General features: G+C 47.7%; 6 protein-coding genes across 11 annotated transcripts; 2 read left to right on the plus strand and 4 right to left on the minus strand.

Moving 5' to 3' along the window:
- The first annotated feature begins 342 nt into the window (after positions 1–342).
- On the plus strand, positions 343–14,723 carry TAF5 (TATA-box binding protein associated factor 5). 2 transcript variants are annotated; one of them, XM_060126448.1, is made up of 11 exons: positions 343–904; positions 2,815–3,052; positions 6,520–6,835; positions 7,606–7,769; positions 7,877–8,012; positions 8,729–8,849; positions 9,596–9,725; positions 11,435–11,599; positions 12,350–12,527; positions 13,158–13,335; positions 13,663–14,723. In XM_060126448.1, exons 1-11 carry the CDS (start codon positions 346–348, stop codon positions 13,878–13,880), a joined length of 2,403 nt encoding a protein of 800 aa, XP_059982431.1. In that variant the 5' UTR covers positions 343–345; the 3' UTR covers positions 13,881–14,723. The 2 variants fall into 2 exon arrangements, with proteins under 2 accessions (XP_059982431.1, XP_059982430.1); XM_060126447.1 differs by lacking the exon at positions 11,435–11,599 and having other exon boundaries at positions 346–904.
- On the minus strand, positions 14,708–20,025 carry ATP5MK (ATP synthase membrane subunit k). The gene is made up of 4 exons (XM_060126449.1): positions 19,869–20,025; positions 16,351–16,446; positions 16,170–16,262; positions 14,708–14,811 (listed from the first exon to the last, which is right to left on the minus strand). The coding sequence occupies exons 2-3, from the start codon at positions 16,435–16,437 to the stop codon at positions 16,173–16,175; spliced, it is 177 nt and encodes a 58-aa protein (XP_059982432.1). The 5' UTR covers positions 16,438–16,446; positions 19,869–20,025; the 3' UTR covers positions 14,708–14,811; positions 16,170–16,172.
- An 85-nt stretch (positions 20,026–20,110) lies between these two features.
- PDCD11 (programmed cell death 11) lies at positions 20,111–61,996 on the plus strand. 2 transcript variants are annotated; one of them, XM_060126911.1, is made up of 36 exons: positions 20,111–20,219; positions 21,545–21,663; positions 22,650–22,781; positions 23,851–24,018; positions 25,513–25,674; positions 27,159–27,282; positions 27,782–27,963; positions 32,367–32,474; positions 33,585–33,791; positions 34,447–34,571; positions 34,753–34,813; positions 35,455–35,601; positions 36,936–37,187; positions 37,738–37,872; positions 38,374–38,568; positions 39,529–39,699; positions 40,468–40,687; positions 41,479–41,628; positions 42,039–42,154; positions 43,615–44,156; positions 45,045–45,107; positions 49,726–49,834; positions 51,356–51,445; positions 51,637–51,739; positions 52,165–52,342; positions 54,924–54,980; positions 55,569–55,691; positions 56,252–56,374; positions 56,755–57,061; positions 57,259–57,375; positions 58,061–58,210; positions 58,429–58,679; positions 59,374–59,542; positions 60,103–60,256; positions 60,751–60,916; positions 61,653–61,996. In XM_060126911.1, exons 2-36 carry the CDS (start codon positions 21,565–21,567, stop codon positions 61,822–61,824), a joined length of 5,628 nt encoding a protein of 1,875 aa, XP_059982894.1. In that variant the 5' UTR covers positions 20,111–20,219; positions 21,545–21,564; the 3' UTR covers positions 61,825–61,996. The 2 variants fall into 2 exon arrangements, with proteins under 2 accessions (XP_059982894.1, XP_059982895.1); XM_060126912.1 differs by having other exon boundaries at positions 58,432–58,679.
- A 1,169-nt stretch (positions 61,997–63,165) lies between these two features.
- Positions 63,166–68,554, minus strand: CALHM2 (calcium homeostasis modulator family member 2). Of its 4 annotated transcripts, XM_060126916.1 has the most exons (4): positions 68,317–68,554; positions 67,003–67,086; positions 65,598–66,319; positions 63,166–64,257 (listed from the first exon to the last, which is right to left on the minus strand). In XM_060126916.1, the coding sequence occupies exons 3-4, from the start codon at positions 66,150–66,152 to the stop codon at positions 63,841–63,843; spliced, it is 972 nt and encodes a 323-aa protein (XP_059982899.1). In that variant the 5' UTR covers positions 66,153–66,319; positions 67,003–67,086; positions 68,317–68,554; the 3' UTR covers positions 63,166–63,840. The 4 variants fall into 4 exon arrangements, with proteins under 4 accessions (XP_059982899.1, XP_059982897.1, XP_059982898.1 ...); XM_060126914.1 differs by lacking the exon at positions 67,003–67,086; XM_060126915.1 differs by having other exon boundaries at positions 65,598–67,036.
- A 2,870-nt stretch (positions 68,555–71,424) lies between these two features.
- Positions 71,425–74,981, minus strand: CALHM1 (calcium homeostasis modulator 1). The gene is made up of 2 exons (XM_060126855.1): positions 74,430–74,981; positions 71,425–71,907 (listed from the first exon to the last, which is right to left on the minus strand). Exons 1-2 carry the CDS (start codon positions 74,979–74,981, stop codon positions 71,425–71,427), a joined length of 1,035 nt encoding a protein of 344 aa, XP_059982838.1.
- Positions 74,982–81,107: 6,126 nt separating this feature from the next.
- CALHM3 (calcium homeostasis modulator 3) lies at positions 81,108–90,012 on the minus strand. The gene is given in 5 exon segments (XM_060126562.1): positions 81,108–81,704; positions 84,374–84,591; positions 84,594–84,625; positions 86,587–87,001; positions 89,828–90,012. Coding segments are annotated over 4 exon segments (1,053 nt in total). The 5' UTR covers positions 86,874–87,001; positions 89,828–90,012; the 3' UTR covers positions 81,108–81,188.
- Positions 90,013–134,521: the final 44,509 nt, after the last annotated feature.

Raw genomic sequence — 134,521 nt, forward strand, 5'->3', positions numbered from 1 at the left:
TCTTGGTTGAGTCATCTGTAACGTGAAGATAATAGTACCTTAAAAAACTGTTGAATTAAAGGTCACAAAATGTAAAATGTCTATCGCAGTGCCTGAATATATCTGGTCTATAATAAACGTAATTATTATCGGGCAAAAGCACGAGGCAGTCCCCAACTCTCACTTCCTGTCTTTTTGTCACTCACTTTTGAAAGTTGCTCCTGCTCCTATTCCTTTTTCTTCTCCTTTCTCGCCCCTCCTACTGCCATAAATGGCCCTCCAGAGCTGTCGTAAAATGTTCCTCCCCGCCCTCCATGTGGCGAAAACGCAATCACGCTTGACGGCGCAAGGTGGCTCAGCCGCAAGATGGCGGCGCTGGCGGAGGAGCAGACGGAGGTGGCGGTCAAGTTAGAGCCTGAGGGACCGCCGACGCTGCTACCTCCGCAGACGGGGGACAGCGCTGGCGAGGGTGGCGGCGGCACAACAAACAACGGCCCCAACGGCGGCGGTGGGAACGTTGCGGCGTCGTCGTCGGCCGGCGGGGATGGTGGGACCCCCAAACCCTCGGTGGCTGTCTCCGCCGTTGCCCCGGCGGGGGCGGCCCCGGTGCCCGCCGCTGCTCCGGAGGCCGGCGCTCCCCACGACCGACAGACTCTGCTGGCCGTGCTGCAGTTTCTACGGCAGAGCAACCTCCGCGAGGCCGAAGAGGCGCTGCGCCGTGAGGCCCGGCTGCTGGAGGAGGCAGTGGCGGGCTCCGGAGCCCCGGGAGAGGCGGACGGCGCCGGCGCTGAGACGGCTAGCGCGCTTCTTAGTCGGGTCACCGCCTCGGCCCCCGGCCCTGCGGCCCCCGACCCTCCGGTCAGCGGTGCTTCGGGGTCCGCCGCCGTCTCGGGCTTAGCGACAGGTCCTGCGGCTCCGGGGAAAGGTGAGCCGCGGGGTCCCGGGGAGGCAGGGCCGGCACGAAGGGGAGCGAGCCGGGAAGGCAGAGGCTGGCAGGCCTGCACCTCTGCGGGCTTGTTTTGAATTTCCTGGGCCCGCCTCTAGGGCCACATGCCCGCCCCTTTCCCTGGTGCGCCGGCTGCGCAGTCAAACCCTCTTCCGAGCTGTCAGTTCCAGCGAGAGGCTGTGGAGAGCTGTTGAGCTGAGGGATGTATGGGGACGGTGGGCGCGAAGAGGCGGGGACTTCAGGCTTTTGGTCCCTTTCCTCTCATTTGGGCTCTTGAGCCTTGGGCAGGGATACATTAACACTAGCAATATTTGTACAGTTTTGTACTAACGTACTTTTACTATAAATACTTTGTTATGTATCTTACTTTTCTCAGTTCCACTGTGAGGTAGACAGTACCTCTATTTTAGAGATGAGAAAACAGACTGAGAAAGGCCAAGGGACTTGCTTTGGACACACAGCCAGGGAATGATGAATGTAGTGTAGCCAGTCTTTCTCAAAATATAGGCTAACTAACATTGGTTTTAAATCTTTTAGAGGAATGCAGATTCTTGGGCGTCACTTAAGACTTAGTGAATCAGACCCTGTGCAGGTGGAGTCCGGGAATCTGCGTTTTAAAATAAATGCTTCCAAGGGGTACTGATGTAGGGCAAAGTTTGAGAATCATTCACTTAGGAACAGGCGTTGGGCAGACCTGAGTTCAGTTTCTGTCTCTATTGCTTTTACTTGTGTGATGCTGATTGTTATTCTTCCTAAGCTTGAGAGTTTTTTTTCCCTCTCTATTAAATGGGTTATTGTGAGATTTAGATATAATATATGTAAAATATCTGGTACTGATAAGTTTATGCTTAGGTATCCATCCCTGACACCTGAGGCTTCCCCCCTCCCCTTTTATATTTATGAGACCTAATCTTTGCAGCGTTGCCAGAAGTGAAGTATGAATATGTAGCATTGTAACCCATAAGTGGAAATGTATGCAAATGTGATTGAGAGGAATCTTTTGAATGCTGAATTTTGTGAATGAACTATAAGATGGATGAATTATGTTGTTGGTTATTTTGCTGTAATCTCTCATCTCTTCAGAAACTTGACCTAGTTTTTAGATTGTAACTCAGAAACCAGTAGGGAGGAAAAGAGGCCATCAGAGTAAACTTCTAAAGAACTTCTCTAAAATTTGTGCAGTAAAAAGCATAACAGTACTATAATTGCAACTTAAAAATTTCCAACAAACTCTGATTCGATTGACAGATGTATCATTGTTTGGGATTGAAATATTACAAATAAATACTCATGCTTTTTGCCTTGAAATGATGGTTATGGAAATTGTTTTAAGCATATAAAATAGATTTGCCTTTTGGAAATATAAATAAGGCAAGTCCTTCCCACCATTAACATGCTTCTATTTTATAGGGAGTGATAGATGTACATATATGAAGGTAACAGGATAGGATGTGTTGCTGGACAGTTACAAAATATTTAGGTAGTTCAGAGAGCTGGAAATGTTACTCCAGGGCATAGCTTCGTGGTGGTGGGTGCCATTTGCACTGAGCCTTGAGAGAAGATTAAGATAATTGTTTGATTTGCACATACCATGTTTTATAAAATTTGTCTTTAAAATAAGGTACCTCTAGGGAAAATACTGAATCTTTCTGTTATTGATTTGAAAATTTTATTTTAAGATATGGACAAACCGAAGGAATTTTGGATGGGTGACTGAAACAAAGTGAATCCCATTAAAAGATTATGTGATTGAGTTGGGGAAGAGCGTTTGAGAGGAGAAGGACAAACATCTGAGAAACAATTCACCTCTGGACCTTAGCAAAACAGCCTTAGTCTCTTGGTGCATGTCAGGTCACTTTCCTGAAAGTTATTTTTCATTTTTTAAACAGTTGGAAGTGTAGCTGTGGAAGACCAGCCGGATGTCAGTGCCGTGCTATCAGCCTACAACCAACAAGGAGACCCCACAATGTATGAAGAATACTATAGTGGACTGAAACACTTCATTGAATGTTCCTTGGACTGCCATCGGGCAGAGTTATCCCAACTCTTTTATCCCCTGTTTGTACACATGTATTTGGAACTAGTCTACAATCAACATGAGAATGAAGCAAAATCATTCTTTGAGAAGTATGTGAATTTATGTATATATATAATATGTATATATAGCTATATATATATAATGAATACACGCATCTGTAACTACACAAATGTAAGATTGCAACTCAAAGAGTACTTTATGAAGGAGAGGTACCTGGTGCAATGAGAACCTAAAATGAGGGATTTGATCTAGTTGCAGAAGTCAGGGAAGGCTCCCAGAGGAAGTGATGCTTGAGGTAGGATCTGAAGATTGAACAGGAGTTAACCAGGGGAAGAGAAGAGGGAGAAGCATGTGTGACAGCTCTGTGGCAGGAAGGATCATGGTAGGTACAGAGATGAAAGGCAAGTGTGGCTGGAGCAGAGTGTGAGGGTGGGGTGTGGTACGACAGGAAGCTGGCCGGTTGATTAGGGGCTGGAGCAGGTGGTTCTTGGGCCATATTGAGGGTCTTTGTTTATCCTCAGAGCAGTAGGAGGTTGTATTGGATGGGATTAGATTTGGCTGAGATTCACCAAAAAGTCAAAACAATAGTGGCATAAATAAAAGTTTATTTTTACTTTTATCCTAAGAGCAATATGAAGCTGTGTTAGGATTAGATTAGACTGAGAGTGACTGGACCCCAAACAGTAGAGGCTTGAATACGATAAAAGTTTATTTCTCTCTCTCGTGAATGTAGGCAGTCTAGGACTAGTATGGAGTCCTTGATTATCAAGGACCCAGGCTCTGTTGATTTTGTAGCTCTGACATCCTTGTCATGCATTTTCCACCTGTGGTACAAGGTGATTCTCTGGCTCTAAGAAATCATATCAGTGTTACAGTCAGCAGGGAGGGCACACATCCTTCCTGGAAGTGACATATATTTCTCCCTTTTTTTTTTATTTTTTTAATTTTTATTTTTTTTGCGGTACGCGGGCCTCTCACTGTTGTGGCCTCTCCCGTTGCGGAGCCTGCTCCGGACGCGCAGGCTCAGAGGCCATGGCGCATGGGCCCAGCCGCCCTGCGGCATGTGGGATCCTCCCGAACCAGGGCACGAACCCACGTCCCCTGCATCGGCAGGCGGACTCTCAACCACTGCGCCACCAGGGAAGCCCTATTCTCCCTTTTTTATGTCATTAGTCAATGGCCAAGGGAGGTAGGAAATATGGTCTTTACCTAGGTGTCTATGTGACAGCTAGTATTCAGGTGTTTTATTGTGGAGGAAGAAGGAAAAAAATGGATATCTGGGGACAGTGAGACATCTTTGCCAGAGAAGTCATTGAAGGACCATGTTATTATTAGATTTACATTTTGAAAGGACCTTTATGCAGTGGGGAAAACAGATGGTGGGGGACAGAGTGATTATAGATTGACCATTTTGGGAGTTATTGTACTGGTTCTCAACTGAAGGTAATATTATGCCTCCTTCCTCTGGGCTGTTTGAAACTGGAGGTGTTTTTGGTTGTCATAATGACTAGGCTGGAGGATCAGGTGTCTTAGGGATTCCAAAAGTTCCAATACGTGCAGGTAGTCCCACTTAGCAACAAATTGTTTTGCCCCAAATACTAGTCGCAACCCTGTTGAGAAACACTAGACTAGGGTGTGATAGCGTTGGTGAAGGGAAGTAGACATATTCCTGAGGCACTTGGTGAGTGATTGGATATGGAGGTGTAAGGGAGATGAAAGTATAATTGATAATCCCTAGGTTTCTGGCTCCCCTGGCTGGATAGGGGTGCTCTTCACTGAGGTAGAAAACCCTAGAAGAGGACTGGTTTTGTCAGGTTGTAGAATAATCTTGAGTTCAGATTTGTTTATGCCTTTGACTTATTTAAGAGATGTCAAGTTGATAGATGGAGGATATATAAGGCTCTGAGCTTAGAGGAGAGGTAGGGACTGGAGCCATAAATTGGAGTGTGTGCAATATTGATGAATAGGGATGAGACTGTCTAGGAAGGAGCATGAAATAAGTCAATGGGAGGGCTAGGCCTGGACCTCAAGGAACTCCAGTATTTGGTGTAGAAGAGAAATAAAAGGAGTAGAAGAGATGACCAAGTAGAAGAGATATAAAAGGAGAGGCCAGAGAAGTAGGAGGAAAACCAGGAGAGTGTTAAGTTATAGAAGCCAAAGAAAAGGAGTGTTTAAGAAGGAGGCATTGCTTAACAGTTTAAATGAGAGCTCTTTGGTACAAGCAATAGACCCAGAAGCTAGAACTTGTCAGGTAACACAGGTAGTGGTAATAGAGGAACAATAGAACTCAGGACTCCTGGCTTCTGTGTCATTATATTCATTCATTATTCTACAGTGCCTAATAGAAAGTATATAAGGCAAATGTTCTGTAGCTCAGTGTTTCTGAAAGAAAAGATTATGGCTGATGGTGACAGAATTTCTAAGCTAATTTTTCTTACAGTACTGTCATCAAAAAACCTTCTCTTCCAGTCTCATGGTGTAGCCATCTCCTCACATAGGAAGCTGGAATATCGTAGGGGACTGACTTTCTGTGTCCTTGTCATGGACAGTCTCAGCCCTTGCCAGGACCCCGTGCTCAGATGAACTTATTGGTGGCGACTAATACAACACCAAGAGGCTGAGATTTCTAATTTCATTCAAATCTTGGACAGAAACTCTTAATTCATGTCTTGATGAGTCATAATAGGGTAGCACAGGTAACAGTTTAGGAATCTATTGGCTATGTGTCAGAGCTACAGTCCTAATACCTTATGTTTAATTTGTTTTCTAAATGTTTTTGCATTGCTTGCTGCTCTTTGTGAGTGTCAATATATGATCTTTACATTTTATTTTATTAGGATAATTAAGATTTGTAGAAACAAAAGTACATTTAAATTTAGTAATTGTCACCAAGGCTGAAAGCTTTATTTAATTGCCTTTGGTAATGGTGAGTAAATGGGAGTGCTCACAGTTTGATATCAACACGTTTGTTCTTTAGTCATGTTATTAAAGTACGGATATTTAATCTTTATATCTGGTATTAAGAATATGCGAAATCACTAAAAATGATGGGTTTTGTGAGAATGTCATGTGTTGATTATTGTTGAGAGGCTGGGTGATAGGTACACTGAATTCCTTATAATAGTTTCTACTTTTGTATGTGTTTGAAATTTCCCATAATAAAAAGTTTTAAAAAGTGAGTTTTGAGAGAACATAAAATTTAGTAGAGCAAAGTTTCTAACATTTTCAAATGTCTACCAATGGTGGCATTCAAATGAGACTGTCTGCCAATGGTGGATAGCTTATCTTTCATTCATTTATGGTATTTATTTCAAATTCTCTTAAAATGTTTATGATGCGTTTATTTCATTAGAGAATTAAATTTGTCATTTTTAGGATGAATTCAGAACTGAATTGTAATCATTTTGAAATGCGTTACTTCTTATCCTACAGCTTAGTCCACGATTATTCAGACTACTACGTTGAAAATATTCTGGGATGTTTATAAATATATGGGGGAGAGGCAGATCCCTTAACGATTACATTGAAAAATGACTTTTTAAAATCACTGAAACAGGTTCCATGGAGATCAGGAATGTTATTACCAGGATGACCTACGAGTATTATCTAGTCTTACCAAAAAGGAACACATGAAAGGGAATGAGACCATGTTGGATTTTCGAACAAGTAAATTTGTTCTGCGTATTTCCCGAGACTCGTACCAACTCTTGAAGAGGCATCTTCAGGAGAAACAGAACAATCAGATATGGAACATAGTTCAGGAGCACCTCTACATTGACATCTTTGATGGGATGCCGCGTAGTAAGCAACAGATAGATGCGATGGTGGGAAGTTTGGCAGGAGAGGCTAAACGAGAGGCAAACAAATCAAAGGTATGGGAATAAACCTAAGAACTATATAATGCAGATTATGAAAAATTGTAGCATTTCCATCTACATAATTTACACATTTTTCTTATAGCTAGTTTGGGAATAATATTACACTGTATACTAAGTTTCATGTTCTAAGGATGATGTATATATTAGTGAGAATTTGGGAATGGATGCATTTAACAGAACCCTGACTACATTGGCAGAAACAAGCAAGGGTTTTTTCTCACATAAAATGAATTAAAGCAGAAGGCCCTCCTAGGCTGGTGTGAGGGCTCCACAATGCCATCAAGGACCCTGGCTCCTACTTTCTGCTCTGCCATCTTCAGAATGTGGCTTTCTTCATTGTGCTCACAGGTGGCTATTGCAGCGCCAGCTTTGCATCTGTATTCCAGGAAGGCAGAAGGGGGAGGATGAAAGACATACCTGCTGAATCTCTCCCTTTTTATCAGGAAAACTATTTTTTTCTAAAACACTACCCAGTATATCTGTGTGTACATCCATTGGCCAGAATGATATTATATGGCCATTGTATGGCTTCAAGGGAGCCCGGCAACAGAAATGATTTTATCTGAGCATACTGCTGCTCCAACAAAATCAGGGTTCTGTTAGTAAGGAAGAAGGGGAGATTGGCTATTGGGTAGACAAGTACAGAATCTGCTTCAGGATATACATGACCCTGTTGTAATTGTGATTCCTCCTATCAAGATATGAAAAGGATGTATTAATGAACAAAAAAGTAATTTAAAAAAATTGGCTCCTTTGACTTGTAGGTATTTTTTGGTTTATTAAAAGAGCCAGAAATTGAGGTGCCTTTGGATGATGAGGATGAAGAAGGAGAAAATGAAGAAGGAAAACCTAAAAAGAAGAAGCCTAAAAAAGATAGTATCGGATCCAAAAGCAAAAAACAAGATCCCAATGCTCCACCTCAAAACAGGTGAGGAAAAAAACCTCAGGAACATGTGTGGAAGTTTAAGACAATGTTATAGATGGTTCAAGTTATTTAATATTCAGAGTAATTTCCAGTCTGTTTTTCTTTCACAGAATCCCTCTTCCTGAGTTGAAAGATTCAGATAAATTGGATAAGATAATGAATATGAAAGAAACCACCAAACGAGTACGCCTTGGGCCAGATTGTTTACCCTCAATTTGTTTCTATACATTCCTCAATGCTTACCAGGTTGGTAAAATGATTTGGCACTTTCTGGGAGAAAATTAGGAGTCATGAAAAACAGTGATTACCATTAAAAGTAACTTAGATGTCTTAACTAAAATGAAGATTTCTTCTTTAAACTCTTGATATAAATATGGCTTAAAGACAGCAGTTAGGAAAGGAGAATTGGACATTGCTCACAATAGATAGAAGGCAATGTTTAAAAGACCTTTAGCGACTTGTAGGTACCAGAATCTTGCTTGTATGTGTCCTTCATTTCACTGATCAGAATTCTGCTAGCCTTTGAAAAAGGAGGAAGCTATGTGGTTCATCTCTCTTGAACTTAAGTACTTACGTAAACTTAATATTTTTTATTAAGAATTCTTCATATCTTTATGTCTGTAAGCCTCTATAGACATAAGGCTTTATAATAGGCTGCTGAGGATATATTTAGTAAAGTACAAAAATGATTAACATTTGCTTTATATGATGCACTCCAAATTCAGAGGGCAAAAAGGGGTAAATGACATGTTCTCAATGTAAGTGCTTTTGAACAGTTGATTTCAAAGGAGAATGAAATCTCAAATGATCTTTTATATGAGAAAAATAGCTATCATTATATATTCTCTAAGATGTGATTATAATTTTTTCCCTAAAACAGTATCATTTAGTGTGTGTGTGTGTGTGTGTGTGTGTGTGTGTGTGTGTATATTATATATACATATATATATTTTAATTGGCAGGGCCTCACTGCAGTGGATGTCACTGATGATTCTAGTTTGATTGCTGGAGGTTTTGCAGATTCAACTGTCAGAGTGTGGTCTGTGACACCCAAAAAGCTTCGTAGTGTCAAACAAGCAGCAGGTAACTGAGATGACCTGTCAGGATATAAGCTCATTGTTAGTTTACACCAATCTTGATTCCAAGAAATATACAGAAGACATTGTGATCTTAGCAGAATTTCACTTGATTTTACTTTAAGTCAAAACGGCTAATAACATTGCCAACAGTGAAAAGTGCATTGGAGTGGCAATCAGGAGACTGGGGTGCTAGTCTGGTTTAATTTCACTGGTCCTCAGTTTTCTCATCTGTAGAATGAGGGCATTAGGCTAGAAAACTCCCTAAGGTTAAAAATCTAACAGTTTATGATTGCTTGTGAATTAAAAAAAAAAACCTTTAAATAGTGGGAGAGTACTTTCTGTTTTAGCCATAAAAATGGCTAAAATGAACTAAGACCAGGGTTACATTTTAAAGAAAGTTTCTTGCTAACTGTATTGTTAAACAAGATAATACATTTTCAATAATTTATTTTAATATTTCTGTAGTTTCCTTTTGTGAAACATGGTGATATAATGGATAAATTTGAGTTTCAGCCCTAGTTCCAACACTAAATAGCTGTGTGCACTCTGGCATATTATTAACTGTTCTGAACCTCACTTTCTTCTCTTATACACTGGGATGATAGCACCTAATTTAGAGGCATTAGCACAGTGGTTGGTATGTAGGAGGAACAGTTCAAATGTTAGTTCTTCTCCTGAACTGTGATGTAATTGCCTTAAAATGTTTTAATGAATGTACTTTAAAAAATTAACATTTCTGGACCATTTTAGATCTTAGCCTCATAGATAAAGAATCTGATGATGTCTTAGAAAGAATCATGGATGAGAAAACAGCAAGTGAGTTGAAGATTTTGTATGGTCACAGTGGGCCCGTCTATGGAGCCAGCTTCAGTCCAGATAGGTAAAATACAAACAAAAAAATTAAATACTGCTGTATTACATTGAGATTATATGAAAGTTAACTACTGGGAACATTATGAGAATGTTGGGGAAAATTCCTTTAGAAAAATCTTGTGGTTGCCTATCATTCATTATCTTTTTTTAAATTTTTTTTTATTTATTATTTTTTTTGCGGTACGCGGGTCTCTCACTGTTGTGGCCTCTCCCGTTGCGGAGCACAGGCTCTGGACGCGCAGGCTCAGCGGCCATGGCTCACGGGCCCAGCCGCTCCGCGGCATGTGGGATCTTCCCAGACCAGGGCACGAACCCGTGTCCCCTGCATCGGCAGGCAGACTCTCAACCACTGCGCCACCAGGGAAGCCCCATTATCTTTTATTATTACTATTTTTTTGTAGAGAATTATTTTATTATCCTTTAAAAATTTTTTTTAATTCATTTTTATTGGAGTATAGTTGCTTTACATTGTTGTGTTAGTTTCTGCTGTACAGCAAAGTGAATCAGCTATATGTATACATGTATCCCCTTTTTTGGATTTCCTTCCTATTTAGGTCACCACAGAGCACTGAGTAGAGTTCCCTGTGCTATACAGTAGGTTCTCGTTAGTTATCTATTTTATACATAGTAGTGCGTTATCTTTTAGCATCTTGCCCTCTGCTGATTTATCTTGGGGTACTAGTGTATAATACCCAAATTTACAGAATCAGGATACATAGCTTCAGTGTTTGCTGGTTATAAAAATCAACTTTAGTTTTGTGTAACTCCAGTAGAGGTTGAATTGCTTCTTTGGGTTCTTTCTTTGGGTTTTGTGGCTACTGCTGTCTTCTGTCATCTCCAAATTCACAACAGATTACTGATATTAAAGGCATATTACCTATCAATTGAAGATTTATCTTTGTATAATCAAAAGAACTAAGAGAATACTGAAAAGGGAATTTGAAAGCCACAAATATGTGTTTGCCTATTATTCATGATCTCTAACATTCTGTAGAAATGCAGGGAGGGTATTTTGTTATCATAATACCATCTGTATCTTATTTTATAGATAATAGCTTTCAAACCATCAAGATTTTTATCCTTATGAAACTTTGAGAATGAGGATTTTTGTTATTTTATAGGATTTAGCCAGATGGTACATTTTTACTTGAGGGAAACTTCTGATTTCATTGAAAACCATAGTACTTTCTGAGTAGTTCAGCTTTTCTGTTCATTCCTGAAGAAGGCAGAGTATTATTCTCGCGTCTATAGTGTTTTTTGTTTTGGCTTTTTTTTTTTGGTCCAAAAGATGTTTACTTTTAAATTCTTACACAACTTTTACAGGATATGAAAATAGCATCTCCATTTTAAAGTAAAAAATTAAGTTTTAAGTGACATATCGCATTTCTTAGAAGCCTTTCTCAGGTGACCTTATTTGATCATACTTTTTGTCATTACCTCTTCGGTATTTTTTTTTTTCGAAGAACTGTGATTTTCCTCTTAATAGATGTTTTTAAAATAATCTAGCCTCATTCAGTAGGTGCTCGGTAGATGTAGAGTGTCACAGCTAACATTAGTACTTTCAACTCTTGTTATCTACTGTGAATTTCATGTATAAATTAAAAGTGAGATGTAGCATGTCAGTTAGCTATGTTTAATATATACAAATGTACAGAGAAACTGGACAGGTAACTAAGTTATTCTAGGAATCGAATGTACTACCTTCTCTTCTCTCAGGAACTACCTGCTTTCCTCTTCAGAAGATGGAACTGTTAGATTGTGGAGTCTTCAAACATTTACCTGCTTGGTGGGATATAAAGGACACAACTATCCAGTGTGGGACACACAGTTTTCTCCATATGGATATTATTTTGTGTCAGGGGGCCACGACCGAGTAGCTCGGTAAGAACATTATGAGCTTAGGACTGGGCCTATTCAAGGAACAGGATGGTTTCTTGTTGGGAATTAGAAACTCCAGCCAAACTCATTTTTGCTTCTGTTATTCAGGATCAACATTTTGAGAACGTCAGCATTTATAGGTCCTTATTTGAAAACGAATTTGGGACAGGAATATTACTATGTCTGCAATTATGTCTATACCAAGAGTCCATGCCCTCCCCTTCCCCAACCGGATGCTAAACCTTGTCTTTTAGAACCACTGTGAGCACGTTTATTTCCCTGTCATCTCCTTAGAAGTTGAGGATGAGGTGTCTTGGGTTAGAAACTAATTATGTGGTGGCCAAAACTAGGGAAAAATACTCTTCTATAAGTTAGACTAGGAGTTGGAGTGGGGGGTGTACATACAGAGAACTAAAGGATTATAGAATTAAAAATTTTTTGTACCGTGTCAATTAGTTTTTCTTAAGAATGTTTAGGGAGTTCCCTGGCAGTCCAGTGGTTAGGACTCTGCGCTTTCACTGCCGAGGGCACGAGTTCAATCCCTGGTCAGGGAACTAAGATCCCGCAAGCCGCACTGCGGCCAAAAAAAAAAAAAAGAATGTTAGGCTCAGTCATTCCATCTGCTTTCCCTCAGGTAACTAGTGAGTGGGACCCATTTGGAGCTAACAGTTCACATGGTTGTTTCTATATTGATTTTGGCATTTCACAGTTAACTAATTACCTTCTTTTGTTTTCAATAATTTTTTTTAAAAGGCTCTGGGCTACAGATCACTATCAGCCTTTAAGGATATTTGCTGGCCATCTTGCTGATGTGAATTGTACCAGATTCCATCCCAATTCTAATTATGTTGCTACGGGCTCTGCAGACAGAACTGTGCGGCTCTGGGATGTCCTGAATGGGAACTGTGTAAGGATCTTCACTGGACACAAGGTATTTTATACCTTCATTATTCCAGCGCACAAGGTTCTTTTGAGATAAAAATAGTTTAAAAATTAACCAGATGGATGGACCTAGAGTCTGTCATACAGAGTGAAGTAAGTCTGAAAAAGAAAAACAAATACCATATGCTAACACATATATGGAATCTAAAAAAAAATGGTTCTGATGAACCTAGGGGCAGGACAGGAATAAAGACGCAGATGTAGGGAATGGACTTGAGGACATGGGGAGGGGGAAGGGTAAGCTGGGATAGAGTGAGAGAGTAGCATTGACATATATACACTACCAAATGCAAAACAGGGAGTGGGAAGCAGCTGCACAGCACAGGGAGATCAGCTCGGTGCTTTGTGACCACACTTAGAGCGGTGGGAGGGAGGCGCAAGAGGGAGGGGATATGGGGATATATGTATACATATAGCTGATTCACTTTGTTATACAGCAGAAACTAACACAACATTGTAAAGCAATTATACTCCAATAAAGATGTTAAAAAAAAACTAACCAGTGACACATTTTAAAGATACTATTCGCACCACTAAACTTTATAATTCTAACTTTTGTCTTATTTTCTTAGGTATTTTTAACCCTATTTTTGATTCTTTCCATGGACTTCTTTTCTAGGGACCAATTCATTCCTTGACATTTTCTCCCAATGGGAGATTCCTGGCTACAGGAGCAACAGATGGCAGAGTACTCCTTTGGGATATTGGACATGGTTTGATGGTTGGAGAATTAAAAGGCCACAGTGATACAGTCTGTTCACTTAGATTTAGTAGAGATGGTGAAATTTTGGCATCAGGTAAATGACTAGAAATGGCTTTGTGGTAAAGGGTCAATGGTATATTTAAAGGAAGCACTGAATGACCATTGCAAAATTAAGTCCTGCTGTTTTCTAAGTTTTGCTTCTCCTTAGCCACGATTCCAGATTGTTACCCTATATGTATGTTGACTTCTCAGGTTAAAACTACTGCTTGAAGTGCTTCTTTAGAGGGAATAATAGTTATTAATCAAGTTCAGATTTTTTTTCACTAGAAATAAAAAGTAAATGCATAAAGCATACTTGACAGAATCTCAGAATCTAAATAAGGCAGATGCTACTAAATGGTTTCCTTTGATTTCCCCTTAGGTTCAATGGATAATACAGTACGGTTATGGGATGCTATCAAAGCATTTGAAGATTTAGAGACTGATGACTTTACTACAGCCACTGGGCATATAAATTTACCTGAGAATTCACAGGAGTTATTGTTGGGAACATATATGACCAAATCAACACCAGTTGTACACCTCCATTTTACTAGAAGAAACTTGGTTCTAGCTGCAGGAGCTTATAGTCCGCAATAAACCATCGGTATTAAAGACCTTTGGAAGCTACTGTTTGAAAAAGGGAGACTAAAAGCAAATACCTCAGTGATTAATATTTAAGCTACAAAGAATGTTTTGTCTATATGGATCTGGAAGTATGCTGCTTGGAAAATCTGAACAGGATAGTTCCACATTTCTATAGCAACCACATTTAACTAATTTCCGTTAGTTGAATAAGAGGTATTATGTTCATGGAGGGGACATTTATGGTGCTTTGGATTTTGTGGAAACTATGCATCGCCTGTTCAAATGCTATTTTAATTTATTATGTTTAGAAAAAAATCAGTTGATTTCAGTTAATTCATCCTGCTTCAAGGTTCAAATTGAGTAATATAATACCATCCTGAATTTTAGCTGAAGAATTCTACGAGCATGTATGTTCCTGCTGTAAAAATGTAGTTACTGTATGGCACTCAAGTACTATGTTAAATGATCCACTAGCATTTTTGCTTGGCTCATGATTAGTGGAATGTACGTTAACTGGGTAGGGTGAACTACAATTACTTTTTGAGAAATAGATGAAGTACAACCATCCATTGACATCTGAATTTATACCGGTTGGATTGAGTGCATGCAAACACTCTATAAACCAGGTGAAGAAATTAACTTCCATGTTCTACTTCAGCTAAAATGGCTACATACAACCTAGTACACTTGAAGTCAGACATTTCAATTGCTTACCTCCAGTACTGAGCCTTGCTTTGGGAAACTAAAAGATTTAGACCAAGTCACTGCCAGTTTTTTGCCTTTGTTGCATTTTGTACAGTTTTTATATTTTTGATATCTTGTAAATAAAGACAACCAGCTTTTCGAGGTTCATAATTTATTGTACAAATTGGGTATCACATGATGAGCTGACATTAGCTTCTTCAGGCATGGGAACTTAACAGATGACGTACAGTTGAGAATCCTATAAACAAAACAAAAATTGTTTAGACACCAATGTGTTCAACTCTACTTTTAAGACATTCAGTAATTACTAGTACAAGACTCTCCGTGAACCCCCCGAAATTGAATGCAAATTCATTAGATTCTCAAAGGAGCCAGTAACCCCCCAAAATTTAGGTGTCTCTCAGCTTAATACAATTTAACACTCCCCCTTTAACAAAAGAGCTGCCAATAATTCAGTATGATGCTAAATGTATACCATTAGAAAAGCCTAGTACATAGAATAACATCTTTTTTCATAAAGTAGTATTTTAAACAGTAGAAAACGAGGGTGGTATTATCCCCATTGTAAAAACAAAGTTAGGAGGAACCTAACATGAAAAATTGGGCAAAAAACTACCTGTTTGTCAGGAACAAGCCATGGACCACTGCATTCTGGGATATGCAGTCAGTCCCTTAAGGTCAATAGTTTTGTGACTGGAAAAGTTTTTAAGAGGAGAGGAAAAAATTTTCTGTCATGGAGGGCTGCATTAGATAAAGATCTGGGTTTTGGGTTTTCTGCACCTCATCTACCACCAACACAACAAATATTTACTCAAGCAAGGGCAAATGGGGGTTGGGTGGCACTATAAGAAGAAAATGAAGTCTAGGGGGATTTAAGGAAAAGACAGAATGGCTTACATAAAAATTGAAACTAGCAAAAACCAAGATATATTTGCAACTGATTTAAAAGGCTGGTTAATAACTATTAACAGAGCTTATACAAGAGAGAGAAGGTCTTCACAAAGATAAAGTCCCAAATGTTAAATGAGAAGAACACAGAGAATGTTAAGAAAAATACAAGTGGTAAACAAATGGAAAAAACATACAACTTTATCAAAAAAATTATTTTTACTCCTCAAATTAACAAAAATCAGAAACTGATGTTATTCAACACTGCCTGGGGAAGAAAGCTAGGCGCCCCACAACCCTCTGGGAAAGCGCTTCACCTTAAGAAAACAATCACAGATACAAACACTTCATGCTCAAAGGCATTCATTGTAATGTTATTTATATTAAGAAAAAATTCTAGTAGGAGACATTTCCTCTGCGAAATAAATCTCATACCCATGAGCACTCATGCATTCAAATTATAGAGAACATGCATGTTATAAGATAAAATTACAGATATGGATCATAGCCACTGGAAACCAAACAAATATATTAAAAAAGAGCTAAACTGAAATGTTAACGAAAATTGTCAGGGTAATGGGGACATGGACAATATTTTTCTTTTTTCTTGATTGTAATAAATTTTGAACACTATACTTGTATAGTGGGGGGGGACCCCTAAGATCAAAATGGCAAAGTTATATAAAGTTTTAAATGTTAATTTCTTACCATTTATGTTGCTTTCACAGCTGGAGTTTTTTTAGACCTTAACTTAAAGTATAAAACTATCAAAGCAATACCTCCATATGTGGCCAGTACACACTGAAAAAGAAAGGAAAAAGTAAACAAGAGTTGTTGTCACATCTATCTTATTCTAAAACAACTGCTTAAAGGTATCATTAATACTTACATTCATTCTCCCTGTGAGAGTGTAAGAGTTGAAATATTTTTTGATACCAGTGAACTGGTACTGGGCATCAGTTTCTGGACCTGCCATGATTTCAATCTTTTAAAAAAAGAGAGAAAGCAACAAATTGGTTTGGATGCAATTTAAAAGAAAAAAAATTTTAATTAAAAAATTCAAAAAAATTCATTGCATATAAATGTTGTAAATTTTATGTATGCCTCACCCAACAAAGCAGCAGCAAAACGGTGGAAAAAACCTTGCTGATAAGAGAAACGTTTGGAAGGAGGACTTTATCTTGGTTGTTATCACACAACACTCCAGAATATATATCAAATCACTCGGCACAGGAAGAGAACACAGTAGTCTTTAAGTCCATCCTCTGACTCAATATTGGTTGATGTTTTCATTCCTGGCTCTATCTATACCACAGTACACTGTACCTGGAATTAATCAGTTTTAAGACTAGCTGAAAGCTGGAGCTTGTGATACTTTTCAAAGTTCCTCAGAGGGGTAACCACCAACTAAACAGCTCACCTTGCAACCCCTCTTTTTACAGTTTTTCTTATAAATTTAGGACTTCCATGGGAAGGGGGAGAAGGGATCATTTACTAAATGGAGTTGATACATACTATTGGTGTGTGTGTGTGGGGAGCTGAAATCCTTACTCCTTACACCAAAACAGATCAAAAGATTTAAATGTAAAAGTGAAGCCAAGATATCCTGAAGAAAACATGGGCAAATATTTTAATCATCTTAGGGAAGGGAAAATATAAAGGTGGCTAAACGCAAAAAGGTGAAACATACATCACCTAATGATCAAAGAAATGTAAAATGAGACCAATATTTAGCCATCAGACTACAAAGATAAATTTATGATAATTAGCAGTAGTAGTGGGAATGTGGGAAAATAAGGATTCTCTCTGTTGCCTGGAGGGAGTGTAAACTGGTACAACCTTCCTAATACGCAATTCTTCTGCAACAGCTATCAAATTAAAAACTTAGCATACCCTTTTACCTAGCTGGTTCATTTGTTTGCCAGGAATTTATCCTTATAGAAATATTACAAAGTAGAAACGTATAGTATGGTTCAAGGATGGTAAATGAAATACAGTTTATGAGAATAAATAAGAACTAGAATTCCGTCTACAGAAGACTAATAAGTGATGGTTTTCACTGAAGGAAACAATGCATGGAGATCTTTATATATAGACATGGAATGAGTCCCCATGCACGCAGATCTTTATGTACTGACATGGAAACACGTCCCAATGTCATGTTAAATATTTAAAAAATCCTATTTCTGGACATTATAGAGCACATCAATGGTTCTCAAAGTCTGGTCCCCACACTGTCACTATTCATGGAAACTTGTTAGAAATGCAAATTCTCAGGCCTATTTAATCAGAAGGACCTGAGTCCCAACAATCTGTTTTAATATGCCCTCTAAGTGATTCTGATGTATGTTAAAAGTTTGAAAAACACTGCAGTGACAGAAACAAAACGAGATGCTAATTAGTAATTATATTGGGAAAAAACCCTGGAAGAATATATAGCAAACTTTAAAACGGGGTTACAGCTATAGAACCTATGTATTTCACAAAGGCGTGTATTTCTTTTATAATAAAAAATAGTAAAGGCACATTCAAAGGTCACCAGAACAACACTCGAAAATTCGTCTGTATGACCGCCTATCTACCACGACCGACGCCACGCCGAGTCGATTGGCAATATAAACGAGCCGGTCGAGGTCCGGTCGAGATTGGTAGGCAGTGGCAGTGACTCAGTTGGCTCTTGATGAAATGGAAGCGGGAGAGACCTGCGAGGAAGTTGTTGCTATGGAAACTGGCACTTTCTAGTTTACCATTCAAAGGCCTTCAGAGGCATTCACGTGCATAGAATTGGCAATGAAACTTTGGACAAATGACCTTAATTTTGAAAACTGTTTCAAGAAAGTTCTTGTAGCAATGAAGGATTCCAAACTTCCCTGGGCCACCTTAGGGGCCTTGGCCAGTTCAGGCCAAGTAGGAAAATCTCCATTAAAAGAAATCTTTATGATATAGCTTTCATATTAATTGTTTTATTTTAGTAAACTTATTAAACACATGCTTTCCCATTCATCTTCAGAACAGATTTTTGGATTCTCATAGTATCAAGTAGGTTTCTCGGAGAAACCCTACAGAAAACAAGGGCTTAACTTTGTCCAATTATTAACTGATAATTCCCACTACCTTGTGTTTAACAGACATTTTCAGAAGGTGAAATGGTGTCCAACTGAAACAATATTAAGGTGCTTTAAACTTCTCTCCACACAATATAGAAGGAAGGCGGATGTTTGCAATATTACACAGAGGACTAATTCTGACTGCAGAGAAAGGCACAGTACAGGAACTGCAATTTAGTCTAGGTTGTAAAGAAAGACTCTTAAAAAACGCTGAGATGGAGGGGAAACTGAGATAAACTGGAGCAAAGCCTGCAAGCACTTGGGTCTGCTTCCTCAGCAAACTGCAGGTTACTTTTGGGCAAACATCAGGAATCCTTGTGTTAGATGGTACTTTGTGGAATAACTGAACTGAAACTTGCTTTCCTTCTGAGTCATACTTCAGTTTAGAAAGACATTAATGAAAAATACCTAGACTAAACTGTACTAATTGCTAAACTGTAGCCTATGGCAAAGTCTAAGCGACGGGGTCTTCGCTTGTTTCTAATTAAGCGGCGAACTGCTATTAAATATAATTAATCTTTCCACGTCTCTCTTCACCTGTAAAATGGGCACTTGAGAAACTACCCTCGCTACTTTCTGTTTCTTGGTACTGCTGTTGTGTCGGACCGGACACCTACCTGGATTGGTGAGATGACGCGGTAAAGGAGGCAAAGACGAGGGAGAGCCGCTCACGTACCAGAAGCAGCCTCTTGCACTTAAAGGAGTTTACAGCTCTCTGTTCTGCCTACCTCCTAGGAAAGGCCTTCCCCACTGATCGAACAGATTGAAATCTAACCCGCTTATCGCGGGCTCGGCGAAGCGCAGAAAGCGGGCTACACTCACTCGCGCTTGACAAAGGCTGCAGCGCAGCTAAAGGAGGCCTGGCTGGACAGCTTCCTAAGCACAGCTCAGTGCAAACAAACTGCTTTGGGCATACAGTGGGAAAAAGGTTAACATGACCAGAGAGGGTCAGAAGCCCGAGTTCTCATCCAATATTACGTCACTGGGTGACCTTGGGACACTCCCTTCGCTGCGGGCCTCATTTCTCTCCACTGGAAAATGCATTCTAAGGGCCTTTATAAACTGGGGGAAGGGAGCCTTTACCTCGCACCAAAGCTTCCCAGCCACCGTCCGAACCCTCACGCCCGGCCCTCATTTTCTCTAATTTCTTTTCCATTCACCATCACTCTCCCCGCCCCCCACGTCCCCCACCCAAAGCGAAGACCTCGCGATGTGCCCGGACCAGGAAACGGTCGGATTCTAGGCCAGCCACACAAAGCGGAGCCGCGAGGTCCGAGCCCGGGTTCCCCTCCACACCCACCTTCCAAAACGCACAGACCCCGCTGCAGGTGTCCTTCAGCTGACGAAGCTGCTCCTCTGCCCCGCCGGAAGAAGCCGCCTCCCCTGCAAACGTTCAACGGGCCTTACGGATTCGGCCCTCTGTGCCGACTGCCTACGGCTCTAAGTCCCGCCCTTCCGCTTCCTGTCTCTAAATCTCTCTCCCCCACCCCACCCCGCCCTATAGGACTCGGTACAGCATACTAACGGAAGTAGGCTTTGAGCCCGCCCACGCTTCCGGAAGAGCCGAGTTGGGTTGCTGGTGTTCTAGACTCCGCGTGTGTGATTACAGTGGCTCAGCCTCCGAAGTAGAAGTGCTGGCGTCCCGGGGCTGGTGAGTGGGGGAAAAGGCGACAAGGGTGGAAACTTCGTGGCTTCCAGGTCTGTCCCAGGACTAGGTCCTCTGGATCCCTGCCATGCACCCGCAGTGCCGGGTGAGTGGTTGGGTTCCGAAGCCGGCTCTGCTGGAGTGGTCCCTGTAACGTCAGAATATGTCCCCAGGAAGTAGCTTAAGGCCCTTCTTTGTCGCGGGATCAGTTTACTCTTTGAAGCTTCAGTTTCACCCTATCTGAAATGAGATTAAGGGTCAAATGCCTAGCAAACTGGACGGCATTGCTGGTTCTATTTCTACCAAACACATCCATTCCTGATTCCAACTCCTAGGCTCCCTCTAGGTCTTCACCTCTTTCACAGTCTCAAGCCTTTTTAGATTCCTATTCCCAAGTGTCTCTCAGAACCAACCCCTCCTATTTTCTATTCTCACTTATACCTATTCAGTAGTTCTGGTTCTCATGATTTCTCTGTTGTACTGCAGTTGAATCCTTGTACCCGGTGTACCTTCCTTCAGTCCTATCTCCCTGTCCAATCTATAGCCTGAAGTATATATATATTTTTGTTACTGTTCTGTCTTTCCCTCTTCTTAAGGCTCTGACTTGCCAAAGTGAACGTTAATCTATTCACACCTGATGAAAGATCTGACACAAAAAGCCCAACGTGTCTTTTAAAATTTAACTCCAATTATTATGCTTTATTCACCTTGTAATCTAGTTGAACAATTCTTCAAAGAAAGGCAAGAGCAAGCTTTTGAGCAGCTTGACAGACATATTGCTGGCGCTTATCGAAATAATTGTTTTTTTCCTATTTCCATGCCTTTTCTCGTATTCCTTCTGTTTTTCCCTTTCCACCTGTCAAAATTTTATTAATCTTTTAACATTCAGCTCAAAAGCATCTTTTTTAGGAAGCTTTCCTCCTTTGCTGAAGCCTCATTATTTCCTACTTCCTTGTTGATAGTTTATAATCTGATTTGTATTTTAGATCCTTTGCGTAATTGTTTTATCTTCTTAAAAATGTGCGTATTCTTTGAAGGTAGGGGGTTATGTATTCATCTGTGTATCTGTGACTTAACTGAAGCTGCTTAATGATATTTAATACATTGAAACTAACTTCTTTTGCTGGAGAAAAATGTGTGGACTTGTGGTTTTGAAGCAAAGACCTTTGGAAAGACGAATTATGGATTATCTGTTGCCTGGCATCAAACCATCCATTTCTTAGTCCTGAATGCTGTCCAGCACATTGGTGCTAGAAGGCTCTATCTCTTGCCCGTTGATCACAACCTTGACACTAAGGATACAACTCACCAATTCTTTGCATTGTTTTTAGGACACCCAAACACGGCAACCATGGAAGAAAGCTTCCCCCGAGGGGGTACAAGAAAGACCCACAAATCAGAGAAAGAGAAAGCTTTCCAGCAGTCATTTGAACAAGACAACTTATTTGATGTAAGTGGTGTGCTTTTTTGATAAGACTCACTGAACACTTTCTCTCTAGTGTCCTTATGGAGAATGAGCCTTGTTTGAGAATGTGTGGTTTTCCAGATTGGATTCTTGTTGAAGTCAACTTTTATAAATTAAACTTGTTAGAGAGTCCATGCCACCACAAGACTATATCCTTTGAAGCATGGCATTTAATATTTGAGTTTGCACTGCCGTTGTTTCTTTCTTTCTTTCTTTGGCCACGTCACCCAGCTTGTGGGATCTTAATTCCCTGACCAGGGATCCAACCCGCGCCCTTGGCAGTGAAAGCATGGAGTCCTAACCACTGGACCACCAGAGAATTCCCTGTTTCTTATTCTTAGAAACTTACCATGTTGATTAAGGATGGAGAGAAAATAGTTTGATCACTGCATTTTTGAATGAGGTCCTTGCTGTATAAAGCAATCATAATTTGCAGTAGAATTTGAAATCTTCACCTAGAGTAGGTTGCGCTCCAAATGCTAGAGGGACGGTAACTAACACTTGATTGTATGGTTTCATGTCTATTTTATGTAATCTTTCCAACGGTACTGTGTAGTAGAGATCATCATTCCATGGTGAGGAACTGAGGCTCAGAGAGGTTATATAATTTAGCTGAAATCACACAGCTTGTAATGATGGGGATAGGAATTTAACTTGGGTCTTCGTGACTCCACCTTTTATTTTCTTTCACTGTTTCAAATTGCTTCTCCCAGCGGGGAACCCCAGTGCTCATCCCAGTCAAGGGAGGAAGAACACAGGAGAGAAGGGGCTTTGAGAACAGAGCTCAGATTTTGGTCAAAGGGAGAATTGCTGTCAGAACAGGAGATTGGCGTTGAGGCAGGAATTAAAGGAACAATTGGGAGTGGGGTGGAGTAGAAGGGAAGACAAAGCAAGGTGACAGATGACCTGAAGTTGGAGGGAAAGGCCAGGATTACTGGTTTTTATTCTTTTGGGTCTTTTGCCCCCTTTAGATTTCTACTGAAGAGGAATCCACCAAAAGGAAAAAGATCCAGAAAGAGCCAGCAAAAACAAAAAAGTTGAAAGTTGAAAAGAGAGAAAGCAACAAGTTTGTAAGAGAGAAGTTTGAAATCCTTAGTGCGGAGGTTTGTCAAAGTTTTTTTTTATTTTTAACATCTTTTTTGGAGTATAATTGCTTTACAATGGTGTGTTAGTTTCTGTTTTATAACTGGTTTTGTTTTAAACAAACTCTCTGAGTTGCTTAAGTCTGTATATGTTCTTCCTTTCCTCTTTCCTTTTTTCCTTCATTCTTTTCATATAAATACGTGTGTGTAGCTTATGTCTTTAGAACTTCTTCCAGTTTTGTTCAGAATTGAGCATTATTTCCTTCAATTATTAACCAGTGCCTGTGATCATGTGTTGTTTTTTTAGTTTTTCTTTTTAGCTGCTGAGTCCCTCATCCCGCCGATGCCCTCATGGAACTTGTGTTTTAGTAGAGTCATAGGTTAGAACTGGCAATAACTTTAGCAATCACTCTGATTCTTCCCTTTCATTTCATAGATGTGGAAATTATCTCAGAGAAGTGAAGCAGTCTTATTATGTTCCTTAAATTTTTAGATAATTCTGATACACATTAGTTTTAAAAAAAGGGAAAAAAAGTCAAATGATAGTGAAGGGAAACATATAGTTTCAGCCTGCAGAATTAGTTTCTTTGTCCTGTGTGCTACTTAAAAAAAATAATTGTTTAACTTCATGCCAACATTAGAAAACTAAAAAATTTTCCATAAAAATGTGATTTCCGGCTTTTTTGTAAAAATTTGAAAGTGCTGACAGTACAAGCTCGTACTCCCTCATGTTTGTAGGGACACAGAGCTGAATAGTGGTTGCGCCCTTTAGACCTGGCATGCACCCTCCAGACTGACTTCTGTCTCCACTGACATTCTGTCCTGCATTGTGTTGCCTGCTAGGCCTTTGAGTTTGGGCTGCTTGGAATAAAGGAAAAGGCGAGCGTGCCCTCCAGCACCCTGCTGGAAACACTGTTGTATAATTTTGATCTTTCGTGGTGCTCAGATGTGTGATGAGTGTACTGACATGTACAGATATGTGTCTCGTAGCTTTTATATGTCAGAGTTGGGACTAGAAGCCAGAACCCCCCCAACCTCCCCAATCATTGTTCTCTTCCCTGTTGTATACATTTCACTCTTTCTCTTCTAGTCCCTGTGTGAGGGGATGCGGATTTTGGGTTGTGTGAAAGAGGTAAATGAACTGGAACTGGTGATTAGTCTCCCCAACGGCCTCCAGGGGTGTGTGCAAGTGACTGAAATCTGTGATGCCTACACTGAAAAGCTGAATGAGCAGGTGGCACAAGAAGAACCCCTGCAGGTATGGGAAACCCGCATGAAATCTGTAACTGGAAATAAGTAGTACACCAACAGATGTAAAAGGACAACTTTGCTAAGTGCTAAGAAGGAAGGGTACAAGGTACCAAGAGAGTTTATAATAGGGAAATTTTTTTTTCTTTTCTTCTTCTTCTTTTTTTTTTTTTTTAAAATAAGGGGATTTTGACTTAGCCCAGGGAACCTGGAAGACTTGCCTGAGGAAGGGATGCCTGAGCTGAGGTAGGAAGGATGAGGGTATGCTAGAGAAGGAAGGAAGGGAGTTCAGGCAGAAGGAGCCCGATGTGCAGCAGAAGGCTAGTGTGGCTAGAGCAGAGAGAGCCGGGGAGAGTGGAGTGGGATGGGGCTGGAGGGTTGGGTGGAGGCCAGACCATGTTTAGGATTGTTTTTCTAGAATCAGTGGGAAGCCCTTGAAATGTCCTCACTGGGGTGGGTGCCATGTAGACAGCACAGAGACTGAATTGAAGAGGCATGCGTAGCTGCCTAGAGACCAGTTAGGAGGCTGTTGTTGTAGTCTAGGCTCTTGAGATGGATGGATTTACTGAGGGCTGAGGAGGTAAAGTCAGCGCTTCGTGACGAATTCCATATGGGTGGCAAGGCTGAGAGACGTGTCAGAGGTGAGTCCTAGGTTTCTGTTGAGCACGGCTTGACAGTTGGCCATGCCATCCTGAGACAGGAAACCCTAAAAGGGACCTGGATTAGGAGAGATGATCATGATTTGATTTTCTGTTATGTTGAGTTTGAGGTACAGTTGAGACAACCAGTAGATAGGTGATGCTGGAGCTCAGGGACGTTTGGGTTAGAAACATGAATGTGTTAGACTTCTTTGTATAGGTGGTAATTGAAGCTATGGAGAGGGAAGAAGTTGCTTAGAGGGAGCACACAGAGGGAGAAGAGACTGAAAGACCGAGCCTGGGGCAAATACTATATTTTAGTTGCTGAATAAAAGGAGAGTTGCTGTCAGAAGAAGATGGGACCAGAGACACAGAGAAGAAAAATGGTGAACGAAGGGTTGGAAGCCGGGAGGAAATGCTTAAGGAAGCAGCACCAGAGTTAAATGCTTTGTAAAGGTCATGTGAGAGAAGGGCTGTAAAGTGGACTGTTGGGTTTAGCGACATGGAAGTCATTGGAGATTTTGTTGGGAGATCAAGTGTGGAGTGATGGGGGTGGAACTCAGATTGCAGTGAGCTGAAGAGTGAGGAGAAGATGAGGAAGTAGAGACAGTAATTGTAGACGATTCTTTTAACACGTCATTTTATATCTGACCATTGCGTGGAGATGTTTGGAGACCTTAAGCTGTAATCCAAGACTGTGACATGGCCACAGGCCGCTTCCTTTGTGGGTGAGCAGTTACTCTCTTCATCTGCCTTTTGGGCTCTTTCGGATCTGAGGATGAGACACCGCTGAGCCAGGACCAGGCAATGAACTCTCAGTGCAGGGGAAGGGTACGTATCAGGTTTTTCTCATTTGTATTCTGCAGGACCTGGTCAGCTTGCCTGAGCTCTTCTCACCTGGGATGCTGGTGAGATGTGTGGTGAGCAGTCTGGACATCACAAAGAGGGGCAAAAAGAATGTCAAGCTGTCTCTGAACCCCAGAAATGTCAACAAAGTGCTGAGTGCTGAGGCCCTGAAACCCGGCATGGTACGTCTCTGGCGCCAGGGCAGAGGAGCAGGCAACATGCCTTCTCCCTGTCCTGCCTCCTGGGGTGTGTCTAGACTACCTTTCACTTTCAGCTTAACTGTTACACATGGGGGTGAGTCTTTTCCTGGGGGGAAGGTCGCCAGGGTACTTTGGGTACTTAATGGAAATTGAAGACTTGAACCTAATCACATTACCCTGGAGGGGATAAAGGGAAAGCAAGCCCAAGATTTGCTGGTAGGGGGAAGAAAATGCTTCCAAGGAATCTTAGCAAGGCTAAGAAGGAGTTCCTTGAAGTGCCTTCGTTACCGAGACTTCTTCACAGATTAAGTCTTTTTCAGAGGCCACTGGCGTTTGTGGGGAGAGGTTGAGGGCTGCTCTCTGAGAGCGAGAGACAGGGTAGACAGGGCAATTAGACTGTCAGCCGTACTAGTGGATGATCCACTACTGAGTCTCCCAGTCCTGTGGAGGTTCAGGAGAAATGTATCCCCACTCAGTGCCTCCAAGTCAAGTAGGTACAAAACACACTCATGTAAACTATACTCACTTAAGAGGAAGGAGATCAGTATGATCTTGGAACGTTTGGTTAGAAGTGGTGGAGTTTGGACCAGGCCCTGAACGTTGGGTAGAGTGGGGAATAACAGTAAGCCAAGCTGTAGGAAATTGACAGGTATTGAGAGGCCACTGTTTGACAGGTGCTGTTTTAGACACTTTCTCTGAAGAAATTTTCATAGCAACCCTGTGAGGCTGATAGGTATCCCTCTTGTACATTTGAGAAAACAGACTGAAAAAGGTTTAAGTGACTTAAGTGGCCAAACACCAAATAGCTAGTAAGTGTCAGAGCCAGATTTGAATGCCACAGTGCTTCCCGTGAAAGGTAAAGGAGGTTGGCAGGATTTGGGGGGGGACATCTTGGAGGTGCTTAGAAAAGACTTGATGACAGCTAGAAGGGTAGTTCTGGATTCTCATTAGTCATGGTGCTGAGAGTGCTGGCACTGCAAGGCCATCTGGTTTATCTCTTTGCATAACATGAAAGTCTTTCCTATCTTTTGAAAATCCTCCAGGGGAGAATCCCCTCTCTGTCATTCCATTATTCAACTCCTCTCTGTCTACAAACTATAAGATCCTTCAAACCCTGGGAGAATTAAAGTTGATGTCTTTCCCTCTTCTATCCTGTAGTGGGACTGAGGGTTTTTTTCTTTTCTTTAAAAAAATTTTTTTTCAAGTATAATTAATGTACAATATTATACAAGTTACAGGTGTACGTTATAGTGATTCACAATTTTTAACGGTTATACTCCATTCATAGTTATAATAAAGTGTTGGCTATGTTCCCTGTGTTGTAGGGATTGAGGTTTAAAGTTAAAAGTGAGAGGATGTGTGGGATTATGGGATGGTGGGAACAGTCATGTTTGGTAGTGGATGTTTGTTATGTGTCCCATGACCTTTGACTTTTGAACTTTTGGGAATGCTTTGCCTTCCTCCAGCTGCTCACGGGCACTGTGTCCAGCCTGGAAGACCATGGCTATCTAGTGGACATTGGTGTTAGTGGGGCCAGAGCTTTTCTGCCACTGCAGAAAGCCCAGGAGTACATCCAACAGAAGAACAAAGGTGAGAGGAAGAAGAGGGACCAGTCCATGGTAGTGAGGTGGTGTATGGGGGATTATATTTAAATGCCACTTTGGTGAGTAAAATGCAGAATGCTGACCCTGAAGCATGTTTGGCTTTGCTAAAATCAACTGTTAATCTTAGGTGATAGAAAAAGGGAGATGTATGAAGGGTCAGGGAGTGGCAGTCTCATTAAGATCTGATGGACCAGTTTCACTTTTTCTCACTTAGAAGATTCCACTGAAATTTGGGCCCCCAGAGCCTCTGAACCAGTACTCTCTCGCCTTGTTGAGGTTTTCATATTTTTTTGTGGTAGTTGATTCCAGATCGGTCAGGGTCATTTCACGCCCTTCTTGTAGTTGGTCCCTGAGAAATTGGGAATATGGGGAGTATTGCATGGTAACTGGGCAGGTAGGCCATGGATCTTTCAGGTATCACTCGAGCCCAAGTTCAAAGTCCTTCTCATAATAGGTATTTTTCCTTTTGGGGGCTGGACTTGCAGGTGCTAAATTGAAGGTAGGTCACTACCTGAACTGCCTTATTGAAGAGGTGAAAGGCAATGGAGGAATTGTTAGTCTGTCTGTTGGTTACTCAGAAGTTTCTGCTGCCATTGCTACTGAGGAGCAAAACTGGACCCTCAACAGCTTGCTACCAGGACTGGTAGTCAAAGCCCAGGTACAGAAGGTAAGCCATTCATTGTTACTACTATTTTCTAAAATAAAAATAATTTTTATTAAAGTAGTACGTGCACACAATCTAAAAGAGTGCTGTCCAGTGGGGTAGCCCCTGGTCCCATGTGACCATTAAGCACTGGAAATGTAGCCAGTACCACGTGTTGAAATGATAATATTTTGCCTATATTGGGTTAAATAAACTATTAAAATAAATTTCAGCTGTTTCTTTGTAATTTTTACAATGTGACTGCTAGGAAACTTAAAATTACATATGTGGCTTATATTTCTCTTGGGCAGTGCTGATCTAAAAGATCAAATGGTATTAAAAGGCTTATGATGAAGAACTCTCATCCCATCTAACCCCCATCTTTAACTCTTGGCTTATCTTTTGAAATTTACCTGTGTGTTTTGAAGTATAATAATAAACTTCTGCTGCATCTTATCACTTTGAGGCGTTGGGTTTGAACTTCTTATCAAGGTAGATAAAGTTTTGGCTCTCTTATCCTTACCTTTTCCCAACCTTTCAACAAAGGAATATTAAAATTTTGGCTAAATCATTACTCAGTGTTTAAATTATATGACTACATAGATATTATTTATTTGCTGGGCTAGGTAATATAATTTGTTTCTTGAACAGCTTTTTTTCCTGGAGTTGCTAATCAGCTTTGTTTTTGTCATTTGCTGAATTCTCTTCCTGCCTTTCACTATTTCTTCATACATCCTGTAGTTATTTTTCTCTCACTATTTTCTGTGTTTTCAAACCCTTTAAATAATCTTTGCTACTTTTTTCCCCTACCCGGAGCCCCTTTTACTGTCATCCGGCTCCAGTCTGGACTGGTTGCTCTGTAGGGCTCCCTTCCCTGTCATCCCAGATCCTTTTCCACTCTTCTGTATTGGATAGAACCTTCTTTGATTCCATGTATTCCTCTTTTTGGGTTTACTCACTCATCTTAATGTGTCACATTCGCCAGAAGCATCCTCAGAAAAGCAGATGGGAGGTTAATTTCTTCACCTCATGTGTCTTAAAATTCCCAAGACCACTCCCAGGTTTGATGATTCACTAGGAAGACTCACACCATCAGCATATAGTGGCCCTCATGGCTGTGATTTATTGCAGTGAAAGGAGGCAAAGCAAAATCAGCAAAGGGAAAAGCCCCATGGAATGAAGTCTGAAAGAAACCAGGCACAAGCCTCCAAGAATCCTCTTCCAGTGGAGTCACAAAGGGTGTATTTAATTCCTCCAGCAGCAGGTTATGACAACATGGGTGAATGTTGTCTAGCAGCAAAGCTCATTGAGGGTTTTTATTTGCGGCTGGTCACATAGCCACCTGCTGCCTGTCATGTACCAAAATTCCTGACTCTCCTAAGGAATTCGAGTGTTTAGCATAAACCATATTGTTTGCACAAATAGTTTAGGTACAGTGAGCCACTCAGTTCTGAGAGTGGTGGGAACCCTCTTGAAGTCTAAGTTCCCAGACACCAGGCCAGGGCCAACACCGCAAGCATGCTTTTCCAAGGATCGCAGTCTCAGGCCTGCTATGTTAACTCTTTTCTACACACCTAGTATATCTGAAAATAACTTTATTCTGCTCTAACGTGTGATTGGTAGTTAATCTGGGGTTAGAATTCTAGGTAAAAAATACCTCAGAGGGCTTCCCTGGTGGCGCAGTTGTTGAGGGTCTGCCTGCCGATGCAAGGGACACGGGTTCGTGCCCCGGTCTGGGAGGATCCCGCGTGCCATGGAGCGGCTGGGCCCGTGAGCCATGGCCGCTAAGCCTGCGCGTCCGGAGCCTGTGCTCCGCAAGGGAGAGGGCACAGCAGTGAGAGGCCTGCGTACCGCCAAAAAAAAAAAAACACCTCAGAATTTTGAAGTTGTTGTTCCCATTGTCACCTGGCCTCTACTGCTGTTGGAAAGTCTGATGTTATTTTGATTTCCTTTTCTTTATATGTTCAAGGATCTTATCTTTATCCCTTTCGTTTTAAAATTTCACAATGATGTGCTTTTGTATGACTCTCTTTCCATTTATTTGTGCTGACCTCCTGTAATCCAGAAATGTAGATCCTTAAGTTCTGGGAAAGTTTTCTGTATCACTGTGGTTTTTTTTTTCTTTTCCAATTCTTAAGTTGAGATATAATTCACATATAGTAAGATTCACCCTTTTAAAGTGTACAGCTTAGTGGTGTTTCAGTTTATTCACAAGGGTGTACAGCTGTCATCACTATTTAATTCCAGAACATTTTCATCGCCCCAGTAAGAAACCCTGTACCCATTGGTTGTCACTCTCCATTCATTCCCTCCCTCAAGCCCCTGGCAACCACGAATCTACTTTTTATCTCTAGATTTGCCTGTTGTGGGTATTTCATATAAATTGAACCATACAGTATGTAGCCTTTTATGTCTGGTTTCTTGCACTTAGCATGTTTTCAAAGTTCATCCATGTTGTAGCATTTATCAATGATTCATTCCTTTTTATGGCTGAATAGTACTCCATCATATGGAGTTGGTAGACATTTGGGTTGTTTCCACTTTTGTCTTGTTATGGGTAATGCTGCTATGAAATTTGTATATAAGTTTTTGTAGGGACATATGTTTTCATTTCTCTTGAGTGTATATCTAGGAATGGACTTGCTGAGTCATATGATAACTCTGTGTTTTAACTTTATGAGGAACAGCCAAAGTGGCTGCAACATTTTACATCCCCACCAGCAATATAAGGGTTCCAATTTCGCCACATTCTCACAAACACTTATTATTATTCTTTTTATTATAGCCACCCTAGTGGGTGTGGGTGTGAAGTGGTATTTTGTGATTTTGATTTGCATTTCTCTAATGATTAGTAATGTTGAGCATCTTTTTCTGTGCTTATTGGCCATTTATAAATCTTCCTTGGAGAAATATTGAATCAGAAGTCTTTATCCATTTAAAAGTTAGATTATCTTTTTATTGTTAATGGTGAAAGGGTTCTTTGTATCTTCTGGATACTAGCCCCTTATCAGATCTTAAAAAAAAATTTTTTTTTAAATAAATATATTTATTTATTTATTTTTTTGGCTGTGTTGGGTCTTCGTTTCTGTGCGAGGGCTTTCTCCAGTTGCGGCAAGCGGGGGCCACTCTTCATCGCGGTGCGCGTGCGGTGCACGGGCCTCTCACTGTCACGGCCTCTCCCGTTGCGGAGCACAGGCTCCAGACGCGCAGGCTCAGTAGTTGTGGCTCACGGGCCTTGTTGCTCCACGGCATGTGGGATCTTCCCAGACCAGGGCTCGAACCCGTGTCCCCTGCACTGGCAGGCAGATTCTTAACCGCTGTGCCACCAGGGAAGCCCTAAAATTTTTAATATAATTTTCTTTTCTTTTTCTAGAACTCCTGTTAGTATGATGTTGGACTTAAAGGATCAGTTCTAATTTTCTTTTTTTTCCTCTCTTCTTTGGTTTGGTACATGCATGTATTTGTTTATATCCTACCTCTGGGAAAGTCTCTCAACTCCCATTCTCTATTGAGTTTTTGTTTTGACTGCCATGTTATGAGAGAGGCACTAAAAAACTGCGGGGAAGTCTGTGTTCCTGGGCGCGACTTGCTGGCTGGCTGGCTGACTTCCCTGTCAGGGTCAGGAACTAGTGGCAACCTCCAGATGTCACTGTTAGAAGTCTTCTCTGGCATGTTAGATTTCTCTGGAAAGGATCTACTAACACCCGATTCAGGAGCATATAAGCCTGGCTGCCTAAGAGCTAGATGGCAGAAAGGGGCTGGTGGTCTCCATATCTATATATGATATTCAGAATTTTTCTTAATTCACATTTTCATGGTTTGCACTGTTCCTGTGTTTTGAGTCTGGTACAGTTTCCCAGAGAATAACTCTCCCATTTTCTGTGGAGATGGGAGAAGGGTGGACCCTATAGTTTGAGGAGAGGACCTGGGGATCTGACTTAGTTTCCCTTATTTCAGTCACCTGCCTCCCTGCTCTCTTTTGAGAGGCTTGTCACCTCTACTTTCTTAGCTTTGTGGGGCTCTGTAGGGTGAATTTCTCACGGTCAGTATCTCCCTCTGGCAAGCATGTGGGTTTTTACCTTCTTAGTCGGAGCACATCACCAAGTTAGCAACAATTTGTCCCAGTTGTCAGGCTGGCAGTTCCCTGAGGATCCTCATGTAAAGCGCCTTCCATCCCATTGGGAAATCCCAAGGGTGGAGGACTGATGTCCTCTCAGGCCCGGGGGCGATGGGCTTACTGAATTAAGGAACAGCCAGTGCCAGGAGATGTGCTGCCATTTCATTTTATGGGAAGAAGACGATAAGGGTTAGCTGGGGGAGGAGAGACACACAGTTATCATTGTCATGGATAATGTGGCTTTATGAACAGTCTCATTCCTGGTTCCTTCAGAGAGATGTTTTTCGTAACTGATTCTTTTTATTTCTAGGTGACTCCATTTGGCCTTACGCTAAAATTCCTCTCGTTCTTCACTGGCCTGGTTGACTTTATGCACCTGGACCCTAAGAAAGGCAGAACATACTTCTCAAATCAGCCGGTAAGAAATGTTGCACTTATCTTTTCTGGATTTCATTCGTGTCCCAACCAGCCATCCAGTGTCACAGCTGCTACAGGCAGGTCCTAGGACTGCATGTGTACAGGTGTCAGAGGGCTGGTGAGGGGAATGAAAAGTGTCTTGGAAGGACTACAAGAAACTGCCAGTGGTTATTTCTGGGGATTGAAATTAGAGAAGGAGCCTGTGGAGAAGAAGGTAACTTGTAGTTTTTATTTCATACTCTTTGATTTTTTTTTCTTGGTAGTAAATCTTTTGCTTTTATAATTTAAAGTGTTCTAATAGAGTGTTTAACATAGAACAAGATATATGTTTAAATAGACAAATGTAGTTTACAAAGTGCTATAATATAGATTCAATTTTGGGGAAAAAAAAGTCTTAAAAAGTACATCTGGTCAAAATGCTGGCTGATTATGCAATCAGGTGTTAGTGATTAAGTCTGGGTGATTTTTCTACCCTTGTCTAAATATTCAAATTTTCTGCAATGAACATGGATATTTGGGAAGAAAATCCCAATATTATGGTAATCATTGTTTTTTATTAAAAATCCTAAAATGATTTATTTTTTGTTTTTAACAGTAACACATACTGATGGAAGCTATAGAGACTTTGTTGGTTTTTTCTGTTGTTGTTTTTTTTTTTTAAGTAAAAGTAGGTTTTCCCACCACCTAGTAATAATATTGTTAATTTTTTGGTGAACCTCTTTCTAGTAATTTTTTTCTCCTTGTAGCCATATTTGTCTGCAGAGTTGAGACATTTTACATGCTGTGGCCTTGTGATCAGAGCAGGCTGTTTCTGGTGTTTCAGATGAGCTTCTGATATAGTGATGCCAGTACATGGCTCCTGTTGCATATGTATTATTAGCCTCATGGTGTTGAGGGGACCCTGGTATATGTTTTCCTGGCCTTGTGTAAGCGTTGATTCAGTCGGACATAGTTCCTCTGGGACATTCTGTTTGATTGCACAAGCTGATTTTAGTACTTACATCTGTAGCTTGGTCAACACATGGAGAGTCTTGACTCCTGAAAGTCTGCTCCAGGGTGCCTTGTCCCTGGTGTGCCTTGTCTTGCTCATTATGCCCTTTCCCTTGTCTAGGTACGGGCCTGTGTCCTCTGCGTCCATCCTCGGACCAGAGCTGTACGGCTGAGCCTGCGCGCTGTCTTCCTGCAGCCCGGGCGTCCACTCACCCGGCTTTCTTGCCAGCAGCTGGGAGCTGTACTGGATGATGTTCCTGTCCAGGGCTTTTTCGGCAATGCCGGGGCCACCTTCAGGCTGACGGATGGGGCTCTGGCCTATGCCCGGGTAAGGAGGCTCTTTGTTTCATCACGATCTTATCACCAGAAGGACTTTGGGGACACAAGTTCTTTTCTGCTTCCTTCATCCCTGGGTATTAGTTTCCTATTTTTGAATTTCCCCAAACGTGGCAGACAGTTCATAAGGACTAGAACAAGGTCTGTTTGTTATATTAGAGTGCCTTAAAATTGACTTGCCGTAATTGATACCTGGTTGATGGTAGGTATAAGAATGAGTTAGGATCTACACCAGGGCTTGGGAAAGTTATTTTAAAGGGCCAGATAGTAAATATTTTAGGCTTATGGATCATACAGACTCTGTCCTAACTACTCAGTTTTGTTGTTATAGCCTGAAAGCAGCAAGGACAGTATGTAAATGAAAGGGCACGGCTGTGGTCCAGTCAAACTTTTACTTACAAATATAGGCACTTAATCGTGAGCTGTAATTTATCGACCCATGATCTAGACTCTTCTCTGACTTTATAGAGATCCTGTGATAGTACAAAGCAGTTCTTTAGTTAGAGCAATTATTTTAACAGGTAATCAAGAGTGCTGGTCTTATGGGAGGTGACAAATGTACTGAGTCAACTCCATGTCTGATTTAATGTCTGATTGCCTCAGATCTGTTGCTTCTGGCTGGTCCTTAATCACTTGGTACTTTGTAGCTCAGCCATCTCTCCAATTCTAAGAAAGTCTTCAAACCTGAGACCTTCAAGCCAGGGAACACTCACAAGTGTAGAATCATCGACTACAGCCAAATGGATGAACTGGCTTTGCTCTCTCTGCGGACGTAAGTCTGTCACTAACTTGTGCGGGGTGTAGAGGTGTGCTCCTGTGCAGCGCACGCCCACAGTGTCTCGTGGCCGTGCTTGGTGAGAGTATGCTTTCTTGCCAACATGATTTTGGGAGCCCTGAATTTTAGGCAGCCTCTGTCCTAATTTATTTAATCTTGTATTTGCCTTTTGTTCTAGGTCTGTTATTAAAGCTCAGTTCCTTAGTTATCATGACATCAAACCTGGGGCCTTGGTAAAGGTAAGACCTCAAGCATATAATTAGATACTCCACCACCTTCAGGTAGTCTTTAGTTCACAGGTTAACTGTCAGCTCATTAGTCCCCACGTGAACACGTTTAAAGTCATATTCCTTCTCTTGGCCTGCTAACTGGGATTTCTTTTTCTTCCCTTGGGTAACTTGTAATTAATTTCAAGGTAAGGTCTTGCTAGTACCACCCCACTACGCAGAGGCAGTAGGTCATCAGTCCTGGGATTTGATGGTGTTGATTAGACGAGGTCAAAAGTTAGTTCTTTGATAATTGAGCCAGCTGGGATATTAGTAAGAAGCCAGTTGCTGCGCCTGTCCAACCACTTAGCCCCAACTGAGCAGCTCCCCTTTATATGTAGAGTTCATTCCTTAGGAGACATAATCCTCTCCGTTGGATAATGAATTTGTAAGGCAGATTGAAAGAAGATCCTCACACAAAAAGATGTGAAGGTTCTCATAAATAAACCCTACTGCATCCGGATCACTGTGGGGTATGTGCTTTGTCCCTATGAGATCTGGAATAACAGGCACAGTTACCTCAGGAAGCTGAGCTTTGAAAGAGAGGTGTGAGATGCTTTGTTGTAAGAAATATAGGAAAGATATTCTTGAGGCATCATGGCATCTTTTCCTAGGGCAAAGTGATGACCATAAAGCCATACGGGATGCTGGTGAAGGTGGGCAGGCAAATCAGGGCCCTGGTACCTCCCATGCACCTGGCTGACATCCTTATGAAGAATCCGGAGAAGAAGTACCACGTTGGGGATGAGGTCAAGTGCCGGGTGAGCCTCCTCAAGGGTCGCTGGTGGGGTTTTGGCCATATGGGAAGAGAATGGTGCTTCTCAGCTGAAGTTTCTGCCTTTTTCCACAAAGTGACCACATAATATCTGCAGTCCTGTGCTTGGCATTGGGAAGAGAAAACTGGGTGCCTGCCCTTGATAATTGTATGGTATAATTGGTAGTTAAAATATCCATACATGAAGAGAGCAGGCCAGGTGGTTTGGTGCAGGCGGTATGCTGTGGTCATATCTCAGAACGGGGAGGTGAGGGTAGGCTGGGGCAGCAAGAATCATTGATAATCAATGATGATCAATATGATCAATAGCAACTACCACGTAACATGTATTCTGTGCCAGCTGCTGTGCTAGGCACATCGTAACACGCCTTACTTCATTTCATCCTCAGACGGCCCTATGAAGGAAGTACTGTTATCCTCATTTTGCAGATGGGGAAATGAAAGCTTAGGAAAGCAGAGTATCTTGCCCAGAGTCACACAGCTAATAAATGGCAGAAGCAGTTTTCGAATTGAACTCTATTTGACAATAATGTCTTCTAGATTTCTGGCAGAGGTGGGGCTTGAACTGGAAAGGATGGGTAGGATTTGGAAGGTTGAGGAGGAGCAGGGGTTGTGTCAGGCACGGAAATAGCCCAACCAAAGCTGCCGAAACTTGAGTGTTTTATAACAAAGGCTTGGATCCTGAGAGAAGCGTCACAGAGTTGTGAAGATTAGACATGATAATACACGGTGCTTAGGGCCTGGTGTGTGCAGACACTTAGAATGTTGGATTTTCTTATTTTCATTTTATTTCATTATGTACTCAACAAAGATATTGATTACCCATTGGTACAAAGTTTTATAGTGGTGGGGTCAGGAAGTTAGAAATAGAGGAATTTCTCTGCCCTCGAGGAGATGACTTTTTGAGGAATGAGAGGTGGTTGGCGCACTCAGTCTTAGTTTATAGCTAGTCCACAACACAGTTGAGGGGGTAAAGGTTCAGTCATTCATTCTGTTAGACGAGATGCAGTGGTCCAGGAGGGAGAGGGAGCGGGGGCAGAGTAGGAGTAACCGACATAGGACTCTCTGGAGGTGCACTGGGATGGTGAGTGTTGCTCTAGGCCCAGGAGGGGACTTTTGGGAGGTAGTACATTTGAAATAGAGATGAATGCTCCCTAGGTCGTCATCCAGCAGGAAGCGGGGATGGTCTGTAGCTATTATTCTCAGAGAGAAAGAGCAGGTTTTTAGGGACTGACCATGGCTCTCAGGGGGATGCAGAGACCAGCTCAGTGGCTCTCTTGGTAATGGATGACTTGGTCACGGCCAGTATCCTTTCCCTAGGTTTTGCTTTGTGACCCTGAAGCCAGGAAGCTGATGATGACCCTGAAGAAAACCCTGGTTGAGTCCAAACTTCCTGCCATTACCTGCTATGCTGATGCTAAGCCTGGTCTGCAGACACACGGCTTTATCCTCAGGGTCAAGGACTACGGCTGCATTGTGAAGTTCTACAATGACGTGCAGGGACTGGTGCCCAGGCATGAGCTCAGTGCCGAGTATATCCCTGACCCAGAAAGTGTCTTTTACACTGGCCAGGTAAGCCTTCCCCTGGATAGGCTCCTACCATTGGTGACCCCATGAACACAGATTTGAAGGAGTAGGAAGGCTACTTTTTAAGGGTTACAGAAGAGAGCATGTTGGGTAGCGGGCCTGAGCCAGCTAAGTGGAGGAGATGGAACAGAACAGAGAGAAACCCTCAAGGGAGCTCAATGGATGCTAACAAACTAACAAACCTTAGGCCCTCAACCTAGAAGAAATTAATCTTCACCTGTTATACACTAGTGTCCCTCACATCAGAAATTGTTCTGAGACCACTGTCACCACAAGGGGGCACTGCCCTAAATCCGATGAGTCTGGGTCTGTCTAGGAAAAAGTGATTTTTTAAAACTTGGGATTATACCCCAAAATTCATTCATGTCTTTTGTCACCCGAAAGGCTGACTTGTGGGGGTTCTGTGTAGCTCTCAGTACGTTTCTCTTCACTGCCTTCTGACCTGATCCTGGGTCTTGGCGAATCACCCAAGGCCTCTGTGGTGCTGGTGGGGGGCACCTCTCTCCAGGGCCAAGCAGGTGTGGTTTCTCACCAGGTGGTGAAGGTTGCAGTGCTGAACTGTGAGCCATCCAAAGAGAGGATGCTCTTGTCCTTCAAGCTGTCAGGTGATCCGAAGGAAGAATGTGCGGGACACAGTCAGAAGAAAAAAAAAGCCATTAACGCTGGGCAGGTACCTGGACTTCTCCAGACAAATTATTTTAGTTACGGTGGTAGAGAGCAGGGCGCCACTGACACCTGGGGTGCTGGAAGCCATGCAGGGGGATGATCAAGGAAGCTAGATAAGACTCTGGGGCTGTGTGTCAGAGCAGATGGACTGTCTAGGAAGGAAGGTGCGGTTACGGTGTGGCTTGTCAGCAGTGTGCTGCTGCCCTCTTTCCTCTTGGTCCCTAGAACCAGCCTGCAAAACTGTCTTTCCTTTGGGACCCAGTGGAGGGACCTGGGAGAGGAGTGATGTGAGCACCAGATGGGTCCTGCTGTGTGTGTGGGTGTGTGTGCCTGTTGGGTCTTTGGGAGTGTGGGGTGGGGAGTGGGAGAAAGCTGCTTCTCTGATCTCGACCTCTCAGTCATCCCTGGTGCTAGATACTCGATGCCTCTGATCTCTACCTGACCCGCACGAGTTGCTCTCTGCTCAAGACAAGCGCTCTTTTTTGTCTTCCTTTTCCCTGAGTAGTTGGTGGATGTGAAGGTTCTGGAGAAGACCAAAGATGGGCTGCAGGTGGCTGTCCTGCCTCACAACATCCCCGGCTTCCTTCCCATGTCTCATCTGTCAGACCACGTCACCAATGGCCCACTGTTGCATTGCTGGCTCCAGGCAGGTGACACCCTTCACAGAGTCCTGTGTCTGAGCGAGGGTGAGGGGCGTGTTGTATCCTTTACTGGTCTCTGGGGGGCTGCAGAGGTGGAGGTGTGGGAGCTGTGGGCCCTCGGCGGGGCGGGGGGCGCTGGGGAACTCCGGGTCAGGCTCTGCTCTTAGTTGGAAACTCCATGGGAAAGAAGTCGGCCCTCTGACTGCAGAAATACCTCCACAGACCAAACCAGTGGGCAAGCCTGCACTTTGCCTCTGTTCCCCTGGTGGGCGTTAGAGCAGGATCGAGGTGCTGCTGGCAGATGCGGGTGGTCAGGGCAGAGGGGGAGCCCAGGGTGTTGGGGAGAGGGCCACGTGGCACTTCAGGCCCAGTAGGACACTCCCAGTGGCACGTCCAGCCTTCTTGGGGCACTCAGTGCTCACCCCTGAGTTGGAACAGTTAATAAGTACCTGCTGTCCTCTTTTCTCTCCTCCGCCTCCCTCTGCTGGGATATAGGTCTCAGAATATTGCTTTCGGTCTTCGTGTGGGCGCTTAGAAGGAAGACACTGCCTCCTTTCTTGCAGAATGTAAAATCGATTCTCCTTAGAGTGGAGATAGGCAGAGGAGGGGAAATAGGGTTGGTTAGTGTGAAGATAGGCAGGAGGATGGTGTCACGGCCGGTCCAGCTGCCAAACCACAGGGATGAGCCTTCCCCTTAGGTCCCCTCCGGTAATCTGGAGGTGAGTTAATAAGGGCAGGAACGAAACAGTGATTCCCAGACTTCAGTGTGAATCAGAATCCCCTGAAGGGCTTGGTCCAACACAGCCTGCTCCCCGCGCCCCCCAAGTGTCTGATTCAGTAGGTCTGGGCTGGTGCTTAAGAATTTGCCTCTCTAGCTAGTTCCCGGTGATGCTGATGCTGCTGGTCTGCACACTTAGAGAATCACTGTGGTAGAGAGGGTGTAGAGTGGAGAACGGAGATGGGAGAGATGGACAGCTCATCTGCCCTTTCTGGAACATTCCTTGACGAAGTGCCACTAGCTCCTTTGCAGGAAGCCAGCTTTGGTGTCTGCAGTAGAGGGTGGCCAGGATCCCAAGAGCTTCTCAGAGATCCATCCTGGAATGCTGCTCATTGGTTTTGTGAAGAACATCAAGGACTACGGTGTGTTCGTCCAGTTCCCGTCAGGCCTTAGTGGACTGGCTCCCAAAGCTGTAAGTTCACCTCCCTGCACAAGGGCCTTTGAGGGGAGACAACAGGGACATGGAACCTGAGGGTTGGTGGGAAAGAATCTATTCTCTTGAAAGATTTTCAGGGGCATGACACAGAGGCACCCGGCTGAGGGGGAGTGGAGCTGAGACTCAGTCTGCAGTCCTCTTGCCCAGCCTGTAAGTCTTGGCTCAGGGCTGTGTCCTGGAGGAAGGGGCACCTTTTCTACTTCATGCTACAGCATTGGGTAGGTCATTGGATAGCAGACTTTTCAGACTGGAAAAGATCCTAGTGATCCCGTAGTTGAACCCCCTTTCAGGCCTGCTGCATAAACTGACACCCAGAGCGGGGAGGAGTCTTACCAAAGCCCGTGTAAGACGGTAGTGAGCAAAGGGCTCATCGCTCATTCCTGCCACAGACAATTCATAAGTGTTTCGTCCTTTCCGTAGGTGTGTTCCCCTGATGTTTTGCCTGGGCAGGTCCCATTTGCATCCCCTGCCAGAACAATTTTAACAAAGGGAGAGGGGGGAGGGCCCCAGAAACATGCACGGTGAGGTGCAGAGAGTTGCTCTGGGGCCTTCTCGGCTGGGTTGGCAGCCAGGGCGCCTCCTGTGTTTTCACGAAAAGGGAGGTGAGCTGTGCTCAGAGGGCTGGGGGGACCTTCCTGGGGTCCATCTCCTGCCTCACACACTTCTTTCTGGGTGTTTCAAGTGGGTTGTCTTAATAGAGACTTCCTTTCCTTTCTTCATTTTGTGCCCGCTCTTCCCTTTTAGATCATGAGTGACAAGTTTGTGACCTCCACAAGTGACCACTTTGTTGAGGGGCAGACGGTGGTTGCTAAGGTGACCAACGTGGATGAGGAGAAGCAGCGGATGCTGCTGTCGCTGCGACTGTCGGACTGCACTCGGGGGGACCTGGCCACCACCAGCCTCCTCCTCCTGAGCCAGTGCCTGGAGGAGCGGCAGGGCGTCCGCAGCCTCATGAGCAACCGAGGTGGGGGCAGGAGGGCGGAGGATGAGGGCCAGGGGTGGGGCGTGTGCGTCTTCAGTCTGTTCCCATGAGTTGTTGGTCTTCCCCGACGTTAAAAAAATATGGGTAAACTTTTGTTGATGGGAGTGGGATCTCCATAAAGTGCACAAATCTTCTAGAGTACAGCTCAGTAAACATTTATAAAGTGAACATCCCTGTTTAACTGTCATCCAGATTCAGATAAAAGATCATTAGTTGGTATCCCAGAAGTTCCCTCCCAGCTCAGAATCAAAATTTCCCTGAGTTCTGTGACCTCAGGTTTGCGTTTGTTGTGAATCCATTCACTTCTTCACTTTTTGTTCCTTTATTTATCAGATGCGTAGTGGATGATAAAATGGAACAGGGACCTGCTAGAAGACTTTGGGGGGGGGTTATTAGTCTGACTCTACTAAGCTTTGAACCATTGTGTAGATTTGTTGGAACCCTGATGGGATTTGGGAATAAGAACCTTGAGAGGGTAGATTCCAAACAGAAAGAATGAAAATTCCGAAATCAAAGGAAAGCATGTGTTTCTGGCATTCGTTGGCTATTCCATGAATTATGGCCATGTGGGGTGAGCAAGGGGCATAGGTCTCTGCCTGTACTGGGAATTTTCATGGATATCAGACATTTTTACCAAGAGCAATTTTGCCTTCGTAGTGGTTCCAACGCTCCATGTTGGAAATGTCCTCCATGTGTCAGCATATTTCCAAAGGAAAAGAATGGTGAGTGTCATTTCATCTTGTTAATCCCTATTTCCTTTGGGTCTCTGGCAGACTCTGTGTTGATCCAGACGCTGGCTGAGATGACCCCAGGGATGGTCCTTGACCTAGAGGTGCAGGAGGTGTTGGGAGATGGCTCTGTACTGTTCAGTGAGGGCCCAGTGCCCGGCCTGGTCCTAAGAGCCAGCAAGTATCATCGGGCAGGTGAGTGCATCTCTCTCGCCCATCATGGTTTGTAGGGGAAACCACTTGCCCGTTGCTTCCTCTTCTGGGTACAGAATTTCCAAATACATAGATGAGCTGATCCAGCAGAAATTTTTGGCATGCTCATCTTGTGTAAATGCAAATGAAGACAGCAGCATACTAAAGAAGGTTTAGGTATGAATCTCTTTATTGTTGTATTTGGGTAAATCTAGATTTTTATATACCACGTTGCATAAATTGACACAACCTGAATGTGAATTATGGGAGCTAGACCCTTGGCTTCCCTAGCGCATATAAACCTAGGACATAGGTCTACTTTTCCTTTTTGTGCAGGGCTGTTGGAGAGATGCTGTCTCCCTTCGCCCCTGCTCCAGGAGGGTGATCACATTGTGTTTGGTTCTGCACTGCAGGGCAGGAGGTGGAATCTGGGCAGAAAAAGAAGGTTGTGGTCTTAAATGTTGATATGTTGAAGTTGGAAGTACATGTTTCCCTCTGCCACGATTTGGTGAATAGAAAAGCTAAAAAGGTAAGCTTGCTGACTGAGGACTTCCATTCCCATGGTTTCAAAGGTTTTACACACCCCTTCAACCCCACATGGTTCGCAGATACCTGTAGACAGGGTGGCCGTGTGCCTGGGTTTGTCTGGGTCATTCCCAGGTGTACCTGTCACCCTGGTGTGCTTGTTGTTTTTGTTTTCTTGGCTGAGTCACGTGGCTTGCAGGATCTTAGTTCCCCGACCAGGGATTGAACCCGGGCCCTGGCAGTGACAGCACCGAGTCCTAACCACTGGGCCGCCAGGGAATTCCCCTGGTGTGCTTGTTAGTTGCAGTGACTTTCACTGTGGTTTGGGCTGTAAATCACGTGGTCACCCTGATTAGGGCCAAACAGGTGCTTGGATGAGTGAAGCGGGCCAGGTGTCTTAGGGGGTGGTGACAGTAGGACTCGACACCTGGACTGACAGACTGCGGAGTGCACGCACTGCCACAGAGGAGCAGAGACTACTCGGTTCCATCTCACTGTTGCCACATGAGAACATCTGGGTCTAGTGTTGGGAAGTCTTTGAATTTTAAGAGAAGGCAGAATGTGGATTTTTTATTTGAAATAAATGTAGGAAATGTTGGAAACTATTTTTCTTCTTAAACATCATGTGAACCAAACAAAACATGTCTGTGGGTAGTTTTGACCTCCAGGCTGCTCATCTAACACCCTCTTCTGTCCACTTTTGTGTGGGCAAAGAATGGGTTCAAGGGAAATCTTAAAATGATTGGTATCTTTCTCCGGATGACGCGTATATTTCGTCATCGTCTAAAGTACTTATTAATCCCCTAATCGCATAGGGTATGTTACAGAGAATTATATAGATGTAATCCTTAACCTCCAGTTGCTTATAATTTTAAGACTTTGAGAGACAAAGAGAAATAGAAAACAGTATTAACCCCTCACTAAGCTTTCTAGCAGGTCCCTGTCCCATTTTGTCATCCGAGTGAAGCTAGTGCATGTAAGGGCATGAGCACAGGTTGGATGTTGGAGAAAGACAGGCTACGTGCCTTGCACACAGTAAGCTCTCAGTAATGACTGTCTTTGTTGAGTGAGTGAATAAACTGGGTGGAGAGCTAGCTGCAGGACAAGAGGGGGGAACCACAGTGTCTTAAAGCTGGAGAACCATTGGAGGTCACTTGGCTGTGCGTCACAGTCACCTTGAAAGTTCTGCTTTCACTAGTTCCAGGACAGGATCTCAGAATCTGAATTCAAAACGGAGGCTAACTCCAGGTGATCCTGATGTGGCGCTTTGAGTGTGGTCACATCGCCTCAGTGTACAGGAGGGGAAAGCTGGGTCCAGGGAGTGGAGGCTAGTTTGTTACAGCTCAGATTAGCCTTGAGCCCCCTGGACTCAGAGGACTTTCCCAGACCTACCCTGCCCAGTGGGTGAGGAACAAGTCCTTGTGCTCTGTAAGAAGCAGGGATGGTGGGTTTTCTGTTTTCCAGCTGAAGAAAGGCAGTGAGCACCAGGCGATTGTGCAGTACTTGGAGGAACCCTTTGCCCTTGCCTCCTTGGTAGAGACTGGCCAGCTAGCAGCTTTCTCCCTGACCTCTCACCTCAACGACACCTTCCGCTTTGATTCAGAGAAGTTGCAGGTGGGACAGGGTGTCTCCCTAACCCTCCAGACCACAGAACCAGGAGTGACAGGTCTTCTTTTGGCCGTTGAGGGGCCAGCTGCTAAGAGGACCATGAGACAGACCCGGAAGGACTCTGAGACGGTCGACGAGGATGAAGAAGTAGATCCAGCTCTGGTTTTAGGGACTGTAAGGAAGCACACCCTGTCCATTGGGGACGTGGTCATAGGGACCGTCAAGTCCATTAAGCCCACCCATGTGGTTGTGACCCTGGAAGATGGCATCATTGGCTGCATCCATGCCTCCCACATTCTAGATGATGTTCCAGTGGGCACATCTCCTACTGCCAAGCTGAAAGTTGGGAAGAAGGTCACTGCCCGAGTGATTGGCGGGAGAGACATGAAGACATTCAAGTATGGAGGCTTTGGGGGAGGGACTGGCTTTGAGGGGAGATGGTGGTAATCGTGGGAGAAGGCATGGGAACTGAGGCAGTTTCCAAAAAGTTGTGTATACGTTAGATTTTCTTTTAGTTAACCAAAATATTCACCAAATAATCCTTTTGTATGTCATTATTTTTTAATGGTGTATAATGTAGTGGTTAAGAGCGTTGATTTAGAGTCAGATCTGGGGCGAATTCCAGATTTACCACTTAAAATTATGCGACCAGGAGTTAAGTAGTTACTCAGCCCTCTGAGTTTTATTTTTCCTAATTTGTAAAGTGAGAGTAATGGTAGTGACTACCTTGCAGGGCCATTGCAAAGATTGGAAGAGAGAACACCTAGCACTGAGTGTGCCTGGTGTGTTGTCTGACACATAGTTATTGCTCCGTATGTGTCAGCAATTACTATAATCCGTCCTCCACAGCATACCTTAATTATACTCGTTTACTTTCAATCTAGTTACAGTGTGTTATTGCAGCAGAAGTCCTTGCTGTAAGAAAACCAAAAAGAGAATTCAAAGTCTAGCCAATGATTTGCATATTAATTTCAGTAACTGTGGGATCTTCAGTAAGTCATTTGTTCTCTCTAGACCTCAATTTCCTTATTTTTAGAATGAAAAAGTTGGAAAATTCTTTTCAGGGTTTAATATGACAACCCTAAAAGATCAGATGAGCCAGTTCCTTAACATTTACTCAAACGAAGAGAATGGAAGCCCTCAGGCCTGGTATTACCACTGGGCGGTGTGGCAGTGGAGTGGGCGGGTTTTTAAGCTCGGTGCGGTGGGCAGTTAGAAATTCTGGTCTCCCGATTATGGTGTTACAGAGAATAAGAGAAATGATTTGACATTATTTGTTTCTCCAGGTTTCTCCCAATAAGTCATCCCAGATTTATTCGAACCATCCCGGAGCTGAGTGTTCGGCCAAGGTAAGGGGGACTCCGGTGGTCTTGTGGAAGGAGCGCCGGGCTTGGAGTCAGGAGCCTGAGTTCTAGGCTTGATTCAGCCAGGGTTGTGACTTATTTTGCCTCTCTCTCTCCAGGTTGTCTTTTTTTCTCCAGGAGGGATATTTGTCTGGTTCTCATACAGCTGGTTAGAGGGATTACATGAGAATTAACGTGAAAGCTGTATTCAGGGTTTAAGTATCAATTTAAAGGCTGATTGCAGTTCTGCTTGTTGGCATGTAACAAAAAGAAACATTTTTGCTCTCAACCTAATTTTCTAGAACGCAGTAATTCCCTAAATAAACACCAGGTAGCCAAGAATGCCTGTTCTTTGATAATAGACCACTGCTTGGTGACTGAGACTTGAGGTCGTGTTCTGGTGGATTCTGCAGAGGGATGTTCCACGAGGGATTCTAGGTGGACTGGTAGAACTAGTAGTTCCGTAAAGTGGTGGAGCCAGTTTGTCTGGGGTCATTCTTTCAGAGGATCTCAAGCATGTTGATCTATGGGCCTGTCTGCTTCTGCTTCCCCCATTAAAAAGCCCAGCCTGTAGGAACCGATAGGCCATCAGTGGCTGAAGCTAGATGCACGTGACTGTGCCAGAACCTCTGCAGGGTCAGGCCCAGATCCATCCAGGTTGTAAGTCTTATGTGCCTAGGAAGTCATGGAAAGACCTCTTAAGCAGCTTTCCGAGCATAGGGTTTGGTCAGCATCCTGAAGGGATCAGAGTAGAAGTGGAATAGTTCTGAGAAGGCTTGTGTCTGAGGTAGGGAAATATTCCTGGAACCTTGAAGTACCGGACGCTAATGACGCTTCCTTTGAAGGATGTGAAAGTAAGCCCTTCAGTTCCAGAATGATGAGATTTGGTGGATGCACACGTTCCTGTTTGCTTAATCTGTGGTTTCCTTAGTTTTGTAGATTTGATTGTGTCCCTTTGTCGTGAAAACAGAGACCTCCTCATATTCGTTGTTTTAGTCTGTGGTGTCTTCACCTCTGAGGCTGGATGTCTTGTTTAATTAAGGGTTAAGGTCAAGTAGTGTTTATCCAGGCTAAGGGTAGGTATGTTAAATTAATGAATACTGCAAGGGGTGAGTCAGTGAGCATTGTGGGAAGACTTACTAACATCCTGAATGGTTCTTGACCCTCAGAGTCTGGAGCCTCTCATGAACTATCACTGCTGTGCTGGTCCACCCTCCTGTCTATGGAGACTAGCGTGAGCCATAGCGGTGGTCCTTGGTAGTGGCAGTGCGGGCCAAGCCAGGAAATGTGTTCATTCCATAGAGGAGGTGGAGGATGGAGAGTTATAACGACAGATAGACAGATGGACAGGTAAAAAACTCTAGCACATCTTCCCCCTCCTCCACGCACCTATGTTGTATTGTTAATTATTTTATGTTAATCAAGGCCCCTGAGAAACTTAGTATAAACATACTGCTATTGTTGCTATATTTCTCAAATGCTTTATGTTTTAAAATACATGTTTTGAAGTCAGGAGGAAAAACATTTATTTAATTGACGGTGTTGACTTACAAAATGCCATCATATTTTCATTCCCACTTGTATATGGAGCTCTTGTGCCCAAAGAGAATGTCGTGTGTCTTCGAGTTGAGTTCGGGGTTGGTGAGGGACACTCAAGCTAGATAAAACGGTACCTGCTCATTTACCCATTTGGAGGGGGGGAAGTTAAGAGAGCAGAGCAGTTCAGAAGTCATTACATGTATCTCTGGAATTCCTGCTAGTCACTGAGTTTTCTCTTGCCATTAATGTAGTTATGCCCACCTTTTTTTTTTTTTTTTTTTTAAGAGAGTCAGTTTAAAATCATTTTTTGGAAAAGAAAAAAGGTAACACATACTTGTTATGTGTGTTTGTGTTTTATTTTTAATTTTTTTTTTAACTTAAACAGACATCTATTTTCTCACAATTCTGGAGGCTTTCAGTCTGAGATGAAGGTATCAGCAGGGTTTGTTCTTCTGAGGCCTGTCTCCTTAGCTTGCAGGTGGCTATCTTCTCCAGTGTCTTCATATGGTCTCCTCTTTGTATTTATCTATGTCCTAATCTCCTCTTTTTTCACATTTTTTAATTGTAAAAACATAACATAAATTTGCCCTAACACTTTTTAGATATACATTATGGTATTGTTAACTATATGCATATTTTTATATAACAGATCTCTAAACTTTTTCATCTTGCATGACTGAAACTCTATAGCCATTCATTTCCCCCTGACTCCCCAGCTTCTCACAACCATCATTCTACTTTCTGTTTCTTAGAGTTTGATTACTTCACATACCTCATATAAGTGAAGTCCTGCACAGTCCTTCTGTGACAGGCTTATTTCACTCAGCACAACATCCTCAAGGTTCATCCGTGTGGTAACATACAGCAAGATTTCCTTCTTTTTTAAGCTGAGTAATATTCCATTGTGTGTATATATGTTGTCTTTATCCATTCATCCATCAATGGACATTTAGGTTGTTTCCACACCTTGGCTATTATGAATAGTGCTGCAATGAACATGGATATACAGATATCTCTTTGAGATCTTGTTTTTAATTCTTTTAGATACATACCCAGAAGTAGGAGTGCTGTATCATATGGTAGTTTTTTGAGGAACTTCCATACTGTTCTCCATAGTGGCTGCACCATTTTACAGTCCTACCAACAGTGTACAGGGAAGGATTCCCTTTTCCCACATCCTTGCCAATGCTTGTTATTTTCTGTTTGATAATGGCCATCCTCACAGATGTGAGGTTAATATCTCACTGTGGTTTTGATTTATATTTCCCTGACTATTAGTGATGTTGAGCACCTTTTCCTATGCTACTTGGATGTTTGTATTATCTTCTTTGGAGAAATGTCTGTTGCAGTTCTGTTTTTCAGTCAGGTTATTTGTTTTTTTATTACTGAGTTGTGGCTTAATTTCTTATAAGGACACCAGTCGTGTTGGATTAAGGCCCACCCTAACCACCTCATTTTAACTTAATTGCCTCTTTAAATTCCCTGTCTCCAAACACAGTCACATTCTGAGGTGTTGGAAGTTGGTGCTTCAACATAAGAATTTGGGGGGCTGGGGGAGACAATTCAGCTCATAACAGAGGCATTCCCGTATCAGCTATTGAGTGAATAAATTTTTTTATCCTAACTATACATATGTATAAAGGCATTATAGATAATGAATGTAAATTATCTGTTAGTTATCTGTTAGAGTGCCAGGCAAATGGATGTTCTGTGTGTGTTTTAAGAAATAACATTTTACAGATGTTCCCTTCCCAGGCTTCTCCCTTCACCCCCAGAGGATGAATTCTCCATTATTTGACATACATCCATCTCTTGCTTTTATACTTTCGTTATATATATATATATCTACAAAAAATTATTTTGTATGGTTTTCAAATTTTACATAAATAGTATGCTGTGCTTAATATTCTGCAGCTTGTTTTCTTCACTCAAAATTTTGTTTTTGCCATCTCTCCATTTTGGGGCCTAGAGTTAAAACGGTAACCCATCCTGTGCCTGTGCCAAACTGTATATATTTTCAAGTTGATGGAAGACGTTTACGGTTGTTTCCACAATGCCACAGTGAACATCCTTGAACTCGTTCCATTGTGCGCATGTGCAGGGATTTCTCTAGGGTGGAATTGCTGGGTGTGTTTCAGCTTTACTAGTGTATGAGTTTCCTGTGTTCCTATATTCACCAGTACTTGCTATTACACGTTACAGTTTTACCAGTATTGTACCATTTTACTGGTGAGTTCTGTTTTGTTTTAGAAATTTGAATTGGTAAGCTGGGCTGGTTGGAATGGTGGGAATTCTGTGCTTCCTTCGAAGTGATTTGTGGACTGATAACTTTCAGACCGCATCTCCTTGTTGCTTTTCTGAGAAGAAAAAGAGAATCAAGAAAGTGATAATGCCGAGGTAGCATAGGGCACAGAGCACTGGATTTTTGAATCAGGAACTCTGACTTCAACTCCTGGGTCTGTAGCATAAAATGAGTTGAATAATATCTGTCCTGGGCTTCCCTGGTGGCGCAGTGGTTGAGAGTCCGCCTGCCGAGGCAGGGGACACGGGTTCGTGCCCCGGTCTGGGAAGATCCCACGTGCCGCGGAGCGGCTGGGCCTGTGAGCCATGGCCGCTGCGCCTGCGCGTCTGGAGCCTGTGCTCCGCAACGGGAGAGGCCACAGCAGTGACAGGCCCGCGTACCGCAAAAAAAAAAAAAAAAAAAAAAGTGTCTGTCCTACTTGATTCACACATGAGAGTGTTGTCACATTCAGTGAGAGATTATTTGTGAAAGCAGTTCTGCAAACTGTAAAGCAGTAGCTAAAGCACTGAAAGAAGTAAAATAGTTTTGTTTCCTATACTTATAAAGATTATTGTTGGCTCCCTGCTTTAGGTGAGTGAATTGGAAGGGATTAATTTTCACGCAGGTATTATGAACATTCATTCCCCTTTAAGGAGAGAAATGGCCGGGGGGTGGTGCATGGTGGGTGTGTATGAGTTAGCGGAGTCCTGTAAAATCAATCCATGGCCACTCGAGGGAGATGGTTTCAAGCTAGAAGCTTATCCAGAGGTTGGTTTACTCTTTGCATTGCCTTTCTGCAACCAGTGAGCTGGAGAAGGATGGCCACACCGCTCTCAACACTCATTCTGTTAGCCGCTTGGAGAAGATTAAACAGTACCAGGCTGGTCAGACTGTGACTTGCTTCTTGAAGAAGGTGAGTAGTGCACGCCCTGCAATGCGATGCTGTCCCTCTTACAGAAGAAAACGGGGAGAAACTGACAATGACCATTTGCACTAGACTTTGCTTCTGTGTTTGCTGCCATGCTGGTTTGTAGAAGACAGTAGAAGGCCTCTGCTCCTAGAAAACTTCTGGTCTAATCAAGGAGCTAAATTTATGGCTTACAAAACAGCTAGCAAGCAACCCACAGTTCTACATATTTATAGATTAATTGTACAAAGTGGAAAGAAAAATATATCATAGAGCAAGATTTTAAATCCAGTTCTTTATTTTATTTTAAATAATGTAAAATTCAAATTTCAGTGTCCACAAATAAAGTTTTATCAGAAGACACACACACAAATATTTTAAATAAAAATAGAAATGTTTTATTTAAAATAAAATAAAATGTTGGATTTTAGATTCTTGCCTTTTATAAAGTTCGGGAACAGTGCAAAACAGTATATAATTGGGTGCCAGGTTATGTGTTCTAACCCCAAGAGGAACAGGAGTTGAGTAAAGGGAAGGGATCAGTGAGAACTATACCAGTTGGAATACATCAGAGAGAAGGTTGGTCTGGGCTTGACCCTGAGGGATAATTCCTCTTCATTGCTGCCAGATTCTTCCTCCATGAGCACGTATCTGAGTATGTCTGTGGTGCTTGATCCTTTTAGTTACCTATTGTCTGTAGACATTCATAAACCCAAGATGCCTTAGAGTGGTGTTTAAGCTCTTCATAATCAGACTTTATGAATCTGGTATACCAGTCATGCTGAAAACCTCCTCTATTTTTTTCCCTTCTTGTCTTTATTTCTACACTGGGAGTACTGTCTATTCTTATTGCCTACAACCCTTCAAGGTGCAGCACAGATAACCCTCCCTTCTTACTAGTTCTCCTACAAGGTCCCGTAACATACTGTGCTCTTACTTGTTGCTTGCTCCTGCATACTCATTTGACTTACTCTTTGCAGACTGTAATCTCTTTGAAGGCAGGGCCTGGCTTTTACTTATCACTCTCATGCCGTATACATAGTGGCTGCTTGATAAATGTTTTGTTGAGTTGACCTGAAAATTGGGGCGTGTATTTAGGGCAGAGCACTGTGTCAATAGCAAAATCTAAATTGATTTAGAAATAAGATGTTAGTCCCTGAAGATGGTTAACGTTCACTGGGCACAACTGAGTTTGGGGGAGGCGACAGAGGTCAGTGGGATTGGTCCTACTGCTTGAGGATATCTCTGAGGCCTTTTTTGCCTCCTAATCAGCTGAGGCACCAGGAGAGATGCATGTTCTGCTGGGCTGGCAAAGGCTCTGAGCTAGACTCTGAGTGAAGCCTGCAGGAAGTGGAGGTTGGACAGGGGCATTGGGACATAGGGGTACGCTCCTGTTCCTTGGGAAAATGTAGGCTTTGGGCTCTTTGAGCCCTGTGGTTTTAGGAGAGTCTGTTTTGGTGAAGGGAAGGGAAGAGACGCTTGTATCTGCCCATTCCATTTCTCCTCCTGTTTTTTTTTTTTCCGCAGTACAACGTGGTTAAGAAATGGCTTGAGGTGGACATCGCTCCAGACATCCGGGGGAGAATTCCCTTACTGCTCACTTCTCTTAGCTTCAAGGTCAGTGTGCCTGAGATCCCTGGAGAGGAAACCCCAGCTCCCTGAATTCAACTTAGTGTCTGGTGTGTGCTCACAGTGGGTACAGGGAACTGTACTGTGGGAGATACTTACCATGCAGACTTAAATGCTGTGGTTTTGGATAAATGACAGGCCTTTCCTCAAACATCAGAAGAATTTTCTTGCCCTTCCAGGTTCTGAAACATCCAGATAAGAAGTTCCGGATTGGCCAGGCCCTGAAGGCCACCGTGGTTGGCTCAGATTCCTCCAAGGCCTTCTTGTGTCTTTCACTCATAGGTGTGGTGATGAAATGGGACCTGGTCAGGGAAGGGAGGGGGAGGAAGGGGTCGGGAAGAGGTCTTCAGTCATTGCCCAGGTTGAAGGATGCCGTGGGTTTCGGAGTCCTTAGAAAGCCTAGTGTGGTGGCTATGTCCTTGGAACAGTTTTTCTCTCGGGGCTTTGCTCTGTGGCCTGTGTCTGAGTCACCTTTACCTACACAGTTGTTTTTCCTTGGTCTCTCAGAAAGGCTTGTCCACCACATGGCCCTGGTATTCTTGACCACATGGCATGGTGATGTGGGTCTGTGTGATCATTCAGGTCCACTCAGCCTAGACAGCCCGAGTCCGGACGCCTCCACCTCCCCTGGACTCTGGTTGGCCAGTGTCTCGGCTTCTTTCTTGGCTCATTTCCTCTTCCCTGAATCTGGTTCATTCTCCTGCCAGGTCCTCACAAGCTCGAGAAAGGGGAAGTGGCCATGGGCCGCGTGGTGAAGGTGCTTCCCAAGGAGGGACTGACCGTCTCGTTCCCCTTCGGGAAGATCGGAAGAGTCAGTATATTTCACGTGAGTGACTCCTACTCAGAGACGCCCCTGGAAAACTTTACCCCACAGAAGATTGTCAGGTAGGCTGAGTTCTTTTCCTCTTTTCAGCTCTCTGTGGGATTGGTGGGGTTTTTTTGTTTTTGTTTTCCTTTTAATTATAGATGTGTGATTTTGTACCAGAAAAAAATAGTATATAAAATGGAAAATGAAAATTGCTGTTGCTCCTCTCTTTCTCCACCACTTTTTGCCATTAGATACTTTGAGCTCTATCTTTCAAGACTCTAACATATATAGGTATAATTTGCCCGTACATAATAGTAGAATTTCATTTTATGTGCTATTCTGCAACTTGCTTTTTTCTCACGGCAGTTTAGCATACACTTTTTCTTTCCTGTGCTAGTATATCGAAATCAGCCTTGTTCTTTTACCTTATTTTTAACATTTTTTTTTTAGTATTGCATGATGTGTTTTTTTAAAAATCACAGTTTATTTAAACAATTCTGTTGATGGACAATAATGTTGAAGTGGATATCTTTGCACATATGTTTGGATACTAGTGAAAGTATAACTGTGAAATAAATTCCTAGGAGTAAAATTGATGGGTCAAACAATGTTATGCATTTTGCCAAAGTGTCTTCCAAAAGGACTTTGCTAATTTTTATCTCAATTAACAATAAATATGACTGTTCATTCCTCACACCCCTGTCAGCACTGGATATTCTTTTTTTTTTTTTTTTTTTTTTTTTTTTGCGGTACACGAGCCTCTCACTGTTGTGGCCTCTCCCGTTGCGGAGCACAGGCTCCGGACGCGCAGGCTCGGCGGCCATGGCTCACGGGCCCAGCCGCTCCGCGGCATGTGGGATCTTCCCAGACTGGGGCACGAACCCGTGTCCCCTGCATCGGCAGGCGGACTCTCAACCACTGCGCCACCAGGGAAGCCCGGATATTCTTAATTTTTAATCTTTGCCATTGAATAGGCTGAAATTGGTCTCGCATTTTAATTTGAATTTCTCTTACTGGTCATTTTTCATGTTTATTGGCTGTTTACATTTGTTCTGTGCTTTGCTTGGCCAAGTTGCTTCCTCATTTTACTATTGAACCATTCATCTTTTTAATTAAAGCAAAATTGATCTGTGTGTGTTCTCTGCAAGAGGACAGCAGTGACCTTTCGCAGTTGGGGGGTGCTTTATGAACTATTTTGGGTGCACAAAAATGAACCTACCTCTAAAACCATTTTATAGCCTGAATAAACTAGCATGGAGAGGCATATTTCAGCCTTGTACAATACAGACTTGTCTGACAACCACAGTTATCCAACAGTGGAGCAGACACCTTCACGAGGCAGAGACTGGAAAGTAGTAATTGTCCTCCCATCTCGAGTGTCCCAGGCACCAGCACCTGCGTAAATTCTCAACCACTTGTCAGGGCTAAAGAGCACAAAATGCCCAGGGCCTAGGAGGAGAAAAAGAATGAGTCAGAGGGAAGCCCAAGATCATCTCTGCTTCGCTTATTTAGGCTTACAAAATACAGGTGTGATTTTTTTTTTTTAGCAAAATATTTTTAAAAAATAACATTATTGGGCTTCCCTGGTGGTGCAGTGGTTGAGAATCTGCCTGCTAATGCAGGGGACACGGGTTCGAGCCCTGGTCTGGGAGGATCCCACATGCCGCGGAGCAGCTAGGCCCGTGAGCCACAACTACTGAGTCTGCGGGTCTGGAGCCTGTGCTCCGCAACAAGAGAGGCCGCGATAGTGAGAGGCTGCACACTGCCATGAAGAGTGGCCCCCGCTTGCCACAACTAGAGAAAGCCCTCGCACAGAAACAAAGACCCACACAGCATAAATAAATAAATTAATTAATAAACTCGTACCGCCAACATCTTAAAAAATAAATAAATAAATAACATTATTGTAGTTAAATGTATGAGTAGCATTCAGTTGTAATTCCTTCGTCTATCAATGTGAATAATAGGTTAAATGCCTAAAGACAGATGATCCCTTCAGGTCCTTTCCTGCTTTAAGGGCTGTGATTCCCTGGTAGAAAAGGCACTCACCTGTCATGGGAGAATTTGGACTACATTGTTGCTGAGATCCTTTCTACTGATAAGATTCTCTACCTTGCGTGGTGGTATAAATGACACCACCATTGCATGGTGGGTTTGGAAGCCCCCCGGAAGAGTAAACCCTGTTTCCCTCCCAGAAGCCTCCCCTGCTCAGGCCTCCCTCATGGGCTCCTCTGACCCACTGCTCTGAGTCGGCAGTGGTACCAGGCCGTCCCCCTGTCATGGTTTCCTGTGCCGAGTCTTTCTCTCCACGAGACCAGATCCTCCCAGCCCCCGATGCAGGGCTGGTCTCACCTCCTAAGTACTCACCGCGTGGCTCTGTGCGCCTTCCATAGGGCTTGCATGTATCCTCTTGTTTCCTCCTCCCAGCACCGTTCTTGGGTGAGGAGAGAAAGTAGCAGTATTTTTACTTGACGAACTAGTAAACTGAGGCCTGGAGAGGGGACTTGTCCCGAGTCCCTCAGCAGGTTGTGAGCAGTATGAACACAGCCGTTGCTCTCGCCTGTTGCTCAGCCTTGTGGAGAGGAAGCCGAGGCCCTCTCCAGTCTCCTGAGGTGCTGGCTGGCGCCAGCGTTTCCTTCTCTTTTGCTCTCACTCCAGGTGTTATGTGCTGTCCGCTACAGGCCCTGTATTGACTTTGTCACTGCGATCGTCCAGGTGAGTGTCTGTGTTGTTGGGGGAAGAATTGGGGGAGAACTCCCCCCCAGCCCCAGAGGACTGAGGAGAGGCTGTGTGGATCTGACACAGAGCTTTGGGCCTCCCAGCTTGCTTCCCTGCTCACCCCCTTTATGCCCGGCCCCGTTTTTTATCCAGAAAAGCTGAGGACATTCAGTTGTAGAAGAACCTGTCTGCTCAGGCTGTTGTTTCCCAAAGAAAGGTTCAAACATCCATAGTGGTGTTCAGAGTTGCCAGATGGCGGTCCTAGTGAGGGGAGGTGATGGAGCCCCCAGGGCTCCATAGTAGGGACAAGTGTGCCGTGAAGTGGATTGGCCTGAAGTCATGGTTCGAAATGAATGTATGAGGTTTAACCTCCCTCTGGCTTGCTCAGCCTCTCCCTGTTACTATTAAAGCCGTCCCCAGCTGACAGGAGTTCAGGAGAGGGTAGGGCTGGGCTCTGATGGTGATATCCTACTGACAGGTCCAGAGTCGTGTTCTTACGAAGTGTGATTATCACAGGAGATTTGGGGGTGAGGGTCGGGAAATGGGGTCAGAGGTACATGTGTAGTAAGCCTTTCATTCCTTTAGGACGAACCCGGAGACGAAAAGCAAAATAACAGATCCTGAGATTAACTCCATCCAGGATATTGAGGAAGGGCAGCTCCTGAGGGGCTACGTGAAGTCCGTCCAGCCGTCCGGTGTGCTCTTAGGGTGAGTGAGGCGGAGCCCGGGGACGTGGACCAGCCCCGAGGGTTCTCCCGGGGCCTGTCTTGATTGGCCCGCTGCTGCCCCTGGCCACCATCTCTGGAGGGATCATGAAGGAAGGAGAGTCTGTGTTCCCACCAGTGTTTTAAACTCCAGTCTTTTTATACTTTCAAAAAAGTTTTGAATTCCTCTTGTTTGGTGTTTTTGACAAAGACTATGGCATATCCATGGTCATGATTTGTAAATGTTCCGTGAACCCCCAGATGTTACAGCCTTCCCTGCTGTAATTCTGTTTCCTCATTTTCTTCTGGTCTTTCTAGCAGCTTGTGAGTGCATTGTGATTCTCTGATATGGGTAAAGAGTATCTTTCAATTATGTCTTCATTACGCTTGATGATTTTTCCAGTTTACAAAGCCCTCTTTATTTTGTTGAGTGCCAGGAACCTTATGTCTGTCCTAAATCCTCATCACAACTTGAGTCTCTGGGAGAGAGGAGGCATTAGGCTTGGCTGGGGACTCTGTTGCTGTGTTTCTGACCACAGGACCCTTGTCTCTCTCTCCTGTCAGCCTTGGCCCCTCAGTTACAGGTTTGGCCCAACACCCACATGTCTCCCAGTACAGCCTGTCCAAGGATGCCCCTTATGACAGGTATCTCCCCGAAGGCAAGCTGCTCACAGCCAAGGTCCTAAGGTAGGTGTTCTTCTCTCTTTCTCACCTCTTTCTCTGGGAACGCTGGGTGGAGATGGAGAGGTGAACTGTAAACATAATGGCTTAGGCAGTGCTAAGTAACGATGAATGAGCTCCCTTTGTGTGGAGCCTTCTACCTCAGCTCCTAAAGGCAATTGTGGAGACTTTCCTCTGCACAGGCACCCGTCTTTGGGGATGGAGGAAGGGATAACACAGCTGCCCTCTGTATTTTTCTACCAAGCAATTGTGCAAATCATTCCTGAGATTACTGCACAGATTCCAAGGCAGGTGGGGGCAGGCCCAGAAACGGTGGGCTCCTCGCTATGACCATTGTGCTCCTTATGCTGTCCCCATGGTCCGCTCGTCTGGTCTCCCTGTCATAGCCTGAACCGCCGGGAGAACCTGGTAGAGCTGTCAATCCCCGCCGACGACACTGGAAAGCCAGACGTGTTTTCTGCCTCCCTGGGACTGCCACTTCCGAAGCAAGAGGGGAGGGAAACAGAGGCAGAGGAGAGAGACCACAAAGGAGAAGAAGAGAAGGAGGAGAGGAAGAATCAGAAACAGAAAGAGAAGAGGATTGGGAAGGGTCAGGAGGGGGCACAGCTGCCCAGCAAGGAGAAGAAGGAGCCCCGGAAGCCCCAGGCGAAGAAGCTGGGCAAGCGGCCGCGCCCAGAGTCTGGCAGTGAGCAGGTAGGGCCCTCGGGGAGGATGGCCTCCTTCACAGGAAAAGGAGAGCCTTCCAGAATCCGCCCGGCAGCCGCTTTGCCTCAGCCTCACGGACAGAGAGAGGCTGAGTTTGGCTGGGGAGAGGGTACCGCCCGGGGCCGCAGAGGGCGCTCAGGGCGAGAAGAAGCCAGGCTCAGCGTCGTCCCCGCCTGTCATGGCAGGAAAGCGGGAACAAGAGGCAGAGGAGAACTGCCCCGTCCGAGGAGGACGACAGCGGTGTGGAAGTGTACTACCGGGAGGGAGAAGAGGAGGTGGAGGAGACGGGTGTGCGGCCCCAGGTGAGTGGCGCTGGATGTGGGGGAAGGGCCGCCCCAGGAGGGAGTCCCTGCTCCCCTGCCTGAGGGCTGGGCCGTCCTCAGCACCACCCTCCTGTCTTCATTTTCTGTAAAATGGGAGGAGGTGGGGCGCCTGGTTTCCTCAGCTGGTCATCAGCTCCTGAGAACAGGGCTGCTGCTTCACCTGCGGAGTGGGCTGTGAAAGTCCATTCTAGTCGATGTTTATTAGCTGGAGCGGAATTGAATTGGGGGGGGTGGGGGGACGGGCAAAGGAAAGGAGGCTTGTCCGTCTGAGCCTGTGTCCTGCTCTGAGAAATGAGGACAGCGCTACTGGGACTGAGGGCAGGTGTGGAAGGGCTTCCCAGACTTCAGGTGTCGCATCCCTGCCACCCTCGGAACATCTGTCATACCTCTGTCCTAGCTCTACTGCTGTTGTATGCCTGCACGTTTATATGTGTTTGCCTATGTAGCTTTTTAAAAATATTACTTAAATCTACTTATTTACAAAGGAAGCTTTCATGTCACTCCTAAAAGTGTCCCCAGTGCACCGGGGCCTAGCCTGGCGGTGGGAGGAGAGAAAAGGTCTCTGGGCACCGTGGGAGTCCCTGCTCCTCCGGGTGGAAAGGGGCTGCAGAACAGGGGCAGCCTGGGCTCAGTGCTTTTTTCACATGCGCCTGTGATCCTCCAGGAGAAGCAGACCAGGCCGGCAGAAGCACCCCGGCTGCAGCTGTCTTCCGGCTTCGCTTGGGATGTGGAGCTGGACAGTCTGACCCCGGCCTTGCCACCTCGCGAAGAGAGCTCTGACAGCGAGGAGGACGAGAAGCCAGAGCAGGCCACGGTGCTGTATTTTCCAGGGCTTCGTCCTTTCTGCAGGGACCCTTGGCGCCCGTCTTCCGTGCTCTGTCCTACCCTGGGTGTCTCTTCCGAGGGGTGGGGCCGTCTCAGGCTGGGAGTATTTGCAGAGCTCGGGGGCTGCCCTGCCAGCTCCTGACTTCCACCACAGACTTCCCCGGGGCTGAGGAGCAGATTGCTCACTTGGTGTTCTGCCTTCCACAGCAGAAGAAGAAAAGCAGGAAGGAAAGGGAGCTGGAGAAGCAGAAGGCAGAGAAAGAGCTGTCCCGCATCGAGGAGGCGCTGATGGACCCCCGGCGGCAGCCGGAGTCGGCAGATGACTTCGACCGGCTCGTGCTGAGCTCCCCCAACAGCTCCATCCTGTGGCTGCAGTACATGGCCTTCCACCTGCAGGCCACGGAGATCGAGAAGGCCCGGGCCGTGGCCGAGAGGGCGCTCAAGACCATCTCCTTCAGGTCTCGGCTGTGCCCTCCTGCCTTGGGGCCCTGTCTTTCTCCAGGGGGCGCTGCGTCTCCTCGGCAGGCTGGCGGCAGTTTGGGTGGCTGCCACCGGGCGCCCGTGGGTTCACGGGCTTTCTCTCAGAGATGTGCCGTCTGTGAAATAGATCTGCTCATTTATATTTTATAGTCCTCTTCACCGAGATAGCTAAGGGTAACATTTACACGAGGCATGGGCCCTCAGTTAGGTGCCCCACTCGGAGCAGAAGTACAAGAGGGAAAACAGTCTCCACGTACCTGGGCGAAAACGATGTCGGTGACCATGTTCCAGGCAGAGGGTAGAGCGGGTTTCCCAAAGGCTAGTGAAGAGGGATGGCGCTCCTTTGCATCATTCTCTTAGTTTGGGGGGAGATTCAGACCACAGATGCCTTCCAGTCCAGACCTCAGGCCGGTTTGAGATTTGGTAGGTTTCCTTCCCAGGAGTGGAGGCAGAAACCAGGGGAGCCCCAGACCCCACAGCCATGGGGTCGGAGTTCCTGCTTCTGTGTGAGCTGCAGTGGGGACAGGGCCTCTCGGGGCCTGCACTTGGGGGTGGGAACTGAGGACGTGGGTGGAGCCTGGGGAGGAGGATGTAGTTCCGGTCCCCCGATGGCAGTGGGGGGCTCATTTGGCCAAGATGATGGAGCTCACGTGCTGACTGCTTTCCCTCCAGAGAGGAGCAGGAGAAGCTGAACGTGTGGGTGGCCCTGCTGAACCTAGAAAACATGTACGGCTCCCAGGGGTCACTGACCAAGGTCTTCGAGCGGGCCGTGCAGTACAACGAGCCTCTCAAGGTCTTTCTCCATCTGGCTGACATCTACACTAAGTCAGAGAAATTCCAGGTAGGAGTCTGGGCCAGGTGGCCGGCTGCCAGGGGGACCTCAGCCACTTAGAAACGAGCTCCTGGGAGTCCCAGAGGCAGCAGGGAAGTCTTGGGGGAGAACAGCCGCATCTGGACCCAGTCCTGCCCCAGGCTTGCTCACCTTCCAGGTGGGAGAAGTCGTTTCCCCCGCCTCCGCTTTGGGTATGTGGGGCCGGGATGAGGGAAGGGAAGGGACAGCAGACCCCGGGGTCTATCCCTTGGGATGCCGACGGGTGTCACCGACAGGAGGCAACATACCCCAGTAGCCCTTTTTCATCTCTCCTCCTCCCCCTCCTCATGCTCACGTTCTCTCTTCTAGTCTTAGGACCTCCTCACGGCACAGGCTTAGGAGGGAGACTCTCCATCATGCGCTCTCCTCATCCTGTGCGCCTGCCCTTTCCCCCCGCATACCTGACATTGGGCCTGGATACTGATGGAGTCTGAGCCCAGGTCTAGCTTCCCACAAGTGTAGGTGCCTGTCTCTGCCGTTGCCCCCTCTGTCTTAATCACTCTCCTCAGCTTATGTCGTCTTTCCCACAGGAAGCTGGTGAACTTTACAACCGGATGCTGAAACGTTTCAGGCAGGAGAAAGCTGTCTGGATCAAATACGGCGCCTTTCTTCTGCGGAGGGGCCAGGCTGGGGCCAGTCACCGCGTGATGCAGCGAGCCCTCGAGTGCCTGCCTAAGAAAGAGCGTGAGTGCTTGTTCCCACCCACGGGCCCAGTTCCAGGGTGCAGTAGGCTGTCTCCCATCTGGGCAGAGGGCCGGGGGTCTCCTCATCCGAGGGCTGGTGTTAGGACAGCCTTGTGGAGCGTACGTGGCTCTCTCTCTCTTGATCGTATGCTCATGAACATAGCTCGTGTTGCATTTTAAATTCTAAACTCCGAAGACAGAGGAACAGAAAGGAATTAGCACTAATTCTTTTCCTCTGCCTGCCCCACGGCCTACCTCTCATCCCCCGATTCCCCCTTCTCAGTCCGGAGAGTAGGATGTCTGCTGTTGGGAGTCATAGATCAGTGCCCATCTGTGTATTCGGCCCTAAACCCGCCCCACTGTCCCTCTTGTCGTCACCTAGGTCTTAGGACCCAAGAGCAGGGAATCAGGCATCAGACTCTGTCCCTGTAGGGTAGTGTGTTTTGATGAGGGCATCTGTCTGCTTTCTATGTCTGAGTTGTCCTCTCCCTGCAGACGTGGATGTGATTGCCAAGTTTGCGCAGCTTGAGTTCCAGCTGGGGGATGCGGAGCGCGCCAAAGCCATTTTCGAGAACACGCTGAGCACCTACCCAAAGCGCACGGATGTCTGGTCGGTCTACATCGACATGCTCATCAAGCGTGGCAGCCAGAAGGAAGTCCGGTGAGAGGGGAGGACAGGCTGAGGCCTAATTGCCTGCTGGGGGGTTGGGAACGTTGGCCACTTGGAGGCGTTTTAGCCCCCCAGCAGCTCCCGGAACCCCAGTTCTCTTACTCTGTCTGGAAAAACGGCTTTGACGTGACACGTCCTATGACATTCACGTTTCCAGTTTCTTTTCTGCCTCAGCGGCTAGCCTCTGGTCTGGCTGGAACCTTGGGTGGGAGGTAGGCTAGCCCCAGGCCTGGGAATCGGGAGACTTGGGTTTTCCTCATAATTAATGCTGAGCCTGGCTCTCGTGGTAGAGAGTGTTCACAGGCATGATCTCACTGATAACCGCCAGCATCCCCCCAAGGCAGGGAGGATTAGAGACCGGTGGTGGACTTCAGTCCAGAAAGAACTGATGCCTCACCCAAGCCCATCAGTGAGTTTTAAGCAGAGCTTTCCTCACAGAGCCACACCTCATTGCCTGTCCCCATCCCATTAGCTTTGTCCAGATTCACTGTGTGACTTCAGACCAGTAAGTCCTTTAACATCTCTGTTCCTCTGGAAAATGAGGGTGGTGGTCTCCCTCTCCACAGATGTGATGGGAGTTTATAAAGGGAATAAAAATAAAGGTAGAAGTGGTAGTGCTGGATAACAGAGGGCCTGGCTCCAGAGCCTTAGAGCAAGTGGGTGAAGGCTAGCTAGGAATCGTGTGGCTGGGGACCAAGAGGCAGACACTGGCTGCTCTCCCTCCCAGGGACATCTTTGAGCGTGTCATTCACCTGAGCCTGGCCCCCAAGCGAATGAAGTTCTTCTTCAAGCGCTACCTGGACTACGAGAAGCAACACGGCACCGAGAAGGACGTGCAGGCGGTAAAGGCGAAGGCCCTGGAATACGTGGAGGCTAAGAGCTCCATGTGGGAGGACTAGTGGCCAGCTGGCTCCGAGGGCACTGGTGGCAGTGGGCCAGCCGGGCCGACCCTCAGGCGCCTGGGCAGTTGAGAGACTGTGTTGCCTGAGGACTCTGTTTAAGTGTTGCTTTTTCTGCAGCATCCCTGGGGTAATCCTGTCAAGATAAAGAAGGATTTAAGATTTCTCATAATTCCTTTTTGCTTGTTTAGGAACCAATTTATTTCATCTTTTTCCTTTTCTGGGGCTGCTCAGTGGTGGCAGGCAGTAGGCTCCTGGGCTCCCAGAAAAGCTGAGTCTCTCCTTCATGGGAGGTCCCCGGGGAGCAGGAATGGAGGGCCGACCCCCAGGGACGCTGTGGTCAGGATCCCACTTTGGCCCTGGCCAGGCTCTTGGTCCGGCTAGTGGGGGTCAGCAGGGTCTGGGAAGCGCGTTGCTCTCCTAGATCGCAGAGCCTCTGGGCATTCCCTCAGCCTCAGCTCAGCTAGTGCCTCGTGCCCCTTTGTGGAGGCTGTGAGGCTGGGACGTAGATACACATGCTGTGTGGCTTTGGGAGAGCTGCACAGTTTCTCTGGCTCCCTGTAGCTCCCCTGAGGAGAGCTTGCTGGGCAGAGGGCCTTGACTGACTTGCTGGTCCTTGAGTCCTGAGGGAGAAGGGGACATGACGGGCCCGCTATACCCCCACCTCCCTGTAAAGTTCCCAGAAAGACTGTCTCTCCTTCTGCTTGATAAGTAATAATCCTGTATGTTCTAGAGTTCCTCGAGGCCAAAACACACCCAGCTAGTTGTTGAAGCCAGTTCATTTTTGGCTTGGTCTTAAGGGAATTAAAGTTTTCTTGGGCAGAGCTTTAAATGTCCTAAGAGCTGGAGAGCTTTTCCATGGGAAGTGACTGAGTCATATGCCAAAAAGCAGGACAGGGGCAAGGGAGAGAGCATCAGAGATTTTAGAGGTGGTGGAGGGGCTCAGGCAGGGGCATGGGAGGGAGGCAGAGCAGGGCTTGGCCTTGTTCTTGGTCACTAGCTCTAGGTTACGAGAGCTAGGCTGCCCTACTGAGTGCAAGGGCAGGATCTGCTGACTCGTGAAATTTTAGCCGAGCTTCCCTCTGAGAAGGGCCGGGTTCCATCTGTTTCCCAGATCAAATCAGAAAACTGAACCCAGTTAAGACGTCGTCAATCCCAGGGCCTTCCTGCGTGTGGGAACACCTGGCTCTCCCTGTGCCCCAGCCTTCCCTTCCATCCATTTCAGTCTTGCCCAGGGTCTCTGTCCTCTTCCCTCCCCAGGAATGGGATTTGGGCCTGTCCCTGTGACCTCCAGCCTGCTGTGGCATGGCCCATCCAATCATGCAGACACCAAGCTAGTCCTTTATACTAAGAAAAACTTTATATCAAAAATTTATAGAAAATAAAGCCAGAGGCGTACATTGGGGGCTGCTTCCCAGGTGAGCAGCACCGGGCCAGGTGTCCATATACAGTTACACACAGTGTTCCGCACGAGGAGCCTGCTGGTGAGTTTCATTGTCACCTGGCTCTGCTGTCCAGGGCTTCACAGACCGGTGGGACTGGGTCCTACCACTCAAAGGTCATCCACATCGTAGTTAATTAAGGACCAGTTCTGGGAAAGGGTCTTTTCTCCAAAGCTGTTGACCACGTGGCTGGTGGCAACAGGAGAAGGAATTTCTTCAGGTCTGAGAGCCTTCCTGCCGGAGCTGACCACGTTGTCTACTAGCTCTCACATCTGTTCCCCAGTTTTACTTTGTGTTACTTTTTCCTGGCCTGTTTCCCCCAAAAGCTATGGTTAAAAAAAAAAAAAAAAAAAAATCCCCTCTGGGGAATTCCCTAGCAATCAGGTAGTTGGGACTCCACGCTTTCACTGCCGAGGGTGCAGGTTCAGTCCCTGGTTGGGGAACTAAGATCCCACAAGTGCCCCACCGCCCCCCCCCCCAAAAAAAATTCCCCTCTGATGCTGATGTGAACAGGCCATGGGGTTCTGTTTGGGACCAAGTAGTGTCATTGGCAAAGAGTGTGGGAACAGGACCCTTAGGAGGCGAGCAGGACCATCTCTGTGTTGTCTTGGGCTGCGCCGTTGCCCACCAGACCCTGGGCCCACTTGTGCAGGCGGCTGTAGAGTGGAAGGCCCTGGTTCTCGCGGTACAGATAGACGCCGGTGATGGCGTTCCACTGTGGCCGTGGCTGTGTGCCTTCCACTGGGAACTTGGCAACCAGCTGCTCGTCATCCTCGTTGAGTGCCACGAAGCCGAAGAAGCGGCGCACGTTGTTGGCAGCCAGCACCCGCGAGTGCACCTCGGCCGTGCGCTGGAAGAGCTGGTCCTCGTTGGCCCGGTACTGCGCCCAGTAGGCCTCCTGGCGGTAGCTGAGCGGTGAGCAGTAGTGCTTGAGGCACTTGGTCAGGAACACCAGGATGGCCACCACACCGATGAGCAGCCACCCGAAGAGCTGGCCAGAGAAGGGGCGGGTTGAGGGCAGGCAAGGGGGAGCTGTCTGGACCGCCAGCGCCCCAGTAAGAAGTAGCGGGAGCTGGTCAGAGCGTGTGGGCTGGGCTGAACCTGACGTCACGACCCCCTGAGAGCTGGTTCTGTCACCTGCCTGGCCGCAGATTCTGCTCCTCTAAGGGCGGCAGGCCCTTCTGACTGTAATTCCTCCTCTTTGCCCTCACTCCCTTGAGCTCACACCGTCTCTGTACTTAGACTTAGCCTCCTGCAATTTCAGCTGCCATTCCTGCAGCCCCAAGGGCCTCCTCCGCATCATCTGAGCCCACCAAAATCCAGCTCAATCTACCAGGCTCAGCCCAGATACCACTTCCAGGAAGCCGTCAAAAATCCCTTCTGGGAGCAATTTTGCCTTCCCTGAGTCCTCATGGCCTGGTTCCTCCTATCATCATTCTCTGCCTTGTTTTGAAATTACCCATGTGCTTGTCTCGCTTGGCTGTGAGCCTATTGAGGGCGAGGACAGTCAAGGTCGTCTTTGTTTCCCCATTTAAGCCTGTACAGAGAGCTGTGGGCATTTGAGCATCATCAAATACATTTTATTTCTCTCTGTCTACCGCGTTCCATCTCCTTTGGTGCTGTCTCCAGCCCTGCTCCTACTTGTTTCTTCTGTACCCAAGAGGAGCCCTTTAGAAAATCTTTGCTCTTTCCTATCTCGCCCTCACGCCTTGCTTCTCTTAAGTGAATACTTCAGCTGTTTTTCTGCTTCTGCCCAGGTCTCTGCCCTTGCCCTCTCTCCCTGACCAACTCAGCTCCTTCAGAACTAAGCCAAGGCTGAGGCTAGGTTCAGGGCGGCAGCTGCTGCCTCCCGACTGGACACCCTTTCCTGTCTCAAGGGATTCGCCTCCTGTCAGCAATGCCTGAGGCCTGACTCAGTGCTGGACAGGGGCCTTTCCTGGGATAGGAACATGCTCATCCCTTGAGCCAGCCACACTCCACTATCAGCTCACGGTCGACAGCAAATATTTCATAAGATGGCAGGGGTTCATGCTCAGTCTGGCTGGAGCAAAGGGCTTAATCTGTGACTGGGATCAAGGCTTGGTCTGAGCAAGAAGAACATTCCTTTAATGTTTAAAACTCTCTTATTGGGGATGGCATTCACCCTTGCCCCGCCAAGCGCTGACCCATAGTTACCCAACTCTGATGCCCAACGCTGATAATCTAGTGACTTCCTGGAGAGCTCAGCCCCTGAGGACTGACTCCAGCGTTAATACTGGGTCATCCCAGCACCTCCCCACCAGCCACCGCATAGGAGAGAAAGAAGAGGAGCTTCCCTTGGCACAGGCTCACCTGGGACTCGTACTTGAGCCTGCGGCTGACCTCCTCCCGGAAACCTGACAGGCGGGCAGGGCCCTCCCGACACGGGAACGTGGCCAGGATTTCTGTGGCCTGGGCCAGTGGGAAACTCTCTTCCCCAGCTGTGAGCGAAGAGGGGTCCACAAATTCGCTGAGAGCACAGACGTAGGCCTCACCGCGCAGCAGAGAGATGACAGACCAGGTGATGGGGGCCACGGCTGCGCGGCCCACAATGGAGCTTAGAAGGAGGAAGTTGGGGGCAGCCGAGCAGTTCTTGGTCCTCCGGTACTGGCACTCGGCAACCAGGTTCCAGGTATGGTTGTTGAGGATGATGCCAATGAGGAAGAGCACCAGGGCGGGCACACCGATGGCTGTCAGCCCGTACAGGTAGTTCCGGGCTGGTGAGCAAGGGCAGTGGAACGCCACCACACTGAACAGCTCCTGGCTGCCCACCGTGCCCAGTGCCACCAGCCCGTTGAAAATCATCACATCCTTGCTCTTGAAGAAGAGTGATAGGAAGCGGAAGTTCTCTGCGATCAGGGCTGCCATGGTGACGGGTCAGCTGGGGGACCGATGGCAAGGGTGGAGGCAGGAGGAGACTGGGACGGTGGCTCCTGGTGGGACTAGGAAAGCGCACAGGCTACAGGCCCCTGAAGGCAGGGCACAGTCTTGCCATTTGATCCCCTGCAGTGGCTGGCCTGGTGCTTCCTGTGGGACTGTAGATGACTGATCAGTATTGGCCTCTAAAAACAGGGACCGAGGGGATCTTGCATAGTCAGGCTGGGAAAGGAAGGAGACTCGGGGAGCCCCGGGGCCTGGGTGGAATGAGAATAGCCACTGTTCACTGAGCTCTTACTATGTCGGGCGCTTTACATCCCTCATTGCCCATCGTCAAGATCCTGCACTGAGCTCTGATATCCCAGTGCACGTAGGGAAGGTGGAGGCTTCCTTGGGGTGAGTGCTTATCGGGCTCACATATGAATGGCAGAGCTGAGATTCAAGCTCAGCTCTATCTGCCTCAGACACTTAGGTTCTCGTCATCACCACAAGCTTCCTTTGATGTGGGGACTAGGACTGGCCCCGTGGCATTGGGGACTGTGGGCTGTTGACTGCCTTTCCCTTTGGGATTCCAGGTACTGCTAATGTGCTGGGGGACCTAGGACTATTTGGAGGGTGTGTCCTCAAGGTGTCTAGCCCATGGGTATAAAAGCCAGAGTAGGTGTCCTGGTGGATAAGGGACTTGGACTTGCCCCTGTGATGTGGGGGGGTGGGGGGGTGGAGGAAGGGGCCTCCAGTCAGTGGTGAGCCTGGTGCAGCATCCCTGGAGTTCACAAGAACCTTCTCATTTTGGAGACCTCAGGCTTTGGACCGGTTTAGGAGATCCTGGCTCTCAACATACTTCATAACCTTTCTCTGGACCTCAGTGTCCTCATCTGTGAAAAGAGGGTAAGTCATTCTGGTCCTTGCTCTCCTGTCAGGAATGCTGGAGGAAAATGAAAGGGAATAAACAGTGCCTGATAGTCGCCCTGTGTATGAAACCCTCCGTCTCACCCTGTCCAGTCCTGAGGGTGCCTCCCAGAAGTGAGGCAGATGGGGGATGACTGTCCTTCTGGCAAAGATCAGGAGGCTAAGGCCTCAGGAGGATAAAGTGCGCTGCTCAAAGCTATTCAAGTATGGAGGTGCCTGGGCAGGACTTCTGAGCGTGACCTAAGGAGGCCTGGGAAGTGGACGAGGGTGAGTCAAGCTAAGGGAGCCCTCTACTTTCCTGGTTTCCTACTGACACTGCTCTGTGCCCATCCACAAGAGCCTTGGCAGACCTCCCCTTCCCCACCCGTTACCCTTTCCTTATCCGGCAGCTCTGTTCCACCGAGGTCCCTAGGCCTGGGGACCGCCCAGCCGGCCAGCAACAGGAAGCCTTGATGAAGGCTAAGTCTTGGCCATACCCACCACCCTCTCTCTCTGGCCAGCAGATGCGCTGGCAGCCTGCCAGGAAGCGGCCATGGCCTCGGGCTCCCGCCGTGTTCTGCCCCAACTCCCTTCCCAGGCTCCACCCACACAGGCCGGGGTGTGGCCCATGTTCTTCTCTCCATCCGGGGAGTGAAAAACAAAAGTCCTCAGGCCAGAGGCAGCTGGGGAGTGGAGGGACGGAGCAAACAAAGGTGGGGAGACCTGCCCATATTTCCTTCTATGCCTCCTCTCTAGACCACCACCCCTCCTAATCACTGCCAAGGCGGCCAGACGGGCTGGTACAGAGCTGGGTGGCCACTGAGGAGCCCAGATGGGCTGGTTTCCAGGAGGAGGAGGAGACCTGACTTCCCTAACTCACTGCCTGGGGGCCCAGGGGCTCCAGCCTAACTCCTCGGGAAAGAGTTTGTGATATTGCTGGGGATGAACGGGTTAAAGGCAGCCCCGTCTCCCTCTTTCTTCTCCCCTCTTGGCTTCAGGGCTCCTAATATGCTCCCCTGGGTTCAGAAACCACCGAAAGTGGGGTACAAGATGCCTGAACACTGGTGGGTGCTGAGCAGAGGAGGGAACAGGCTATCTTCTGAGACTACTGCCCGTGGCCCCCAGGCCCGGGATGGGACCTCCACCAGCAACAGTCAGGACAGGAAACAGGTGGCTGGGGACTGGGGTCCTCAGCGAGGGGCCTGGCTCCCCTGGACAATCCCTCTGGGCAGCCTCTGAGTGGCCCTGCCATGTTCCCCTTCCTTACCTGAGGTCCGCTGCGGGCACCGGTGGCCTTGGCCTCCACGGAGCTGGGCAAGTGGGGTGAGGACATTGGAGCTCCTGGGCATGGGCCAGCCCGCCCCCTCGGCGGGCTCCCTCCTGCTTTGCTTCTGCTCCGGAGAGACGAGCAGGGCCTGGGGCTTGTGGTGTCTTCAGAAAAGTTTAACTCCAGGAAAGAGGCAGAACCCGTAAGATGGATGGTTCGCACCAGCCAGTGGAAAAACAGCCTCCCGGCGGGCGCCAGGCAGTATGGGGGTGGGGTGGGGAGGGCGGCGCGGGGGAGGAGAGGAAGTGGAGGGGACTGCGGCGGCTCGCCTGCCTTCTGAGGCTCCATGCCAGTGGGACCAGTTCCAGGCCAGGAAGGGGGCCTCAGCCAGATCTGGCCCGGGCCTGCCCTCCAGGCCGGTTTCGGGAGCACCCCCACCGATAGAAGCTGCCAGAACCGAGTCCCAAGCAGGGTTAGGGGAGAGGTGCCACCAGACTGGCGCTGCCTCCTAGCGGGGTGCGCAAAGCCAGGGGCACCCTCGCCTGTCCTGGCCCTTCTCCCTCCGAGCCGTCCTGCCCCTCTCTGAGCAAACCCTCCCCCTGCTGGCTCTTCTGTCTGTACTTCAGCTAGCTCCCCAGGTCCCGCTTCAAATCTCAGGAGCACTGATGAGAAAATTCTGGACTCTAGGGATTTTCTAAGGCCCTGTGGGTAGAGCTCTGACTGGTAGGTGGAAATTACGAGGAGGCAGGTTTCTCAAGGAAGCCCTTTGTAACCATCAGAGCCGCCCAGCCTGTCCCAGAAAGTGGTCATGAGCTCCCCGTCTGTGGGAGTATGCAAGCTGAGGCTGAAAAGCCATGGGTCAGGAATGCTGAAAGGGAGAGCCCTGTCCAAGGACAGTCTAGATGGCCCCCAGGATCAAGGGAGAGACCCCCCCAACCTCCCCCAGACCCCTGTCTGCTCTGCACTGCTTGTGGTTCTGGGAACATGGAACTGCTGAGTGACATGCTGGCCTCCCTGAGCTGGGCTTGTTCACATGCAGGAATGAAGAGAAAAGGACCAGTGTTTATTTTTTCACATCCTACCATGTGCCAAAGTTCCCAATTCTTCCTCAAAAGTCATCCTTTAACCTCACTATAACCCTAAAAAGCAGGTCTTTGTAACATCCGTCTTATAGACAGACAACTGGGGGTCAGAGGGATTGGGTAACTACAGGTCCTACAGCCCTAGTATTTGAACCCAGGTCTGTCTGACCCAAAGCTTTACTCTTTCCTTCATATTTTGTACCTCCCAATACCTCTGGGCTGGCTTTTCCCACTGGAGCCCACCACCCCCGCAGCTGCCAACACACCCCTGGTCTTTACTCATCTGAGTCTTCCCCTAGAGCAAGTCCCATCTCCTGGAGGAGCCCTCCAGCCCACCTTGGCTTCCAGGTCTCGCCCTCTTCCCAAATAAAGGGAGGGAGACTGGGTCTCAGAAGTGGGACTAGAGGGAAGGATGCTTAAGGAAGAATGGAAATTATTAACACAATGTTACAGGGATCAAGATCAAAATGAATTCTTAGATGAGTGGGACTTAGTCTCAAAGATGTCTGGGGGGTGGGGGGAGGCAAGAAGCTCATCTTCTCGGCCCTCAGCTTCCCCCTCGACAAAGGTAACTCCAGTTCCTTACGTCCCCTCCCCCTACGTCCAGGGGGAGGAGGAGGATAAGACCTCAGGTTTGGAAATTGATACACACATTATCCGCCAGAAACTGAGTGCCTACCACGAGCCATGCACTTTACACACCTCGCCTATTTAATGCTCACACAAGCCCATGAAGTAGGTGCCTCATCCCCACTGTAGAGATGAGGAAACTGAGGCACAGAAAAATGAAGAAACTGACCCAAGGGACACGGTTTGTAAGTGGTGGATCCAGCATTTGACCCAGTTCTCTCTCACTCTGGAGTCTGTGCTGTTTCCGCCCTAGGCAGCTCCGCTCCCACCCCTCCACCCTCATCCCCACCTCAGGGCGGAGCCTCTCAGCACTTTAGACCCCCCTCCACGGGGGGTGGGTAGTCTCTGAGAAAATGGGAAGGCATCAGCTTCTTTTTCTAAATGCTCAAGCTCTGGGGATGGTCTGATTTCTGCTGTGAGGGGTGTGTCAGGGCAGTCTCCAAGGACATCTCCATGGGATGTGCTATGGTCTGAATGTGTCCCCCCAAATTCATATGTTGAATCTTGCCCCCCAAAGGTGATGGTATCAGGGAGTGGGGCCTTTGAGGTGCTTAAGGCATGGATTGATGCCTTATAAAAGAGGCTCCAGAGAGCCCCCTAGCCCCTTCCACCACATGAGGACACAGTGAGGAGGCACTGGCTACCAACCAGTGAGGGCCTCCGTCAGAACATGACCATGGCAGCGTCATGATCTTGGACTTCCAGTCTCCAGAATTGTGAGAGAGGTCTCTGTTATTTATAAGCTACCCAGTCTGCCATATTTGTTATAGCGATTCAAACAGACTAAGACACGGGGCCTTTTGTGCCCAGGGCTAAGTAAATGTGCGGTCCACCTTGATGATGTCGCGTGAACTCCATGGTGAGATGCACCCTGGCTTCTCCTGAGTGTACCTAGCTTCTGGCATCCTGTCTTATCACCTGTGACCACATGAGGCTGTGTCATGTCGTTATGGCCCACCTTGGCCCGTTCAGCCTCACTCAGAGGATTCCTGCTTCATGAGATGGCTGGACACTCTCCCACTCCCTGAGCCTTGAGCATAAGGGAACAGAGCTCCTAAAACGTCACAGATGAGTGGATGCTGGGGCAAGGATGCTCGTAGGACCTGAAAGGAGATAGTGAACCAGGGGTGGAGTGGCCTGGGAGGGGCTGGGCAGGTGGGAGCTTGTCCCCCGCAAGCCAGTTCTGAACCCTTCTGACTAATACGGCTCATGGCCACGCAGGGTAGTGTCACAGTTGGAGGGGTGAGGTCCCCTTCCAGCTCCAAGTGCCTGGGCACGAGGTGAGTGCTCTGGGGCCTCCTGCCGGCACTTGCAGCCTTCATTTCTCCATCTGGTTTGGGGGTCTGAGGTGCTGTGGCCTCAGACCCCCATTCCTGCCTCTTCACCTGGCTGCGGCTCACACTTTGCTGAAGTAGGTGGCCACCTCCTTGCGTGAAGGCCGGGACCCGCCCCCAGCCCAGCCATTGCCCACCAGTGGCTCCTCCTGGCTCAGCCGCAGGGGCGGCTTGCACTCGTGCCAGCGCCTGAGCAGCCTGTTCGTGGTGCCGTGATCGGTGATGCCGCGCAGCTTCTCCCTCCCCGCGTTGGCACCGTCTGTGGCAGTGGGAGCAGCCGAGCCAGCAGGGACTGCAGCCAGCGCCCCATGGCCGTGACCCAGCTCCAGGTCATGGATCATGGCCTCGAAGAACTGCTGGATACAGACCTTGGCAAAGGCCTTGGCGTGCTCTGTGCCTGTCTCATCGAAGAGCTTGTGCTCACTGTCGATGTAGTGGGACCAGTACTTGCTTTTGAGGAAGGCGGCCTGAGTGAAGCAGGGCCGCACAGAACGCACGACGAACGCCAACAGTGTGGTCAGCAGCACGAAGGACCAGCCCAGTGACTGCAGGGGAGAGAAGAGGGAGTCAGCTGGGCACTGCCCTCTAGCCTCCCAAACCTGTCCAACCCCCCAAAGCACACTCCATGTCAGGGCCTTTAGGGAAAAGAGCACTGTCAACAAAGAGCAAATGACAGCACCTCTTGGCCTCCACTTCCTGTTCTGTAAAATGGGCATAGACCCACCCATCTCATGGAAATGAGACCACGTGAGTAAAATGCCCTGTATGTAGGTCTGGCACTCAGTACACAGGAGTTAGCTGGGCAGACCCTGGAAATAGGCTGCATGGGTTTGCCTGTCTCCACTACAGGCGTATCCCAGAGATATGGTGGGTTCTGCTCCAGGCCATTACAATAAAGCAAGTATTGCAATAAAGTGAGTCACACGAAGTTTTTGGTTGCCCAGTGCATATAAAAGTTATGTTTACACTATACTGTAGTCTATTAAGTGTAGAATAGCATTATGTATAAAAAACAATATACATACCTTAATTAAAAAATATTGCTACAAAACGCTAACCATCATTTGAGCCTTCAGTGAGTTATAGTAGTAACATCAAAGATCATTGATCACAGATCACCATAACAAATATAATAATGAAAAATTTGAAATATGAGAATAAGCAAAATGCGACACAGAGACACGAAGTGAGCAAAAACTGTTGGAAAAATGGCGCCAATAGACTTGCTCGATGCAGGGTTGCCATGAAACTTCAACTTGTGAAAAATGCAATGTCTACAAAGCCTAATAAAGTGAATTGCAACAAAAGTGTGCCTGTCCTTAACGGTTGACTAGGAGCAAAATGTCTCCCACCTACAAAACGGGGCTGTTGATAGTACCTATCCCATTGGGTTGTTCTGAGGACGAAATGTGGTAATAAACTTAGCACAGTGCCTGGTACCTAGTTAGTGTTCAGTAACTGTTAGCCACTATTATTAGGCCAACCAGCCCTCAGTAAGCATGCCTCTTCCTTCAGGAAGCCTTCCTTGACCTCCCGTAGTGACGCTTCCTCCTCTGAGTCCTGTATCTCTCCTCCGGCTCCTGCTAGTGTCTGCCTTTCAGTCAGCAGCGCTCAGTCAGCGCCTCCTCTGTGCGGGCTCTCAGGGGTCACAGAGACAAACTGGACAATTGCTCAAACTCCATGCTGGAGAGCTCCGGATGCTTGGGTGCTAGTTCTGTTCTTCCAGTTACTCACTGTGGGGAAGGCTGCTCCCCCAGTCTGAGCTTCAGGGTCAACCCCAGTTGCACAGAGAAGCATTCGGCCGGATCAGGATGGGGAAGCAGGGCAACCCGAATGCCTGTAGTGGGGTGAGTGGGTCATGGCAGAGTACTCATCAGGTGGGGAGGTGCAGAGCGTGTGCTGGATGAGGAAGTGTGGACCCTGCTCGGCTGAATCTCCTGAAGTTTCAAGTAACGCTGGACAATCTCATTTTCATGGGAAAATTTCTGGGTTTTAGATGATGCCAGCTAATTCTAAAATTGAATTTCGAATTCAACCCCTGAAGGCCAAATGAAACATGTCTATAGGCCAGGCAGCCTGCCATCTGGGGGCCCTTTTAGTTTATGAGTTGATGGTTTAAAGGTCAGGTGGAGGGACAGCTGCCCCAGGCCCCGAGGCCTGGGATGATGGACAAGTACCCACAGGAGAGGAGGTGCAGGCTGGGAGGGAAGCAGAGTTCAGATTGTACGCTCGGAGCGTGAGGTTCACATGGGTGCCTGGTGGCGACGCAAGCCCCACAGGGGAGAGTCCAGGCTGGAGGGGGAGCGGGGGTGTCTGGATTCTCTGGAGCAGAGTGTGCATGTTTCTCCAGGCTTGCAGGGCAGGCCCAGCCCCCTGTCCCCTCCCTGACAGCCTGGGTCCCTGCCTGAGTCTTCCTCCCCACGCACAGTAACTGCAGAGGAGGTCTGAGGGGCAGAGGACGTGGGAGTGAGGCTGAGGGACCTCAGCTCTAGATTTCCCCATCAGTGGGTCCTCCATCCCTTCCTTTGGGGCACATCCCAACAGTGCATCCCCCTCACTCAGGCCTCCCTTCCAGGGGCACCGGCCCCTCAGCTCCCACTCCTGAGCAGGGAGCGCCAGCTGGGGACATTTGCCAGGGAAATGTACCCAAATGGCCCAGCCACACACTGGCCTCAACACTGCCCCGGCCTGGAAGAGGAAATGGATGCAGATTCCCCCAGATTTCCAAACTGGAGCTCAGGGTGGAGGATGAGGGGCTGGCTGAGCAGTTGGGTCCCCTCTGGGGACCTCAGCACAGGGCACAGTGCTCCTTCCCCAGGTGGCACTGACCTGAGGGAAGACACATGGTTCTGCCTTCGGAGGCCCTGGCCTCCTTTGGGGAGATATGCCCCTGCACCATGGAGCTCCGTCTGAGGAGGGAGACCCAGTCCTGGCTGGGGGCCTACATCTATTTGGGGAAATATGACCACGTCCTGAGGAAGCCCCATTTCGAGATGGGGGATGGGGTCCTTTCCGAGGGACCCGATCTGTGAGGGGAGACCCAGCCCAAGGCCATCTGGCCCCGTACCTGAGAGATGCAGTGCAGGTAGCGCACGGCCACCTCGCGGGCCAGAAGCCAGTCGCCGTCACAGACCTCGGGGCAGGGCACCCGGGCCAGCAGGCGGGTGAGCTCGGGCCGGGGCAGGCCGGGGGCCAGACTGCCTTTGCCCAGCATGGTCACGGGCACAGCAGTGCAGAGGGCACAGAGGAAGCACTTGCCATCCAGCAGTGTGACGGCCACCCAGACGACGGGTGCGATGAGGGCGCGCTGAGCCATGGAGCGGAATATGCAGCGCAGCACGGCGGGGTCCTCGGCCTGGCGGCCCGGTGGCCGCTTCCACTCTTCAGCCAGCATGGACACGTTGCTGTTCATGGCCAGACCGAGCAGAAAGAGCACCAGAGGTGGCGTCAGCAGAATGCCGGCGCTGTAGGCCGCATTGTAGCCCGGCAGGCAGGGGCAGCTGAAGTCGAAGGCGGAGTACATCTGGGCGCTGGCCAGGGCCATGATGCTGCAGATGCCGTTCATGAAGGACTCCTGGTTGGACTGCAGGAACTGGAAGATCATCCGGAACTTGTCCATGGTGCCCCGCACGGGGTCTGCTGGCCTCCTCCCACCTCACCGCTGCCTCAGGATGGCCCCTGAGGCCCACTCTGCCCACTGGGTGGGTACTTCATGGCTGAGATGGGCAGAGCTCAGGGCGGAGGCTGAGGCCACTGTCTCTTTGAGGAACCTTCTAAGTCAGGTGCTGGCCGAGAGGACACAGGTTGGCCAATCCCATGGGTGCAGCCAGGGTGCTGCCCCTCCCTGCCCCGCCCCTGCTGGGTTTCTCTCTCTCCACGGCTGGCTCTGGCACTGGGAAACCACGAGGACCATGCCTGATGGGGACCAGTTCTCTGTGGGTTGGGAGGAGCGCAGGGAAGGAGGCTCAGACTTGTCCGGGAAGGCACTGTCTCCAGCAGGGTTGAGGTTTGGGAGAAACTAGGGATGCTGCAGAGGCCTGAGCTTCTGGACCTTGTCCCCTGGGCTCCTAGGAAGCATGTCGCCCTCCTTCTGCCCTTCTCATTGGGTCTTTCCTCCATGCTGTGTCAGGATCCAAGAGGGCTCTTCCATCTGCTCAGACAAGGATGGTAAGATGATGTAGCGATGGCAGTGGTGGTGGTGGCTATAATGGGGTGATAATGGTGGTGGGGATTGTGTTAATGGTGGTGATGGTGGTGGTAATGGCAGTTATGATGGTGATGATGGTGATAGTGGTCACAGTGGGGATGGGGATGGTGGTGGAGATAGTGCTAAATGAATAAAGTAAAACGCCCTGAATTTGGAGTCAGTGGACTTGGATCTGAGAGGGTGCTGGGTCCCCTCTCTGCCAGGCAGAGAGCTATAAGCATAATGCTTTTATGTCCTGTCTGCTTGTGTCTCGGTGGGTGTGTCTGTGTCTTACAGATGAAAAATCCTTTCCTGGCTCTACCTCCTACCTCTACTCCGCCAGGTCAAAAAATAAAGGAGTGGGCGGTAGGGTTTCCTGCCTGGGGCTGGGGACTCCAGAGCGTCTGCAGGAAGCAAGGCAGCGACCCCTCCACCAGCATAGCACAGTGGAAAGGGGCTTAAAGGGCTCCCTTTGATGTCGCCAGCTCTCTCAGAAGAGTGGGTCAGATCCAGCTCCAGCCAGATGGCTTCTGTCTGGGGCGAGAGGGTGAGGTTGGGGCTGCTGAAGCTGAGCGAGAGCCTGGACAGGGCAGCTCCCTGGGACCCTCAGGTCTGTGTGCCTCTGTGTGTGTTTGGGTGTGAACTTTCTGCGGCTTTGGGCTTCAGTGTTTGTGGCTCTGCGGTGTGTGAGTGTAACTGTGACCAAGCAGGGTCCTGTGGGGCCTTCCTGGGACAGACCTCCCCCCACCAGCCCCAACCCATGTCCTCCACCTGCCTCTTGTTTGTAGCAAAGCTTTCGTCTCCCAGGCCTCCCCTGAGACTCAGAAGGCTGGCTTAAGAGTTAATGGTTAGGAAACATGAAGATGTAAAAACAAAGACTAGCTGTTGTGCTGGGAAACTGGTAACAGTTTAGATGACAGACCAGCCACAGAGCAGAGGCACAGAACCCCCAGTTCCCTGAAGACACAGATAAAGGCCTGACACACATTCCTAAGTTCTTTTTACAGGAAGCCGACCCCTGCCAGATGAAGACTGCTGAGTCAAGCAGACGTTCCTTTCCCACCAACACTTGTCCCCCTAGTATTGGCCTTTTGAGCGGTGAGCAGCGGAACTTGGGTTCAGTACTGGCCTCATCCTCTTACGTAACCACGTGAGTGGTCTTTGTGTCTGTGTGTCTCTGTGTTACTGACAAGAACTGGCACTGACCAGGGCTTCCCGTGGGTCAGGCCCTATGCCGGCACTCCACATGCATCACCTCATGGGATCCTTGTACAATGCCATGGGGTAGGTTTTATTGTCCCCATTTCACAGAGGTTGAGACTGAGGCTCAGGGAGGTTAAGTGACACGTGTAGAGCTCAGAACAGACCCCCCCGCAAGATGTGCTACTTTGGCATGTGGGTTATTTTGAGCTAAAGGCAGTAGAGAGCCTGTGGGCTCGAGAGAAACTACTGCTCCTCCCTTAACTAACTACAGGAATTTAAATTGGGGATTTTTCCCAGAGAAAGAGTTATTCCCAGAGGTAAATTTTATCTAAGTGGCACCATCTATATGGCAGGACAAACACCTAATTACCAAACATCTGCTCATCTTCTTGTGAAACCGTACCTCATAGAGTTAATGAAAGCTGATGGCTAGCTAAGAGGAATTCTTGAGTTTGTCTTTCAGAGCGACAGACAGGGGAACAGCTTGTAAAAACCCCTCTGCTTGTAAGCTGCCTTCACTGACTAAGCTTGCTTTAGTTATTTTTTCTGTCTTTCCCTTTTGTCCTCTTTAATTGCATACCTTCCCAGCTTCACGTAACCCGACTGTCTTGGAGCAAGTTCTTGTCCAGTGCAAGCCAGCTAAGGCTGGTTGGGACCACCAACCCTAAAACTGGGCCTGCAGAGGTGTGTGTTGAATGGCCTTTTGACGTCAGAGGACTGGAAAACTTTACCCTCAGATCACGCTAAGTGCCTGTATATTTGAATATGCAGAAACATGTAACCCAGATACACCTGTGCAGAACACCAGTTCCCTCACGTTTTTCCTGCCTCCAATCACCTTTCCCCGTGCCAAGCCCACCTGCTTGTTCCATAGCTATCCCAACCCCCTCAGCTTGGGGGAGGCGGATCTAGGCTTGTTTTCCCGTCTCCTCAATTGCCTTCCTGTGAACAAACTCTTCCTCTGCCGCAAATCTTGGCATCTCAGGGTTTGGTTTGCTGTGTGTTGGGTAAACAGACCTGCTTTGGTAACACTTATCGTCCCGTGAACGAGCCTCCTGCACTTGGAAGCCCCAGGCCCCTATCCCACTCCTTAGCTCAGGATGGCGTAAGTACCTCATTTTACCTTTCTGTCTCTGACACTCTCATGTATGTGGGACTCCCATACGTACGAAATTAGATTTCCTCCTGTTCATCTGCCTTGTTTCAATTTAATTCTTAAACAAGCCAGAAGAACCTAGTAGGGTAGAGGAAAGTTTTCTTCCCCCCCAGCACCAGCTAAAAGTTACACAACTTGTAGGTGAAAGAGTGGGATTTGAACGTAGACCAGGTGGGAGTGGGGGGGTAGGAGGATGGGTGGAGGAGGAGGCAGGGAAGTGTGTTTTGTTTTTGGTTTTTTGCCTTTCCTCTCCAGCTGAATGAGGTTCTCCTGCTCTACGAGTCTGGGTAGAAATGCTAGCGTGTCACAAGCAGGGTACAGGTGGGGAAGTATATTGCTCCCCTTAGCCCTCAACCTGGGCCTTGGGTAACTGGAGCACCCAGGCTGGTGGCCCCTGGAGGACCCTGTTGGGGACTCCCAAGAGGCACAGCCACAGGTGGAGAGCAGGATGAGAGAGACCCAGCAAATGAGGCCAGGAGTCCAGGAGGAGTGTGGCTCCAAAAGGCTGTCTGGAATCTCTGTCTTCCTTCTATAGTGAACACGGCTCCCTGTTTGTAGCCCATGTGCCCTTTTTGTGGTGCCCAAATTGGCTTCAGGTGTCTGCTCTAACCACATATACACTCTCTGCAAAATACGTGGAATAAAACAGCTTGATTGGATTCTAAACCCATCATTGTCATTATCACTAGAATTTTGATTACAGTTATTTTAAATTAATTAATTAATTAATTACTTTTTGGCTGCATTGGGTCTTTGTTGCTGCGTGCCGGCTTTCTTTTTAGTTGCGGCGAGCGGGGGCTACTCTTTGTTGTGGTGCGTAGGCCTCTCATTAAGGTGGCTTCTCTTGTTGCAGAGCACGGGCTCTAGGCGCCTGGGCTTCAGTAGTTGTGACATGAGGGCTCAGTAGTTGTGGCTCGTGGGCTCTAGAGCACAGGCTCAGTAGTGGCACACGGGCTTAGTTGTTCCGCGGCATGTGGGATCTTCCTGGACCAGGGCTCGAACCCATGTCCCCTGCATTGGCAGGCAGATTCTTGACCACAGTGCCACCAAGGAAGTCCCTATAATGATGTCTATACCCATCTCTGTCTCTCTAGTAGACAGTGAGCTCCTTGATGGTGGGGCATATCATCTGTGTATCCTCTCTTCCCTACTCCCTGGCATAGTGCTTTCTATGCAGTAGGCACCTATAAGTGCTCAGTATAAGAAGGCAAGAGTATAGATTGCAGTCAGTGGCTTTTCACTGGTCCAGATGCTGCTTCCTTGCAGCCCAAGGTAGGGGCCCTGAGCCTCCTTTCCCTGGGCTGGAGTTCATCCCTGCTGACTGGACCATGTCCAAGGTCTCCCTCCTCCCTTCCTCCACTTCCCCCAATCCCTGCTAACACTTTGCCTAAATCTTTCCCCACCCCAGTACTATTTCAGACATTTGCATGGCCTGACCACAGCAGGATGGGAGGGGAAATGCTGAGCTGCAGGGACTGTCTATCCTACAAGGTCCCTTGGCAAGCACCCAGGAGAACAGAGATTGCCCGATATGGAGGGGGCTGGGCTCCAGGAGGGCATCCAGGGGGCCCTGTGCTGCCCCCATGCCCTGAGGACCAGAAAAGCGTGGGGTGAACCCAAGTCTGTGCCCACCAAGCACAATAACAGGAAGCGTGTGTGTGTGTGTGTGTGTGTGTGTGAGTGTGTGTGTGTGTGTGTGGTGAGTGAGTCATCAGAGAGGGGCAGAGACCCAGAGGAGCTCACAGGCTAGATCTCCCCCAACGCTTCCGGTTTGGGCTGCTAGAGCTTGAGTGGCAGTTCTTCCAGCAACATTTAACCCTGGTGTTTCAAGGGTCTTCATCCCTGAGTCAGACCCCACACCCACACTTGGCCCAGAGGTTCTTTTTTTTTTGCGGTATGCGGGCCTCTCACTGTTGTGGCCTCTCCCGTTGTGGAGCACAGGCTCCGGACGCGCAGGCTCAGCGGCCATGGCCCACGGGCCCAGCTTCTCCGCGGCATGTGAGATCCTTCTGGACCGGGGCATGAACCCGTGTCCCCTGCATCGGCAGGCGGACTCTCAACCACTGCGTCACCAGGGAAGCCCGGCCCAGAGATTCTTAAACACTGGAATCTGCAGAGCCACCTGGGGTTCCTGTTCAGTGTGGAGATGTCTAGGGCTGCCTAGATACCTAATTTGCACCCTGATTTGCAGATCTGGTCCATACACTGTATCCCTGGGGAAATCCTTACCAGGATGCCAGCTTCTTGCTGAGGGCAGTGGGTAGATACCCCTGGAATGCCTGGTGAACGAGGCAGCCTTAGAAAGAGAGGCTAAGCTCAGGGGTCAGGCTGCAGGTGGTGGGGAGGGTGGTGAGTAGAAGGGTGAGGGAGGAAGCATCTGCTAGCTGGCGGTGAGCAGAAGGCTGGGCTGACAATGCAACTGCATCTTAAAGGGCTGCTCAACCTTAGTGGGCTAGGAGTAGAATTGCTGGGACTTGGGAAGATGGGAGCTGGAAGGATCAGCCCCCTTGACATTCAAAAACAGAAAAATCCCCTTGCCAGGAATATATAAAACTATTCATCGGCGGTAGTCAGCAAGAGGCACTAATTAGTACTTTTAAGAGGAACTCAGCAAGTGCGGCTTGCTGAGCTCGCTCAGAGAACCTTGCTGGAGGCTGCAGGAAACCCAACCAGAGCACTGAAAACAAACACACACACCAACAGTCTAGAGGGGAGACTAACGTAGTAGCTCAGAGCAGACTCTAGAGCCGACGTCCCGGGATAAAGTTCCAGCTCTTACATGGGTTACCTCAGGCATTTTATGCCTCAGTTTTCTCCTCGAAAAAATGGGACTAATAATCATCCTACTTCATTAGATTATCATAAAGATTAAATGAATTCTATATGGAATAGAGTAATGACTGGCACATACTAAGCACCACATAAGCATGTGCTATTGTCGTGATTATTATTTTAAATGTAGAATCTGGACATCTAGGACCCAGAACCCATGGCAGATCTATTTAGACTCTTGCTACTCAACATTTGGTTCACTGACCAGAAGCATCAGTATCACCTGGGAGCTTGTTAGAAATGCAGTCTTAGCCCCAGTCCTGGATGGACTGAATCAGAATCTGCATTTAACAAGAGCCCAGTGAGCACACTGAAGTTCGTGCAGCACAGCTTTAGAGCACACAGGGGGCCACACCCAGAAACTCGGCCAGAGATTGGGCTATTTTGGGGAGGGAGGCCAAGAGGGGTTAGGTTGCCCTGCCTTGGGCTCCCCATAGCCTGGAAAGCCCTCAGACCCTTGTCAGAGCGGGCATTTTACGTGGGGACACGGCCAGGGTCCTTACACGTCGGTGTGCTGGGGCGGCCTGGTGCCTGGGGCCACCCCCCCAGAGTCCAGGAGATGCCGTGAGGTCAAGTGGTGGTTTGCTGGAGTACCAGGTGCTCAGGAGGTGGTCCACCTTCTCCTGACTGAAGATTGCGCACAGGTGGGCTTTCCCGCTTCCACCGTCCAGGCCCTCGCAGGGCTCGGGCACCTCAGGAGTCTCCGGACCCCTGCCCGCGGAGGTCCGGCGCAGCCCCCGTGCCCGCGTCTCGCTCTGCATGCTGGTGAGGAAGTGCAGCACGCAGCGGTGTGCGAAGTCCCGCGCGTGCTCACAGCATGTCTCGTCGAAGAGCTTCTGCTCCAGGTCCACGTAGTTTCTCCAGTATCTGCGCTGCATGAGGACTGTCTGGTCGAAGCAGGGCCTCAAACAGCAGGCCAGGAAGGCCACGATGATCAGCAGCAGGGTGATACCCCAGGTGATGGCCTGGAGGGTGGGGAGCGCGAGGTTGAGTGTGGCGGGACACAGATATTGTACAATGTGGCAAGGATGTTCCAAAGTCTCTCCCTTTGTTTATCCCTTGCATCCTTTTTCAAATCTATCCATCTTCCCACTAAGTCATCCATCCTACCAACCACCTCCATCTGTCCTTCCTCCCATTTATTCTTTCATCCTTGCATCCATTTTCTATCCAACGATCTCTCCACCCATCTAGGCATCCATCCTCTTATCTGACTGTATATCTATCGTCTTTCTATCCAGCCATCCTCTCAACCACGCTTCCATCTGTCCATCATCCTCCTTCCTATCCAGCCATCTAGCCTCCAATCCATTCATGTTCCCATACTCTCATCCTTCCTTCCTTTTATCTATCCAACCATCCATCCACCTGCCATTCATCCCTCCAACTTTCCTCCTGAAGGGAACAAGAATATGTCACCCCAAAATATGCCTCTTTGACATAAAAATTATTTTGAGCTGAAGACAATTAAGAAGGAGCAACCTCCCCTTCTGCCTGAAGGCAGGATATAAATTCCCCTTTTGCTGGAGACAAACTCTCATCCGCCCAGAGACGGCAGCAGAGGAATCCGCAAACAAACCTCACTCCATTAGTTTCCTCCCATGTATTTATTTACCTTCCCACAGTTTCCACCCTTGGAAGCGTAAAACTGCTTTCCCTCGTGCTGACATTTCTCTACAATGGTATTGCTCATGGCTGAAGATGCTATATAAGCACACTTCTAAGCCACCGCTTTGAGTTACTCTTTCTTCTTCTTTTTTTTTTTTTTGAGTTATTCTTTGTTTTAGGTTTCTCCTGCATGATGATCACTGCACACAATAATAAACTGTTTTCCTCCTGTTAATCTGTCTTTTTATTAGTCTCAGCTGAAAACCTAAGGTGGGTGGAGGTCAAGTTTTGCCTCCTTTGCACTCCCATCCATTCATCCATCCATCCACCCATCACCTTTCATCTTTTTATTCGGTTCTTCATCCGTGCTTATATATGTGTATCCATCCCATCTATGCATCCATCCATCCTATATTTTGGGGAAGACACTGAGGACTCAGTCTTTGCTCTCACAGAGCTCACACTTTAGTGGAAGATACAATGAAATAGGTGATGAAAGGCTAAGCACCATGTTGAGGGATGTGTCGGGGGTTGTGGGAAATTAGAGGGGGGATACCCAACCTGAACTTGAGGGCTCAGATGACAGTGCGGTTGAGGCTGAGACCTGAAGGATGGCAATAGTTTACAGGATGTGAACAGGGAATACTGTTCCAGGCCAAGTGTGAGGAGAAGCTGGAAGCAATTCTCTGAGGCTGGAGACCCCACCTGGCCAGCCCCTCGCCCTCCCCTCTGCCCAGCCAAAGGTATTGAGACATTGCTTAAGAGCCGAGCAACCGTGTGGACCTGGAGCAGAGATATCACTCCTCTAAACAACAAAGACATATTTGAATCCTTGTCATTTGCAGATGTGGTTGCCAAAGCTCTCTCATTTGGCCTCTTACGAGGTCCTCCCTCCCCCCGACTCCAAATTTAAAATACCTGTGCGAGTATTTTACCTGGGGGGGCATTTAGTGTGACTGGTCATTTACAGCTGAGTCAGGACTGAAACCCTGGTCTGACTGAGGATTCTACACTCTTTCCAGGGAACTAGTGAGAGCCTACCATGTTTACATCCGTAGGAGACATCAAGGTGAGGAGACCAGACCTCCATTTACCTTGCAGGAGAAACTGAGGCCCAGAGGGGGAGGGACATGGCCAAGGTCACAGTCTGAAACAGAACCAGGTGTATCCTGAGCACTGGTCCTCTCTCTGCCACTCCACGGGCCTGCATCTGCCACAAGCCTGTCCTGGCACCCCAAAGGGCTGGGTTGTAGCTCCTGTGATGTTCTGCATGGGGTGGGTTCATGTAAACACTTTTTGGGGGGACACAGCCCAATCTGGGCTCTCGGGGTGGTGGAGGTGGAATCTGGAGCCTGGGCTGGGGGTGGGGCTGGGGTTTGTCCCCAGGATAATGGATTCTGTGCCCTGTGGGGAGCCGGACATCTGGGCAGCCTGCCTTGTAGGTGGATGAGAGGGTTTGGAGGAATGGCACTTCAGATCCCTGTCCGGCCTCTTACAAACTGTGACTTCGGCCTTGTGAACTAAAGTCTCAGAGACTCAGTTTCCTCATCTGCAAAATGGGATGATCATGATTGCATCCACCTCATAGGACTGTTTTGAGAATTAAATGAAGTAATGCATATGAAATGCTTAACACAGTGCCTGACACATATGTGCTTAATAAATGGTAATTAGTATATTTCTGAGGCGTGAGCAGAATGTGTGTATGGGGTGGTGGCAGGGTAGAGCAGTCTCTCTCCAGTGTTTTCCTGCCATCCAACTTGGGGATGAGCCTAGTGGACTCCCGGAGGGTATGAGCACCTGGCATCCACCCTGGGGTGAGTCCGCATTGATGGCGGAGTCCCCACTTCCTAAGGCCCGACACTGTCCTGTGTGTGAGTCACACTCCTCATCCCCCCAGGGACCACATGCTCCATGGTTGTGCCTGCAGCATTGGGAGGGGCCTCAGGAAACCATTTGTACCTCCAGGCCCCTCGGAACCAATGCAGGACACTTCCCAGGGCTGGGAGAGGACCACCCGAATTACCTGTGACAGGCACCGCAGGTAGCGAGACACTGCCTTCAGAGCGGGGCTGTCCCTGACCAGCTCATCTTCCTCGCAGGGCACCTTGGCCAGAAAGAGCTGCACCTGGCTGAGGGTCATGTTGGCAAAGTCTAGAAACTTGTCGGGGTCCACGGAGCTGCTGAAGGCACACACGAAGCACTTCCCATCGAGGAGAGCCAGCAGGATCCAGACAAGGGGGCGGCCAGTGCTCTCTGCAGCACAGAGAACATATACCTGGGAGCAGAGGAAGGAAGGGGGCACAAAGGGCAGCCGGAATTCAGCTGCAGCAGGAAGGCTACAGAGGAGATGCAAGGACGGATGTCCCAGGAGGGGGGATATCCCAGGTGTGATTGCACCAAAGGAAGGGCTACAGGTCCGAGCAGCAGAGGATAGGGAAGAAGCAGGGCTGAGGGTCCTGGGAGTCTCAGGACTGGAACACGGGGGAGCTGGTATTCTTCCTGCTCTAGCTTTGTAGCTGACTCTGTTGGTGCCCTGTCCCGGCCAGAGGCATCTAGAGCTTTGGTGGGTAGTTCCTATTCATATGGAGGGCCTGAGAGCTTCTGACCTCAACCACCTGCATGGCTCTGCCTGGAACTTTGGAGGAGTTTCTGCTCCCAGAGGTGCAGGCTGGAAGCGCTGGAGGGTTCATGTCCCCAAATCAACCTTCAATCCAAGAGGGCAGGGCCTGGTGGATAAGAACCCCAGCTTCCAGGACCCTCGGTGGGACGATTCTGAGGTGTGTTCTACCCACTTTCTTAGAGGGTCCCCAAAAGGACTGAGCCCAAGTTGCCTACATATTATCACATTCTTCCCAGAGGCTGCTTTTGGGGGGACCCTAAACTAAGAGGGTCCCGTGGAATAACCCTCCCAGAGACAGCACCTTAAACACCTCTCTGCAGTGTCTGGGAGCCGCCCTCTGACTGTCCCCAGGTGCCGCTTTTGACCCGCTCTGCCCGTCTAGTGGCCTGGATTTGGTGTTGGTCACAGGACAGGAGCCCAGTGGAGCTGTACCCACTAGACCCCAGAGGAAAAGGTAAGGGCACACTTAGTGAATGTGACCCTCCCTGCGTGGCTGAATCACAGGGAGCATGGAACCCCTGGGGAACATGAAACAGAGGTCACTTGTGCACGGAACGCAGATGTTTTTAACTTGGGTTGTATACAAAACATAAGATGGTGTGTGCTGGCTGGGTGTGTGTGTGCATGGCCAACGAATTATATGTTGCAGGCAGGGGTGGATCCAGCATTTTCTATGGGGGCAATGTGGTTAGAAGGTGGAACCCAGGACTTGTTATGAAGTTACATTACATACCCTTGAGAACACCTCAGTTGTCCACATCAAAGAATAAGAGAGAGGAGGAGATCGTGAGTGAGCTAAAACCCACCAAGCCCCTCCTGCCACTGCCCATGGATCTAGAGCACTTATTTTGTCTAAAACAGGGCAGCACTTGGGCTGTGTTTGAATCTGGCTTGGGCTGTGTTTGAATCTGAGCCTCTTCTTCGCTTTGGGAGTTCAGCCTAGTGAATCACCCTCTCTGTGCCTCAGGTCCCCCATCCTTAAAAATGGGTCCAAGACAGGAGCCAACCCAGGGCCGAGGTGAGAATTCGTAGGCGGTGCACACACAGGACTGGGCACAGAGCTTGGCTCCCTGTGGGCCAGGGAGCATTATGAGTCGCTGAACTCAATCAGCTGATCAGGGCACCGACCAGGTGCGAGGCTCTGAGGACACTGTGATACAGCAGGTGAGGTCCTTGCCCTCAGGGAGCTTGCAGGAGAGGGGATGCAGCCTTCAAGTCAATGATGCCTCTCGTACGGCAACACGGCTATGCACGTCATGGGACGGTCCTTCATGCATGTGGGGAGTTATAATCCATGGCCAGCATGACAGATGTGACCTGGATAATTCTTGGGAATCCTGTATCATTCATGCGTCTCCAGCACTGGGCATGGAAAGGTGACAGATGACAGGATCAGAAATATCTGTTTCCAGAGTGGAAACTGGCAGATCGGTCTCTGTGAACTGATGATGCCTTGGTATCATTTCCTAGGGGAAATGAGGGTGCCTATGGGGGTGGGTGGGGGAGTTCTGACAATACCCACGGGGGTCACTGGGATTTTGGCAGCTGGCGGTGCCTGTGTGGCTGGGAGAACCCCTGACAATGCCCACGGGGACCTGGGTGGCGAGGGACCGCACCTGCCGATGCCCGGGTCCTTCCTTCGGTGCCCCGCAGGCCGGCGCCTCTCCTCCACCATCACCACGGACTGCCGGTTGGCCAGGAGGCTGCAGAGGAAAAGGGCGGCTGGGGGCGTGAGCAGCTGGCCCAGGCCATAGAGGGCATTGCAGCGCGCCAGGCAGGGGCAGTTGAAGTCGAAGGAGGAGCACAGCTTGACTGTGACCGTGGCCAGCAGCAGGCAGATGCCGTTCATCACCGACTCGGAGCTGGACTGGAAGTGCTGGAGGAGCGCGCGGAATTTATCCATGGCCGGGCCTGGGTAGAGGGCAGCTGCGGGTGGCAGGCGAGGAGGTTTCAGCTGCCCTCCTGGTCAATGCCAGCCCCGCTGGGGGCGAGCCCGGGGCTGCGGGAGGTTCTTCCTTGTCTTCCAAGGGCCTGAGGGGACAAGGAGGAGGGGGGGTCTAGCCAAGGAGTGTAGGGCAGAGCAGGCTCTCTCCACCAAGGCCCCCTGGCCAGCCCGACTGCCCCCCCGCTGCTACTCCCCTCCTCTCTGGGGGGATGAGTCACTGCTCTGTGACCAGCCAGCCCAAAGCACCTCTAGGCAGATGGTCCCCACCCTGTTCCTCCATCCCTCCCCTCTTCAGGACTGGGATACTGATGCCTGACAGCTGCTGGGGCTTCCCGTGGGGGGGACAGGCAAATTCTGGGTGTGGTAAGGCCACGGCACTGATGGAGCCAATTACATTTTCTTGCCTTGGTTAGAAACATGACTTGGGGCTTCCCTGGTGGCGCAGTGGTTGAGTGGTTGAGAGTCTGCCTGCCAATGCAGGGGACACGGGTTCGTGTCCCGGTCCAGGAAGTGGGCCCGTGAGCCATGGCCGCTGAGCCTGCGCGTCCGGAGCCTGTGCTCTGCAACGGGAGAGGCCACACAGTGAGAGGCCCGCGGACCGCAAAACAAAACCCCAAAAAACAAAAAACCCAGGACTTGACTCAGCTGAGCCCAGGGAGATTTCACGTTGGCTTTCATGCTGGGAGGAACCACCAGGGGCGCCTTACCCTGCCCGAAGCCTTTCTGGAAGAGAAGTCTCTTGAGCAGAGTTTAAACCATGTTTCAGTGTTTGCCAGGGTCGTGGAACGGAAGGGCTTCCAGACAGAGAGTACCCTCTGGGCAAGGGCATGGAGGTGAGAAGCAGCCAGGTGTGGGTAGGCAGTTTGGGGTTGCTTGAATGTAGTGTCAGACAGGGGGTGTCGGGAGAGGGCACAGGGGGTGCTCACTGGGTGCCTGCACCCCTTTCCTCCACTTTATTCTGCTGCCCTTCAGCTCTGGCCACCAACTGGCCCAGGTCTCCCTAAAGCGCAGCTCCCATTACATCACTCTTGCACTCAAGTGTGACCAGGGCCCCCTCAGCTTCCTTAGCCTGGCGTTCAAGGCCCTCCTAACCATACCCAGACATGTCCTCCCATCTCCATGCCTCTGCTGATGCATCCTCCCCGCTGGAGAACCCGTGCCTCTTCCTCCCACCTGCTCTTCAAGAGGCAACTCCGATGCAGCTCTTTCACCGAGATGCCCCTGGTGACCTCAGCTCTGTGGGAACCTCTCCTCCCGCTTGGCCCTTGGAAAGGCCGCCCCAGCCTGCTGCTCCTCTCGCCCAGGTGTGGAGGTGGATCTCCCAGCTAGGACGGGAACTGCACCCACACCTGCCCGTCCCTGCAGCCTCCAGCAGGGTGCCAGGCAGACTGCAAGGGTGGCAGATGTTTGTTCCCTGTGACGTTGACACTCAGACCCCCTTTTTTCATCTCCAGCTCTGTCCTCTCTGCCCACTCCTTGACCTGTACCTGCCTCCCTGTCTGCTCCTAGGAGGTGAATGGAATGTAGGTCCTGCTCTTATCTCTGTCTCTCTCTTATCCTGTCCCTCTTTCATCTCTAACTCTACCTTTCTCTGTGTGTGTGACCCCCTGTGTCCCTCATTGTGTGTTTCTGAGTCTTTCTGTGTGTCCCTCTGTCTCTGTCCCTCTCTCTGTGCTGTGGCCTCTTCCTGTCTATCTTTCCCTCCTCTCACCTGCGGCCCGCCCTGTAGCACCCTTGTCTTACTGGCCCCCGGTCCTGACACTAGCAGCCTGGCTTGGGGAGAGGCGTGGAAGCAGCCACAGGAGCCCAGGCTCCGTTCCTGGGTCACAGATCCGTGGGCTTGGCCTGGAGCCTGGGCTGGGGGTGGGTGAGGCTCAGGTTCCTCCTCAATCTCCATCCCTCTGGCTCCCTCACTCCTAGCCCAGCGCTACCCTTGAACAAAGGAAAACCTCAGGGAGTGGATGGCCTTGACCCTACTGGCCCCTGCCCTGCTCCATCCAGCCTGGGCCAGTGGGCATGTGGGACTCCCAGGGATGCCATCAGCAATTCCTCAGACCCCAGGTCCTCACAGTCATGAGTGCCACTCCCCACCCCCAGCCCTCTGGAGCATGTGAGGTAAGCATCCTGCTGAATCCTTTCTGGCTCAGAGGCCCAGCAATGCCCTCCGGTCTCCACGGAGCCCGCCTGGACTGCAGCAGCTACACTGACCACCCCTCTTCCCGTATGCTCAAACAACTTTTAGAAAATGGAAATGTCGGCATCTTTTTTTTTCTGATTAAACACACCATTATGAAACATTGAAAAATATCTAATAAAAGTATATTATATAAAATATAATATACTAGATAAAATATCTAACATAAAATATATTATATATAATATATATTATATTAATATATATATAATATATTAGATAAAATATCTAATATAAAAGTATATATTGACTGCAACCCCCCAAGTCTCCGTGTCACTGCATCAGTGTGTGTCCTTCCAGACTTGTTGCTGCCCACACGGGCACGTGCTGGCTGACCTGCCTGGGAATCCTCGGGAGACAGCCAGGGATGCTGTGAGCAAAGCACTGGGTGCCCTGCTCGCCCAGGAGCCCTGGGGTTGCTGGGGGAGAGGCAGCTCAGGCTGCCTCTGGGACTCCCATCTGAGGCCAGTCTCTCTCTTCTCTTAACCTTCATGACACAGGGCTCACTGTGTTTCCGTTTCTCTGAGAGATGACAGCCCAGCAGCTTGAGGGACCCGTGGGACCTGCAAATGAATTTTGTGTAGATCACTTAGCCTGTATTTTAAGTCAGACCATCCCCAATGTGTCCTGCAAACTTCCTAAGTATCTGTGCAGTCTCCACTTCCGATGAGGTAGCAACAGACGGAAACCCGGCTCTTACATCTTATTTGTATCTTACCCAGTCCGTGTGCTAGTCCAGGTCCTGTGAAAGAGGATGACCTGTGTGAGGGAAAGTGGGGAGGGAGTGGGAGAGGGCGGGAGCGCCGTCAGAGGCAGCGAGTGTGGCTCTGCGGGGAGGAGTGGCGAGGGCATAATGGAGAAGCCCTTCAAGCCGCTCCCTGTCCTGGGCTCCTAGCTAGCAGGGAACCACCAGCACCGGCACAGCCCTGGCGCGGGTCCTGGAGAGGCGGGCCGTTTGTCCGAGAGGTCACACAGCCTGGTGGGGACAGGCCCAGGAAGGATGTGCTCCTCCTCTGTGCCTTCCAGCCTTAGTCACCCTCTGGGCTGCTGCCAGGAAATGGAGCTGTCCCGCCCAAGACCCTGCTTCTCAACCCTGAACCCCAGCGCTGCGCCCCCCACTGAGCACGGAGGGGAGAGAAATGGGCTGGGAGGGTCTGAGCACCCCTCTCTCCCATTCTACTCTCAGGGAGGGGAGGGTGGCCAAAGGGCCCCCAGCTGCTTCTAACCTAGGGATTTTTCCGGAAGAGAATGGACAGTGTTTCTGAGGGAACACTGAAGGAAACTGGGACAAGGTCTCTCCCAGGCCAGCCTGTTCACAGCTCCAACCTCTGGGAGGCGAGATGGCCCTGCCAGGTCAGCCTCGGTCTTGTGACTGCACTGGCCCTTGCTGGGTATTTACTGGAAAACATTCAAGCAAAGAAAAAGGCAAGAAGGAAGCCCACCACGACTTAAAGGGCTATTACCTCGCGGGGTGAGCAGGTGGCTTTACATTAAACAAAAATTCTGTATTTTCTAAATTGCCTATTTTATAATAATGATTTTTTAAATTTCCCAGTAAAAATCATAAGTATTTTTACTGGAAAAACTCACAGGGATTAAGGGACAAGGCAAAAGGAAGGAAGATCGTCTTTTGTTGCCCAGAGGCCAGGCCTGATATACAAGGAGAGGCAGAAATCGAAGAAAAATAGGAGAAAGGTTTATGTTACTCATGTGTGTGGAAAGAATATTAACTTGTAGATCTGCTGCAGAATAATGCCTTAGATCAGATTTTCTCAACTCCCTACCCTACCTCGGGGCTCTGCAGCTGTGTTCTTCCAGATCTTTTCATTCTGGGAAAATTTTTAAAAATCAGATTTTCATTTTAATGCTGACTTAAATCTATTTAGCAGTTTTAAACACTTGTTAACTTGCCATTGGAAGATCTTTATACAGCAAGTCTTTGGCTTCTTTTTTTCTCAACTTGGGGTCTTGGAGATATATTCTTGGGGGTCCTCCATATTTTTATTTCCTTCGAAAGGAATCTGGGTATTTGAGAGATACTGGCTTGACTGTTCTTGGAATTCCTGTGACGGAGAGGGCTCCTTAGGACAGGGTGCCCCCTACTGGAGGAGTCAGTGTGTCCGATGTGTGTGTGTGTGTGTGTATGTGTGCGGTGAGTATGTGTGTGTGGTGAGTGTGTGTGTGGTGTGTAGCGTGTGTGTCCTCAGAAATGCAGGCGTGGCTGTGTTTCTTCTTTCTGTATAGAGAATACACTCTCCCCTGGGGTTTCTTCAGAAGGAAGACACTGGATGCGTGTCCCACTTCTCTCTCAGGACTGGGAGGCTATTGTTGCCTCGCATCTCAGAGCTGTGGGGCCCTCTCTGTCCCTGACAGACCGGCCTCTCTTCTACCCAATGACAGAGGCCTCTGTGGGGTCCAGGGGACAGGGCTTTCTGGTCTGCTCTGGCAGGCCTGGCTGAAAGCACCGTGGCGCTTCTGTGGGCTCCACTCTGGCGACTGTGTAGAGCCACATGGCCTCTGAGGGACTGAAAGGAGAATGAAAATAAAGGGGGGGACTCGGACACATGGCATTAGAACAACTGGCTAATCATTTGGGAAAATGTAGGTGAATTTCTTCACAATCAGAGGCTAGGGAAGGCCTTTGTGATCAGAGCACAGAATTCAGTAGCTGTGAAGGAGAAGATGGATGAAGTGGGCCTCCTAACTTCTGTGGGCAAAATGCCAATCAGCAAAGTGAAAATAACAAAAAACTGAAAAAAGGCATTTTCCACACACAAGCCCCACAAAGCCCTATTTCCTTAATTTGCAGAGGAATCATACAAATCGATAAAAAAAAGATGATCAATCCTATGAAAAAATGGGCAAAGGATGTGAACAGGTTATTCACAGAAAGGGAAGAACACGTGGCCCCAAATCCTGTGAAGACTGTAGCCCTCATTCTTAATTAAATATGTATCTGAACAAGCAGGTGCCTTTTTAAACTAAGTTTTTAGAAACTAAAAGATAGATATTACCCAATGTTGATGAGGGCTTAGGGAAATAGTCACTTTCATACACTGATGGTTGGAGTATAAATTGGTACGAATTTTCCTAGAACAATTTGGCAATATATTTAAAGCAAAAATTTAAATATACGTGCCCTTTGACCTAACAATGACATAGCTCTGTATTTGCCCTATGGATAGATTTGCAGAAATAGCCAAGATAAACAAGCAAGGATGTTCATGATAGATTTGTTTTAATAGCAACAAAACTGGAAACAACCCAAATTTCATCAATAGGCGACGTTTAATAATTTGTTTAAATAAACTATGGCACGGCCATAAAGTGGGATCTATGCAGTCATTAAAAGAATGAAGCAAACCTATGTGTGTTCGTATGGAAAGAACTCTGATAGATTCTAAGTTTTTTTTTTTAAAAAATGTAGTTTAGTACACTGTGCATAGCATAATCCCTTCTGAGTAAAAATGATGTAAATATGTAAAAGTTTTGGTATTGTGCATACACTTTTTGCTGGAAAGATATATAAAAAATGTAGACAGTTAATACTATTGGGTGGTAGAACAGGGGAGGCCTTTATTTTCTTTCCAGTTTATACCTTTCTGTGCTGTTTGACTTTTCAAACAATGTACATATGAACTTTATTATTTTTTTAATCATTTTTTTTATGAACTTTATTTTTAAAAGATCAACAGAAGTGTTCTGGGCAGGAGATTTATGGATTTTAAAATGTTTCAATATGTAAATAGATAAACATTAAAAAAGATAGGATTGAAATGTATGACTCACACAAAATAAAATAACCAAGTTCAAACGTTAACATTCTTCTACACTTTAATTTTGGGTTCTCACCCTACAGGTTACAGAATATGGAACAGTTGCATTGGTTCACCATACATTTCTAACTCCTCTTCTCAGAAGAAGAAACAGATAAGCCTGGTTTTATAATATTTTCACCTTCTTCTTTTAAACATCCCTAACAATCTATAAAAATGGATTTTCTGACCAAAGTGAAACGAAGTGGTTTCCAGACCCTGTGAGGGGGGCGGGTTTTCCGGTGTGGAGGTCCTGCCAGCGGCGGCATCAGACATGGATGTCGGGCCAAATGCAGAGACTTGGGGGCAAAAACAGGTGAGGTGCTCTTGGGGGAGGGGACACCCATCCAGCTGGAGTTTCTGAATTCTACTCTTACTCCATAAATACGAAAGTCAGAGTAACCCTGGGCACCCCCCTTTTCCCTGTTGCCTGTGCCCACAAGCTCATGAGACTTCTGAGACATGTTTGGGAGAGCCCTGGGCCAGGAGTGGCAAGTCCCAGTTCTGAGGGTGATTGGGTGCATTGGCTACACACCCTCAAGCTCTGGCCACATGACAACAGCTGTTCACTGGGCATCTGCAGAGCCCACAGCTAGGTGCTGTGCTGGTGCTGGGCACGCACAGGTACCTACCTCAGGTACCAGACGCAGGCAGTGGGGCATCGCAGTGTGAGCTGGGGCGCTCTGGAGAGGACCTCCACTTGCCTGAAGTTTGGGGAGTTTGTCTCCGTCCTGGGAGAGAGTGTCTGTGATGGGGAGGACTCTTCTGCTGGAGATCCAGTCTCAGGATGAAAGATGAGAAAGTGACTTCAGTGAAGCAAACATGCCCAGAGGGTAGCATCTGGGTGGCTACAGAGTAGGGCTAGTTCTTCATTGACATATTTTCTTTATAATGAAGTGGTTAATGGAAGCTATAAAGGTATATTTGCCCCCCCAAATTCTCTTCCCGTTTTGAAACAGGAAAAGAGCAACCTGTAAACATTTTAAAGGTGTTTTCATTGACTCGAGGACCCCCCCCACCAAAGTTTGCCGGAGACAAAGGGGAGTCTAATGGAGGTCTAGCGCCACCTAGTGGTGGCTAGAGAGAGAACTTGAGAGGGACAGGAGGGAAGAGACAGTGGGACACACACGCCCGCTCACCTGGCTGAGAGAAAACTTTCCACAGGCTGCTCTCACTGGAAAGAGATCCCCCTGAAGCGCCTTTGGGCGAAGGGTGAAGGTCGGAACAAGCGAGCGCCTCTGGGGCGTCTCTTGGGAAAGGAGGATAGAAGTGGGAGGCTACCCTGGCAGCAGTAGTGGAGAAACGTCTGTTGCCTATTCTGGGTCTAGGGGTGAAGGGCATTTGAACTGACTGAAGGCTGTTGACTTACTGGAGATGTGCCTCCCGGCTCCTATGTGTCTTTCAACTTTTACCATGAAGGAGTTTTAAATTTTTATGTGGTCCTATTTATCATACTTTTCTTTTATGATTCTCTGATCTTTGTAACGTTCTTAGAAAAGCCTTCCTGCCAAGTAAAGGTCATTTAAAACATCTATGAGAGAAAGAGGATGCTGGGGTATTACATTCACTTTGAGCATTTTTCTTTGAGTCCAGTTTTGTTATTTTTAAATCTATTTTGTGTTCATTAGTGGCTCTGTGCTTCCCGGCTAACTTCCAGACAGCTGAGCCAAAGCCCCTGGGAGTCTTCAGGGTCTCTACGGTGGGAGGAGGCTGGCTCAGGAACTCAGGGAGGACACCTCCCCTGCAACAGGTGTCTTCCTCAGGCTGGCACCTAAAGGAATCCCATCCTGGGGCAGGCATAGCATCGCAGGGGTTTGGACTCAGACCATCCTAGGGTTGACCCTCAGTGCTTCACTTATCAGCTCCTAATCAAGTATCTTAACTTTCCTAAGCCCCAGGATTTTCATTTGTAAAATGGGGATGCTGTTGCTGTTGCTGCTGCTAATAATAATAATAGTAGTTACTTCATAGGGTTATTACCAGGCTTAAATGAATTAATACAGATGAATTGCTTAGACCAAGGCCTGGTATGTATGTCTATGTGCTCCATAAATATCACCTGTCAGTATTACCTAAGCCAGTGGCCCTGAGATGGGTCAAGGGATGCTGTTTGAAATTACTAAACAAGTTTTCCAGACAGGGATACATGTGGCCCTCTTTCTGGTTTTGCACATTTTTCTTTCAGCTTCTTGCAGGAATCTCCATCTGTCCTTTTAGATGCAATCTTAAGAATGCTTGGTCTCAGGCCTGGATTTTATCCATAGGCACTACAGGCCCAGGACTTAGGCCCAGGTGCTTTCTAAGGATCTGCTTAAGACTGTAAAAAATATTACTGGCTCAAAATTATGAGAGGAAAACTTCAAAATCAAAATTAAGAAATGTTTACTTAAATGTCTATAAAACAATGTTGTGGCAACTTCATTAACTGTTAAACGAGTACTCATAAATATTTCATTATATTTGAAGACAATCGTAGGTTTTTCTCACTTGGCAAGAACTCCAACACATGCAAGATTGTTTAGAAATAAAACCAATTGTAAATTCAGTGAGTTCCTTTTAGTCCAGTGATTTCAAAAGCCAAATTTACAAAAATCCTTTCAAAATGTTTAAGACAGGAAAATTATGTTTAACGTGGGGTGTAGTATATTTTACTATGTTTGACCTTGTACAGTTAGGCACCAAAGATAAGAGTTTGGGGGTCTGTGAAGATCTTACTATTAGTCTTGGACCTAGGGGCTGCCTCCCAGGAGGCAAGTCTGTCTGTGGAGCAGAGGAGGGAGCAGGTGTTACCCCTCGCTGTACAGCCACCTCCTGCCCTACCTTCTAACGTGACTAGCCCTGCCTGGGTGGCAGCCTGCGCTGGTCTGGCCCCAACTTTCCCCAGGAAAGCCTGCAGGCATTCTTTAAACATTATCCTCTCACCTAGAACACATGTCCATGTTCACAGTTTCCCAAAGTGTGATCAGTTAATGACCTGCATGAGATTGGGGCAAGGCCCTTGAATCTGCATTTTATTAGACGTTCTTCCCCTGTCCCTCCCCCTGTAGATGATTCTGATGCATGCTGAGTTTGAGACTCATCCGTCTACAGTGTGTGTGCACTACAGGAGGGGGGCAAGATGATCCAGTTTTAAAAAATGGATTTTATTTTTTAGAGCAGTTTTAGATTCACAGCAAAATTGAGTGGAAGGTACAGAGATTTCCCATATACCCTCTGCCCCAACACATGTGTAGTCCCCCCCATTATCAACATCCTCCACCAAAGTGGTACATTTGTTACAACTGATGAACCTACATTGACACATCATTATACCCCAGAGTCCAGAGTTTTCAGGAAGGTTCATTCTTGGTGATGTCCATTCCATGGGTTTAGACAAACGTATAATGTCACGTACCCACATTATGGCATCACACAGAGTATTTTCAGAGCCCTAAGAATCCTTTGTGTTCCACCCATTCATCCTTCCCTCCCCCTAACCCTTGGCAACCACTGATCTTTTTCCTGCCATAGTTATGCTTTTCATACAGTATGTAGTCTTTTCAGATTGACTTATTCCACTTAGTAGCGTGCATTTAAAGTTCCTCTATGTCTTTTCATGGCTTGATAGCTCATTTCTTTTTAGCGCTGAATAATATTCTACTGTCTGGATGTACCACAGTTTATTTATCTATTCACCTACAGAAGGACATCTTGGCTGCCTCCACCTTTTGGCAATTATGAGTAAAGTGGCTATAAACATCCACGTGCAGGTTTTTGTGTGGACATAAGTTTTCAGCTCCTTTGGGTAAGTACCAAGGAGTGCAACTGGTGCATCATATGGTAAGAGAATGTTTCGTTTTGTAATAAACCACCAAAATGTCTTCCAGAGCTGCTGTACTGTTTTCATTCCTGTCAGCAGTGAATGAGAGTTCCCGTTGCTCTGCATCCTCATCAGCACTTGGTGTTGTCAGTGTTCTGGATTTTGGCCATTCTAATAGTTGTGCCGTGGCATCATTGTTGTTGTTGTTGTTTTAAATTTAATTAATTAATTAGTTAATTTTTTGCTGCATTGGGTCTTCGTTGCTGCGCCTGTGCTTTTCTCTAGTTGCAGCGAGCGGGGGCTACTCTTTTTTTTGTTTTTTTGGGGGGGCTACTCTTTGTTGCGGTGCGCGGGCTTCTCATTGCGGTGGCTTCTCTTGTTGCAGAGCACGGGCTCTAGGTGCGCAGGCTTCAGTAGTTGTGGAGCACGGGCTTAGTTGCTCCAAGGAATGTGGGAGCTCCCCGGACCAGGGCTCAAACCCATGCCCCCTGCATTGGCAGGTGGATTTTTAACCACCGCGCCACCAGGAAAGTCCTGGCATCATTGTTTTGGTTTACATTTTCATGGTGACATAAGATACGGAACATCTTTTCAAATGCTTATTTCCCATGTGTATGTTTTCTTTGGTGAGGTGTCTGTTAAGGTCTTTGGCTCATATAAAAAATTGAGTTTTCTTATTGTTGGATTTTAAGTGTTCTTTGTATATTTTGGAGAATAGGCCTGTTTTAGATATGTCTTTCGCAAATATTTTCTCCCAGTCTGTGGTTTGTCTTTTTATTCTCTTGACAGTGTCTTTTGCAGAGCAGAAAATTGAATTTTAACGAAGTTCAGCTTATCAGTGATTTCTTTCATAGTTCATGCCTTTGGTGTTGTATCTAAAAAGTCATCACCAAGCCTAAGGCCATCTAGATTTTCTCCTATGTTATCTTCTAGGAGTTTTATAGTTTTGCATTTTACATTTAGGGCTGTGATCCATCTTGGGTTAATTTTTGTGAGTGGGGGTGTAAGGTCTGTGTCTAGATTCACGTTTTTGCATGTGGATGTCTAGTTGTTCGTGTACCATTTGTTGAAAAGACTACCTTTGCTCCATTATATTCCTTTGCTCCTTCATCAAAGATCAGTTGGCTATGTTCATTTCCAGGCTCTTTATTCTGTTGCATTGATCTATTTGTCTCTTCTCTCACCAATACCACACTGTCTCAATTACTGTAGCTTTATAGTAAACTTTGAAGTTGGGTAGTGTCAGTCCTCCAACTTTGCTCTTCTCCTTCAATATTGTGTTGGTTATTCTGGGTCTTTTACCTCTCCCTACACACTTTAGAATCAGTTTGTTGAGATCCACAAAATACCTTGCTGGGATTTTGCTTGGGTTGCATTGAATCTATAGATCGAGTTGGGAAGAACTGACGTCTTCACAATACTGAGAACTACTAGTGTGTTCAGCCCTAAACTTAGTCCTGGGAGGTAGGAAACTCGACTGGAGTACACAAGAGCACAGGACAGGCTCCCCCATAGTGTTGGCAATGAAACCGCACCTCGCACAGTTCTAGGCATACAGGCAGTGCTCAATACGGTCACTGGAGCGATGAATGAAGCTGAATCCCAAAGCGCCTGGGAACAGGGCAGTAAGGTGGCCATTCCATGCTATGATGGTCAGCAAAGACTCCCATCCTTCAGAGGAAAGGCCTGGCCTCAGGGAAAACTTTGTGGCAAAGGTGCTGTTGAGAAGGACACTGGCCAGAAAGACTGCTCTGGACAAGGCTCTTGGGCTTATCAATTAACCTTAATTGATAGGTTAATTCACTGCCTTATTGATTCATTGATTTGTTTAATAAATATTTGTTAAGAATAAATATTTGTTAAGAATCTACTATGAACTCAGGGATCTCCCCATCTAAGACGTCCAGCTGCCCCCTGCAGTTCAAGCAGGACTTCTGTACATGTTTTCTGATGGCTTGATAACTATGGGCTGGGCCTCAGAGCATGGTAGAGGGGCCTTGTATCCCAGCCAGGGATGGCTGTGGCTGTTTTCTGTTTTAAGGCTAGTTTCTCAACAGGGAGGGAAGTGTCATGCTGTTGACGAAGGTGGTCTCAAGTTTGGGGGAGCCTGGCTTGGCCTAGCTGAACTCCACTCTTGCCTGCCTGGTGGGGGACCATCCCTGTGGCTCGTTCTGGGCTCAGTCTCCAGGGGCTCGGGGAAGGAAGAAAGGAGGTTCTCAGTCAAATATTTTATTATTTTATCAACATGGAGACGCTTCAAGACTTGAACTGATCTGGGAGCTGTGGAGAGTGAGAAAGAAGGGGAAGGGAGAGGTGAGCCAGCAGGAGGAGACCAAGCAAGGAGCAACAAGGGCAGAGAGACAGCAGGAGAGAAAGTGATGGGGATGGAGAGAAGCAGGGAAGGGCAGGGAGAAGGGGAGAAAGACAAAAGGAGGGAGGGAGAGGGGGAGGGGGGAGGAAGAGGGAGAGAGAGAAGGGAGCCAACCAGAAGGGAGAGAAACGAGGGAGAGAGAAGGGGGGACTGGGAGCTGCTGCTGAAAGAGCCCCGGTTCCACACTGAGGCCCTGCCTGGGGTCCTTCCTCTCCTGCACGTTGGTGTGAGAGCTCACAGCACCCACACGGACACATGTGTACACACAGCCAAACACAACGCACTGACACCCACCCCCTTGGGCAGCGCCTTCAGAAGCTACACTGCTGGGGAGGTGGGGTTGCCACGGTGACAGGTGCTGGAGCACCACCTTATGGGTATTAATAGCTTCCATTGAAGCCACCAAAACAGTGACTTCATCCAGCCAGCCGTTTCCCTGGCTGGTTCCTTCTCCCTCCTCCCTTCTTGATTGGGGCTGGGAAGGGCCCTCGGCCGCACAGGCCGCTTCCTGCCTCCTGGCAGCCACCTTGGTGAAGGATGGCTTGAAGGCCTCAGGGATTCCATCCAAGGTCCAGGAGGAGGGTGTGCTGCGGTTCTTTGCTCCTCTGAGCTGGGTCTAACCACCGCCCCTGCCAGGAAAGGGTTTCTGAGGCACAGGACCTGTCAGAGGGGTCACCCTCAGCTGCTCTGGGTCCCATGAAGCCACACCTACCTCCTCTAGGTCCCTGCCTGGCCAGAGACTTCCAGCCAGTTGCCACTTGACAGTGGTGTCCCCTGCCACAGCACAGAACTCCTTGGAAAATCAAGGGCCAGTCTAGGGAGGTGACACGGGCTACAAGATTTCAGAGGCGTCACGCTTGAGCTCGAGCAAGTGCAGGGCTGGTGTTGCACGCTGCTGAGAGCGAGTGCCTCCTTCCATTTCACACCAGGGAGGCCTCCCTTGTCTCATCCTAATCCCAGCCCTGTTGATACTCTCATTGCCTCCTCAACCCTCTGGGATCAGGGGACATTTCTGTCCCGCCCTCAGTTCCTTGCCTTGGTCCCTAACGCCTGTCACCTTCCTGTGCGGCTCCCCCGGATCAGCCTGTCCTGAGCTGCAGAGTCTCTGGACTCTTCAGGCAGGCACCGGTGTCTGGTCCCCTCATTTCCCCTTCCCTTTGACCTCCTCCATCTCTCCCCTGCTTGGCCCACAGCCCCAAGTTTAGACCACATGGGGCCTGTGACCTCCCTGCCATCCTCTACCTTCGGGGCCTCACCCCACCCCCATCCTTGACCTATGCCCCAGCCCCTCCTCCTGAGGAAGGGAAGGAGGCGATGAGGCTCCGCGCAAGCCACTGTCGGCAAATCCTACCAAGGGCTTGCACTTGGCCCACACTCCGGGGGAATCAGTCTCATCTATACAGAGTTTTCAGATTTATTCCGATGCCAGCAGTAGCCCACAGTGACCTCATTCCAGCAGACTTCAGGGGGTATATGAGTGCAAGAGAGTGTGTGTGCGCTTGTGTAGAAGTGAGTGTGTGAGAGAGTGTAGAGGTGTGTGTGCAAATGTGTGAGTGTGCTGCCATTCAGAGCCCACGGATTTCTGATGCATGAGTCATCGGCTGGAGTGAGCCTCGGGGAGATACGCCCATAAAAAGACAGCACCCCTGACCTGCCACGTCCATTCTGCAGCTGGCTGGGCACATGATCCTGGGCATCTAAGAGCCTGGGGGCAGGGGTGGGGGCTGTCTTTCCCTCCAGACCCCAGAGAGCAGCTGTCAAGGATATTTCTAGCTCGCCTGGAGTCCCAGGCATTTAAGGATGTGATGCCTGCAATGGGGTGAGGGTGGAGGGCGGGGGAGGGAGAAAATGGTGGTTCAGAGGCTTTCCTCCCAGGGCTCTCGGTGGAGCTCTGCTGGCAGGCAGGGCGATTCACCCATTCCACAAGCATTTTTGGACAGTCTGTCATGTGCTAGGCATAATCCTGGGGACTGGTGACATCATGGTGAATGGAGTTGTCCTGTTCTCTCCCCTCACAGAGCTTATGTTCTAGTGGGGGAGGCACAACAGAAACCAGGGGGAAAGGCTACTTTCAAACTAATTCCAGAAGATAACATAGAGTAATGCTATGGAACATGACTGAGAGTGGTGAGGGTTCTCTAGCTGGGGCGGGCAGTCAGGGAAGGTCAGGAGGTGACACAAGAACTGTGCCTGAATATTGAGGAGCTGTCATATGGAGACTTGAGGGAAGAACCTTCCAGAAGAGGATGGACGAGATGCCTGATGCCAGCCCACGTCCTCGCTGGATTCTGGATCAGAGTTGCTGTAGCCAGTCAGGGAGCTAGAGGTGATCTAGAGGAACAGGAAGGCAGATTCTCTGTCCTGGGGGGAACCTGTCTCACCTTCTAGCCCTGATAAGACAGGCAGAAGGAGATGCCCCCACGTCTAGGTAGGAGGAGAATGACTCCCTTTCCCTTCCTGCAGGTCCTTGGTAGCAGTGCTGAGCTCCAGGATGGATGAGTCATGTGAACAGGTGACATGCTGAAGGCCCCTTCCTCCAGGAAGCCGCCTTTGACTGCTGCAGGCCACAGAGGCCCCCACCTCTGAGAGCTGACAGAGCCACTTGGTTCAGATTTGGTGGTTCTCTGACGGTTTGTCCCTGAGATTTGTTCCCGCACCTTGGCCCTCCATCCCATCTCCTAGGTCCAGTCTGTGTTCATCTAAAGGCCCCCCAACGCTATGTGTCCAGTAACTGAACAGCCTGGTGTTCTTGTTCTGAGCCTTTGTCCCAGCGCCCATTGGATCTGACTGAGAGCAAAGGGTCAAGCGCTGGGATTCCTCATCTCACTTCATTTATTCAGTCATCCATCCACTCTATAAAAATTCTTTTTTTCTGGAGTTTTACTATGTGCCGGGCGCTGAACCCGGTGCTAGAGAAATTGGAACTTAGGGCTACCTCGCCCCGGGCCTGGCACCCAGGGAACTCACCGTTCTTGCTGTACAGTTTCTCTTGTTTTCAGGACCAAGTTCCACTGTTGGTGAGAGGAATAAACCCAACCCCTGGAGCCTCAATCTCTGCCGGATATTTGACCCCAACTCGGGCCCAGGGACCGCCCCCCCCGCCCCCCTCGGGCCGCGGAGGACTAGTGGCAGCCGGGAACGCGGCGCACCGGGGGCCACATCTGGCTGAGCGGGCGCGCGCGTGTCACTAAGACGCTCATTCACCGGCGCAGCTGTCACCATAACAACCGGAGCGAGGGAATCCTGGCGACTGCTGGGGGCGGGGGCGGCGGTTGCGCGAGGGACCCCGCGGGGGCTGGAGCGTGGGGGCCCTGGGAGACCCACCACCGCGGCAGCGCCCAGCACACCCCGCGCTCCTCGGAGCCCCGCTCCATGCCGAGCCGCCGGCGGGAGGGCGCCACTCACGTTGCAGCCTCGGCCGTCCCCGCGGGCGGGGACCCAGCCGGCGCCGAGCCGCCGAGACTCCGGGCAGGCCGAGCCGCTGAGCGCCCGCTCCGGGAGCCCTGACTCTATGGCCCCGGGGGAGCGCGCCGGAGCCACCGCGCCGCCCGCTACCAGCCAGAACCGGAGCGCCAGCGGGAGGAAGAGGGGAGCCCCGGGCGCCGCCAGCCCCGGCCCAGGGGCGCGCCCGCCGCGGAAAATGGCAGGCAGGTAGAGGGCCCCCGCGGCGGGCAGGCCCCGCCGAGGACCGAGGAGCCCGGAGACTGGGAGGAGAAGAGCGGCCTGCCCGCCCCCTGCCGCAGCCCCACCAGGGCCCTCCCCCGGCGGCGCGCGCGCCGGCGCGCGCACACACTTGCACACCGTACCTCCTCTGCTGCTCAGCCTCGCCTGCCCCCCGCGAGCACCGAACCCCCTGGGGCCGGATGCCATGGGTAACAACTTCTCCAGTATCCCCTCTCTGCCCCGAGGAAACCCGAGCCGGGCGCCACGGGGCCACCCCCAAAACATCAAAGGTAAGGCTCCGCCGGGGCCGGGCGCAGCTGGAGGACTGGGGCGCAGGCGGAGGGGCAGGGAGAGGTGGAGAGGTGTGGCTGGCGAGGCCGGGCAGGTGCCACCTGTTGTGCGTATTTGGAGATGGGAGGTGCACCTCGGCCATGGAGGTGCGCTGGAGGTGGGGGGCTGCTAGTGATGACGGTGAAAATCAGGGAGGCTGGTGTTGCGTGGGGTCTACGCAGTTCTCCCAGCCAGCACCAGAAACGTCACTGGAGTCCCCTCAGGCCATGATGCTAGGCGAGCGTGCAGGGGTGAGGAAGGGCATTTGCCAGGTGGGTAGGGGAGTGTGGCAGGATGCTCGGGCTGGCCAGCTGTGCTTCCCAAGGGAAGCACCATTGTCTCCTTTTTCATCTGCCCATGGCTGGAGAGGTGATGCTGGAAGCACTAGTTGCATTTCCGATTGGAGGGTCTTAAAAATCCAGGACAGATTAACAACAGCCTGGAAGACTGGGCCAGAGCCGGTGGCCTCTGGAGTCCTCTGCAGCTACTGACTTTTTGTATCCACTGAATCAGGTTGTTTTCTGGTTCCCCAAAGGTTAGATGTCCAGTTGAAACTCTGGAAAGGAGGGCCTGGGAGCCTTGAGACAGAGTAACATTTACCGAGAAGGTCTTTGCCCTCCAAGTCCCTCGACCCACCCAGCACCCTCAGGGAGGCCCCAAGCCCTGTTCTTGGCTTTAACTCTTCAGTGCTGTCTCTGACCTTTGGAAGACACACCTGGGTCCTCCCAGGCCCTCAGAGCCCACAGATTCCCTTCGGGAAGCTCCTTTTCTTTCACCCTCAAAACCAGCCAACACTGGCTGGGCATTCTTATGGCTAAGAGTCAGGAAGGGAAGCCCTTGGGCTTTCACAAAGAACAACCCACTTCTTGAGACCCACCCCCACTGACCCCCAGCTTATGAGAAGGATACTAGTAATGCCCTTTGACAAAGCGTTGAAGTTTACAAAGAACTTTCACAAATACCTTTTCAAGTGGGCAAGGAAACTGCTCTGGGGAGTCCTCAGAGCTAATCATGCCCATGTTACAGTTGAGGAGAACGAATGCTTGTTTCACGTTCCCAAAGCCAGAGAGGCAGAACCAGTCTGCAGACCTGTATCTTCTGACTTGGAATTCTGTCCTCTCTTTTGCTGGACAGTTAACCTTCAGGAGTCGGGGAGAGGAGGAGAGGTGGGACCGCCGTCCTGCATTCTAACTCCAACCCTTTCAGAACTTCAGCTCTCACTTGGCTCAGGAAAATCAACGGGTTTGTTGTGTCTTTCTGGAAATTAATATGGCGGTACCTGTCAAGACCTTTTAAAATATCATCTTCGTTGACCTTGTGATTCCACCTGAAGAACTGATCCTAAGAAAATGGAAATGCAGGCAAACACTTATGTGCTAGGCCTAGGATGTTCATGGTAGTGTTGTTTATACTAGGAAAACAACCTAAATGCACTGAAATCGTGGTGGATCCTCTTGGTGGAGTATTATGCAATCTTTAAAATAGTATTATTGAAGAATATTTGATCACTTGGGGAAGTGCTCACAGCAGCATAATGACAGTTGTAAAAAGCAGCATACAAAGTTGTGTAGACTGTAAGAGCCCAATTTTGTTAAAATGTTATGAAGGCAAAAAAAAAAAAAAAATCAAACAGCCCTTGAAAGAAAGTTTCTCAAAGGTTAACAATTGTTTCCTCTGGGTAATGAGATCACATAAGATTTTTTCTTTTCTTTTTTATATTCTGCTCTTTTCTAAAATTTCTACAATAAACAAGTATTATTTTTTATAATCAGCTGTAAGTATTAGATGTATGAAGACTGTTTCTGAGCATTGAAAACAGATTTATAATGATGGAGGAACCCGTGGTTGTCATCCAGTTCAATGTCCTCCCTTACAAGGGAGAAGAATGAGGGAAAGGGAGAGTGAATTGACCAGTTACTCAGTGGGTCAGTTAAGAGAAGGTGGCAAAGCCAGACTAAGTCCTTCAAGGGCAGGGGTTAGCTGGGGACCGGTGAGTTGACTTGGTGCTTGAATGCTCACCAACTGCCCCAAGAAGGCTGTGCTCCATCCATGACCCTAGGGAAGCCCAGCAAAGGCCTCCATAATTGCACCCCTTTTAACCTTAATTGGGATTGTGGGGATGTGAGGTCTCTGTGGCTGGGGTCTTTGGCAAGGGATGGTGAGCAGGAGAGGGTCTGAGGCCCTCCCATGTCCCTGCTCCCACCCTAGCCTCCTCCTCTGCCTGAATCCCCACCTATCTGGCCTGGGAAGGCCCCTTTTTGCTGCCTCCCTGGTTTACAGAGATCAGTTCTTATTCAGTGGGAGTAAATGGTGGAGAAATTCTCCCTGCCAGCAGTCTCCCTCCCACTGCCCATCTCCCTTCAGGCTCAGCTTACCAGAATCCACTCTCCTCTGTCCCTAACCACAAACCTAGGTGGCCGGGAGAATTTTGGTTCTGCTCCTTCCAAGCCTGAGATGAAGGATCAGAGCATGCCGTGAAGGCTGCCCATGGGTTCCTTCATCCAGGGTCCCCTTATCCTGCTTCTCAGCCTGACTTTTCCCCATCCTAACAGAGCCATCAATTTTATTCTGTGATTGTTTTAATGTTCACTCCAAGTTCCTTTCTAACTGTATCAGCATTGACCTAGGAGTCTTCTCTGATACATCAGTGGTCATCCAGAATTCCATCCCCATTTTATTGGTATGACCTTGATACTGGCTGTGATTCCAAGACTGTTCACCCTGAGTTCTGCTGGGACAGCTTTCAGCTCCGATTCTTATCAGTGTGCATCCAGAAATTTGCTGGTGGGAGGCAGGGAACTCTCGATTTTTTTTCTCCTTCCATAATTGCAATCTATTGATTTCTCACCATTTTAATTAAAACAACTGGAAAGGACCTGGCATAACAGGGACCCTGAGACTCACTAGAGATCTAAGATTGGTCTGGCTGTCAGGGTGACATGAAATGAGGCTCGTCCATCACCTGTCAGGTGGTAGACTTTGGTCTTCTTCCTGAAGACACACTGACCTCACTCCACTGCTGGTGATTCCCACTGGGGTCTGAACAGTGTTGGTCTAGGAGTGTCCACGGGAGAGGTCCAAGGTATAGCTCTGGGATTAGGACCAACAGACAGTTATGAGGAGCTGCCATGTGCCTGGGTCAGAGGTGAGGGCTCATGACATCTCTGTAGATTCACAGACTGAAGATGTACTTGATAAGGTTGGACTGAGGGAAGGAATGGAATCAAATGCTTGGATGGATTGTTGAAATCCCAGATATGTGTGGGCAGAGGTCAGAAATGGGGGGTCAGGGAAGAATTTGAGCTGGACATGGAAGGAACTGTAGAAGTTGGATCGATGGCAAGGGGTGCAGCGAGAGTCCTAGGGTGTGGAGAGGAGGGTAGGGCAAGGGACGTGCAGCAAAGGCTTGGAGGTGGGATGAGTGAGTGTGTGTATATATTCTCAGTGATGGGAACGGGGTGACTGGGGCAGGGGATTCATGTGTCATGGAGACAAATACAGATAATGAAGATCATCCTCCTTCCCCATCTCTTTCTGAGTGCCTGCCTGCTTGGTGCTAAGTGTTGGGGGAAAGGTAACTAGGAAAGCCTATGGGGAGGACGACTCAGTCCCAGTGGTCACCCATAGATGGGGGTTGGATAGGCCACCTCCTATCACTGTTTTTTTTTTTATTGTGGTAAAATTCACATAACATAAAATTCACAATTTTAACGTTTTAAAGTGTACAATTAACTGGCATTTAGTACAGTCACAATGTTGTGCAACCACCGCCTCTGTCTAGTTCCGGAACATTTTCATCACCCCAAAAGGGAAGCCTGTACCCATGAAGCAGTCACTCCTTATTACTGCCTCCCCTGAATCCCTGGCAACCACTAATCTACTTTCTGCCTCTAGGCATTTGCCTATACTGGACATTTCATATAGATGGAATCATACTATATTTGTTCTTTTGAGTCTGATTTCTTTCACTTAGCGTAATGTTTTCAAGGCTTATCCGTGCTGTAATATGTATCTTCTTTCCCTTCTGTGGCTGAATAATGTTCCATTATACAGATATGCCACGTTTTGCTGATCCACTTGCCAGTTGATGGATATATATATTTTTTGCGGTACGCGGGCCTCTCACTTTTGTGGCCTCTCCCGTTGAGGAGCACAGGCTCCGGACGCGCAGGCTCAGCAGCCATGGCTCGCGGGCCCAGCCGCTCTGTGGCATGTGGGATCTTCCCGGACCGGGGCACGAACCCGTGTCCCCCGCGTCGGCAGGCGGACTCCCAACCACTGCGCCACCTGGGCAGCCCTTGATGGATATTTTTGATGGCTATTTGGATTGTTCCACCTTTTGGTTATTGGGACTTTTGTGCTGTGAAGATCTGTGTATACGTTTTTGTTTGAACACCTGTTTTCTGTTCTTTGGGGTATATACCAAGGAGTGAACCTCCATCTTTTCAAAGCTGGTGCTTTTGAATTGGACATTTCACAAAGCCGCTGGTTGTGACAGATGTAGGGAGGTTGTCTCCGTCCAGCTTTGGTTGGGTGTGACACCAGCCAGACACCTGTTGTCTTCAGTCTCTTTTCCATGGTGGCTGAGGCTCCCGGCAGGCAGAGGGAGGAGCTTCTAAGGTTGGCCAAGGAGCTTTGATTCTTTGAGGTGGACCGGTGTGAGCTACAGGAACTTTCTGCAGACCCTGAATCTCCTCGCTGCTCCCTGAGGCCAGGGGTGGGGGATGCATTCTCCTAGGACAAGGCCCTAGCCATTTTCCAACCTTCACAACCTTGCTGCTACTTTCCTGATCTGGGTCCTCCTCCCAGATCTAGCTGGCCTCTTTGCCTCCCATTCCTCCTTTGATGCCAGAGGGATCCTCCTAAAGTATGCCTTTCATCTCTCCTGTCCCCTATCAACAGTCTTCAATGTCATGACCCAGCCTTCCATAATCGGAAATTCAAGGCCTCCATTCTTTGGCCAACCCACAGATGTTCCCACAGCCCTTGTCTGGGCTCCTCCCGTAGTTGTCATGACACTTGCAGGTTAGGTGAGCTCATCCATCTCTCTGCTCCCAGCAATGCAGCAGACAGACCTGGCACGGTGAAGGGGTGGGGGCTGGTGGCCTCCTCTGCCCCCCCCTTCAGAGAAGGTCTCAGAGAAGCTGGGCTGAGACAGCCCCCATGTTGAACCCAGAGCACCTGTCCTGCACACCCTGTTGGGTTTTCATTCAGTCTGACCTTTGAACCCTATATTGTTAATCATAAAAAATAAGATTTATAAGAGCCACCATGTGTTGGGTGGTTACTGTGTGCCAAGTACTTCCGTGTAGATTATTTCTATTAATATCCTACTGACAACCTGCTGAGGGGGAGGTATCATTGTCACCATTTTATATATGGGGAAAGAAAGGCTCAGAGAGGTTAAGTGACTAATCCCAGACCACACAGTTAGTAACTGATGGAGCTGGGATTCAAACCCAGGTCTGTCTGACTTTAGAGTTCACTCTTGTGACCACTATATATCTTGCCCTTATAGAATTCACTCTAGGTGGGCTCTGTCTTCCATTGTAGGAAAGGAACTGGGGAGCAATCTCCTGGCCTCTGGACAGGGCCCCAAAGGAGGGAAAGGGAGTACCATGGGGTTCTTGATGCTCCTTCCCAACCCCTGCCCCTTCCACCTCCTCTGTAGGGCTTTGAGCCATGTAGACCCTTCAGCCAGTCATCAGACACTTTCAAGGGAACTTTCTGTTCCTTCGGGCCAGTGTTTCTCACAGTGAGGTTTTTCTACTGCCTGCACCAGCATTAGCGTCAGCTTGAAAGCACATCTAAAAGGCAGGTTCCCAGCCCCCAGGCCAGACCTACTGTCTCAGAATACCTTGGGGATGGGGCTCCCCAACCTGCATGTGTAACAAGAGCCGCAGCTCATTCTGATATGCCTCAGAGTCTGAGAATTATCCAGGCTGTGGGGCCTCAGGACAGACCCACTCTAGCACTCTTGGAGTTGGTGAGATCCGGCGTCTCAGAGGAGGGGAGCCTGAGGCTGGATGGAGATTTGGAATGGACCTTTTCAAGGGCATCTTGGTGAGGGCGTGGCAGCAAAGGCGCGGAGGCAGGAAAATGCGAGGTGTTGACAGAGACAGTGAGCCGTCCCTCCCACCTGGGATGTGAGACCCCCCAGTGGGGAGATGAACGGATCAATCTTTGAAGATAGACTGATGCCAGATCTTGCAGGGCCTTGGATTCCAGGATGAGTTTAGATCGATCCTGTGGGCAGTGGGAGCTATGGGTGGCTTTTGAGCAGAGGAGTGTAGTGATTTCCTTTAAACAGCAGCATCAGCAGAGGAGGGGGGAGGAGGGAATGAAGCATCCTGAGCTGCTGGGAGGTTAATGGAGCTACAGGGCTTCTGTCCTAGGCCAAGCTGAAAGGGCTGGGTGGGACAGCCAAGTTGACGACCTCATCTAGGCTTTCCCGTGGGTGAATCTGGAAGCATTTCTGACCAATGGCTATGGTCAGCAGGGCTATTGCACATCAGGAAAAAAAAAAAAAGGATTTTTAAAAGTACAAGTCCTGATGCTGGGCACTATGCTAGGTTCATTCACATAGATTAATTCATTTAGTCTCTCAATAAATGTGAAGTAGGTATTATTATTCCCATTTTATAGGTGCAAAAACTGAGACTCATGTATATTAAGAATGCTGTCCAGAAACAATAAACTAGGAAATGGCAGAGCTGAGATTTCTATCTAGGACACCAAAGCCCATGAGGGAGAAAATTGGCCTCGGGGGGAATTTCTGCATACTGGGGCTTTCTTTTCCCTGACCCTCTGAGATGGCATGTGCCCACTTCCAAGATGTGCACATTGAGGCCCAGGCATTGGCTCTAAATCACAGAGTGCAAGATGGTGACAGCACGGGCAAGGGCAGTAACAAAAGGAGGAAAAGGCAGGAGGAAGGAGGACAGGAGTGGGACACTGCCCAGGGGATGCCAGGGATGCCTCCATCTGGATATGCCAGCTGCCTGGGCCTATTTCCTGTTGGTTTGTGACTCTCTCACTCCTGGTCCTGCACACCCAGGGGCTGGAGGCTGAGGGGCTGCTTCTCCCTGATCTGGTTGCTTTGGCAACCCTGGGCAGGATGCGAGTGGTCTCCTTGGTAACGCCTGGGAAAACTGCCTGCAGGGCTGGAGGGAAGTGGACTGGCCAGCAGTCAGGCTGGGTGGCACAGGCGGAGCCAGGCCAGACCGGGCCACTGAGACTGCAGGCCTGTGGTGAAGGTCAGGCTTATGGAATAGCCCAGGCAGCCTGTTGGCCATTCCCCAGCAAGCCAGAGTCCAGAGGCCCTGGGGGCCTGGGGGCCTGCCTGGTGAGACCAGAGGCACTAATGGGCCAGCCCAGGAAGTGGGAGGAGATGGGGGTGAGGGTGGGAAGGGGGGAGGATATAGCTTCTGGATGACAGATCCAGCTACAGGGTTTATTAAAAGATGTTTATCAGAGGTCATTACCCAGATCCTGCTGCTTTGGGAAATGAGCAGGTGCTGATGCCTGTGGAGCGCGGGGCAAAGAGAAAAGCAGGGCTAGAAGAAGAGGAAGAGTCACAGGCAGGCAGGTGGAGTCTTTGGCTTTCTCTCTGCTCTCGCTGCAGCTCTGGAGTAGGCTGGGCTCTGCGCTGGGCTCCAGAACTGAAGTTCTCCCAGGGTGAGAGTTGGGGTTCCAGGGATGCTCTGGTGCGGAGGCTCATTCTGTTGTTTAACAAACATGCTAAGCATCAATGATGAGCCAGCCGTTCTCCTAGGCGTGAGGATACGGTGGAACACAAAAGGATGAGGGCTCGCTGCCATGGGGCTTTCCCTCCATGGAGCTGAGAGCAAAAATGGCAAATGAACAAATGAATCCGAGTATGATAATAATTACTAACATATTATGTGCTAGATAGAGACTGTGCTAAGCTCTTTTCACCTATTATCTCATTTAACCTTTAAAACAACCATGTGAAGTAAGTGTGATTATTAGCCCCATTTATAAACTGAGGCTTAGCGAGGTTAAGTAAGTTGCCCAAGGTCACATGGCTGGTATGAGTCAGAGCTGGGATTCTAGCCAAGATCTCTCTGACTTTGGCGCTACCACTAAAAAAACCCCAAAAAACCCCTTTTCATTTAGAACAGTTTTAGATTTACAGAATTATTGCAAAATAGCAGAGAGTTTCCACATAGCCCATGCCCAGTTTCCTCCATTATTAACATCTTACGTGTGTATGGAACGTTTGTGACATTAACGTACCAATACTGATACGTGGTTATTAACTAATGTCTGTACTTTACTCCGATTTCCTCAGTTTTCCTTCATGTTCTTTTTCTGTACTAGGATCCCATCCGGGATACCACAGTATATTTTTAGCTACCACATTTTATATATATATAGTTGTGTTTTCTTATGCTCCTCTTGGTTGTGACAATTTCTCACACGTTCCTTGTTTTTGATGACCTTGACAGTTTTGAGGAGTGTTGGTTAGGTATTTTGTAGACTGTCCTTTCACTGGGATTTTTCTGCTATTTTCACGATTAGACTGTGGTTATAGGTTTTGGAGAGAAAGACCATAGAGGTGAAGTGCTGTTTTAGTTGCATCATATCAACGGTGTGTGTTCTCAACATGATTTATCACTGCGAATGCTGACCTTGATCACAGGCTGAGGTAGTGCTTGTCAGGTTTCTCCACTGTAAAGTTAAAGGTGCACTTTTCTCCCCATATTGCGCTCTTTGAAAGGAAGTCCTACGTGCAGCCCACACTAAGGGGCAGAGAGCTATGCTCTACCTCCTTGAGGTGGGGGCACTACTTTAACTGTTCTGTCAACTCTTTCTTTAGTTCCTTACCCAAGCAGTTACATTTGAATAAGGGCTGTGAAACAGAAGACCAGGGAACTTGGGGGAACCTGACCTGGTCTTGGGGGTCTGGGAAGTGAAATGACCAGGGAAGTGACCTGAAAATGAGTAGGGCTTGGCTTCATGTTCCTGGGGGTGCTCCTGCCATGTTGGGTGTGGGACTATTCATTTAGCATCCCTGACTTTAAAAAAATATATTTTTATTTTTTTAAATTCTTTTAAAAAATTTTTATTGGAGTATAGTTGATTTACAATGTTTTGTTAGTTTCAGGAGTACAGCAAAGTGAATCAGTTATACATATACATATATCCACTCTTTTTTTTTAACATCTTTATAGGAGTATAATTGCTTTACAATGGTGTGTTAGTTTCTGCTGTATAACAAAGTGAATCAGCTATACATATACATACATCCCCATATCCCCTCCCTCTTGCACCTCCCTCCCACCCTCCCTATCCCACCCCTCTAGGTGGTCACAAAGCACCGAGCTGGTCTCCCTGTAGCATCCCTGACTATTAAATGTCACTGGCCAGCTTAAATGTCACTGTCATTAAAAAAACAAATAACTCTTCCCATATTTTTAAAAGCACCCCAGAGGGGGTAGTACCACTCCTAGTTGAGAGCACTGGGCTGGGTGTGGAGGGCGCATTGAAGGTTGTTCCTGGAAGGGGCCTGGCACCATCCCCTGTTGAGGACGGAGCTGGGTGTTGGATCACCGCTGCTGCTGACTCAGGGGCTGAGTCCCGGCTGTGTCATCCCAGCCTTCCAGGCCACGGAACTTTCAGCAGAAAATCATTAAGTGGCCACTGCCTTGACTCTCTGTCCATGGAGGCAAGTTTCTGGTCCCACAGGCTGTCTGTGTGTCGGGGGCGGGGCAGGAGGAGGAGAGAGGACCCTCTTGGGATGATGGGAGAGGGGAGGGAAGTATGTCTACTGGCTTTTCTGGATGGCCCCAGAATGCCATGCTGGCTGCTCCAGAGGTTGGGGTGGGGACAGGAAAGGGAGAACATTGCCAGGGGTAGGTGCTGTCTTATGATTAGGGTGGCGGCGCTTCCACACGCTCCTGACTTTCACCTTCACCTTTCCCCTTGGCTTGCCCCAGCCTCTCCCTGGCATCTACTGAAAGGCTGATCTTCTCCACAGAATGGGACAGTGTGTGTGTCCAGGTGGGGGTGTCCAGGTGCCCCTAAGAGTGAGGAGAGGAGGCACTTTGCCCTGATCAGAGTTGAGTGAAACGGAGAGGATGCGCCAGCTGATTCACTTCATGTGTCAGTGCCCTCTGTGCCGGGCCTGGTGCTAGGCATGGAGAATTGGGAGGTGAGTACTGGGCATCGTCTCTGCCCTTGAGGTGCTCTTGGCCCATGAATCGCTCATCCAATTCAGACATCAGCCCGTAGTGGCAGAAGGGTCCTGGAGCCTTTCTTCTCTGTGTTTGCTTTCCTTTCCTTTTTTTACCCTGATCTTCCCAGCAAATGCTCCCTTTGAATACATTCTCCATGAAGGGAGAGGACTGGCAGGTGGTCAGGTGTGTGCATGGGGCTGATGGAAGGGGTGGTGGCCACTGACTTCCAACATCAGACCCAAATCAGAGGTCATTTTGTCCTACCTCCTTTCTCAGCTCAGATCTGGAGTGCTCAGCCCTGGAGAGGGGAAGTGACTTGTCCAAGGTCATACAGCTGGATTGAACCAGGTGCTAATGAGGTCTCAAGGCTCTGACATTGCTGGATGATGCTCTCAGGATTTGGCAGAAGTTAATTCCAGAGGGACACCCGAGGGGGACGAACGATCATGCCAACTGTGATGTGTGCTGTCCCGAGGGGAACTATTGAAGGGTTTTAAACGGAAGAGTGACAAGATCTTTTAGATGCCTTAGGAAGCTCTGGGGCAAGAGAGGGGCAGGGGAGCGCCAGGCAGGAGGCTGCTGCAGTCTTCCGGTGGAGGAAAGGTGTGGCTTCTGCTGGGCAGGGCAGTGAGCAGCCAGGCAAGTAGATTGATTTGGGAAATCCTTTAGAAGGTCGACTTGAAGATTTGGAAGTGGAGAGGGAGATGTAGAGGAACTACTTGTACTGACACGTGTCAGAGGATTCTGACTTCTGGGGCAGTGGTCAGTGAGGCACCCAGGTGGCTTGGCTTGGAGGAGCGTGGCTACACACTGGGAGGGTGGGCCTCTTGGGAGGTCGGGGGTGAGCACGCTGATGTGTGAGTGTTCGCTTGAGAGCTGTGTCCCACCCAAGGCCTTGAGGTCTTAGAGCCAGGAGGACAGACAGGTGAGCAGGGCAGGGCTGGCCCTGAGCTCCTGGCTCTACCCTACCCCCGGGACATCATTGATAATTAATGTCCCCTCTGCCTGTCACAGGTGGCTCCCAGGTGGGCAGAGGTGGCACCTGTGTTGTGATGTGCGTGTGGCTTCTGCAGGCCTCCGAGCCAGGGCCTTCAGTCCCAACCTAGCCAAGCTTTCTCAGGTGGCTCCTTGCTCCCCGTGGGTGCCAATTCCCCCAGCGTACACACACAAACCGTAACAGGTGGCCATAAATCAGCCCAGACAGGCCAAGGCTGCTCTGGTTTTCCCACAGTTGAGATCAAAGCCCCAGACCCTCACCCTGGGGCTCAGTACTTATTAAATTATTAAACTGTCAAGGGAAGGGAAAGCAGGAAGGACTGGATGGATGGCCATAGAGTAAAAGAGAATGAGGAAAAATGGCTGAGAAATGAGGCAGCGGGTGGGAAAGGGGAAGAGAGGAGAGAAAAAAAAGCTCTTTGTCTTTGTCCTGAGTTTAGAGACTTCCCAGAGCTGTGAACCTTGCATCTGAATATCCTCCAACAATTCCCTCCTGCTTCCTCCTGTGGGATCTCATTGGGGTCCCATGACCAGGATTCATAGCCCCACTTTACAGAGGAGAAACTGAGGCCCAGATTGTCACAGGATTATGAAAGCCTGTACTTCTGAGTCCTGTTCCAGCCTCTTTCTGGGCCTCTTCATGGGCCCAGAATCAACATTACCTTAATACCCATTCTTGACCCTGGCTCTCAGGCTAGACTGGAGTGCGTGAAGAACCCCATCCTGATCCCAGGAGGACCAGCCAGGGCCTCTTCCTGCCTGGAGCCCCCTGGACTCTCCTTTAGCTTCCAGGCATGAAGGCAGAGCTTGGACCCAATAGATTGCCCATCCCTGCCTGAGGCAGCAGGTTCTATCCCTGGCCCCACACTCCAGTTGTTTGCAGGAAACAGCCTCTTTTTTCCCACCATCTTTATTGTGGTATAATTGACAAATAAAATTGTAATGCACTTAAAGTGTACAACGTGATGATTAGGTGTATATATATATATATATATATATATATATTTTATATATATATTCTATATATATATATATATAGAAATGATTCCTCCAACCAAGTTAATTAACACATTCATCGCCTCACAGTTACTTTTTCTGTTGCTGTTGTTGAGAACGCCTAAGATCTACTCTTAACAAATTTCAAGTATACAAGTATTATGAACCATAGTCACCATGCTGTATATTATATACTCAGAACTTATTTATCTTATAACTGAAAGTTTGTATCTTTTAACCAACATTTCTCCATTTTCCCCACCCCTAGTCCTTGTCAACCACCATTCTACTCTATTACTTTTAATTCAACCCCCCCCTCATTTTTTTGGATTCCATGTGTAAGTGATACTGTATGGTATTTATCTTTCTATGTCTTTTCTCTGGCTTATTTCACTTAGTATAAGGCCCTCCATATTCATTCAGGTTGCCCCAAATAGCAAGATATTCTTCTTTTTATGACTGAGTAATATTCCATTGTATATATATACATATATACCGTATTTTCTTTATCCATTCATCCATCAACAGACACTTAGGTTGTTACTGTATCTTGGCTATTGTGAATAATGTGGCAATGAACATGGATGTATAAATATCTCCTCAAGATAGTGATTTCATTTCCTTTGGGTATATACCCAGAAGTGGGACTGCTGGATCATATGGTAGTTCTGTTTTTAATTTCTTGAGGAACCTCCATACTATTTTCCAAAATGGCTGTATCAATTTACATTCCCACCAAGTATGACAAGGGTTCCCATTTCTCCACATCCTCATCAATATTTGTTATCTCTTGTCTTTTTGATTATAGATGTCCTAAGAAGTGTTAGGTGATATCTCATTGTGGTTTTGATTTGCATTTCCCTGATGAGTAGTGATGTTGAGCATCTTTTCATGTACCTGCTGGCCATTTGTATTTCTTCTTTGGAAAAATGACTATTCAGGTCCTTGCCCATTTTTCAATTGAGTTATTTATTTATTTATTGCTATTGAGTTGTAAGAGTTTTTTATTTTTTTGGAAATTAGCCCCTTATCAGATATATGGCTTGCAAATATTTTCTCCCATTCCATAGGGTGCCTTTTCATTTTGTTGATTTTTTCCCTTGCTGTGCAAAACCTTTTTAGTTTGATATAGTCTCACTTGTTTATTTTTTCTTTTGTTGCTTCTGCTTTGAGTGTCAAACCCCAAAAATCATTGCTAAGATCAATGGCAAGGAGCTTTCCGCTTATGTTTTCTTTTAAGAATTTTATGGTTTCAGGTCTTACATTTAGATCTTTAATTCATTTTGAGTTGATATTTGTACATGGTGTGCGATGAGGGTCCATTTAATTATTTTGCATGTGGATATCCAGTTTTTCCAGCACCTTTTATTGAAGAGACTATCCTTTACCCATTGTATATTCTTGGCACCTTTGTTGAAAATTAGGTGACCATATATCTGTGCTCTCTATTCTACTCCATTGATCTATATGTCTGTTTTTTATGCTAATAGCATACTGTTTTGATTATTATAGCTTTGTAGTATAGTCTGAAATCAGGAAATGTTATGCCTCCAGCTTTGTTCTTCTTGCTCAAGATTACTTTAGCCATTCAGGGTCTTTTGTGGTTTCATACAAATTTTGAGATTTTTTTTATATTTGTGAAAAATGCCATTGGAATTTTTATAGGGATTGCATTGAATCTGTAGATTGCTTTGGGTGGTATAGACATTTTAACAATATTAATTGTTAATTAATTAATATCTTTGCATTTATTGTTATCTTCTTCAATTTCTTTCATCAATAGTTTATAGTTTTCCTTGTACAGATGTAAAGATTTGGCTAAATTTACCCCTAAGTATTTTATTCATTTTGATGCTCTTGTAAATGGGTTTGGTTTCTTAATTTCTTTTTCAGACAGTTTGTTGTTAGTGTATAGAAACACAACTGACTTCTGTATGTTGATTTTGTATCCTGCAACTTCGCTGAGCTCATTTATCAATTCTAACAGTTTTTTGATGGAGTCTATTAGAGTCTTCTGTATACAAGATTGTGTCATCTGCAAACAGAGACAATTTTGCTTTGTCCTTTCTGATTTGGATGCCTTTTAGTTCTTTTTCTTGCCTAATTGCTCTGGCTAGGACTTCCAGTACTATGTTGAATATGTTGAAGTGGCAATAGAGGGCATCCTTCTCTTGCTTCTGATCACTATTAGTACGTTGTTAGCTGTGGGCTTGTTATATTTGACCTTTATTATGTTGAGGTACATTCCATCTATACCTAATTTGTGGAGAGTGTTTATCATGAAAAGATGTTGAATTTTATCAAATGCTCTTTATGCATCTGTGATTGATGATCATTTGATTTTAGCCTTTATTTTGTTAGTATGTTATATCACATTTATTAATTTACATATGTTGAACCATCCTTGCATCCTAGGGATAAATCTCACTTGATCATGGTGTATGATACTTTTAATGTGTTGTTGAATTTGGTTTGCTAATGTTTTGTTGAGGATTTTTGCATCTATCTTCACCAGGGATATTGACCTGTAATTTTCTTTTCTTGTAGTATCCTTGTATGGCCTTGGTAACAGGGTAATGCTGACCTTATAAAATGAACTTGGAACTGTTCCCTCCTCTTCATTTTTTGGGAGGAGTTTGAGAAGGGTTGGTATTAATTCTTTAATAAGAATTAATTCTTTAAATGTTTGGTAGAATTCACCAGTGAAGCCATCTGGTCCTGGACTTTTATTTTTAGGAGATATAAGAATACTTTACCCAGAAAAGCTGTCCTTCAGAGTTGAAGGTGAGATACAAACATTCCCAGACAAACAAAAGCTGAAGGAGTTCATAACTACTAAACCTACCTCACAAGAAATGCTAAAGGAGTTCTTTAAGCTGTAAAGAAAGGATACTAACTAGTGACATGAAAACATATGAAAGTGTAAAACTTCCTGGTAAATGTAAATATGTGGTCTAATCCAGGATACTCTAATATTGTAATGGTGGTGTGTAAATCACTTGTAACTCTAATATAAAGGCTAAAAGACAAAAGAATTAAAAATAGCTATAACTACAATAATTGGTTAGTGGATATATAATATAAAAAGATGTCCAGAGATAAACCCACGCACATATGGTCACCTTATCTTTGACAAAGGAGGCAGAAATGTACAGTGGAGAAAGGACAGCCTATTCAATAAGTGGTGCTGGGAAAACTGGACAGCTACATGTAAAGGTATGAAATTAGATCACTCCCTAACACCATACACAAAAATAAGCTCAAAATGGATTAAAGACCTAAATGTAAGGCCAGAAACTATCAAACTCTTACAGGAAAACATAGGCAGAACACTCTATGACATAAATCACAGCAAGGTCCTTTTTGACCCACCTCCTAGAGAAATGGAAATAAAAACAAGAGTAAACAAATGGGACCTAATGAAACTTAAAAGCTTTTGCGCAGCAAAGGAAACCATAAACAAGACCAAAAGACAACCCTCAGAATGGGAAAAAATATTTGCAAATGAAGCAACTGACAAAGGATTGATCTCCAAAATTTATAAGCAGCTCATGCAGCTTAATAACAAAAAAACAAACAACCCAATCCAAAAATGGGCAGAAGACCTAAATAGACATTTCTCCAAAGAAGATATACAGAGTGCCAACAAACACATGAAAGAATGCTCAACATCACTAATCATGAGAGAAATGCAAATCAAAACTACAATGAGATATCATCTCACACCAGTCAGAATGGCCATCATCAAAAAATCTAGAAACAATAAATGCTGGAGAGGGTGTGGAGAAAAGGGAACCCTCTTACACTGTTGGTGGGAATGTAAATTGATACAGCCACTGTGGAGAACAGTATGGAGGTTCCTTAAAAAGCTACAAATAGAACTACCATATGACCCAGCAATCCCACTACTGGGCATATACCCTGAGAAAACCATAATTCAAAAAGAGTCATGTACCAAAATGTTCATTGCAGCTCTATTTACAATAGCCCGGAGATGGAAACAACCTAAGTGTCCATCATCGGATGAATAGATAAAGAAGATGTGGCACATATATACAATGGAATATTACTCAGCCATAAAAAGAGACGAAATTGAGCTATTTGTAATGAGGTGGATAGACCTAGAGTCTGTCATACAGAGTGAAGTAAGTCAGAAAGAGAGAGACAAATACCGTATGCTAACACATATATATGGAATTTAAAAAAAAAATGTCATGAAAAACCTAGGGGTGAAACAGGAATAAAGACACAGACTTACTAGAGAATGGACTTGAGGTTATGGGGAGGGGGAAGGGTAAACGGTGACAAAGCGATAAAGAGGCATGGACATATATACACTACCAAACGTAAGGTAAATAGCTAGTGGGAAGCAGCCGCATAGCACAGGGAGATCAGCTCGGTGCTTTGTGACCGCCTGGAGGGGTGGGATAGGGAGGGTGGGAGGGAGGGAGACGCAAGCGGGAAGAGATATGGGAATATATGTATGTATATAACTGATTCATTTTGTTGTGAAGCTGAAGCTAACATACCATTGTAAAGCAATTATACTCCAATAAAGATGTTAAAAAAAAAAAAAGATGTAAACTGTGACATCAAAAACATAAAATGTTGGGAGAGGGAGTAAAAGTGTTGAACTTTTGTATGTTAACAAAATTAAGTTGTTTTCAGCTTAAAATAGATGGTTGTAACTATGTTTTATGTAAACCTCATTGTAACTACAAAGCAAAAACCAATAGTAGATACACAAAAGATAATGAGAAAGGGATCAAAACATACCACTTTGGCATCCAGTCACAAAGGAAGACAGTAATAGCAGAAGAAAAGAGCAAAGGATGTGCAAAATATCCAGAAAACAATTAATAAAATGGCAATAAGTCCTTATCTATCAATAATTACTTTAAACATAGTCTAAATTATCCAATCAAAAGACATAGAGTAACTGAATGGATCAAAAAAAAACAAGGCCCAACAAATTACCCAACTCTAAGAGACTCACTTCAGCTCTAAGGACACATAAGCTGTAAGTGAAGAGGTGGAAAAAGATATTTCAGACAAATGGAAACCGAAAGAGTACAGGGGTAGTTGTACTTATATCAGATAATATAAAGGGGTCAATTCATCAAGAGGAAATAACTATAGTAAATATATATATACCCAACATCAGAGCACATAAATACGTAAAGCAAATACTCTGAAGGAGATCTGAAGGGAGAAATAGATAGCAATACTATAATAATAGGGGACTTCAATTCTCCACTTCCTTTTTTTTTTTTTGGCCTTGCCGTGTAACATGTGGGATCTTAGTTCCTCGACCAGGGATCGAACCCACGCCCCCTGTATTGGAAGCGTGGAGTCTTAACCAGTGGACCACCAGGGAAGTCCTCTCCACTTTCAACAATGGTTAGATCATCCAGACAGAAACTCAGTGTGGACATATTGGGCTTGAACTACACCTTAGACCAAATGGACCTCACAGACATACAGAATATTCCATCAAAAGTAGCAGACTAGGGCTTCCCTGGTGGCACAGTGGTTGAGAGTCTGCCTGCCGATGCAGGGGACACGGGTTCGTGCCCTGGTCCGGGAAGATCCCACATGCTGAGGAGCGGCTAGGGCCATGAGCCATGGCCGCTGCGCCTGCGCGTCCGGAGCCTGTGCTCCGCCATGGGAGAGGCCATAACAGTGAGAGGCCCGCATACCGCAAAAAAAAAAAAAAAAAGTAGCAGACTACACATTCTTCTTCTTATGTGCACACGGAAAATTCTCTAGGATAGATCATATGTTAGCCACAAAACAAGTCTTAACATATTGAAGAAGACTGAAATTATATCAGTTATCTTTTCTGACCACAATGGTATGAAACTAAAAATCAATTACAGGAGGAAATTGGGAAAATTCACAAACACGTGGAGGTTGAACAGCCTGCTCCTGAACAATCAAAAGGGAAATTAAAAAAATCTTGAGACAAATGAAAATGGAAACACAACATACCAATGGAATGTTATGGGATGCAGCACAAGCAGTTCTAAGAGGGAAGTTTATAGTGATAAATGTTCACATTAAGAAAAAAGAATGATCTCAAATAAACAACCTAATTTTATACCTCAAGGAAATAGAGAAAGAACAAACTAAGCCCAAAGTTAGTAGAAGGAAGAAAATAAATGAAAGATTGGAAAGACAATAGAAAAGATCAACAAAACTAAGTGTTGTTTTTTAAAAAAGATAAACAAAATTGACAAAACTTTAGCTAGACTGAGAAAAAAAAGAGAGAAGTCTCAAATAAATTGAACCATTTATGAAAGAGGAGACATTGCAACTGATACCACATAAACACAAAGAACCATAAGAGAACACTGTGAACAATGATATGCCAACAAGTTGGATAACCTAGAAGAAATGGATTCATTCCTAGAAACATACAACCTATCAAGATTGAATCATGAAGAAAAAAATCTGAACAGACCAATAATGAATAAGGAAAACTCCTCTTTTCAGGGCAGAGAGAACCTAGCCAGTGCCTGAGAGATGCACAGGGGGTTTCCGCTTTCCCGGGCCGGGTCCGGCAGATCCTCTGGAGCTGAGGAGAACGGCCAGACACACAGACCCCGGTTTGGAGCCAAGAGGATGGAGGAAGTGGTGGGACGAGGCTGTGAGTGACCAGGATGCCACTTACATGGAAGTTTCTGCATCAGAGGGCAGCCCTCCTGAAAACTGCGGCTCCCGTTGCATGAGAGTCCTCAGGTTCTTCTACTGCAAAATGTGAAGGAAACCGTTTTAGGGAGTTTGGGTTTCCTTGTCTGGTCCCAAGTTGAGGTTGTGTTAAAGAAACAAAATATAAGAGGAGTCTGGATTGGCTTTGAGAACAGAATTTCCTGAGATTCAGGGCCTGTTCTGAAAGTGGGGATTTGCTGTCTGGTGCTAAGGGTTAGTTCCCAGGATAAAAGATTCTATTTTAGGGCTGAAGCTGCCATTTCTGCAGACAAGATTTTGGCTTGGTATTGACGCATCTGTTTTGGGGGTCTGAGTTCCATGCTGGGGTGAGAATCTTATTCCTAGGAGGAGTTTTCACTTCAGGGTCCAGGATTCTTGATTACAGTTGAGCATTGATTTTGGGGGCCAAGAGTCTATTTGGGGGCTCCATATTCTACGATTGGGTTGAGTTTCCCTTCTTGGGCTTGGGGTTTTATTTACTAACAGATGGGAAGTCTTTTGCCCTTGGGAGGAAAGGAAGAACTCGAACCCACTTTTGTTTCCAGGGAAGACTTTCTGGGACCACCAGCAGAGGAGTGGACCAATACACTGATGATCAAGAGGCTGGATTCCAGCCCTTGCCTGGATGGGAGATGGAGAATAAATCACTTGTAAGCTCGAGGTCTCTCGCTGAAAGCTTGGCCAGGCCGTGGTGCTGACTCACAAAGCACCATCCGAGCTTGCTTGATCCTCCCACAGTGACACTAACGGTGGGCTCCAGAGGCACCGACAGCCATCGTTCTGTGAGTCAGATCCATGATGACAGCACTCAAGCCACCCTGGGCGTTGCCAGCTTGGTCCAGTTAGTGCCAATCGGATCTTAACTTGTCCTGAGGAGCCCCTGGGGAGAGGGAGCACACGTGGAGTGGGATATGTCAAATCTGGGTCCCTGGGGCTTGGTGTGTAGCTCTGGTAGGCAGGAGCGAGGCTGTGCTGGGCCAGCGGCTTCCCTCCTTAGCGGACCAGCTCTCACGCATCCTGGCTGGTGCGGGGAGACATGATCTGTGATCTGAAGGGGCCTTGCTCTCTCCCTTGTGCACTGCAGGATGGCTGGGATGCAGAGGGGTTGTTGCTGGTGACCTCCTAGCCCCCATCTGCCCCATTGCAGGTGGACTTTCTGGTCTTAGAGGTCTTCCTCTTTTCTGTCCAATGGGGGCCAGCGGTGAATGGTGCAGAGCTGTCAGGGTAAGGCCTGGGAGGGAGTTTCCAGCTTGGGCGTAAATTCTCTAGTATTTCAGAAGAAATTCTCCTTTGGGAAGGAGCCCTTCTCCTGTGGCCAGGAAGCTCGGGAAACCTGAGAAGATGGAGTTTTCTCTACCACCAAGTATGTCCTGGGGATGTAGGGGTGGCTCTATCTGGGTCTGCAGGGACCCTCAGGCCCCACTCTCTGGGCCTGGCCAAGGTACATGGAAAGCTCAGAGGCCTGGGGGTCCCACTGGGCTGTGGAATCCCAACCCAGACATTGAACTCTGGTGCCATCCAGCAGGCCTCTGGAGTTCCCTCAGGGCATCTGGAGGGACCTGCGCCAGTCAGTCATACCTCAGATGTGAGGAGGCCGGGGAGGCAGGCAGGTTGGTTGAGGCTCGGGCTCTGGGGTCAGACTTTGCCTCCTGAGCCACCTGGAGCCAGATGCTTCACTTCTCCACACCCCAGTTCTTTATTGGAGGTAAAGTTTGACTAGTAATAAATGCACAATAAATATTAGTTATTGTTGCCATCATTAGGCTCAGTCATCAGTTCCCAGCTTAGACATCACTTCCACCAGGAAGCCTTCCCTGAACACTCTGGCTAGATTAGATAGCCTCTGTATCCCCTCCTACTGCTGGCCTGTGTTCCCCTCATGGCACTGATCACACTGGCTGTCAGGGCCTGTTTCCTTGTTAACATCTGTTACTGCCTGGTTTACTCACCATTGTGCCGCTGCCGCCAGTGCGTGGCTCACACAGTGGGCACTTGACAAATATTTTGAAATGAATGCAAGAATGGGCTGATTCTCGGGAATTCAGACCTTTCTTCTATGGGCTCTTCAGGGCTGCTGCTACAGCCCCACTTTCTTTTCTTTGTCGAAATGACATTTCCCGCAAACCAGGCTCTCGGGCAAAGGCAAGAGAAGGTGGAACCGTTGGTTCATTCATTCATTCCCTGACGGCACAGATGTTCTTTGGGTGCCTCTCAGGTACCAGGCCTCGTGCCAGCCTCTGGGGACAGACACGGTCCCTGCCCTCCTTGTGCTTGTGGTGCAGATCACGGGGGCTGAGGTAGGTCACAGGAGAGGAGGGTGGTCAGTTAGGCTGAGTGGAGTCAGGGAGGGCTTCCAGAAGGAGGGATTTGCTTTGAAGAATGGCAGGGAAGTGTGGATAGAGATGGGCTAGCTCTTGGGGGTTGGGCAGGAATCAGATGGAGCAGACAGAGCTGCCTGTGTGTGGGCGATAAAGCAAGGCTGGCCAATGACAGTGTGGCCTGTGCGTGCGGAGGCCTTGACTGTCAGGCTGAAGATGGATTCAGAAGCCGTGGGCACCGTTGATCCTAGCTCTGCCACCCACAGACGAAAGACCTTGAGCAGGACACGTCACTCCCCGAGTGCTAGTTCTAAGATGGGAACTGTGATGCCTGCCACCCGGGGTTGTCAGACCGCAGTGGCAAGGCACTTTGTAAAAGGAGCTGGCCCCAGTGATGGAGGGCTGGAGGGGCAGGCCCTGCGGAGTCAGGCTAAAAGGCATGTGTGTCTGGAGGGAGCCGGTGGGAAAACAGGAAGGCAGTCCTGCTTCAGGCTTCTCTGTTTGGTAAATAATTCAATTCTTATCTCAGGTTTGTGGTGTCCACACTGCAGGCCGCAGGTGGAGCGTCTGGGATCAGGTGCTGCGTTATCCAGAAAGTGGTGGGGTCCCCCCGCCGGCCTCCTGGTCCTGGCAGGGGAGGCGGCGGTAAGGAGGAGTCTTCCAGGGTCTTCTTGTCGCTGACCGCATCACTCCTTCTCCTCATTTCTCTCTCTCTCCCCCTCTCCACGTTCTCGTTGTCTGGTTCCCCACTACAGTCCCCCCTCTGCAGAAACGCAGGGCCTCGTGCCCCCTCCACCCCAGGCCCCTCGGCACCGTCGCCCTATGCCTGCTGCACGTCGCTGCCTGTTGAAACCCTTGTCCTCCCCAGGGCCTCTCCTCAAACACCCACACCTCCAGGAGGCCGGCACCCCCGAGTCTGTCGAGCCTCTCAGTGGGCCATAGGGCAGCACCGACCTCTCCCTCCCCCATGGTACAGAGACAGACAGTCGTTTTTTCATTTTTAGTGCTTAATACTGAGACTGTGAGGGTCTGTTTAGTCTTGTCCAGCTAACATAAACCAGCCTGAACTGGGCCGTGGCAGGGAACTTTGCTCTAAGTTCCCTTATTTGGAATGAAATTCATTGTTTTTCACTGGGAGGCAGTGGGGTTATGGGGAGGCCCTGTTGCACCCCCTCCCCAGGGTGTGGCCTGAGTGGCCCCTCCAAAGGTCACTAAGGTGTCTGTGGCACAGAGGTTGGCCCTAGGACACCAGCTACACCTAGTGCCTCAGGGATGGAGATGGTTTGGAGTCGTACTGTTCAATCCTGCCCTTTTATGGGAAGGAACTGAGGCTAGGATAGGAGAGGGCACCTGCCCAGAGCCACAGCTGGAGGTGTCGCATGCAGGGCTCCTGGCTCCCTGGCTCTCAGACCGCTCTGTTGTGCCGGGCGCCTTGGGCCTCGGAGCTGGTGGAGGTGGGGCTGCGAGCTGGCTGGGGTGAGGACTGATGAATGTGGCTGGAAGTGGCCCAGTGTCTGGGGATTTCCCAAGGCTTCTGGGGGAGCAGCTAACTGCAGAGGCCGTGGCAGTGAGCCGAGGGGAGGGGGCATGGAGAGGCGGCAGGGGAAGAAAAGGAGGGATGGTGAGAGGAAAGGGAGCGGTGGCTGAGGGGTCTCGGAGAGCTGGGCTCTGGTCCCGACTCTGCTGCCGTCACTGTGACGTTGGGCTCCCACCTGTCCTGGAGACTCAGCCTTTTTGTGTGCATCTCCCAGGGTGTGCCTTGGATGAACAGAGGTCAGGGGGCGTTCCTCACCTGTGATGGGCTGTGGGAGCCAGCTCATCGGGCGGGTTACTGTCCCTCCCTATGCCCCGGGGCCCCTCCGTGTAAGAGGGGTGCGGCCTCTTTATGATTTCTCTGCAAGAGCATGAGCTCTAGAGCCAGAACTTGGGTTCCGTTCTTGACTCTGATGCTTATTGGCTGGGCTACTAATTATGGACAGAGATTTCAAAACCCAGGGCTCTAGAGGGAGCAGTGAGGGTCTTTACAAGGATGACATGAACTCATGTATATCATATGTTTATACCGAGTGCCCAGTAACCAGAGTGGGGAACAGCCATTGACCTCCGAGCTGCACAGTGCACCCGGGCCAGCCTTGGGGCTCTGTGGCCCTGCTTCCTTTGTTCAATCCCAGGTCCCTACTCAAAATCAGCAAGTGCATGTTTAGATATTCCTTCTACAGGAAGCTCCCCCCAACCCCTTTTGACATCCTTTAAAAAGAACTTCTCATGTATTCACTGATTCTTTTCACAGAGAACACACAGCTGGGACATAGGGAGCTGTGACTGACCAGTGTAGGAATTCCCGAGACTGGAGGAGGAAAGAGAGACGTTAGAAAGTGCAGGCCTGAGAAATCCTAACCAGAAGCCCCTGGTGCTGGGGAACAAAGGGTGAGAGACCTTGTATTGTTTACTATGAGCATTCCGTTCACTGCTCTCTTAGCAGTGACGCTAGTGCTCGTATCCAAGGCTGTTTATAAAGGTACGTTGAACATCTGCTTCTGCGTGGTTAGTGAGGCACTCATTTACAAAAGATCATCTCGTTGCCAAGAGCAAACCGTCACCGAGTGAAACATTAACTCAGCATTAAAAGTAAAAGGAGATGATGTATGGACCAATGTCCGCACAGGCCTGGGCTGCCTCTGGGCAGTGGGAGCCAGTGAATGTTTTAGATTCACTTTCTGGATAGCTCAGTCTAGTTGTCCTGTGGAGGGTGGATTTAAGGGGGACACAGTGGGAGCAGGGAGACCAGTTATGATGGGAGTGTAGCTGTTATGGGGGAAGGATGCCAAAACCTGAACTGCAGTTTTGGTGAAAGAGAGGAAGGGACACATTGGAGACACATTTAGGAGGTGTGCCTGGCATCACTGGTACATGAATGGGGCCGGGGTGGGGGGGTAAGGAAGAGGGAAGAATCCAAGACGGTGCCCAGGTTTTCAGGTAGCTGGGAGGATGGTGATTCCACAGTACACCGGGCAGGAGAGGAGGATTGGAGGGGAAGATGGTGGGGATGTGTCAGAGGAGCCCTGAGACATTCTGGGGGAGTCGTTGGGTCGGCAGCTCCACGTGTGAGCTTGAAGCTCAGGGGAGAGGTTGTGGCTGCAGTGGGAGGAGAGCCAAGAAAGGGAAGAGGGCCAGAGAGGCTGAGGGAGGTCGTGGCAGTGGGGGTTTAGATGTTGTGATACGGCATAGCGCCGTGGTTCTCAGACCTTAATCGGCCTATGGATTGCCCAGAAGCTTGAAAAACTGTGGGTTCCTGGGGCCCCCCTCCAGTTAATCCGGTTTAGTAAATCTGGCAGGGAGGGGAGCGTTCCTGGGATCTGCTGCTGCTTTTTTTTTTTTTTTTTAATAAATTTATTTATTTTTGGCTTCATTGGGTCTTCGTTGCTGCACGCAGGCTTTCTCTAGTTGCGGCGAGCAGGGGCTACTCTTCGTTGCGGTGCACAGGCTTCTCATTGCGGTGGCTTCTCTTGCTGTGGAGCATGGGCTCTAAGCACGCGGGCTTCAGTAGTTGTGGCGCGTGGGCTCAGTAGTTGTAGCTCACAGGCTTTAGAGTGCAAGCTTAGTAGTTGTCGCGCACGGACTTAGTTGCACTGCAGCATGTGGGGTCTCCCTGGACCAGGGATCGAACCTGTGTACCTTGCATTGGCAGGTGGATTCTTTTTTTTTTTTTTTTTTTTTTTGCAGTATGCGGGCCTCTCACTGCTGTGGCCTCTCCCATTGTGGAGCACAGGCTCCGGACGCGCAGGCTCAGCGGCCATGGCTCACGGGCCCAGCCGCTCCACGGCATGTGGGATCCTCCCGGACTGGGGCACGAACCCGTGTCCCCTGCATCGGCAGGTGGACTCCCAACCACCGCGCCGGCAGGTGGATTCTTAACCACTGCGCCACTAGGGAAGTCCATGGGATCTGCTTCTTAAAACAAGAAAATCAGGCAATACTAGTGTGAAGGATCCATGGACCATCTGTTGTGAAACACTTGTCTGGGGGTCAGTCAGATCTGGGTTCAAATCTTGACTATTGGGTCTTGACTTTGGACAAATCTCTTGATCTTCCAAACCTGGATATCTTTGTCAGTTAGTAGGCATACTAGTTGCCACCTCGCAGGGCTATTGTGTGAATTAAATGAAGTCATAGCTGTAGGTCATGTGGCTAAGGACCTGGTGCCTAGTAAGAGCTCAGTAAGGAGTAGGCATTTCTTACTTATTACTAGAAGTTCGAAGATGGTGAGCAATTGGACAGGGCAGGCTGCTGACCACACAGATGGGTCAGTCCCAGGGGAGCACTCCCCTGCCCAGAGTCTGCCTCTTGGTTGAGCTGACCCCAATTTCCATCTCCATTGTGTCTTGCCTGAGTTGATAGGACTGGGGGCTCCTGGCTCATCTCATCAAGTTCACAAAAACTCATGAATCAAATCAGATGTCAGTTTACTACTTCCCAGTGAGAAATGGACTGTCAGATGGACTGGACAGTGTGTCGACTATTGGCACTATTTTCCCCTTGCAGGAAGCTACTCTAGTGCTGGGTGAACCTGGCATCCGACAGAGAGCTGGGGACACAATCTGTGGATTGAATGACCTTGGGCTCTGAACCCTGCCCAGGCCACTTCACCAACAGAGAAATGCCTGCCAGGTGCACCCAACACTTGGCCCAGCTTGGCAGGACATCATCTCCTTGGCTGTGCTCCATGGCCCCCACCGTGGTTTGCCTCGGTGACACCCCCTTTCTCCTGACTCCTCGGCAGCCAACGAATATGTCTTTGCTTTGGGTTTATTAATACCTCCGGTCAAGTCTCCTGTAAGTCCCACCAGGTCTGGGGCTGTTTTGTCTCTTGATGGTAACTTTGCGTGCTCTGATCCATGACCAGTCAATTTCTTAGACTAAAACTCGGGGAAAGCTTATTGCCTAGTGCCATGGGGGCCACCTCATTGTGGCCTCCTCTCCACTTACTGCCCATACGGCGTTTCAAGAGGGAGGGAGTGGGTTGAGTCAATGATGGCGCCTCTCATACCTCTGGGGGCTGGTTGGGTCTGGTTACCCTCCATAGAAATTAAGGAACCCCTTAAGGACTTGTCTAGAAGACCCCCAATCCTCCCCCCGAACCTGTGTGTGGTTTTGGACCCCCCTGTCGCGGACATCACACTGCATCGTCCTCATCATTTTTGTCACCGTTTTAAACTCTACCACCATCCCCAACAACAGATGCTTTAAAAACAGTTTATTGCTTAAGTTATAAGAGTAATACCCTTTGGGGCTTCCCTGGTGGCACAGTGGCTAAGAATCTGCCTGCCAGTGCGGGGGACACGGGTTCGAGCCCTGGTCCAGGAAGATCCCACATGCTGCAGAGCAACGGAGCCTACGGGCCATAACTACTGAGCCTGCGCTCTGGAACCCGTGAGCCACAACTACTGAGCCCACGTGCCACATCTTCTGAGGCCCGCACACCTAGAGCCTGTGCTCTGCAACAAGACAAGCCCCGGCAATGAGAAGCCCGTGCACCGCAATGAAGAGTGGCCCCTGCTCGCCACAACTAGAGAAAGCCTGTGTGCAGCAACGAAGAGCCAATGTAGCCAAAAATAAATAAATAAAATTAATTAATTAAAAAAAAAAGAGTAATACCGTTTGACTAACATGTCCTTGGTTCTCCCACCCCTCAGTCTCTGGCAACCATCATTCTACTCTCTGCTTTTATGAGTTTGATTTTTTTAGATTTCACATGAGTGAGATCATGCAGGACTTGTCTTTGTCTGGCTTATTTTATTTAGCATAATGTCCTCTAGATTCTTGTATGTTGACCCAAATGGCAGGACAATATTCTTAAAAAAGGAGTATAGTATAATGGAGTAATATTCCATTGTGTATATGTACCACGTTTTCTTTATTGATTCATCTGTAGATGGACACTTAGGTTGTTTCCATATCTTGGCTATTGTGAATAGTGCTGCAATGAACATGGGAGTGCAGATAACTCTTTGATATAGTGATTTTATTTCCTTTGGATATGGACACAAAAGTGGGATTACTGGATCATATCGTGGTTCTATTTTTAATTTTTCGAGGAACCTCCTTGCTGTTTTCTGTAGAGGTTGTATCAATTTACATTCCCACCAACAGTGTACAAGGGTTCCCTTTTCTCCACATCTTCATCAATATTTGCTGGTTCTTTTCTTTTTGGGGGGGGGCACACTGTGTGACCTGAGGCATCCTAGTTCCCTGACCAGGGAGCAAACCCAGGGCCCCGCAGTGAGAGTGCCAAGTCCTAACCACTGGACCTCCAGGGAATTCCTGCTGTTTCTTGTCTTTTGATGACAGCCATTCTAACAGGTGTGGGGTGATAGCTCATGGTTTTGATTTGCATGTCCCTGATGATTAGTGATGTTGAGCACCTTTTTGTGTACCTGCTGGCCATTAGTATGTCTTCTTTGAAAAAGTGTCTATTCAGGTCCTTTGCCCATTTTTAAAAAATCGGGTTGTTTTTTGTTATTGAGTTATTTGAGTTCCTTATATATTTTAGATATTAACCTCTTATCAGATGTGTGGCTTGCAAATATTTTCTCCCATTCTGTAGGTTGTCTCTGCACAACCTGTCTCTTCCTTCCTTTGCTGTGCAGAAGCTTTTTAGTTTGATACAATCCCACTTACTTATTTTTGCTTTTGTTGCCTGTGCTTTCGGATCATACCCCAGAAAACATTGTCAAGACCAGTGTCAAGCTTTTCCCCTGTGTTTTCTTACAGGAGCTTTACAGTTTCAGATCTTATGTTTAAGTCTTTAATCCATTTTGAGTTGATTTTTGTATATGGTGTGAGATAGGGGTCTAATTTCATAATTCTGCACATGGATATCTGGTTTTCCCAATACTGTTTATTTAGAGACTGTCCTTTCTCCGTCTTGTCACCCTTGTTGAAGATCAGTTGGCCATAAGTGCTTGGATTTATTTGTTGGCTCTCTATTCTGTTCCGTTGGTCTGTATGTCTGTTTTTGTGCCAGTATCATACTGTTTTGATTACTTTAGCTTTGTTATGGTTTGAAATCAGGAAGTGTGATGCCTCTAGCTTTGCTCTTCTTGCTCAAGACTGGTTTAGCTCTTCAGGGTCTTTTGTGGTTCCACATGAATTTTAGGACTGTTTTTCTATTTTTGTGAAAAATTCCATTGGAATTTTTAATTAATTAATTAATTTATATTTATTTATTTTTGGCTGCATTGGGTCTTTGTTGCTGCATGTGGGCTTTCTCTAGTTGCGGCGGGGGGGGGCTACTCTTCGTTGCAGTGTGTGGGCTTCTCATTGCGGTGGCTTCTCTTGTTGCAGAGCACGGGCTCTAGGCGTGCCGGCTTCAGTAGTTGTGGCACGCAGGCTCAGTAGTTGTGGCGCACAGGCTTAGTTGCTCCGCAGCATGTGGGATCTCCCCGGACCAGGGCTCAAACCTGTGTTGCCTGCATTGGCAGGCGGATTCTTAACCACTGCACCACCAGGGAAGTCCCTCCATTGGAATTTTGATAAGGATTGCTTTGGGTGGTATGGACATTTTAACAATATTAATTCTTCCAATTCATGAGCACTAGATATCGTTCCATTTTTTTGTGTCTTATTTAATTTCTTTCATCAATGTTTTACAGTTTTCAGTGTACAGATTTTTCACCTCCTTGGTTAAATATATCCCTGAGTATTTTGTTCTTTGCCATTGTAAATGGGATTACTTTTTTTTTTTTTTTTTTTGTGGCATGCGGGCCTCTCACCATTGTGGCCTCTCCCGTCGCGGAGGACGCGCAGGTCCAGCGACCATGGCTCACAGGCCCAGCCGCTCCGCGGCATGTGGGATCCTCCCGGATCGGGGCATGAACCCATGTCCCCTGCATCGGCAGGCGGACTCTCAACCACTGCGCCACCAGGGAAGCCCGGGATTACTTTCTTACTTTCTTTTTCAAATAGTATCTCGCAGTTGTCTTGCCTATATATAATTTTAAAGCATTTTTTGTGTGTGCGGGGTCCAGCATTTAGAGAACCCTTTCAAAGCATTCAACTTATTTGTTTTTTGTTTATATTTTTAAAATAATTGTTGTAAAATACACATAACATAAAATTTGCCATCATAACCATTTTTAAGTGTATGGTTTAGTGGCATTAAGTACATTCACATTGTTTTGCAACTATTACCACCAGTCATCTCCAGAACTTTTTCATCTTCCCCAACTGAAACTCTATACTCATTAAACGATAATTCCTCATTCCCTCTTGCCCCCAGGCCCTGGCAATCACCATTTTACTTTCTGTCTCTATGGATTTGACTACTCCAGGTGCCTCATATAATTGGAATCATACAGTATTTGTCCTTTGGTGACTGGTTCATTTCACTTAGCATAATGTTCGCAAAGTTCATCCATGTTGCAGCATATGTCAGAATTTTCTTCCTTTTGAAAGCTGAATAATATTTCAATTATTATTTTGTTCATTCATTCATCTGTTGCTTTGTTTCTATCTTTTAGCTATTGTGAAAAATGCTGCTGTGAATACAGGTGTACAAGTATCCATTTGAGACCTCACTTTTAATTCTTTTGCGTATGAACCCAGAAGTGGAATTGTTGGATCATATGGTAATTCTGTTTTTCATATTTTGAGGAACTGATTCAACTTATTTTTAACAGAAACAACAGTTTTATTTCCCCACCCCTCCTCTCACTTCCATATTTAATGGATTGTAAAAAGCAGCTTTATCGAAACATAATTGACATACAATATGCATACTGCACATGTTTATAATGTACAATTTGATGTGTTTTGACATACATATATATTCATTAGCACCATCAAGTTAATGAACATCTCCATCACCCTCATAAGTTTCCTGTGCCTTTAGTAATCCCTCTCGTTTACTCCTCCCTGCCCCTTGCCCCCATACTCAAGTAGCCACCGATCTGCTTTCTGTCATTAAAGATTAGTTTGCGTTTTTTGAGAGCTCAGTGTAAATGGAAGGATATAGAATGTACCTACTTTTCCTCTGGCTTCTTCCACTCAGTATACTTATTTTGAGATTCATCCATGTTGTGATGTGTGTTCATAGTTCATTCTTTTTTATAGCTTAGTGGTATTCCACGGTATGGGTGTACAATCTGTGTATCTGTATACCCATTGAGGGGCATTTGGCCTCTTTTCAATTTTACGCCATTACAAATAATGTTGCTAAGAACATTTGTGTACAGATCTATGTATGGACATATATTTCCTGATCTTTTGGGTAAACACCTAGAAGTGGAGTGGATTGATTATATGGTACGTGTATGTTTAACTTAAAAGAAACTGTCAAACCGTTCTCTAAAATGGTTGTACCATTTATATTTTCACCAGCAGATTTTGAGAGTTCTAGTTTCTCACCAGCACTTGGTATGCTCAGTCATTTTAGTTTGGGCCATTCTAATAGGTGTGTAGTGGTACCTCACCAGGGTTTTAATTTGCATTTCCCTAGTAACTGATGATATTGAACATTTTTTTTTCCATATGCTTATTTACCGTCTGTATATCTACTTTGGTGAAGTGTCTTTTGAAATTTTTGTCCACTATTTTTTCCAGCTTTTGAAATATAATTGACACATAATATTGTGTAGGTTTAAGGTATTCAACGTGTTGATTTGATACATTTATATACTGAAAGTTGATTGCCTCCATAGCAGTAGCTGTGACCTCCATCCCAACATATAGTTACCTTTTTTTTTTTTTTTTTTTGGTACGCGGGCCTCTCACTGTTGTGGCCTCTCCCGTTGCGGAGCACAGGCTCCGGACGCGCAGGCTCGGCGGCCATGGCTCACGGGCCCAGCCGCTCCGCGGCATGTGGGATCTTCCCGGACCGGGGCACGAACCCGTGTCCCCTGCATCGGCAGGCGGACTCTCAACCACTGTGCCACCAGGGAAGCCCTATAGTTACCATTTCGTTTTTGTGGTGGTCACACAGGTGCCATTTCTTTTCTGTGGTGAGAACATTTAAGATCTACCCTCTTAGCAACATTCAAGTATATCATGCAGAAGTAGTATTTTTAGCTATAATCACCATCCTGTTTATTAGATCTCCAAACTCGCTAATCTCATAACGGAAGTTTGTACCCTGTGACTGACATCTCCCCATTTCCCCCACCTCAACCCCTGGTAACCACCACTCTCTTCTCTGTTTCTCTGAGTTTGATTAT

This window comes from Lagenorhynchus albirostris, chromosome 16, assembly GCF_949774975.1.
Source record: "Lagenorhynchus albirostris chromosome 16, mLagAlb1.1, whole genome shotgun sequence".
Lineage (NCBI taxonomy): Eukaryota > Metazoa > Chordata > Mammalia > Artiodactyla > Delphinidae > Lagenorhynchus > Lagenorhynchus albirostris.

Excerpts from the sequence above, each read along its gene's own strand:
- ATP5MK (XM_060126449.1), bottom strand. The coding sequence starts at position 16,437 with ATGGCAGGTCCAGAAACTGATGCCCAGTACCAGTTCACTGGTATCAAA. Across the intron at positions 16,263-16,350 it reads CTCTCACAGGGAGAATGAAT|TGTGTACTGGCCACATATGG; the intron begins GTAAGTATTAAT and ends TTTCTTTTTCAG.
- CALHM1 (XM_060126855.1), bottom strand. The coding sequence starts at position 74,981 with ATGGACAAGTTCCGGATGATCTTCCAGTTCCTGCAGTCCAACCAGGAG. Across the intron at positions 71,908-74,429 it reads ACCTGCACTGCATCTCTCAG|TCACTGGGCTGGTCCTTCGT; the intron begins GTACGGGGCCAG and ends TCTCCCCTGCAG.
- PDCD11 (XM_060126911.1), top strand. The coding sequence starts at position 21,565 with ATGGAAGAAAGCTTCCCCCGAGGGGGTACAAGAAAGACCCACAAATCA. Across the intron at positions 42,155-43,614 it reads TGAATAGAAAAGCTAAAAAG|CTGAAGAAAGGCAGTGAGCA; the intron begins GTAAGCTTGCTG and ends TCTGTTTTCCAG. Across the intron at positions 45,108-49,725 it reads GAGCTGAGTGTTCGGCCAAG|TGAGCTGGAGAAGGATGGCC; the intron begins GTAAGGGGGACT and ends TTCTGCAACCAG.
- TAF5 (XM_060126448.1), top strand. The coding sequence starts at position 346 with ATGGCGGCGCTGGCGGAGGAGCAGACGGAGGTGGCGGTCAAGTTAGAG. Across the intron at positions 11,600-12,349 it reads GGCCACGACCGAGTAGCTCG|GCTCTGGGCTACAGATCACT; the intron begins GTAAGAACATTA and ends TTTTTTTAAAAG. Across the intron at positions 12,528-13,157 it reads GGATCTTCACTGGACACAAG|GGACCAATTCATTCCTTGAC; the intron begins GTATTTTATACC and ends CTTCTTTTCTAG.
- CALHM2 (XM_060126914.1), bottom strand. The coding sequence starts at position 66,152 with ATGGCAGCCCTGATCGCAGAGAACTTCCGCTTCCTATCACTCTTCTTC. Across the intron at positions 64,258-65,597 it reads GGCTCAAGTACGAGTCCCAG|CTCTTCGGGTGGCTGCTCAT; the intron begins GTGAGCCTGTGC and ends TTCTCTGGCCAG.